We start from the raw sequence: 144,179 nt of genomic DNA, 5'->3' as shown, positions 1-144,179 counted from the left end.
CAGCCATTACTAAACCCCTTAAACATTTAGGAAATCTGTATAACAATAAGGATTTATCAACACAAGAATTAACCTGGTCAACTTACTTTCGGTTCCTGTGTAGTAATGGCGTGGCCGCGCACCCCCGGCACCCATATTGGGAACTAACTGTGCCACAGGGTACTCGACACTGTCCCACTGCATCGCCGCAGCCGCGGCTACTAGACTAGTCAAGTTGACCTTGCACTTTTGGAATTTTGGATATGCCAAATGAAAAATTATAACAAGAATCAACAGAAAAATAAAAGCATAAAACATTTACCAGATATATGTTCAATCTTTCAGTATACCATTAGTCACTAGGATAGCACAGTGCCCATGTATCCCAGTAGTATGCAAATTTAGTTTTAATATTTTTCATATGTATACTGTAACTTAACTCTTTGAATGACTTCAAAGACATTTGGAGCCATATTGGATTTCCATTTGGAGGTGATGGTCAACTTTACCCATATTTTAATAGTAGCAATCAAGGGTCTAAATTGTGTGGGCACCGAGTGTATTCCTATACTAAGTATGGCCAGTTGTGGGGACAGTGAAATAATCAGACCCGTAACTCTGGCGATTAATGAAAACACTGTTTTCCAAAAACTCCTCACTCCCCTGCACTTCCAAAAGATAAGTAAAATGATGCCTCTTTCCCCACATCTCCTCAAGCAATTGGAAGACGAATCTGGATAGATCTGTGCTAGTCTAAGTGGAGTTAAATAAGTTTTGTACAGCAGTTTAAGCATCAACTCCCAATGGTTCACACAACGGGAGAATTGAAAATGTGATCGTATGGCCATTTGCCATTCTTTTAATGAGTAGGAGTTCTCCAGGTCTCTTTCACAGTTATGCATATTTGAGGATTTATGAAAGGTCCCACAGAGCTGAAGTTGATTGTAAAACCACTACAGGCCTTTAGGACTGCCGTGGCTTGACACGTATGACCAGGATGCCTTATGCACGTTATATTTGAGTTTGTATTGTGGAGGTGGGTAATTTGAATATAGAAGAACGATGAGGGACTAGGTTGTTTAGATAGTTCTTTGTAGGTCAGAATGCCCACCTTCAACCAAGGTAGTGTAGATAGGTTCGGTATAATATATTCATAGACTTGCAGTGGGAAGTCTATGCATTTGTCCATAGTATCCTGAGGCATTGAAGCATGTAACCTTTTCCAGGCATATAGTGTAGCTTCTATGGAAGGGAGAGTGTTATAGCTCAATGACATGTTGGTTAAAAATGATAATAACATGGATCGCAAGTGACGGTTGCCAGCCACGTTCTTCTTCTCAATCTGGACCCACAATTTGTCTGTTAATGGATCAAACCAAGCCTTAGTTTTTAAGGTTCGGGAAGTTCGCTCCACCTCTAGTTTTATGTTTCAATAATATTGGAAAGGAGATCTTGGCCACTTGCTTCCCCCATATGAACTGTCTGAACAGATTGTCCACCTCTTTGAAAAAGAGGTCTGGTAAAATTATCGGTATAGATTTGAAATAGTAAATGATCTTAGGTAAAAGCATCATTTTCAAGGCTGCAACTCTCCCTATCCAAGACAGCTTATATCCGGAGATATATTGTAGATCTTGTTTAATTATTCCTATTAATTTGTGAAAGTTAGCTTGATATGTGCGATTGGACGGTGATGTTAACGTGACCCCTGAAAAATGCTAGGTTGTTAGGTACCCACTGAAAAGGGAAAGTTGTCTCTAAGTGGGTCTTCAGCTTCTTTGTCACTCCTATGGGAAAAATGGAGGATTTATTTGAGTTAAGTTTTTATAATAAGAGGCTAGTCCAAATTCATTTAGTAACATTTGTACCATTTCTAGCGAAGAAGCCGGATTGGTTAGTGTCAAAACAACATCATCTGCAAATAACCCAACTTTGTTGGAGTATCCTCCTATGTCAATACCTGAAATTGTGTCGCAGGACCTAATGGTCTTCGCCAAGGGCTCCATTATTAAAGAGAAGATCAGAGGGGAGAGAGGACATCCCTGGCGGGTTCCATTAGTTATGCTAAATGAATCTGATAGGACATTTGATGTAAACACTCTAGACGAAGGTTTCGTGTATAAGACTATGATAGCTGGGTATATCGGACCGTTAAGGCCAAATTTCCTTAAAGTTGCGCTCAGGAACCCCCAGTGCACCCTGTCAAACGCTTTTTCAGCGTCCAACGTCAGGAATACAGTGGGGGTCCTACATGCTTCTGTAATATGTACAAGGTTGTAGAGTCGGCATGTCACGAAAACCACCTGGTCAGCTCGGACCAGTAGCGGAGTAATAATGGCTAGGCAGTTCGCAATAATTTTAGCATAAATTTTTAAGTTGGTATTAAGTAACGAGCTTGGTCTGAAGTTTTGCGGGCAATCCGCCTTCTTCCCTGGTTTGGGCAATGCTACAATAGTGGCTTGCAACATCTCTTCGGGAAAAGAGGCAGTTGAGGCAGCGTGATTGAATAGTTTTTTAAGTATGGGACAAGAACCTTAGTAAAGGTCTGATAATATTCGGCGGAGAATCCGTCACTACCAGGAGATTTATGAGCGAGGAGCAATTTGATTGTGTCTGAAATCTCTTTTTCTAAAATTGGTGAATTGAGAGTGTCTAATGCTTCCTTGTCTAGTTTTGACAGGGTGACTGAGTTTAGGAAATTATTTATAGTGGCCTCAGTAGGTTGTGGGGTTGTAGGGTCCTGCGCTAGATTATATAAATCGCGATAGTATTTTTGAAATGTGTTATTAATTGGGTGATAAACCATCTGAGCTGTATGTCGGTCTGTGATAGAATTTAATTTAGAATGGTGTTGTCGTTTGCGTAAGTAGTTAGCTAATAGTTTGCCTGCTTTGTTTCCATGTGCATAATAAGTGGCCTTGAAGCGTTTTAAAGATGTTGTATGGTCTGTCAATAGAGCTAGGTGTAGCCTATGTCTACATTCTGATACTGCATTTTGGGTAGAAGGGGATGGATTTTGTTTATTTTGCCATGCTAAGGTATTTAAATTAGTTAAAATATCTGTAAGAGTTTTAGCCCTCTGCCTCTTTTCCCGTGCCGCAGCTTGGAGCAGCAAGCCCCTACTGTAAGCCTTGTGTGCGCACCATAATGATATTACATTAATGTCTTCAGTATCATTACACAAAAAAAATTCTTCAAGCAGCTTAGACAATTTCTTTTGATGTAGCGGGTTGGAAAGTATAGAGGTATTGTTCCTCCAAAGATAGGCCGGGTTATATGAGTGTTGCTCCCGAATTGTAATAGTTACTGGAGCGTGGTCTGACCAAGTTATTGCGTGTATTTTTACTTCTTGTACTCTTTGCAAAAGGGTGAGGTCAGACAGAATTAAGTCAATCCTCGAGTAGGAATTATGAGGGGCTGAGAAGGATGTGTAGTCTCTTTCCGAGGAGTTAACACATCTCCAAGTATCGTACAAATTAGATTCTGTTAGAAATGATTTTAGCTCGTATCTATGCACTCTTTGCAAGGAGGATTAGTCCAAAGCTCTATCTACTACACAGTTAAAATTGCTACATATAAGCAAAGATCCTTTCCTATATGTATCTATTTTTTGGTATAAGGCCTTTAGTCAACCTGTACGTGCCTAACTCAGGCCAGGCGCCCTTTTTAAAGTGTACATTATGTTATTCAATTCGCAGACTAGGATAATGTATCTTCCTTTGGGGTCAATAACAGATGTGTGAAGTTTAAATGCCACGGATTTGTTGATTGCGATCAACATTCCTCGCTTTTTAGTTGGGGCACATGCTTGAAAAATGTAAAGAAATTACTTGTCTGTGCACTTAGGCTGCTTGTCCTGGGAAAAGTGAGTTTCTTGAATACAAAGAATGTCTCCTTTAAGGTTTTTTGCCCCTTGCCACATGGACCTTCTTTTAAATGGACTGTTTAGTCCATGTGCATTAAGAGAAATTATTTTAATAGTCATGATGGATATGAGGAGTCATTGCTAAGTGGTGCCTAGAACATTGAAAAAGAAATTGCAGTACCTTTCACCTAAAGATGGCAGCAAAGGAATTAATTTCTGGAGATTCTTTACAGGTCTGACTGTCTTGAAGTCATAGGTGATTTCCACTGGTGAAGTTAGTTGCAGTTTGCTGGTACACATGAAACATAAAAAAGAAAGGGTAGAAAAACAGAACAACATATAAAAATGTAAACTTATCCCCATATGCGAAAACATTTGCTTCAGCACAATAAAGAGGACTGTGCTTCCTGAAGTCCAGGGAGGGAGAGAGGGAGGGAGAAGGGGGGTGTTTCATCCTCTGGGATCAGTTTCCATTGTTTTGCCAGCTTCAAACCAATTTCCAGGTTTGTAATAATATAGGTTTTCTTTTCCCTTGTAATGATGATTTTTGTTGGAAAACCCCAGATGTATGGTAATTTATGGTTTTGAAAGAGCTTCGTCAGCGTAGCCAGGTTTCTACGGGCCTGCATGGTGTGTTGCGAGATATCGGAATACACAGAAATATCTGCATAAGGGTCAGGTAGTGGCGAGTTCTTTCTAGTATGTCTCATTCACTTTTTTCATGTAAAGGAAGAACTGATATGTGACGTCTCGTGGCACTTTGTCTGGTAAATGCTTAGGCTTGGGTAGACGGTGTGCACGGTCTACAATGACCTCCCTCTCTGGGGTATCCATGGACAGCAGTGCTAAAATAAATTGCTGGACAAATTTGCGCAGATCTGCTGGAGCAATTGATTCCGCCACCCCTCTCTACTTCACATTGTTTCTCCGTGCGCGGTCTTCTAAATCGGCCATTTTGTTTTTTATCGCCTGTATTTCTTCCTCTGCACCATTATAAGCATCTACAAGTTCGTTATGGGCCGCAGCAAATTCTCCCATTTTATCTTCAGTGTGAGAGACTCTCTCCTATAGCAATAACCTCAGCCTTTAGCTTACTTGTGCATTCCATTAAATCTCTGTGCAATGAGCCCCTCAATGTCACCAGCATGTCTCTCATCATAGTGTCAGTCAAGGGTTGATCCAGGGTGGGGAAGTCATGCATCTGTTCTATAAATTCTCTAATGCTGTCTTGTGATATGTCACGTCCCCCCAGCTCATCTGGATACTTGTGCTCCTCCGACCGCTTTTGTGCTGTTTTCTGTGGGCTCTGTACAGGAGATGTTCCAGGGGAGGATCCGCTGCTATGCCTTGGGGATAAAGTCTGGTACTGATGACTGCTTCCGTAGGTCCCTCCACCGCCTCGGCCGTGCCGCTGCTCGTAGGCCTCAGCGCCATTTTGAGGCCTGTTCGCGTCCGCCATACCAAAGAAGTCTATTAGCTTTTTTGGGCCTCGATCGGCCTTTCTTTTGTTCATTCTCGGCAGCGGGCGGTAGTTGTGAAGTTGGGCAATCAGATTCCCCTCACTGGTCCCTCTGGCATCGCTCTGTGTCCCTGGATGGCACTGGATTAACCAGGAGCCTTCTCCTCATGCTGCCATCACATCGGCTGCCAGCCAGGCCCCCTCCCATGACACATTTTTTTTTTTTTTTACATACTGTCATTAGTGCAGTACAGCATCGTCATATGACTGGTGGGGCGGTGATCACGGATAATGACTGGTGACAGTATGTAAATAAAAATATATATTTTTTACTACAGTGCTGATTACTGTAATAAACACTCTGAGTGTAAAAAAAAAATCACCAAAGTAGTTCAGTGTCACTATGGTGACATTGTACTGCTGTAGCTAGTGATCAGAGACATTGGCTGGCTACCCTGGCATACTGTGTTATCATCTGATCACTGAACACATCAATACAATATCACCATAATGACCCAGCACTGCTCTGATGATTGACAGCAGTACAATGTCACCACACCAGTACACAATGTCACCACTCCAGTATGTTACCAAAATAGCAGGACAGTCAGTTACAATGTCCCTGATAACCTCCACACCAGTCAGTGTCACCAGACCGGTGTAGCCAGTAATAGTGTTCCTGATCGTCGCCAGACCAATGCATCAAACAATAGTATTCCTGATTGCCAAAACCCAGTTCCAATGTCGCCATACTGGTGTAGCCATCAACAGCATTCCTGAATATTGCTACACCAGACCCAGTGTCATCAGACCAATGTAAGTCAGCAACAGTGTGTTTGATTACTATCCACACCAATACTACTGGCTATTAATCAAACACCAGTATCACCAGACCAGTGTAAGACATCAACAGTGTTCCTAATCACCACCACACCAGTGTCAGTGTTGCTAGACCAATGTAGCCATCAACAGTGTTCCTGATCCTCCCCACACCAGTCTCAGCATCACCAGACTAGTGTAAGCCATCAACAAATCTCCTGATCTCTAGCCACACAAATGACCCTGTCATCAGACCATTGCAGCCATCAACACTGTTCCTGATCACCGCCCCCCAATCCCATTCTCAACAGACCAGTGCAGCTTTCAACAGTGTTCTTGATCACCTCCACACAAGCCCAAGTTTCACCAGACCGGTGCAGTCATGAACAACGTTCCCTACTGTAGCCACAACAATCTCAGTGTTGCCAGGCTAGTGTAAGTCAGAAACAATACTCTTGATACCCACACCAGTCCCTGTGTCACCGCAACACCAGTGCCAGTGTTGCCAGACCAGTGCCCAGTGCAGCCATCAACAGTGTTTAGGGTTGCCACCTGTCCAGGATTCACCCCGGACAGTTCGGGTTTGGAATCATGTGTCCGGTTTCAAACAGCATGAAACCCAGACACATTATTCAGACTGGACTATGGCTTTCCAGCAGGGTTGCTGGTTGCAGTTGTCTAAGCTGAGAGTGTCTGTAACACTCTCTTTCACACTGCCCAAAGCCAGCACTAACAATCCCCTCCACCCCCCTGCCACACACACACACACACACACAGACAGGAAAGGAGAGAGGGCTCAATCTGCTCCTCTTCCTTCTGCCCCCACCCCTCTTTGTCAGCCCACCCACAGTCCAATCCCTGGCGCTGTGCCTCAGAAAAGGAAAGTGGGGGCCGGAAATTTGAAGTCCAGCAGCCTCAGATACATCTGGATGACAGGTGCCAAGGGGTGAGTGAGCTCACCATCCATCCCTGTCTGACTGAAGTCTCCCCCCTCCCTTGTTCTCTCTCCTGCCTCTAAGTGAGTACACTATAGGAAATCGGGTTGCTTAGAGCACCCCTTACATCAGAGCTCCCCTTTACACCAGAAGCCACAGTGTTCCCCCTTACATCAGAGTCGTCTCCGTACATCAGAGTTCCCAGTGTTCCCTGAGCATCCCTTATGTCAGAGTCCCCCAAGTTCTCCCTTACATTGGAGTCTACCGAGTCCCCCCTTACAGTGTAGGGAAACTCTGCGGGTTCAGACGTAAAAGGTGAACTCTGCCGGTTTAGACGTATAAGGACGTAAAAGGTCATATGATTAGAAATGTTATTATATTTATAAATATATGATATTTTGCAATTAAACAGTGTTCCTGATAACCACCAGACCAGTGTAAGCCATCAACAGTGTTCCTTAATGCTGCCACAACAATGACAATGTCACCAGACCAGTGCAGCCAGCAACAATGTTCCTGATCGGTAGCCACACCAGTGCCAATGTCACCAGAGCCAATGCAAAAGTCAAGTGTCCCGCTTTATACCAAAAGGTTATGATGAAAATGCTTTAGGATTACAATGCTTTAGATCTTGAAATTAACAATGTGAGAGATCTGGATAAGGAAAATCTTCTATAAAACAGATGTAAAGATGAAAAAATTGCTAAAGTTCCTCTTTTTAAGTTATTCTTTCTTACCCTATTAAATCTTCTGCCCTTGTTGTTTAAACTTTGGATAGTAAAACATTTTTTTTCTGCCAGTAAATACCTTATATAGCCCACTTACTGTTTCTTGTATGGAAAAAATCCTAGGCTTATGACCTCATACACAACTCTCTCTCTCACTCTTGTGAGAGTTTGCCAGGAGGGAGGGGACGGACTGGGGCTGTTCTGTGTAAAACATAAGTTCAAGTGGTCCTTTTATTACCTCCTTCTCAGTGCAACACAGACAGGTTAAATATATTAACAGACACTGGGCAGTGTTAAAAAATGACATGTGGGCTGATTTACTAAATGCAATAAGACTGTGCACTTTACAAAGTGCAATTGCACTCTGCAAGTGCAATTGCTCCAAAGTTTAGTAAATTGGGTAAAGCTTCACTTTGCAAAAGGTACCCAATCACATGCAAGGAAGATAAAAAAAAAATTGCTTGCACATGATTGGATGATGGAAGTCAGCAGAGCGTTTGCTCATTTACTAAGCTCTGGAGCAACTGCTCTTGCAGAGTGCAACTGCACTTTACAAAGTGCACAGTGTATTTGCCTTTAGTAAATCAACCCCATGGTCTGCTGCTGCCAGACAAACCTGGGGTAGTCTTTAGGGGTGTGCCTTTCCTGCCAGCTAAGTTGGCCCCAAATACCTCTGATCCACTGATAGAGCCATCTTTTTATAACCTTACTGGATATTACCCGTGTAAGAAGTATTCAATTCGCCAAGTAAACATTTTTGGCTATAGAAAGGTCCTGTACATTTACATCTACCGCTACATGCAGATCCAGTACTATTAAACAATTTAACAATATTAAACAATTTATTACGTGTGCATCCTAAAATGTTGTTTACCTCATGCAATGTCCATGTGGTACACAATACGTGGGCAGGACTACTAGATCTTTTTCAGTACGTGTTAATGAACATATTAACAAAATCAAAAAGGGTATGAAAGGACATAGTGTCCCTAAACATTACACCGGCTGTCACAAAGGGACCCCAGTGGGACCCTTTTTATGGCCATCGACAAATATGTTGCATCTTGGAGAAGTGGATCTGTTAAAAATGGGGTTTCTCAAATTGAAGCCCTTTGGATCCATGAGCTCAGGATCTTTTTTTGCATGGCATGAATATGGAATAAGATGTCAATGTGTTCATTAGTAATGTATGACATCCCATTTCCATTATCTTTTTGTTACGTAGTTACATAGTTAGTCAGGTTGAAAAAAGACACAAGTCCATCTAGCTCAACCAATGAAAAAAAAAAAAATATACAATCTCATATACACAATCCTATACCCACAGTTGATGCAGAGGAAGGTGAAAAAATCACAGAAAGCATGATCCAATTTGCTACAGCAGGGGAAAAAATTCCTTCCTGATCCCTGAGAGGAATTTGGATATTGACTGGATCAATTTTACTTTATAAATGTTAGTATCCAGTTATATGATGAACATTTAGAAAAGAACCCAGGCCCTTTTTAATGCAATATATTGAGCTGGCCAGAACCATCTCTGGAGGGAGTCTATTCAACATTTTCACAGCTCTTACTGTAAAGAAACCTTTCCATATTTGGAGATGTAATCTCTTTTCCTCTAGATGTAAAGCGTGCCCCCTTGTCCTCTGTAATGGCCTTAAAGTGAATAACTCAACACAAAGTTCACTATATGGGCACCTTATGTATGTGTACATGTTGATCATATCCAAGCTAATCTCCTCTTCTCAAGAGAGAATAAATTCAGTTCCTTTAATCTTTCCTCATAGCTGAGCTCCTCCATGCCTCCTATCAGTTTGTTTGCCCTTCTCTGCACTTTCTCCAGTTCCCCGATATCCTTTTTGAGAACTGGTGCCCAAAACTGAACTGCATATTCCAGATGAGGTCTTACTAATGATTTGTACAGGGGGCAAAATGATATCTCTCTCTCTGGAGTCCATACCTCTCTTAATACAAGAAAGGACTTTGCTCACTTTGGAAAACGCAGCTTGGCATTGCATGCTATTATTAAGCTTATGATCTACCAAAACTCCCAGATCCTTCTCCACTATGGATTCCCCCCATTGTACTCCCCCTAGTATGTATGAAGTATGCATATTCTTACCCCCCAAGTGCATAACTTTACATTTATCAACATTAAACCTCATTTGTCGCCCAATTAAACATTGCATTGAAATCGGCTTGTAAATTGGAGATATCCTGTAAGGATGTTATTCTATTGCATAGTTTGGTGTCACCATTTCAGTCTTTGCAGATATTTTTAATCCCAGACCCTATATCATTTATAAAGATAATAAAAAGTAAGGGTCCCAGCACTGAACCTTGGAGTACACCACTGATAACCTTAGACCATTCAGAGTAAGAATCATCAACCACTACTCTCTGAATTCTGTCTTTTAGCCAGTTTTTGATCCATTTACAAACTGATCTTTCCAAGCCTGTAGACTTTACCTTACACATTAGTCATGTGTGGGGGAACTGTATCAAAAGGCTTTTTCAAAATCCAAGTATACTACTTCCACAGCCACCCCCCTGTGAATGGGCCATATGTATAACATGGGAAATTTGAATTTTTTGAGGCGATTGGTCCATAATTCATACATGATGGTATTATATTTTTCAATTGGAGGCTGTACTGAGATTATACATTCATTTTCTAAGTTTATTTGCTTTACATCTTTGGTGTAAATGTTGGGATTTATATGAGCATATGTTACCAGGGTAATTTACATTTTTTTTGTATGTATTTATCTGTGAGTCTTAGAGTGGAACTGCAGTCTGCTCACATAATTTGTATTAAAAACATATTTGCCATTCTGAAGCTTCCCTCCAACCAATTTACATATTATTTTATATATACTGTGATTCTGCACTTGCCAAATATGCTGCAGAAATCTCCCCCCACTAAGTCTGGCTGCAGCCATTTTAACTGTGGGCAGCTAAAGTTGCTGCCTGTTCACTTCCTGGATTTACACAGACACACAGAGGCACACCTCCAGCTTTGCAGCCCTGCAGCTCTCATTGGTCCTCTAATGACTCATCCCCCCCTCCCTTCCTGGCAAACTCTCACAAAAGTGAGAGAGAGCTGTACATAATGTCATAATCCTAGGCTAATGACCATATAAGAAACAAGAAGTGGGCTGTATAAGGTATTTACTGGCAGCAGTCATGTACCAGTACACTAGACTTGCTTGGCTTATAGGATTGGGGATTGCTAGACGTGATGCTACACTAAGCTTTATTCCCTGACCACTCATACAGAGGCGAGCATCACATGACTATGGTATTAAATATGTCTTGTCACTGCTATACCAAGAAACCCCACCTTTTTCCCTTAGTGACAACACCACACAAAATTGGAGTTAAATTGGCCATAGCAGCCTTTTTATTAAACAAATGTAGCGCTGGTAGATTTGCGATCTACCATATGTTAGGTAAATTTAGTAATTTGTTCGTTGGGGAGGTTAGGTTTGCCTCTGTTCCAGCTTGGCTGACATTGCGTGTGTTTCCATACTGACCGGTGGGTGTCACTGTTATCACTGGTTAGTGTTGGAAAGGCAACGCGTCGAAGCGTATGGATGATCTTCTGTCCCGGAGACAACTCGGTGGAGGTGGTCCTCCGAGTTGCATTCTGGGCGAGGATATATATGGGACAGACGCCATATTTTGGGGTTCGTTTTCAGCCACCTGCTGGCCCTCCTGGCCGACAGGTATGCGTTAGAGAGCTATCTCGTAGTCCTCCATTCTGGAGGCCCGCATCACTACGGCGCAGGGGTGGGCCCAGAAGCTAGTTGTCAGGTCACCAAGAGGCTGGGTGACAGATGCACACCATTGGGATCAGGAGTGCACCGCAAGGTAGAGGACCCTACGGCTGACTGCTGCGGATTGAACCCTGGGAGGTTCAGGAAGCAGGTCTACTGGATCACTGACACAGATCCCACTGGGAGCTAGAGCATAGATTCCCCAGGGCACGGAGTCTAAGAGCCAGCAGGTGTTCACCAGAGCCTTTAATGGTAAGGATGGACTGAGCTGCAGTCTGGCTCCAGGTCACAGCCCCCAGGGTCTCACAGCTCACGCTCACGGTAGACTACAGGAGAAGAGGAAGGAGGCAGCAGGCTGGAACAACAAGGAAAGTAAGGGACAAGCCAAGGTCGGGGCCACAAGCAGACAAGTACAACAGAGTACACGCCAAGGTTCAGGGTCACAGGCAAACAGGGATGGTCGGGAACAAGCCAAAGGTCAGGGTCACGAGCAGACAGGAATAGTTAAGAACAGGCCAAAGTCGGTAACAGGAATCAGATGTAGGAAACACAGCAAGTACATCTCTAGAGACCTGTTAGCCTCTGTGTGAACACATGGAGACAGGTATGCTGATCGACAAACTCTATTGCATAACCATGACACTAGTCTGGGGCCTACCACAGCAGCCGAGGAATGGTCCTGAGCTGTCTATCCCGAGTGAAGAAGCTAGACAACCGAGGAGATCCCAGGGGAGGTCCCGTCATGGAAGGATCACGCAGCGTGCTGGTCTGGAGAGGGGCCTGGTGACTCGGTTGGAGGACGTATCCTAAAGTAACTATACAGCATAGTGTTGCTGGGTTGGCTTAAAGGTTCAGGCACTGTGACTGACGTTCATTGCAGAAAAAAAACAATACATCCTGTGGCAGAGGATCGTACGGGTTTATCCCAAACAAGTTTGTGGCAGAGACTTTTGTTCGTGCTACGTACTGGCTGCTAGGCAAGTGAGAGAGGCCTATCCAGGCGAGCAAGGAGTGTGTCCCATGAGGGGAGCGCATTCTATTATTATATCCAAATTCTACCAGGACATTTGTCAAGAATCCTACAAGAAGATATTTGAGTTTCTTCTGCAGTTTCCCTTCTGCCTCTTTCCTGCTACTTCCTTGTTGAATTGTTTAATAAAGCATTGAAAACGTACTCAAGTGTTGGTGCGTGTGTCATCCAGAGGTAAACTCAATGGAACCCTAGACCCGGTGCTGGTGAAACAGAGGGAAGGAGAGTGAAGGTAACAAGCCCGCTTAAACCAGCAGCTCCACGGAGAGTTATTGCCACACAAATATAATTAAAATTAATAACATAAAAACAGACTAGGCTGTTTATTAAAGAGAAAGGGCTACAAGGTCCTAATAGGCATAAAACCCAGGACAGTACCTGCTTGTCACTTCACAGGCCTCCATCCGCAAAAAAACACCAGCTCGGAGACAACTAGCAGGTACACATCCACAACCTGGGAGCCGTACCTCAGACGGGTCCCTACACCATACTTTTGGTGCCCATATGAACCTAAAAAAGGACCTTGCACCCCATCCCCACCACATCTGGCTTAGAACGACCCCCTTAATCCCCAAACCAGTCCCACACCACCATATTCAAGGCGGGAGGGTGGGAAGTTGTTCCACTCTCTTCTCTGACTGAAGCCCTCTCCTTCCTGTCCACTGCTTAATTCCACTTTTTCTCCACCTGCCCCCTGCAGCCTGCTGACCTATCCTGTAGCCCTAAAATCAGTACCTTTAAACAAGCCCCTTTAACCCCTGTCATGCTGGCCTTGCGTCTATTGCTTTCTTCCTTTTTACTTCGGGCCTCTCTATACACTGTTTTTGATACAATGTTGGTTGATCTTTAGGGATTGGTATTGCTGGTGGGAATCTCAGGATACTCTTTAACACTACACAGTTCGCAAATGTGTATGTTCCCGCATGTATCCCTGCACTTTTGTACCCCTCTGCTTTTTCCTCGGTTTTCAGGCTGGCGTGATTTTATCTATAAGTGGTTGATATGTATTTAACTCTATTTGGCTATAGATGAATGTCCATATGCCCCTGAGGGCTTTGCTTCTCGATCCTCTAAGGACATCATTATATTACTATATGTTGTCTACAACTTTGGATATTCTAATGAAAGGAGTGAGATTCTGTATTAGATTAATGAGGAACCTTTCTTCTACCCATGGTTTTATGACTTTAACAATAATTTTGGAATATTCCTATGTACACCTTTTCTGGTTTGTGTGCGCTTAAAGTCCCAGATGCCCACCTTGACCTTGTGTCCTTTACATTCTTAGAATACTCATGCTGTGTGGTAGAAATATCTTATTAATTTTCCACTTTGTTTAAAAAAAGAAAATTAATTTTACTTCCCCATTTTCCAAAAGTTTATAGGCAGAAAAACAAATAAATCCTCAAAAGATTCACCATGCCTCTTAAAAAAGACCATGGGGTGTTTACGGTAGTCCAGAAATTAGATGTGTAATTTATGCCCCTCGAAAGCTTGAAGGTGCTCCTCTCCATTATGTGGCTGTTGGATAGCGACATGGTCTAATATCTTACGTATGGTATTTCACTTCCTGTTTGACACAGCCAGGTAGGAATGAAACACATCAAAGCTTTGTGATCAGAAGAACAATGCCTTGGCTCAAGCCCACCTGCTGTGACATGTGTGATTACAAGTTTCAAAGAGACCACTGCTGCCAAGATGTCTATTGAGATTTGACACAGGGCTAATAGAGACGCTGGCCCTGGTGGACAATATAGCATGCTTCCTGGAGAATGGGCAGACATTTGAAGGGATACCTCTCGGCAATGTATATTGGATAAAAGGCAAATGGGGGTGGCCACGAGTGGGCGTGTATGTTTGAATGAAAGGGACACACAGGCTTTTGCTCTTTCTCTTTGTTGCTGAGAAGCCTGCCATAAGGTCGTCCCTCTGTCATCTTGGGACCTCGCTCTGACTGAGGGCTTGGGCCTAAATTCCATGTGGCCCAGACCCCTTTTATCATCCAGAACCAGCAGAGGAAACCATGTGTGATAAGTATCTTTGATATTTCATTGTTGTTATATGTTGTAGAGATATGCTGTTAGTATAGTGTGTTCTGATTGTAAGCTATGTAACATTGTAATACCCTTTTAGTACTTTTATGATAGTTTCCTAATTCCTTGGGAAATAAAATAAGATATTGTTTTACTAGCAGCACCGTGTGTTTGGTTTCATAGCTAACCTGGTATTATTGTGATATTAACAATAGCATGTGCTCAGCATTTAATAGACCAACTAATTATAGGGACTAGACAAATTGAATGCCTGGATGGGCCGTACCAGTTTGGATTGTGAAAGGTGTTATGCTGTATGAACTCAAATACAGAAGTGCAGACTCGGTCTGTATATTTGGTGGCATTAATGAGCTTACTGACTGGGGATTCTATCTTGTTGCATTTGAGGCTAATTGCCCACATACGATCAAAGAAGCTGGAAGCTGGAGGCAGGTTGATACTTCCCTCGGTCAGAAGCATGACCATGATGTCCTTTGTATGCCAGGTCAATACATGGTGGTGAATGAAAAATGTTGGGAAGATATTTCATTCTGTATTCGGGATAGAGGGATCATTGCTGGGAAGGAGGCACCTGGGTATTATTTGGGACATAGACGAGTTTGTTTCTTTGTCCTAAAGAATACCAAATGTAAGGTTAGTCATGGAACTAGAGGGCTCCTTGAACCTAACCATAGGTAGAGGTGCATGGTATACCCTGGGCACGGTCTCTGAAATCCAGGCACAGGGATGGAATTGTGTGGGTTTTGTCATTGTTGCAGATTTATATGTGTTGTTAAACTTGATATTCATATATAGGGATGAGCCGAACACCCCCCTGTTCGGTTCGCACCAGAACAGGAAAAAAGTTCGTGCGAACACCGTTAAAGTCTATGGGACACGAACATGAATAATCAAAAGTGCTAATTTTAAAGGCTAATATGCAAGTTATTGTCAAAAAAAGTGTTTGGGGACCTGGGTCCTACCCCAGGGGACATGGATCAATGCAAAAAAAAGTTTTAAAAACGGCCTTTTTTCAGGAGCAGTGATTTTAATAATGCTTAAAGTCAAACAATAACGTGTAATATCCCTTTAAATTTCGTACCTGGGGGTGTCCATAGTATGCCTGTAAAGGGTCGCATGTTTCCTGTGTTTAGAACAGTCTGACAGCAAAATGACATTTTGAAGGAAAAAACCCATTTAAAACTACCCGCGGCTATTGCATTGCCGACAATACACATAGAAGTTCATTGATAAAAACGGCATGGGAATTCCCCAAAGGGGAACCCCGAACCAAAATTTAAAAAAAAATGACGTGGGAGTCCTACTAAATTCTATACCAGGCCCTTCAGGTCTGGTATGGATATTAAGGGGAACCCCGGCCAAAATTTAAAAAAAAAAATGACGTGGGGTTCCCCCTAAATTCCATACCAGACCCTTCAGGTCTGGTATGGATATTAAGGGGAACCCCGGCCAAAATTTAAAAAAAAAAATGACGTGGGGTTCCCCCTAAATTCCATACCAGACCCTTCAGGTCTGGTATGGATTTTAAGGGGAACCCCGCGCCAAAAAAAAAAAAAAACGGCGTGGGGTCCCCCAAAAATCCATACCAGACCCTTATCCGAGCACGCAACCTGGCAGGCCGCAGGAAAAGAGGGGGGGATGAGAGTGCGCCCCCCCTCCTGAACCGTACCAGGCCACATGCCCTCAACATTGGGAGGGTGCTTTGGGGTAGCCCCCCAAAACACGTTGTCCCCATGTTGATGAGGACAAGGGCCTCATCCCTACAACCCTGGCCGATGGTTGTGGGGGTCTGCGGGCGGGGGGCTTATCGGAATCTGGAAGCCCCCTTTAACAAGGGGACCCCCAGATCCCGCCCCCCCGTGTGAAATGGTAAGGGGGTACTTACCCCATGCTGGCATGGAGGGAGGCTCCCGCTGTGTGACGGCGCTCCTCGTCTGACAGTTCTTAAATAACGGGGGGCGGGGCCACCCGGTGACCCCACCCCCCTCTGACACACTGTGACTTGACGGGACTTCCTTGTGACGTCACGGGGAATGCCACAGGGAAGTCCCGTCATGTCCTGTGCGTCAGAGGGGGGCGGGGTCACCGGGTGGCCCCGTCCCCTGTTATTTAAGAACTGTCTGACGAGGAGCGCCGTCACACAGCGGGAGCCTCCCTCCATGCCAGCATGGGTGCGGAGCGGCCCGGAGAAGAAAATGAAGAAAAGAAGAAGAGAAGAAGAGAAGAGCGGGAGCCTCCCCCCCCATGCCATGGGTGCGGAGCGGCCCGAGGAGAAGAAGATAGAAGACGCCGTGGAGGAGATGCTGGACGAGAACGCCGTAGAAAGAGCCAGAAGAACCAGAAGATGAAGGAAGATAGAAGAAAGAAGAAGCATTTAAATAAAGGAATTGTCAAAAACTGTCTCTTGTCATTTTTAACATTTTTGACAGTTTTTTTAGTGAAATGGTAGGGGTAAGTACCCCCTTACCATTTCACACAGGGGGGGCCGGGATCTGGGGGTCCCCTTGTTAAAGGGGACTTCCAGATTCCGATAAGCCCCCCGCCCGCAGACCCCCACAACCACCGGCCAGGGTTGTGGGGATGAGGCCCTTGTCCTCATCAACATGGGGACAAGGTGTTTTGGGGGGCTACCCCAAAGCACCCTCCCAATGTTGAGGGCATGTGGCCTGGTACGGTTCAGGAGGGGGGGCCGCACTCTCGTCCCCTCCTCTTTTCCTGAGGCCTGCCAGGTTGCGTGCTCGGATAAGGGTCTGGTATGGATTTTTGGGGGGACCCCACTCCGTTTTTTGGGGTTTATTTGGCGCGGGGTTCCCCTTAGAACCCCACGTCATTTTTTTTTTTTTTAATTTTGGCCAGGGTTCCGCTTAATATCCATACCAGACCTGAAGGGCCTGGTATGGAATTTAGGGGGACTCCCACGTCTTTTTTTTTTTATTTTGGTTCGGGGTTCCCCTTTGGGGAATTCCCATGCCATTTTTATCAATGAACTTCTATGTGTATTGTCGGCAATGCAATAGCCGCGGGTAGTTTTAAATGGGTTTTTCCTTCAAAATGTCATTTTGCTGTCAGACTGTTCTAAACACAGGAAACATGCGCCCCTTTACAGGCATACTATAGACACCCCCAGGTACGAAATTTAAAGGGATATTACACTTTTATTGTTTGACTTTAAGCATTATTAAAATCACTGCTGAAAAAACGGCCATTTTTAAAACTTTTTTTTGCATTGATCCATGTCCCCTGGGGCAGGACCCAGGTCCCCAAACACTTTTTATGACAATAACTTGCATATTAGCCTTTAAAATTAGCACTTTTGATATCTCCCATAGACTTTTAAAGGGTGTTCCGCGGCATTCGAATTTGCCGCGAACACCCCAAATTGTTCGCTGTTCGGCGAACTTGCGAACAGCCAATGTTTGAGTCGAACATGAGTTCGACTAGAACTCGAAGCTCATCCTTATTCATATAGAAGGGTCGCCCAGTTATCTATGCAAGTTGGGGAACGAAGTGACGGTAGGGTCTCTACGTACAAGTTAGAGACTTTGCTGCCAAGTCAGAGCCCTGCAATACCGCTGACATGCCCGAAATCTGATGGGTCATAGGTATATATGTATATATTATGGTAATGGGTTGATTTATGTCATGGTATAGTGTGATAAAGGTATATTTTAAGCTAGTAATATGGGCAAAAGGCCCTCCTCGAGACTCTATATCTGAAAGCTGGTTAGGATGCTGCTCTGGATGAGTGCTGGTGAATGGTGAGTGTATGGACACCCCTTGCCTGTTTTATACCACTTCATGAAGATGTTGGAAAGAAGAAGATACAGAATGGTGACATGGGAGCTGTCACGGAAGAATGATGTTGGTGTGTCACCCAGTAGCAAAGCGGCACGTGTTGAGAAACACAGCACGTTAGGACCGTTATGGACTGTTCCACAAGAGCTGGTTCTGAGGCCTATGTTGAGAGGCGCAACATGCATTAAGACATTTATGGACTGTTCCATAGGGGCTGTTTCTGCACATGTTGAAAAACACAACACGTTAAGACAGTTAAAGACTGTTCTATAGGTACTGGCTTGGAAACACATGTTGGGGAGAAAACAGTTATGGACTGTTCAATAGGAGCCGTGTCTGAAGAAGGGTGGTATGCGCTCTTTAGGCGCAAAGCGGCATATGTTGGATAGCGACATGGTCTAATATCTTACTTATGGTATTTCACTTCCTGTTTGACACAGCCAGGTAGGAATGAAACACATCAAAGCTTTGTGATCAGAAGAACAATGCCTTGGCTCAAGCCCAGCTGCTGTGACATGTGTGATTACAAGTTTCAAAGAGACCACTGCTGCCAAGATGTCTATTGAGATTTGACACAGGGCTAATAGAGACGCTGGCCCTGGTGGACAATATAGCATGCTTCCTGGAGAATGGGCAGACATTTGAAGGGATACCTCTCGGCAATGTATATTGGATAAAAGGCAAATGGGGGTGGCTACGAGTGGGCGTGTATGTTTGAATGAAAGGGACACACAGGCTTTTGCTCTTTCTCTTTGTTGCTGAGAAGCCTGCCATAAGGTCGTCCCTCTGTTATCTTGGGAACTCGCTCTGACTGAGGGCTTGGGCCTAAATTCCATATGGCCCAGACCCCTCTTATTATCCAGAACCAGCAGAGGAAACCATGTGTGATAAGTATCTTTGATATTTCATTGTTGTTATATGTTGTAGAGATATGCTGTTAGTATAGTGTGTTCTGATTGTAAGCTATGTAACATTGTAATACCCTTTTAGTACTTTTATGATAGTTTCCTAATCCCTTGGGAAATAAAATAAGATATTGTTTTACTAGCAGCACTGTGTGTTTGGTTTCATAGCTAACCTGGTATTATTGTGATATTAACAATAGCATGTCTGTAATTTCTAGGCTCTGAGAGGAAATCTCTCCATTTGGAGTCCTGATTGCCGGGATCGTCGAGGAGGAGGAGTATTACACATTTGAGAAGTATTATGAAAATCTGTATAGGTCGCAGGGGAACGTTGGGAAGGAGGACATGGAAAACTTTTTTAAGGATATTCGGGTTCCCATAGTTACTGAAGAAGATAGAGAGGGTATAGATGCGCCAATTACACTAGCTGAATTACAACAAGCTGTAAATGGAATGGCAAACCAAAAATCTCCAAAAAGAGTAGTGGTATCCCTGGATATAACTAAGGCCTTTGACAGCTTGGAGTGGCCCTATCTCTGGTGGGTCCTGGAGGAGTTTGGCTTGGGACCTACCTATAGAAAGTGGGTAAAAATAATGTATAGGGGCCCAAGTGTGAGGGTTAGAGTTAATAAAGAGTTCTCGGGGAAAATATGCTTAGAGAGGGGGACAAGACAGGGGTGCCCCCTGTCCCCCCTGCTTTTTGCCCTCGCCATGGAGCCACTAGCAATTCATATTAGGTCCAGCTCAAAGATTAAGGGGTTCGTAAGAAGAATAGGAGAGGAGAGGATTGCCCTGTATGCCGACGACGTCCTATTGTTTCTTGGAGATACGGGAGGCTCTCTTAGGCAGGTAATGGATATAATGGTTTGGTAATGTGTCAGGACTGGTGGTGAACTGGAGGAAGTCTGCACTATTGCCATTAGATACCCTTAGTGGTCCGGTCTTGTCGGGAATTCCACACTTAAAAGTAGTTTCAATGATTCGTTATTTGGGCAAAAATATGTCAAAAGATCCCAATCAGTATATTGTAGACAACCTAGATCCACTACTGGGTAAATTTAAGTGTAAAATAGATATCTGGAGCCGGCTGCCCCTGTCTGTAGCAGGAAGGGGCAACCTAATTAAGATGGTTTGGTTGCCTCAACTGCTGTATCTGTTACACAATTCACCGGTGTGGGTGAATAAAAAGTGGTTCAAAAAGATCGATTCACTTTTTAGGGAGTTGTTGTGGAGAAGGGGGAAGGCCAGGATCAGCCTTCAGAACCTACAGTTACCAGTTAAGGAAGGAGGAATAGCCCTCCCGCATCCGAGGTGCTATTTTCTGGCAGCACAGTTGCAGCATGTAGGGGGTGGAAGTGCTGACAGAGGTCTGTTAACTCTGGAGGCACCCCATAAAACTGTAGTGGAGGCATTGGAGGCAGACTCACTACTTGGTAGGGGTCCCACAACTAAGTTAATAACAAAAGTTTGGAAGGTAACAAAGACCTTAATGGGATACGTGGGGTTTACAGAATACGCTCCCCTCTGGCATAACAGGAACCTACAGGAGATAGTGGCTATGGGGGAATTTAAGGAATGGGCAAGGTGGGGTATAAACAGACTATCCCAGTTGTACAGAGGGAACGTATTGAAAACTTTTGAATATCTTCAAAAGGAATATAGCATTCCAAAACAAACATTCTTCAGGTATCTACAAATGAGAGCGGCATTGGAGGTACAATTTAGGGCAAGTCCCCCAGCTTGGACAGATGCTGCACTGCTTCAGAGAGTGATTAAACCTGGGAAGATGAAGGGCTTTATTTCCGGTGTATATGCGCAACTGTGCAAGGAAACTATTGTCAGATCAGAGCACCTTGGCTGCAGGGAGGGGTGGGAGAAGGATGTGGGAAAGTTAACAGATACACAATGGAGGGAAATATTGGAGGTAGGGCAGGAGGTTTCAGTTTCACCTGCACAGAGACTCTCTCACCTAATGTTGCTACATAGAGCATACTACACCCCAAAAAAATTATTCCGTTTTGGTGTAAGACCTGATGCCAAATGCCCTAGGTGTGGGGAGGAGGATGACTTGATACATATGGTATGGAGGTGCCCCAAACTAGTGCGTTACTGGCTGGGGGTTGTGGGCTCTATCGGGGACAAGTGGGGGATTTCCCTGGAGACAGACGTCAGATTTTGTATTCTGGGATATAGGGCATGGAGCCTGGAGGAGGCAGCGGCTAAAATAGCAGTTTTGAGATGCCTCTACCAGGCTCGGAAGCTTATTATGCAGAGATGGCAAACAGCCCTTCCCCCTACAGTTGACGAGTGGGTTAAAACAATAAATGATGTAATATGGAAGGAGAGAGCCCTATACATTAGAAGAAGGAATCTTAAAAAATTTGAAAGGATGTGGAACCCGTGGTTAGTAAGCATAGGGTGTCAGGATTAAAAGGAAGGATTTGGTTCAAGGTGGGAGGAGAGTAAGGGCCTCTCCTACTGGTACATATAAGGAGAGAGTTTGGTACAAGGTTTACATAATGGTGCAATGGGGGGGGGGGGGGTGCGGAAAGGTACTTTTTACAGTATGGTCTTATACACTACAATGGGTATTAGGATGTTTTATTAGTGTTTGGAAACTTGTACTCTGAGTAATGTGATGTATTGTGTTCAATCTTGAATAAAGAAAAAAAAAAAAAAAAAAAAAACAATAGCATGTGCTCAGAGTTTAATAGACCAACTAATTATAGGGACTAGACAAATTAATACACAGATATAATATTAATAATTATATCGTTTACTTCAGTGGCTAAGCTGCAAAAAAGTCTCACATACAGTGGAGACGGAAAGTATTCAGACCCCCTTAAATTTTTCACTCCTTGTTATATTGCAGCCATTTGCTAAAATCATTTAAGTTCATTTTTTTTTCCTCATTAATGTACACACAGCACCCCATATTGACAGAAAAACACAGAATTGTTGACAATTTTTGCAGATTTATTAAAAAAGAAAAACTGAAATATCACATGGTCCCAAGTATTCAGACCCTTTGCTCAGTATTTAGTAGAAGCACCCTTTTGATCTAATACAGCCACGAGTCTTTTTGGGAAAGATGCAACAAGTTTTTCACACCTGGATTTGGGGATCCTCTGCCATTCCTCCTTGCAGATCCTCTCCAGTTCTGTCAGGTTGGATGGTAAACTTTGGTGGACAGCCATTTTTAGGTCTCTCCAGAGATGCTCAATTGGGTTTAAGTCAGGGCTCTGGCTGGGCCATTCAAGAACAGTCACGGAGTTATTGTGAAGCCACTCCTTCATTATTTTAGCTGTGTGCTTAGGGTCATTGTCTTGTTGGAAGGTAAACCTTCAGCCCAGTCTGAGGTCCTGAGCGCTCTGGAGAAGGCTTTCGTCCAGGATATCCATGTACTTGGCCACATTCATCTTTCCCTTGATTGCAACCAGTCGTCCTGTCCCTGCAACTGAAAAACACCCCCACAGCATGATGCTGCCACCACCATGCTTCACTGTTGGGACTGTATTGGACAGGTGATGAGCAGTGCCTGGTTTTCTCCACACATACCACTTAGAATTAAGGCCAAAAAGTTCTATCTTGGTCTCATCAGACCAGAGAATCTTATTTCTCACCATCTTGGAGTCCTTTAGGTGTTTTTTAGCAAACTCCATGCGGGCTTTCATGTGTCTTGCACTGAGGAGAGGCTTCCATTGGGCCACTTTGCCATAAAGCCCCGACTGGTGGAGGGCTGCAGTGATGGTTGACTTTCTACAACTTTCTCCCATCTTCCGACTGCATCTCCAGAGCTCAGCCAAGGTGATCTTTGGGCTCTTCTTTACCTCTCTCACCAAGGCTCTTCTCCGACGATAGCTCAGTTTGGCCGGACGGCCAGCTCTAGGAAGGGTTCTGGTCGTCCCAAACGTCTTCCATTTAAGGATTATGGAGGCCACTGTGCTTTTAGGAACCTTAAGTGCAGCAGAATTTTTTTTGTAACCTTAGAGACAGAATTGTGGCAAGGCACAGATCTGGCCGAGCTCTTCAGGCAGTTCCTTTGACCTCATGATTCTCATTTGCTCTGACATGCACTGTGAACTGTAAGGTCTTATATAGACAGGTGTGTGGCTTTCCTAATCAAGTCCAATCAGTATAATCAAACACAGCTGGACTCAAATGAAGGTGTAGAACCATCTAGAGGGATGATCAGAAGAAATGGACAGCACCTGCGTTAAATATATGAGTGTCACAGCGAAGGGTCTGAATACTTAGGACCATGTGATATTTCAGTTTTTCTTTTTTAATAAATCTGCAAAAATGTCAACAATTCTGTGTTTTTCTGTCAATATGGGGTGCTGTGTGTACATTAATGAGGAAAAAAATGAACTTAAATGATTTTAGCAAATGGCTGCAATATAACAAAGAGTGAAAAATTTAAGGGGGTCTGAATACTTTCCATCCCCACTGTATGTGTTTTTGCCCACCCAGCATTACATATATCGGATCCACCATTCTGTGAATTCAGCAGAAGTTTATTATATTCACTATTATTTTTAGAGGACTATTTGATCTCAATATACATTTTTGTGATTTTTATTTTTATTTCACGGGATTGAGGAATATTTTGGACACTTATTGCACTTTATAACATTTGATTCCACGTGGAGATATACATTTTTTTTCAGATATTTTTTATATATATTATTATTTTTTCAGATATTTTTTACATATGTTTGGTGATTTAACCATAGTGTTTTTATAGTGATATTTGTTTTTGGCAAGATCACTTTATATAGATTTTACATGTTTTTGTGTTTTGTGATACACGTTTAGGTTTTGCTGCATAATTATACATTTATCACTGGATTTCTGTCACTAGCCACATTCACTAGTTACTCTTAGTAGCACGAGGGACACTTTTATTCTAAGGTTCTAGTTACGCCTCTGAGTCAAAGTACCACAAAAAAAGGCCTGGACAGGAAAGGGGTTTAACATGGCAGTCATCAATTGGTTAATGATAAAGCAAGAGCAATGCAATATTAAACATGTACAGTATCTAAGTCAAGTGATCTGTCCAGAAGGAAGGGGTCTAGAGGCCTGAGTTGGACAGAGATGTGACTTGAATTCAGGATAAAGTTGCAGGACACAGGTTAGCCGTTATTACATAGTAATGTAGCACCCTCTACCTAAAGGTAGGTGCTAGAGTGGTATTTCTTTAGCTCAGGACCCAAGTGCAGGTAAATTTAGCCAGGTCTGTGCTTTAAGCTGGGCCTGGTGGTTGTGATTTGGAGACTGGGAGTGTTCAGTGCAGTGGTGGGTGTGGCCACCTGTGCTCTGACTCAGTGGTACCTCCCCCGCTTTCAGAAGGATTGTTCTGGAAGAGGGGTTGGAACTGATGTTTGAGTGGCAGGCAGCTTATGTGAGGAGCCCTGACCAATTATCTCTGGGTATTGGCAGGGGGCAAGTCTCCCATATAAGCTGGGGTCACATGCTGCCAGGGAGGAGTGGGGATGCACCGAGCACGGAGGAGGGATGGAGGAACTGCTAGGAGGGAGTCCTAGATAAGATCTTCATCCTTAAAGAAGTATCAAGCTGCTGTGACTGGGGAACACAGGACTTGCATGCTGGAGGCGATCTGGAAGGAAGAAGTAGCAGTCAAGCGGAGGAGAGTAGAGCAGCGTTCTGTGACCGGGACACAGAACTATTATTCTCCTAGAGAAAGGTCAGTGCAGAATGCTGTGGCCGGGGAACGCAGCGTTGATAGTCCTGGATTGGCTGAAAGCAGTGGTCTGCCCATTGCCATGTGTCAGGCTGTCGTGTGGAGATACCAAGTCATCTCCGGCCTGGTTAGCACAATGGTAGTACCTTCCAAAGACTGTGTGGCTGTCTGATATTCTGGGCCATCGGGGAGAAGCAGTGTGCGCTTCTGGCTCTTTGATTGGCATGGAGAATCCCATCATGGTATACGAGGAGGAATTATTCAGAGTGATTCTTCTTTGTTTTAATAGAAGTGAAAAAATAGAATATACAACATGTGGATGTGAGCACTGAGTTCAACACAATTAGAAACAGTTGTAACCCCCCAAAAAACTTATTGCTCTTGATTGAGAGAAGATAAAGTGGTTAGGAAGGTTAATACACCGCTACAAATAATGAATAACAAAATGGAACTATAATGATATAATGGGTAATCAAAACAAACAGACTCTGAGCTGCTAAAGTCCAAAAGGAACTGAATTATAGTCCATTGAAAGCAACTATAGAAGGCTGCCCTGTAGATTAGGAAGAAGCAATCCTCTGGGTACTGAATAAAAAGAACAACAACTGCACTCTAAGTGCAGTATTTTAAAACGAATTTAATACATCTTTAAAATCGGGTACTCACAAGGGTACATGTAAACAGGCATGTGGAAAATAGATAGGTGGTGCCAGGTGTCCCAGGAGTAGTGTCCAGTCACATCGTGTAGTGGCGTTCTGCTTCATACGACAGGCTGCGCTGCTGGATGCTCGGTGTATCCTGCCGCTGGAACGCACTGTTTGTGATCAGGGGAACGAGGTCACTTCCGGATCCTTGCAGGGATAGGCAGATAGGCGACGCGTTTGCGGAGCTACGCTCCTTCCTCAGGCCTAACGTGACCTGTGATTGGTCAAAACTTATGTAGTCTATGAGGGGCATTGATTGGAGGAAAAAAAACATCTGTCAGACTCGGGCACAAAGCTATGTACTGCGGTTACGTGCTGACGTGTCTGATAAGGAAGCAGATGGAGTAGTGTTTGTGTCTCTGCTGTGACAGATCTTAATAAAACAGCGCTATATGTATATATGAGAAGAAAGGTTTATATATATATATATATATATATATATATATATTGTTTTCTGTTAATGTGGTCTGTAAGAAAAAATAAGAATGTGAATGAGATGTGCAACTGAGAATACTAGTATAGATAGAAAAGCTATAAAAGCGACATGATGTAGAATAGGGAGTGTGAATACCTGGTAAAATTTGAATAGGAAGAATGAGGAAATAGGAAAACCAAAAAGGGGAAAAAAGAAACTAAAAATAACAATGTATGATGAAATGATGTGGATATTATATTATTATTAAAAAATAATAATAATGATGATGAAAAAAGTAATGAATGATTGGAAAAATGAAGATAACTATATTGGAATAGATAGAAAAAATAAGTAGTAAAAAATTATATAAACAATATATATAAAAAAATATATATGAATGAAAAAATTATTATTATATAAAAATAAAATATATAAAATAAAAGTACAAATAAGATTAAATAATAAAAAAATTATATAAATGATGTATAAAAAAATTGGATATGGAAATAAAAATAGAAATAGAAATATGCAAAAAATGGGTAATAGAATAACATTAAATACGCATAATCATAAACATGTAAATGAAAATTGAAGTAGCTATAAAAATCGAAAATCAAAACTGAAAATGGGTATGTAAAAATAATACGTGACTGATACATAATTTCCAGATCATAATTATAAAATGTGGATTGCAATGGGAAATATATAAGCGTAATATATATGCGCTTTGATGTATAGACACACTTGTGTATTTTCTTATAAAAATAAATAATAAAGGAAAATGAGTACTACTTCCAAACTCAGCTAGTATACAAGTAAAACATGATAATGACCACTGTAGCATCACAACAGGAAAGAGCATACATTGTGGTGATTCGAGGATACCTAAAACAAAACAAAAAAATGGCAAGACGGGTATGTTGAGGGTATCCAACAACCAATAAGACATGGAGGACTAGGAGAGAGGTCAAATGAGACTGCTCGTCTCTATCTCCTCGTTGAGCCCTCCAGGGGCCAGAGAGTCCAGAGTGTATATCCAGTATGTTTCCTTCGGGCAGAGACGTTTGAAAGGCTCTGCCAGTGGGAACGTACCGGGGATGGACTCAATGATCCAAACTTTAAGGCCAGATGAAGAATGATCGTGTTTTTGAAGAAAATGGAGGGGAACACTGTGATGGTCATCTCCTGCCTCTAGGAGGCGGCGGTGCTCCCCAAACCTCTTTCTCAAAGTACGTATGGTGCGGCCTACGTAATATAACCCACATGGACAAGTTGTCATGGTTATGTAATAGAGTTTGTCGATCAGCATACCTGTCTCCATGTGTTCATCTCTAGAGACCAGCTGACCGTCACCTGACTGCTTTTGTAACCTCTCCTCTAAGCATGGCCCCACCCCAGGCCCTATCAGGGAACCCTATATTAACCTGTGCACTGCAAGCCAGCAGTGCTGATCAACCATTGTGTGTTAGCCTCTGTGTGTACTTGCTGTGTTTCTTACGTCTGATTGCTGTTACCGACTTTGGCCTGTTCTTAACTATTCCTGTCTGCTCGTGACCCTGAACTTTGGCGTGTTCCCGACCATCCCTGTTTGCCTGTGACCCTGAACCTTGGCGTGTACTCTGTTGTCCTTGTCTGCTTGTGGCCCTGACCTTGGCTTGTCCCTTACTTTCCTTGTTGTTCCAGCCTGCTGCCACCTTCCTCTTCTCCTGTAGTCTACCGTGAGCGTGAGCTGTGAAACCCTGGGGGCCGCGACCTGGAGCCAGACTGCAGCTCAGTCCATCCTTACCATTAAAGGCTCTGGTGAACACCTGCTGGCTCTTAGACTCCGCTCCCTGGGGAATCTATGCTCTAGCTCCCAGTGGGATCTATGTCAGTGATCCAGTAGACCTGCTTCCTGAACCTCCCAGGGTTCAATCCGCAGCAGTCGGTCGTAGGGTCCACTATCTTGTGGTGCACTCCTGATTCCAACGGGGTGCATCTGTCACCTGGATATAGGTGACCTGACACAAGTCAAGCAATAAATAATGAACTCTGTGGAACAGTTGTAAAAGTTGCTGATCTGATATATCTGACCTTTGTTGGTGAATTCCTTTTGACCATGATGAACATGACTGCATGTGAGGCATAATTTTTTGCGGCACTGGTACATTCCAATTAGGGGAATAAGACAGGGGAATGTTGTTTTGGAACTTTGTTGGCATTTGTATTTACTGGGTGCTACCAGATTTTTAATGTTCCTAGTCTTCCGATACGTAAACTTTGGTTTGAAAGTAATTGTGATCCTGAAGAAGAATCGACCCGTGTTTGGTGAGTATGCGTTCCATGGCTTTATGTTGAGAACGGAACTGGGTCACAAACCTAACAGGCTGTACTTGAGATTGAATAGTTTCACTGGCGGATGTGGAAGGTTCTGACAGATAGAAATCAAATGCTTCGTTTATAAGTTTGGGTGGGAAAGCTTTGTCCATAAATGTCTGACAGGAGATGGCGGGCTTCAGCCAGATACTCACTGCGATCTTGGACCACAATGTCTCCGCCTTTGTCCGCCGTCTTAATGACTATATTATGATTGTCAATGAGATTTTTTAGGGATGATTTTTCTAGAGGAGTGAGATTGGAATGACTGTGCCCGCCGTCTCCTGTCAGACGACAGCACATATCGTAAACTGCGCTGTGATCCTTTGTCAAGTTTCATCACAGAATGTTAAAAAGCAATGACATCATCTCAAAACATGAGTATGCTTTTTTTTTTTTTTTTTCCTTGTCAAAAGAAGTTTATTGAGTATACAATATTATAAAGATACATAAAGTAAGTTTACAAGGATCTATAAAGTAAGCTCATTGTTTTACAGTAGGGTTTATATAGGTAAATATCATGAATTTTTGTAGGTATTTAAATGATTTATACCTACTATACATATTGTTTACAGGTAGAGTGCATATAGGTCAAATAAATTCTGATAATGAGCTTTAGTCGTAAGGTGGAGAAAAGGAAAGAGAAAGAAGAAAAAGGGTAGAAAGGCAGAGGTATGGTCCACAAGGTTGTCCCGCTCGTCAGTTTATTATTCTTTTTAGTTCTCTTTGAAGCCTTAGAATGGGTGTCTCTGTAAGTCATTTAATCTGTCACCATGGCAACAGGACAGAGTCATTGAAATTTGACAGGAACTGTTGTTTTATCCAAGGATGCCAAAGTTTTTCAAATTTTGGAATTTGATTTTGATCGATGGCTACCATCTTAGCATGGGACATTGTATTATTCATTCTGTGAATTGTTTCTGCTAGTACCAATGTAGGAGATTTCCATGCCTTGGCCACTGTTTGTTTTGCAGCCGTTATTAGTTGGATCATAGTTTGAATTGAGAGAGTGTTAACCATTCCGGTTTTAGATTAAGTAAAGTTAAATATAGATCTGGTTGTATTATTTTTTTAAATATTTTAGATGCAATCACGAAGACTTCCTTCCAGAAGGTTTGGATTACTGGGCACGTCCACCATATGTGTAAATGTGTGCCTATTTCTGGGCATCCTCGAAAACAAAGAGCTGAGGTATTAGGTGAATATTTTGCCACTCTAGCGGGTACAAGGTACCAGCGAGTTAGGACTTTATAATTTGTCTCCAGTGCTAAGATGTTGGGTGAAGATGACTTAGATGTGAGCCATATGTTAGACCAGTCTTCTAAAGTTCGTCCCAGGTCCTCCTCCCACCTCTGAACGTAAGAGGGTCTATTAAGATTTACTACTCCAAAGAATTGATTGTAAAGTGATGAAATTGTACCTTTTAGCAAATGGATCTTTTGTACAGATTGATTCAAAAATGGATAATTGGGATAATGGTGTATCCTCCTTTAGGAATGGTGTATAGAAATTTTTAATTTGGAGATATCTAAATATCTCAGAGTTTGGTAGATCATATTTTTCTCTAAGCGATGGGAATGAAAGGAATGATTTAGATGCTATGAAGTCATTTAGTGTCTGAATGCCTGATGTTGTCCAAGCTTTAAAAGAATTTGGGTAGATCCATGCCGGATAAAAGGCCGGATTTCTGATAAAAGAAAGGAGAGGATTGTGTGGAGATTGTAACTGATATTTGGTTTTTAGTGTATCCCAGAGAGATAAGGAGTAGGGATGAGCTTCGTGTTCGAGTCGAACCCATGTTCGACTCGAACATTGGCTGTTCGGTCGTTCGCCGAATTCCGAACTTTATGGGCCGTTTGCGCCAAATTCGTGTGGCGCGTCACGGCCCATAATTCACTGCGGCATCGCAGTGCATTGCTGGCTGATGATTGGCCAAGCATGCACTATGACCCGCATGCTTGGCCAATCACAGCGCCGCCTTAACAGAGAGCCGTAATTGGCCAAAGCCAAGGAGGCTTTGGCCAATTATGGCTCAGGGGATTTAGTACACGCCCCACACTATATAAGGCCGCCTGCACGGCGGCCCTGTGTAGTGTGTGTTCCGGCGTTCATTAAGAGAGAGAGAGAGACAGACAGTAACATTTGATTTGAGTTAGATAGATTAGGCAGAACAGTCAGTCAGTTAGCTGCACTTACAGTGTATTGTGTGTATATATATGCATCCCAGGTGTTGCATATATATATATATACACTGTATTCAGTTTAGCTAGATCCGTTCCTGTTATCTTCTAGACTATTTACATTTAGTGCAGTGCGTCCTGCTCACAGTGTTCAGCTAGATCCGTTCCTGTTATATTCCTACTGACAGGCAGGCTTGTCTTGTTACAGTATTTACAGCTACCTGAAGAAAATTACTGGTGTTACTTTGATCCTATTAGTACCACAGTCAGGCAGCTAGACTATTTACAGTTAGTGCAGTGCGTCCTGCTCACAGTGTTCTGCTAAACCTACAAGTTAGTGGGGTGCGTCCTGCTCACAGTGTTCAGCTAAACCTACAAGTTAGTGGGGTGCGTCCAGCTCACAGTGTTCAGCTAAACCTACAAGTTAGTGTGGTGCGTCCACCTCACAGTGTTCAGCTAAACCTACAAGTTAGTGCAGTGCGTCCTGCTCACAGTGTTCAGCTAGATCCGTTCCTGTTATCTTCCTACTGACAGGCAGGCTTGTCTTGTTACAGTATATACAGCTACCTGAAGAAAATTACTGGTGTTCTTTTGATCCTATTAGTACCACAGTCAGGCAGCTAGACTATTTACAGTTAGTGTAGTGCGTCCTGCTCACAGTGTTCAGCTAAACCTACAAGTTAGTGGGGTGCGTCCTGCTCACAGTGTTCAGCTAAACCTACAAAAGTTAGTGGGGTGCGTCCTGCTCAGTGTTCAGCTAAACCTTCAAGTTAGTGCGGTGCGTCCTGCTCACAGTGTTCAGCTAGATCCGTTCCTGTTATCTTCTTACTGACAGGCAGGCTTGTCTTGTTACAGTATATACAGCTACCTGAAGAAAATTACTGGTGTTCTTTTGATCCTATTAGTACCACAGTCAGGCAGCTAGATTATTTACAGTTAGTGCAGTGCGTCCTGCTCACAGTGTTCTGCTAAACCTACAAGTTAGTGGGGTGCGTCCTGCTCAGTGTTCAGGTAAACTTACAAGTTAGTGGGGTGCGTCCAGCTCACAGTGTTCAGCTAAACCTACAAGCTAGTGGGGTGCGTCCTGCTCACAGTGTTCAGCTAGATCCGTTTCTGTTATCTTCTTACTGACAGGCAGGCTTGTCTTGTTACAGTAAATACAGCTACCTGAAGAAAATTGCTGGTGTTCTTTTGATCCTATTAGTACCACAGTCAGGCAGCTAGACTATTTACAGTTAGTGTAGTGCGTCCTGCTCACAGTGTTCAGCTAAACCTACAAGTTAGTGGGGTGCGTCCTGCTCACAGTGTTCAGCTAAACCTACAAAAGTTAGTGGGGTGCGTCCTGCTCAGTGTTCAGCTAAACCTTCAAGTTAGTGCGGTGCGTCCTGCTCACAGTGTTCAGCTAGATCCGTTCCTGTTATCTTCTTACTGACAGGCAGGCTTGTCTTGTTACAGTAAATACAGCTACCTGAAGAAAATTGCTGGTGTTCTTTTGATCCTATTAGTACCACAGTCAGGCAGCTAGACTATTTACAGTTAGTGCAGTGCGTCCTGCTCACAGTGTTCTGCTAAACCTACAAGTTAGTGGGGTGCGTCCACCTCACAGTGTTCAGCTAAAGCTACCTGTAGAAGGTTGGTGGTGTTCTCATACTACAGGCAGGCAGTTGATTTTGCTAGCTGCAGTATCAGTACATATATATATATATATATATATATATATATATATATATATATATATATATATCCCAGCTTAGTGCAGCTACAGGCCATTAGTATGTCTGGAAGGCCAAGAAGAAGAGGCAGACAGTCACAAGCCAATAAGAGAGGGCAAGCAGGCTCTGTGTCTAGTGCTGGTCGTGGAGACGGTGCATCCTCATCAGCACGTGGCCATGGGACACGCTTGGCCTTTTTTTCGGCAGCTGGCCATGTTGAGCCGCAACATGCGGAAGACTTGGTCAAGTGGATGACCAAGCCGTCCTCATCCTCCTCATCCTCTCTCACCCATGCCCAGGGTACTTTGTCTGGCAAAGCAGCGGCCTCTTCCCTCGGCTCAATGTCATAAGTGACTCCTTCCCTAGCCCCACCATGTCCTCCTGAGGAGTCCCTCGAACTGTTTGACCACAGTGTTGGGTACATGCTCCAGGAGGATGCCCAGCGTTTGGAAGGCTCTGATGATGATACTGAGCTCGATGAAGGCAGTAACACGAGCACGGACAGAGGGGGTGCCCAAGAAGGACAGCAATCTGGCAGTCATGCTCCCCCTGCTGCAGCATACTGCCAGGTTTGCTCCAGTGATGAGGAGGGAGGGGATGATGAGGTCACTGACTCAACGTGGGTGCCTGATAGGAGAGAGGAGGAGGAGGAGGAGGCGGCACATCACCAACGAGGCAGGATGCCCTCCAGGGGCCAGCCTAAGGGCAGCACATTGACTGCATCACACCCCAAAGCTCCACATGTGCAGGGCGCTGCAGTCTCTGCGCGTTATTCAAAAAGTTCTTTGGTGTGGGCCTTTTTTGAGACGAGTGCATCAGATCGCACCGCTGCTATTTGCAACATATGTCTCAAGCGTATCTCGCGTGGCCAAAACATCTCCCGCTTGGGTACCACATGCTTGACCAGACATATGTTGACCTGCCATGCAGTTCGTTGGCAAGCGTATCTAAAAGACCCACACCAAAGAACAAAGAGGACCTCTGCTTGCTCCTCATCAGCTGAGATTTCCAACCCCACTAGACCTTCAGTCCTCTCTGAGACCTGCACTGAGAGGAATGAAGGTGTAGAATTAGGTGTGTCACAGCCACGTACTTGTGGGCAATCTGATTTTGGTACACCGACGTCAGATTGTACCAGGCAAATTTCCCTGCCCCAGCTGCTGCACCGCCGAAAGAAGTTTGCTCCCAGCCATCCACATGCCCAGCGGTTGAATGCTAGCTTGGCAAAATTGCTAGCACTTCAACTGCTGCCTTTTCAGTTGGTAGACTCTGCCCCCTTCCGTGAGTTTGTGGAATGTGCGGTTCCTCAGTGGCAGGTACCCAAACGCCACTTTTTCTCACGGAAGGCGATTCCGGCTCTCTACCAGCATGTGGAAGGCAATGTCCATGCATCGCTGGACAGGGCGGTCAGCGGTAAGGTGCATATTACCGCTGACTCATGGTCCAGCAGGCATGGACAGGGACGTTACCTAAGTTTCACGGCGCATTGGGTGACTCTGCTGGCAGTTGGGAAGGATGCAGGACAAGGTGCACTAGTGTTGGAGGTTGTTCCGCCACCATGCCTCCAAAATGCTAATGATTGTGACACACCTCTCTCCTCCACCCCCTCCTCTTCTTCTTCCTCCATGGCCTCTTCCTCGGAACCAGCGGTGCTCCGTAGTCGTTCAAGGGGCTACGCAAGTACGCAGGCCAAAAGATGCCATGCGGTGCTTGAGCTGGTGTGCTTGGGGGACAGGAGCCACACTGGGGCAGAGGTTCTGTCAGCTCTGCAGGGGCAGGTTCAGAGGTGGTTGATGCCACGCCAACTTAAGGCAGGAATGGTGGTTTGTGACAATGGCACCAACCTCCTCTCTGCCCTCCGACAGGGACAAATGACCCATGTGCCCTGTTTGGCTCACGTCCTTAACTTGGTGGTGCAGCGGTTCTTGGGCAGGTATCCGGGCTTACAGGATGTCCTGAGGCAGGCCAGGAAAGTCTGTGTGCATTTCCGCCGGTCATATAATGCCAGTGCTCGGCTGACGGACCTCTAAAAGGAGTTTAACCTGCCCAAGAACCGCCTAATCTGTGACATGCCCACCAGGTGGAACTCAACATTGGCCATGCTGCAGCGGCTGCACACGCAGCAGAGGGCCATCAATGAGTACCTGTGCGACTATGGCACCAGGACAGGGTCAGGGGAGCTTGGTTTTTTTTCCCCACGCCAGTGGGCCATGACCAGGGATGCATGCACTGTCCTGTCACCATTTGAGGAGGCCACAAGGATGGTGAGCAGTGACAGTGCATGCATCAGTGACACTGTCCCCCTTGTCCACCTGTTGGAGCACACGCTGCGTGGAATAATGGACAAGGCACTTGAGGCAGAACAGAGGCAGGAAGAGGAGGACTTCCTTAGCTCTCAAGGCCCCCTTTATCCAGACAGTGTTCCTGTGTGCCCGCCGATCACACAGGAAGAGGACGAGGAGGAAGAGGAGGAGGAGGAGGAGGAAGAGGAGGAGGAGGAGGAAGATTGTGTCAGTATGGAGGTGGAGCCTGGCACTCAGCATCAGCAGCAGTCTTTAAGGGATCAGTCCCAAGAAACACATGGACTTGTACGTGGCTGGGAGGAGGTGGCTGCGGACCATGTCGTCCTTAGTGACCCAGAGGACTCCGGACCGAATGCCTCAGCAAACCTACGCTGCATGGCCTCCCTGATCCTGCAAAGCCTGCGTAAGGATCCTCGTATTCGTGGTATCAAGGAGAAGGACCAATACTGGCTGGCAACCCTCCTTGATCCACGTTACAAGGGTAAGGTTGCGGACCTTATCTTGCCATCGCAGAGGGAGCAGAGGATGAAACATCTTCGGGAGGCCTTGCAGAAAGGTCTGTGCAACGCGTTCCCAGAGACTGGGAGGTTACAAACTCCTGTTTCTGGACAACGTGTTGCTGAGGCTTCGGTCAGTCAAAGAAGGAGCGGTGGAGAAGGTGGCCGTCTGACCGATGCGTTCAGACAATTTTTTGGTCCGCAGCCCCAAGGTATGATCGGTTCCAGCAACCATCGCCAGCGTCTGTTTTACATGGTGCAGGAATACCTAGGGGCAAGATCAGACTTGGACACCTTTCCCACCGAAAATCCTCTGGGTTACTGGGTCTTGAGGATGGATCACTGGCCAGAGCTTGCACAGTATGCAATTGAGCTACTGGCCTGTCCTGCATCCAGCGTTCTTTCGGAACGCACATTCAGTGCTGCTGGAGGCGTGGTAACCGATCACAGGGTGCGTCTGTCCACTGACTCGGTCGATCGACTGACCTTCATAAAAATGAATGAGTCTTGGATCACCACCAGCTACCAAGCACCTGATGCTGATGTAACCGAATAATTTTTTTTGAAATCTCAGATCCCTTCAAAGACTGCCTATGCTGATGCTGAGTGACTATCCCTGAGTAATTATCCTCTTCCTCCTCAATCATCACGCTGATAGCTTGTAAGAACATTTTTGGTTCTGGGCGCCACCACCAGTGCCTAAGGCACAATTTTTCAGCCCCTGTTTAACAGGGGCGTGTAATTACAATTTTTGATGTAATACTTTGCAGCAGGGCTCGTTCCTGCATTCCAACTAGAGTGTCTGTGAGGGGTTGCAGTGTTGTGGCACCAGCACCAGTGCCTAAGGCCCATTTTTTCTGCCCCTGTTTAACAAGGGCATGTAATTACAATTTTTGATGCAATACTTTGCAGCAGGGCTCGTTCCTGCATTCCAACTAGAGTGTCTGTGAGGGGTTGCAGTGTTGTGGCACCAGCACCAGTGCCTAAGGCCCAATTTTTCAGCCCTTGTTTAACAGGGGCGTGTAATTACAATTTTTGATGCAATACTTTGCAGCAGGGCTCGTTCCTGCATTCCAACTAGAGTGTCTGTGAGGGGTTGCAGTGTTGTGGCACCAGCACCAGTGCCTAAGGCCTAATTTTTCAGCTCCTGTTCAACAGGGGCATGTAATTACAATTCTTGATCTAATATTTCACAGCAGAGCCCTGTGAGGGCTTACAGTGTTGTGGCCACAGCAACACCTAAGGCCCAAATTTCTGCTGAGTATATAGGGCAGGACCCTACTTTCAAACAACTAACTTACAAACGACTCCTACTTGCAAACGGAAAGAGACAACAGCAAGTGAGATGAAATCTACCCCTAGGAAGGGAAATTCTCTCCTGTAAGAGTTAATATGGGAAAAACATTTCTCCTTTCCACTGATGCTTTCCAATCCATTGGGACAAAAAGTGAGGTGAAATCTTCTGAAGAGGAGGAAAGACAGCAAAACAAATGTCACAGGGGTGATAACCCTTCCCTATGTTTTCCAAAAAGCTTAAAAAAGATTTTTTGGCTGGAGCTAAACACGTTAAAAATGTACCCGTTCAAAATTACAAAGAGATTCTACTTAACAACAAACCTACAGCCTGTATACTGTTCAGAGTATATAGGGCCTGGTGGCCCCACACCTTTCCTTATTTAAATTTGGGTGCAGGGTTCCCCTTAATATCCATACAAGACCCAAAGGGCCTGGTAATGGACTGGGGGGTACCCATGCTGTTTGTCTCACTGATTTTCATCCATATTGCCAGGACCCGACATTACATTAAACCCTCAAGCAGTTTTAAATGAGATTTTTTCCTTTAAAAATGACATTTGGTGCAGGGACTGTTCTAAACACGGGAAACACACGTCACTTTACAGGCATACTATAGACACCCCTCAGGTACGATATTTAAAGGAATATTTCACTTTTTTTTTTTTTACTTTAAGCATCATTAAAATCACTGTTCCCGAAAAAACGGCCGTTTTTAAAAGTTTTTTTTGCATTGATACATGTCCCCTGGGGTAGGACCCGGGTCCCCAAACCCTTTTTAGGACAATACCATGCAAATTAGCCTTTAAAATGAGCACTTTTGATTTCGAACGTTCGAGTCCCATAGACGTCAATGGGCTTCTAACGTTCGTGCGAACTTTCGGTCCGTTCGCAGGTTCTGGTGCGAACCGAACCGGGGGGTGTTCGGCTCATCCCTAATAAGGAGTGTTTAGTTATGGGATTATGAATTTTAAAGCGGTCTTTAGGATCAAGCCATAACAAGTTTGATATTAATAGAGGGTCATTTTCTGAAGGCTCTATAAATACCCATAATGGGATTTCCTGTTTTGCATGGTATTTGGACAGACTGGCCAAATGTGCTGCTCTGTAGTAGTTAGTAAAATTAGGGTATCCCAGGCCTCCTTTATTTTTGGGAAGATGTATTGTGTGTATAGGTATACGTGGTTTAGAAGAGCCCCATATAAACGAAGTTGCTCTTTTTGTACTATTCTCAAAAAATAGGAAGGAATTGGAATAGGGAGGACTCTGAATAGATAAAGCAATTTGGGTAGAATAGTCATTTTGATTGCATTAATCTTCCCTATCCAGGATAAAGGAAGTTGCGACCATTGTTTTATTAGATTTGTGATCTGTCTTAATATAGGAGGATAATTGGTTGAGAATAAGTCAGAATGAGATGCTGTTAAATGAATTCCAAGATATGGGATTGATTTTTCTGCCCATGTGAATGGGAGTGCAGCCCTAGCCGGGATCAATTCTATGTTTGTGAGCGAAATATTAAGCACTAGGCATTTCTTAGGATTAATCATAAGGCCGGATAGGGCTGAAAATCCATCAAGAGCTGGTATTAAGTTAGGACCAGAGACCTGTGGTGATGATAGAAAAAGTAATATATCGTCTGCAAATATACATAATTTGTGTGTAATACCTCCTACTTCAATGCCAGTTATAGTTTGGTTTGTTCTGATGTATTGGGCCATGGGTTTGAGTATAAGGGCAAATAATAAGGGAGATAATGGACAACCCTGTCAGGTACCTCTTTCGATATTAAAGGCATCAGATTTGTATCCAGCATATTTTATATAGGCTTTGGGTTTATTATATAATGCTTTGATCCATGTTAAAAAGTGGGGTCCAAAACCCCATTTTTGTAATGAATATTGCATATATTGCCAGGATACTGTATCAAATGCCCTCTTAATATCGAGAGATAGAAAACATAAAGGGATTTTCCGTTTTTTAGCAATATGTGCCAATAACACTGCCCTGCGTATATTATCGCCTGCCTGTCTATTTGGCATGAAGCCTACTTGATCTCTATGTATTAATTTTCCTATAATGCTATTGAGGCGTTTTGCTATTATTTTTGCTAATAATTTAATATCAAGGTTTAACAGAGAGATAGGCCGATAATTCACACAGGAAGTATCATCAGAAAGGGGTTTTGGGATCATACAAACAATTGCCATTAATGTTTCTTGCCGAAAATAATGTCCTTCTAGAAGTTTGTTAAAAGTTTCAGTGAGAATGGGAGAGAGTATTTCTGAGAATGTTTTATAGTATAAAGCCGAGTAGCCGTCTGGGCCTGGTCTTTTGTTAAGTTTTAGGTCTTTTATGGCGTTAGCAACTTCATCTATAGTTATAGGCTCATCCAAACTGCTTTTTTGATTCTGAGACAACTCAGGTAAGGTTATTTTTGAGAAGAAGGATTCTGCCTCTGTAGGATTAAATTCATTGTTTGTCTTGTATAAAGTTGCGAGGTGTGAGTGAAATTTATGGACTATTTTAACTGGATTACAAGTATAAACATTTTTTGATAATTTCAGACGTATTGGTTTGAAAGATTTGTTAGTTGAATTTAATGCCCGTGCCAAATATGTGCCTGGTTTGTTTGTATTCATGTAGAAATTGTGTTTGGAGCGTTTGAGGGATTTATCAACTGACTCAGTGAGAAATAGATCGTATTCCAATCTAGATTTTTCCAGATGAGATTTTGTACTCTGAGATGGATTATCTTGGAATGATATGTAGGCTGCATTAAAATTGAGTTCTAGTTTTTTTGCTAGATTTTTGCGTTCCCATTTAAATAGTGCCATTTGTCTTTGTATTGCACCACGCAAGACAGGCTTATGAGCTTCCCACAGTGTTATTGGGGAAATGTCTGTTGTATTATTAATTGTTATGTATTCCTTTAAAGCTTGTTCAATGGCCATCTTGTGTAGTGGGTGTTTGAGCATTATGTCCGGTAAGTACCACATTGGGTCATGCGCTTTTGGTATGGCTGAGGCTATAGTAGTGTATACTGCATTATGGTCAGACCACGGAATCGGAATTATATCTGATGCAATAATTTCTGGTATCATTCCTATTGTTAGAAAAATATGATCTATTCTGGTGAAGGTTTGATGAGGGTGCGATAAATAAGTGAATTTCTTTTTCATTGGGTTACTTTCTCTCCACGAATCTACCAGATTGTATTTGGAAAGAAGTTGAGGAAAAGGTAATCTAGTGGTTATTTTAGATGGTTTAAAAGGTGATTTATCTAGAAATGGGAGGAGGACCTGGTTCGAATCCCCGCTCATTATCACTGTTCCTATTTTGTGTGTATTAATCACTTGTAATATATGTGAGAGGAATGGTGTAGGTTGTTTGTTAGGAGCGTAGTAGGAAATCACCGTGATTGCTGTATCCATTATATAACCCATGAGTATCAGGTATCTACCTTCTGGGTCTTTAATTTCTGATGCTAAGGTGAATGGTGTGGATCGGTGAAATGCAATTAGAGTACCCCTTTTTTTGGTACAGGCAGAAGCCGTGTAAATTTGTTGATAAAAAGGAGAAATATATTTTGGAGTAGAATCTTTGGTGAAGTGTGTTTCTTGGAGGCATACTATGTGAGCCTTCTTGTTATGGAAAGTATGGAAGGCTTTGGTCCTTTTTTGAGGGACATTTATTCCCTGAACATTCAGGGAAAGTACATTCAGTGGTGCCATGGTAACAGATCAAATAGTTTTGACTTACTTTTTGTTATGCAGAGCTGACTGCACAGATCAACCTGTGTGGACTGAAGAGATGAAAAGATAGGAAAGAAACCAGTGAATTCTGGAGTAAAGAGTAAACAAAAAACATATGAGATTAGATGATACATTGTATAAATTATTTTTTGTAAGTAATCACAATTTACCCGTGAAAGAGAATAAATATCTCTCTAAGGGGAATAAGTGCCTTCGTCACACTCCCACATAATATGGTTGGGAGAATGAGGAGGGCTAATGGGGGTACACGGATCTTCCGCTTACAGGAGAGAAGTGCTATGTCAAAAGACATCAAAATGATGATTCATTAATTGGCGTGCAGAATATAGTTTTTGTTGAAATTATTTATTCCAGGGTGGTTGTATATGGTTAGTTTTGCCCTAGGCTAAATAATTCAGTTAGAAAGGTACTGTTAATAACTTTGGTATTGATGAAGATAGTTTGAATTATTTTGGGATTTTAACCCTTTTAGAGTAAACAATTACATATTTTATTTATATGTAACTGTTTAGATATGTTAACTCATAAAATTGAGGTTGTATTGCTTCAGATTAGAATAAACAAAAACATAGTTCTAGGAACTAGTTAGGTAATAATATATTTGTTTTAAGAAAAGAAAGAAAAAGCTTCCATTACTTCTGGATTATTGAACATATTTGTCCTAAAAAGTAATAAATCTATTGTTATTACCTGAAAATATATAACTGAACAAGAATTTCCTTGTTTATATATTCCAAGGCTATATGAATCAGAAGTAATAAGAAATATAACTGGAATGTAACATGATCCCACACAGTGTGTGACTATCAGAATGCAGTTACATTCAGTTATAAATACAGGTTTTTTATAGAGAACCATCTCTTAGTATAATAAATGAAGAGATATCAGGAAATAGGATGTCAGTCCATTGAATCTTCTTGGTCCATGGATGATGTGGCATAACGGCCTCTTTTGTGAGAATGATGATTCCCATTTTGTTCTGATATTTTCTGGGTGCTGCCTGAAGGTGAAGATGATGCCATTCTTCTGCGTGTGGGAGAGTTGCTGCTTGTGGGTTCTGTCAGATTTAATTTTAAAAGGGTTTGTTGTAGTTCATCTGCTGATCTGCTTCTGTAAATTGTACCTTGGTAGTTAAATCTGACTGAAAAGGGGAAACCCCATTGATACATAATGTTGTGGCGTTGCAGTTCCATTAGTTGGGGTTTCATGGATCGTCTTTTAGTAATAGTAAGTTGGGATAGGTCAGCAAAAATTTGATAATTGTGTCCTTGAAAATTAAGTTCCTTTTTTTCTCTTGCAGCAATTAGTATTTGTTCTTTTGTTCTGTAATAATGAAATTTTGTGATTATATCACGTGGGGGTCCATCTTTCTTTTTGGCTGTGAGGGCTCTGTGTACTCTGTCCAGTTCTAAACGTTCAATAGGGATATCTGGCTTTAGTTCTTGTAATAGAGCAGTAATAGTAGATTGCAGGTCTGTCACAGTTTCAGGTATTCCCCTTATGCGCAAGTTTGAACGTCTGGCTCTATTTTCGTAATCTTCGAGCTTAGTTTGAAGTATTAAATTCTCTTCTTTTAATTGTTCCAATTCTGTTATATTTTCTTGGGTTGTAATTTCAATTTCATTCATTTTTATTTCTAAGGCTGCGGTGCGGTTTCCCAGCTCTCTTATTTCTTTGGTTAGGCTGTTTGTTATTTGGTCTGAGGTTTGTTTTAAAGCCTTATGAAGCATCTTTTCAAATTGTAATAATATTACTGGGGATGTTGAGGAGGCTTGTGGAGAAGTTTGTGAGAGGATTTGTTCTGTATCTGACTCAAATGGAGAGTCTTGCTGTGACATTTTCTGTCTGTGAGAGCGCCCTGATGCTGTATATTGTGAGTTGACTGGAGCTGCTTTAGTTGCAGTGAGTGCCTGTGAGCTCTTTGTGAGGTGATTTTTATTTTTGCCACGGCTTCCTCCCAGTACCATTTTTCCTGCCCAAACTTTCACAGTTTGTTCCCTGGGGCAAAAAGGTTCAAATGGATACCTTTTGAGCCTGCAGGCTCCGCTTTGTACTTCTCTTCGCTCCTCAGCGGTGTGGAGCTCTAACAATGCATGTCTGCTCTGCTAGACTCCGCGCATGCACCTCCCGAGTATGCTTTTTTTAATCGGCCTTATTTCTTTACCCCATATTTTTATCATATTCCGAAAATACACAAGAGTATCCAAAATCCACCAGGTCGACCCATAGTTAAGGCTATGGATAGCATCACTAGTTCCTTTTCTCAATATATAGATCAGTTTTTACAGCCACTCGCAACCAGTCTCCCCTCTTACATTCGTGATGTATTCCATCTTATGCAACAGTTGGAACACTACACATGGGAGCCCACTTATTCCTGGGCCTCCTTGGATGTAAGCTCGCTGTATACCTCAATTCCACATCACATAGGCCTCAGAGCTATTGCTAGCTTCCTTTCCTCTGATCCCATGCTAAATCCAGGTAAGGCAGAGTTCATTCTAGAGGCCACAGAATTCTGCCTGACCCATAACTATTTTGAGTTTGATGATGATTTCTATCTCCAAACAAAGGGCACAGCTATGGGTGCTAACTTCGCACCCAGTTACGCTAATTTAACCATGGGGTACTGGGAGGCTAATCACATCTGGCTCAATAATCCCTTTACCTCCCATATAGTTTTTTATGGGAGGTATATTGACGATATTATCGTCATTTGGGATGGCCCAGAGCCCCTTTTCTCAGACTTTATCACACATTGCAACAACAATGAGTATGGCCTCACTTTCACTTCAGAACATGATCCGTTTCAACTTGCATTTCTAGATCTTTTACTTTTCCACCAAGATGGCAAAATATTGGCCAAAAACTACACTAAGGCGACAGCCGGCAATTCTTTTTTGCACCATCAGAGCTGCCACCATCTGAGATGGATTGCAAACATCCCTAAGAGCCAGTTTTGCCGCTTACGCAGAAATTGCACTAGACAATCGGACTACATCACGGAAGGGTCCCTCTTAAAACAAAAGTTTTTCTATCTATACTAGTATTCTCATTTGCACATCTCATTCACATTCCTATTTTTTCTTACAGACCACATTAACAGAAAACAATATATATATAAACCTTTCTTCTCATATATACATATAGTGCTGTTTTATTAAGATCTGTCACAGCAGAGACACGAACACTACTCCATCTACTTCCTTATCAGACACGTCAGCACGTAACCGCAGTACATAGCTTTGTGCCTGAGTCTGACAGATGTTTTTTTCCTCCAATCAATGCCCCTCATAGACTACATAAGTTTTGACCAATCACAGGTCACGTTAGGCCTGAGGAAGGAGCGTAGCTCCGCAAACGCGTCACCTATCTGCCTATCCCTGCACGGACCCGGAAGTGACCTTGTTCCCCTGATCACAAACAGTGCGTTCCAGCGGCAGGATACACCGAGCATCCAGCAGCGCAGCCTGTCGTATGAAGCAGAACGCCACTACACGATGTGACTGGACACTACTCCTGGGACACCTGGCACCACCTATCTATTTTCCACATGCCTGTTTACATGTACCCTTGTGAGTACCCGATTTTAAAGATGTATTAAATTTGTTTTTAAATACTGCACTTAGAGTGGCGCCCTTGTTGTTCTTTTTCTTAAGAAATAGAATATCAGTATGTTTTGCAGTAAGAATTTGTACAAGGAAAGTAGAAGTAATAGTCTGCAGAAGAGTTATTCAAATGAAAGAGACTGGGGTGCAAGGAGTGTATCCAGTTTTTGCAAGGCCACGGCCACTGAATAACTACATACAATCTGCAATGTGTTAAATGCTATGGGCATCTCATATCATCCTTTTCCCAGTTCAAGTTGTATCCCACAATAAATATGACAAAACCGTGAAACTGACTGTTCATTTTCTTAATTTATCATGAGGAGGATGGCAACAGGGCGATTGGCGGAATGCTAAGTAACCATATCAGCAGCCCTTACGGGGGTACCGCTACAGTAACATAGTTGGTAGTGTTGAATAAAGACAACAGTGCATCCAGTTCCAGTTATTGTCTTAGTTATCTCCTTCTTTTACATTCTATATCTTTCCTTACTTTTCCTGAATCATTTCTTTCCCTCTCCCCTCTCACTCTTTTCTGCTTTTTCTTAAAACCCAGGTCATTGGTCGGAGATTACACAGCACCAATAATACTAATACAGAGAACACATGAAATTGAGTTTAGTGCTATTCTCTCTCAATCCTGAAATGGAGAAAAATACCAAACATAGCAATTAGTACATTTAACCTGTTCTGTTGTGCCTTGAATAATTTTGATGAATGTGATCCTGTGTAGTCAGGTGTAGGGAAACAAGTGAATAGGAGGTTAAGGTTACAGGGAAGGTTCATGGTAATGTAGCTAGGAGCTGGCTAATATTACCTGCATTTTCAGGAAACACTCAAAGAATTGCTATGGTGAGGCTGTTCCCTCCTAGTGCTCAGCTCAGACTCTACCTTCAGGATATGATGACGCAGAGTGACTGAGATCCAGGAGAGGAACGAAGCATCTTGAGACATGTAGTCTATGGAGCCAAGTTGTACATTCAGTCGAACTGCTATGGAATACAAATTCCACCCGGCTGGAGAGTAGAATGAGATGCTGGGAAAGGTGATATAAAGCCTGTGTGGGGGAGGGATTACTCTCTTGGGACCACGGCCTGGATCTGCAAAGAGTGACTCTGCATTAGATTGTGCTGTGGCCGAATTGCGGCCTCTGCAACCAGGAGAAAGAGAGTCATCATGATAGGGTGCTGGAGCATCCACTTCCAGCCTCTTTTGGTCATTTAGTGGCAGCCTGGAGGCTGCTCTCATCACATCCATGCCAGATCCAGCTGGGCTGCAACATGGTGCAACACGAGGCCAAGTGCCATCCCTTGAGGCAGACCATGCAGGAGATTGCTGTGGAGCCTTCTTGCCACTCTTCAATACCAAAGGTCCCTGGGATTGGTGAGCGGGCACTTGCCCATCTTCCTAAAACAAAGGACACTGCATGCAGACACCATAGTCAGTCTTGTTTCACTGACCTAACTTGTAGGAGAACTTGTGCTACACCTACTCTTTACTGAGCAGCAACAGTGTTCATTCTGCCAGGACACCACAAGTTTACATTACCCTGCTTGTCAGGACACTTTAAGCACTTCACTAAAGAGCTTGATGAAGATGCAAGACCTTCTTTTCTTCTAAAAGACTACAACATACCCCCCCACAAGGGATAAATGCCATTGGTGCTATAAGGGCCCATACTTCCACAGAGAACTTTATGCACTAAAGGAGCAGGTTCTCGGGATACGCACACGTCAGCATCTCTCTGCTTGAGTTAGTTCCGGTTTCTAGCAGGCGGGCGGTGGAATGCACGCCACACCACGCTGCCCACCAGCTGTGAGCCGGCTATTGGAGCGCTGTTAGCTCCTGTGTTTATAACTGTTTTTAACTATTTTTACCATACTCTTATGGATTTTTATTAATAAACTCAATTTTTTCGGATTCACGCTATGAAGTTTTTTCTTTCCTTACGGATGTTTATTATTGGGGATACTACAATATCAGAGAAGGATAAAACACCCCTGGACGGAGGATCGCTTCCTGGATTCACCATCGCAGGATTTTCTACATATGTCTTTTACCCCTGCAGGGGTTAGGCAGTCCGGTGAGTGTAAGCACGAGTGAGGGTGCAGTGAAGAACGGGGGAAGACACCAGTTAATGCTGAGACCACGTTTTCTTCACCAGAAGGATACACTTTAGCACTTTGACTTTGATTTTGGACACTTACTGATTTTTTATAGATTTTTTGTTTTTTTCTACACACATTTTTTTCACTTTTCATAATTTGTTTTTTGGACTTTTTATGCACACATGCTGGAGATTTTTTATTGCTAAAACTGTTTGTTTTTTATTGCCATAACTGTTTGTATTTTGGATTTCCTGTTTTTTTGCCTTTTTCATTTTTTCAACCTTTGGGCACATTCCTATATACATCTAGGTATTTGGTATATATTGAGATATTGGCACATATACATATATTTTAGGAGCACGTTGCACTTTATTATATTACATTTACTGGGTGTGTTGTTTGCACTTTGATATACCTCAGCCCCCGCAACACATTGGTTACAGGTATAATATTAATAGCTTTATTCTATTTTATTTCATTTTTACACGTATGTTTTTTGCACTTGTATGAATCACCATTAATGCACATATAGCCGGACAGCGCCAATTCCCCTGTTTAAAGCATTTTGTATATTGGATTTCACCTAGGTGATTTTCATTTTTAGGGGGGCAGCAGTCCTTTCTTGTCCCTATCCTCCTAAGCGCGGAATTACCGTCATCCATTTAATCAAATCAAGTAACACGGGAGCAGGGGGTGGGGCCGTGTCCCGCTGTCTGTGAATGGATGCAGCATCCATTGACACAGACTGACATGTCAATGAATGCAGCAGAGCGAGCCCACACGGTTGCCCACAGGGAAAGCAGATTTCCGTGGGGGCACCCGATGAAGAGGAGGGCCCTGGAGTGCCAGCGGGGCACTCCAGAAGAAGAGGATCAGGGCTGATCTGTGCAAAGCGATTTCACAGAACAGGTAAGTATAGGCATGTTTGTTATTTTAAAAAAAAGAAAAGTAGAATTTTAAAAATAGATTTTGTAAAAAAAAAAAGTTGTTATTGTTTCTTCCACGGGACAAGGTGTGTAAACCAGGCCTAAGAGTATATTACTGGTAGGGTCTTGGACACTTAACAAGTTTGGGCCTGGCAAAACCAACCTAAAACCCACTGATTAGTTTGATTGTCATTTTTTAGAAAAGCAACATTTTACTTTTTATTGTACTTTTTTTAAATCTCTTCAGTGGAATTTGAACAAAGGTTTACTGGTCTGCCCAAAGTATATGCTAAAAGGTGTCATAGAACTATAAACAAAACGATAGCACCGATAAATAAGTCAGCACACTAAAATTCAAAGTTAGATGAATATATTATAGTATACAGATAGCAACAATGTAGTACATAGAAAATACAGACAGCGTATGTATATTTTTGGATGTGCCCCCAAATTAGTCTAGCCATGCTTTACAAAAAGTGCAGCCTATAGCTATGAGCAAACAATAGTCATATATAAGGAAGGGGGTAAAGATTCAATATAAAAAGGAAAATATAATGAATTGAAGGACTAACCATATAGAGCAGACAAATGGTACTAGTAGAGGTGAAACAGACAATCCCCTTTCTCAAGTCAAGTCCCACCTCCTGGTCAGTCCAACACATTAAGGAACCTTTTTTGGCACAAGTAATCACTTTTAGAAAAACAACCCAAGAATTTAGTAATATTGCTAAATTACTGATTTGCAATAATTAGGAAGCAATCCATTAGAAAGCTGATCATAGCCATAAAATATGTATATGACAGTTGCTCTTTATTAATGGTCTGGTCAAGCTTTAACTACATTGACTGTATATGGCGGTGGCTGCGGTGGTGGTTGAGCATATGTGGTGGTTACAGGATAGGGAACGGGAACGGCACCAGGATTCATGGTAAGGACGCCATCATTCTGTAACACGAACACCTTCAAAAGATAAAAGTACAATAAGATAAAGGATAATATTTTTGAGGAGGAAGACAAAATATTATGACCAAGGTTCATGGTATTCATGGTTCATGGTATATACCCAAAGAGGGTATGAGGACAAATTTCTGAGAAATGCAAATCATAGAAGGAAAGCTCTTAGAAGCTTCATCGTGTTTGTAAATCTTTATTGTGGATTATGTTCATGTCTGTTGGTTATATTAATAGGTATTTAGAACAGTCTTCTAGGTAAAAAGAAATCTCTGGCATTGGTTCCAGGAAGATCTGCAGCGGCGTAACTAGAACCTTCAGGGCTCCGGTGCAAAAAAACATGAAGGGCCCCCCTAAACCCACTAGTCCTGAGACACTTCCCTCAGAGCCCGGGCCCCTTTACTCCCATCGTCGGGCCCTTTATTATGACCCCGCAGTCTTACCCTTTCACATTTTCTTCAGCCGCCCCCTTACTGCCACCTTGGAGCACCCCACGGTGGCGAAGCGCCAGGGCCCAGTCGACCTTTGAGACCCTGGTAGTTCTGCCATGGGGTGAAATACTCTGCAGTGTCATGGAATGGGTGCAATGCTCTGCAGTATATTATGTGATAGTTGTAATGCTGTGCGGTGTATCATGGGATGGGTGGCATGCTCTGCAGTGTCAGGAGAGGGGTGAAATGCTCTGCAGTGTATCATGGGATAGTTGTAATGCTCTGCAGTGTATTATGGGATGGGTGGAATGCTCTGCAGTGTATTAGGATATGGGTGGAATGCTCTGCAGTGTCAGGGGTTGGGTGGAATGCTCTGCAGAGTGCAATGTGATTGGTAGAATGCTTTGCAGTGTGTCATGGGATAGGTGAAATGCTCTGCAGGGTGTTATGTGATAGGTGGAATGCTCTGTACACATATACACACACATACAAACAGATATAAAAACACACACTCACACAATCACACAATAGTTACATAGTAGGCGAGGTTGAAAAATGACACGTTCATCAAGTCCAACCTATGTGTGTGATTATATGTCAGTATTACATTGTATATCCCTGCATGTTATGGTCGTTCAGGTGCTTATCTAATAGTTTTTTTAAATTATCGATGCTCCCCGCTGAAACCACTGCCTGTGGAAGGGAATTCCACATCCTTGCCACTCTTATGCCCCGTACACACGGTCGGATTTTCCGACGGAAAATGTGTGATAGGACCTTGTTGTCGGAAATTCTGACCGTGTGTAGGCTCCATCACACATTTTGCATCGGATTTTCCGACACACAAAGTTTGAAAGCAGGCTATAAAATTTTCCGACAACAAAATCCGTTGTCGGAAATTCCGATCGTGTGTACACAAATCCGACGGACAAAGTGCCACGCATGTTCAGAATAAATAAAGAGATGAAAGCTATTGGCCACTGCCCCGTTTATAGTCCCGACGTACATGTTTTACGTCACCGCGTTCAGAATGATCGGATTTTCCGACAACTTTGTGTGACTGTGTGTATGCAAGACAAGTTTGAGCCAACATCCGTCGGAAAAAAATCCTAGGATTTTGTTGTCGGAATGTCCGAACAAAGTCCGACCGTGTCTACGGGGCATTACAGTAAAGAACCCTCTACGTAGTTTAAGGTTAAACTGCTTTTCTTCTAATTTTAGTGAATGGCCACGTGTCCTATTAAATTCCCTTTCGTAGAAAAGTTTTATCCCTATTGTGGGGTCCCCAGTACGGTATTTGTACATTGAAATCATATCCCCTCTCAAGCGTCTCTTCTCCAGCGAGAACAAGTTCAGTGCTCGCAACCTTTCTTCACAACTGAGGTCCTCCAGTCCCTTTATTAGCTTTGTTGCCCTTCTCTGGACTCTCGCCAGTTCCAGCACATCCTTCCTGAGGACTGGTGCCCAGAACTGGGCGGCATACTCCAGGTGGGGCCGGACCAGAGTCTTGTAGAGTGGGAGAATTATCATTTTATCTCTGGAGTTAATCCCCTTTTTAATGCATGCCAATATTTTGTTTTCTTTTCTTGCAGCAGCTTGGCATTGCATGCCATTGCTGAGCCTGTCATCTACTAGGACCCCCAGGTCCTTTTCCATCCTAAATTTCCCCAGAGGTTCTCCCCCTAGTAAGTAGATTGCATTTATATTTTTACCACCCAAATTCATTATTTTACATTTTTTTACATTAAACCTCATTTGCCATGTAGTTGCCCACCCCATTAATTTGTTGAAATCTTCTTGCAAGGTTTCCACATCCTGTGGAGAAGTTATTGCCCTACTTAGCTTAGTATCGTCCGCAAATATAGAGATTGAGCTGTTTATCCCTTCCGCCAGGTCGTTTATGAATGAATTAAATAGGACTGGTTCCAGGACAGAACCCTGGGGAACCCCACTACCCACCCCTCACCATTCTGAGTACTCTTTTATCACTACCCTCTGAACTCGCCCCTGTAACCACTTTTCAATCCATGTACTCACTCTATGGTCCATGCCAACGGACCTTTACTTTGTACAGTAAAGGTTTATGGGGAACTGTATCAAATGCTTTTGAAAAATCCAGATACACCACGTCTACGGGCCTTCTTTTATCTAGATGGCAACTCACCTCCTCATAGAAGGTTAATGGACTGGTTTGGCAAGAACGATTCTTCATGAATCCATGCTGATTACTGCTAATGATACCGTTGTCATTACTAAAATTTTGTATATAGTCCCTTATCATCCCCTCCAAGAGCTTGCATACAATTGATGTTAGACTAACTGGTCTGTAATTCCCAGTGATGTATCTTGGCCCTTTTTTAAATATTGGCGCTACATTGGCTTTTCTCCAATCACCTGGTACCATTCCAGTCAGTAGACTGTCAGTAAAAATTAAGAACAATGGTCTGGCAATTACTTGACTGAGTTCCTTAAGGACCCTCGGGGTGCAAGCCATCTGGTCCTGGTGACATATTAATGTTAAGTTTTTCAAATCTATTTCTAATTCTGTCCTCTGTTAGCCATGAGGGTGCTTCCTGTGACATGTCAGGAGGATAAACATTGCAGTTTTGGTTACTGAAGCCCCCCGTTTCCCTCGTGAAGACTGAGGAGAAGAATAAATTCAATACCTTCGCCATCTCTCCATCCTTAGTAACCAGATTCCCTTCATCATTCTTTATGGGACCAATATGATCTGACCTCCCTTTTTTTCCTATTTATGTACTTAAAGAATTTCTTGGGATTTTTTATACCCCCCTCCACTATGTGCCTTTCGTGTTCTATCTTAGCCGCCCTGAATGCACCCTTACATTTCTTGTTGCATTCTTTGAAATGCTGGAATGTTGATCTCTCAGTCTTTTATTTTTTTAAGGCCTTCTCCTTTGCTTTTATATGCATTTTTACGTTGGAGTTAAGACATCCAGGACTTTTATTAGCTCTTTTAAATTTATTTCCCATTGGGATGCACTGGCTAATGTCCTTATTTAATATGCTCTTAAAGCATACCCATTTTTCCTCCGTGTTCTTTGTTCCTAAAAATCACAATCACAAAAAAAACAATCACTCACACACTTACACAATCACACTTAAACACAATCACACAAACACATGCCGATTCCTCTGCTCATCCAGCCAGCCACTGCTGCCACCGGTCACACAGGCAGCGGCACTGACACACAGAACTACAGCAGCTGCCGGGGATTTCCCCCCTCCCTCTCTTCTCTGTGCTGCTATGCCGGTGTGGGTGGCGCAGCAAGGACAGCCGACTGTTCTGCTCCTTTCCCCTGTTTCCTCATTGGCAGGGAGAATGAACCAATTACAGAGGAGCTGGAGAGGATCACCGTGGGATATGTAGTCCTAAAGAAGCACGGCCCTACAACACTGAATGGACAGTGGACTGCAGCCCCCAGCATGCAGGGGGGGGCTGGACCATGGGGTGACCAGAGGAGACCATAAGGCGGCTGATGAGAAGAAGCTGATGCCCTTGGTCAGTGACTTGGTGAGGAGATCTGAGAGCCTCTCTCTATGAGCCACACGGGCCTCCCAAAGCAGGGGCGGGGTCGCCATTGCAACCCCTGCAACCCCCCTAGCTACGCCACTGAAGATCCAGTTACTGTTTATCTAAACAATTTTTTGGTGCTGGAACCTTAGGTGGATGTTAGTTGCTACAAATGATTGGTTTTATCAAAATTATACTGTTACTGTCATAACGGGGCATCTAGGAGATATGTGGGCTGCTTTTGTACACTGAAGACCCTTCCACTTTGGGATGTAATGTAATAGTTGGATCATGAGCTGCAACATGTACCAGCTGCTGAAGAGGACTGAGTCTCTTTAATAAACAACATTTTTAGATTTTATCTGCAGTCATTCTTTTATGTCCTGATGAAGGGAGCACAACGAGGCCCCTAAAATGTGTTGGCTATTAAGTTTACTACATGCTTGGAATAAACCTCTTTTATGGATTTCAACATTTTGTGCCAATCTTCTGATCCATTTAGTACATATCTGAACTTGTGATGTCTTTATCTTACCATCTATTACATATATATCCACACTTAATAGGGAATCAATTAGTCTAAAGCCACTTTTGTAGCAATCACCAATTATGCTGCCGAACTAAGGGCACCTATAAGCATGGGGCTTTTTCAACTTGCAAATAGGTATACGCTGACAAATGGATTGATGTATTTAATGGAAAAACTTTGACTGCTAGACATTTTGCTAATTGCAACACACAGGGAGTTATTTATCTCCTCCTTCATGGTTTGCGAAGGCCATTTTGGCAGAAAACAAAATGTCCATTTTAAGTGAGAATTTCAGACCATGTCCCAGACATATGTTAAGAAAATATCCAATCACCTTTAGCCCGCCATGCTTTATACAATCATATTGATAACATGGAATCCCCTTTTTCTGGGTTCTGGATGGAACCATAGGAGCAAAAGGTGTGAATTTGTTAAATATCTTTTGAGATTGGAGAGCAGGTGGATCTATAAATTAAGGGCCCATAATTTTCTGGGCCTAAATAATTCAAATAATTTTGCCTGTATTTTGGATTCTTAGATTTGCCCCTGAAATTTTGAAATAAGGAGGGAGAGGGGTTATTTGTGGTTTTCCTTTTTGGTGGAAACATTGCCAATTGTTTTCAGTCATTTCTATATTGTTTTTTGTCTATTAGTACAATTCCAATGACTGTACCATGACAACTTAGTTGGCTTTCGTTTGGCCTTCTATTTGGTTTTCTTCCTTTTGTCTTGTATATATTATGGGGCCACATGTAGTGCATATGTCTTGACGTCAATGTGCGTTGCAGTGTTATGTGCATTGTGCCTTCACATGTGGCGCAAAGCTATGTTCATGACAACACCCCTTGTATGGCTTTATTTTAATCCACATGTACACATGCTTTTGAATCCGTTTGAGAAATTTGCCATACAAGCGTTGAAGCCAGCCATGCCAGCAACTAGCAGTATTGTTCTCCGCCACATCTACTTGCATATGCAAGGCTTATATTTCACCATTGTCCTCCATGGGACAAGAAATATGGAAGACCTTTTTTTGCAGAGAGTGGATAAACTCAAAGGAGACTTTTTGTTGGGGTGAAATATGAATGTCATCATGGCATACATTTTCTGAATCTTTTTGATCTTTCACATATTTGTAGTGGATTACTTGGTGACGTTTATACACAAGATTAATGCACATAAACAAGTTTATTCACATAATCCATGTTGTATGGGCTATGGAAGGATTGTATTAATGAGATTTTTGGTTGAATTGATGAATTCACAAAATACACAGTCCACAGCGACTTCCTCAGTTCCTCAACCCCTTCATCATTATGCGGTGTAGCACAGCCTGGACATTGGTGCATATACAATTTAAACAGCTGGGGCTGTATTTGCCCATTACAGCTTTTGGAGCTCAACTTTGACTGGTTTTCAGCATGTGTTCCAAACACTAAGGGAAGGTTATAGTCGCCAACAGTAATTGCATGTAGATGTAGCATTACCCCCTTAGGAGCCACTACGTATTGGGTCCCTCTATAGCCCACACAGCCAGGCAACATGTATTTTCTTACTTTCAGGCAGAGACAAGAAACAGTCCATGGACTTGGTTTTTAGTATTTATTAGGGATAGTAAACTTGGATAGGGATAAGGGATTATGGGATGCCCGACTTGACTCGAAGAACAAGAAAATGAGCAGGGTATTGCTGTTCCCTCTGTCCTTCTCAGCTCCCAGCCTGGAGGCAGAACCCCTCCACCCCGGAGTCTCCTCCCAGGCTAAACGGCACAGCTTCCTCACTCCATCTTCCACCTGACTCCCCTTACTGGGCAGGCTCCTCAATATTTATGGCAAACAAGATCAAAAGAATTCCCAGCTCAACTTACCAACCAGCCTGAAAACAACCAAATTATCCTGTCTAACAGTTTGCATTTAAAACAGGGATTTAGTTTGCACACATTTGCCACTTCATGGCACCTCAGTATTATCTGCAGTCCCAATTTGTGAGAGCCTCCATAGTAGAAGCACATGTATAAAAATTGATAGATAAAGGGCAGGTAAGCCTGGAGGGAACCCACCCCTACTTAAATGCACAGGGGCACATTGGATAGTCAGCATATAGCACAGGCTGGTTGTACTGTTAAAATACAGGTGAGGTGATGCACTGGACACCATTGCTGCCATTGTGCTATATGCTGGGTGTCCAGTTCGCTCCTGTGCCTTTAACACCTTCCCATATGGCCTATAGCAGATTGATGGCTGGCCGGGCCTTTCGTCCTTCTGAGTGGACATCGTATGATGTCCTGTCAGAAGGCGCTGGTAACAGTATGTAAAAAAAAAAAAATTGCCATGCCTCTTACTAAAGACCTTGGACTGTCCATTTTCCAAAAAGGGGGCATTTGAGGGGACAATTGTACTTTTCTGGCATTTTCAGGCCTCAAGGAATTAGATAGGCCATCAATACATCAGGTTTGAATGATTTTCACCTATATACCATCGTTTCTGGACTTTCCTACAGAATAAATATTAAACACTGATTTGGGTTATTTTCACCAAGGAAATGTAGTAGAATACATTTTGACGTACATTTATGAAGAAAGGTTATTTATTTGCAAAATGTTATAACTGAAAAAAAATGTGTTTTTCTTTGTTTCTAAGTTTCTGGTCTTTTTTTGTTTATTTAGCAAAAAAATAAAAACCCAGTGATGATTAAATATCACCAAAAGAAAGTTCTGTGTGATAAAAATGATAACAATTCCTTATGGGTACAGTGTTGCATGACCGCGCAATTGTCATTCAAAGTGTGACAGCACTGAAAGCTGAAAATTGGCCTGGACAGGAAGGGGGTAAAAGTGCCCGGTATTGAAGTTGTTAAGGAGGGCCAGGCCCCTCTAGGCTTACCTGCCCTCTATCTATCCATTATTATACATGTGCTTCCACTATGGAGGCTCTCACAAATTTATAGAATTAGGACTGTGGATAATACTGGGGTACCTTGAAGTGGCTCTGCAGCTTAGGCATGTATTTGCAAATGTGTGCAAACTAAACCCCTGTTTTTAACGCAAACTGGTAGACAGGAGAATTCAGTTGGTTGCAGACTGGTTGGTAAGCTGGGAATTTTCTTTGGTTTTCCATGTGCTCCTTGCTGTGAAGTCCAGTTATAGGTGGGGGACAGTGGCCATTTGTTTGACCTCAATAATTATGAGCCTGTGTGACCTACCTGCCAAGCCTACAGCCTGTGGATTGGTCCAACTCCCATAAATATTCAGAAGTTTAAAAAAAAATCATATTCGAAAGAGTATGTAGAGTAAGGCCCCTTTTCACACTGGAGCGGTTTTAAGGCGGTATTGCGCTAAAAATACCGCCTGAAAACCGCCCCTAAACAGCCTCCGCTGTTTGTTCAGTGTGAAAGCCCGAGGGCTTTCACACTGAAGCGGTGTGCAGGCAGGGCGGTGAAAAAAGTCCTGCAAACCGCTTTTTTGGAGCGGGGAAATAGCGGTGTATTCACCGCTCCTTCACCGCTCCTGCCCATTGAAATCAATGGGACAGCGCGGCTATACCGCGGCAATACCGCGGCTATAGCCGCGCTGTACGAGGGATTTTAACCCTTTTTCGGCCGCCAGCGGGGGTTAAAACCGCACCGCTAGTGGCCGAATACCACAGCAAGAACGACGGTACAGCAGCGCTAAAAATAGCGCTGTTGTACCGCCGACGCCCCCACCACCCCAGTGTGAAAGGGGGCCTAAGGGTTAAGATCACTGCCAGTTTTTTTTTTAACCATCTGTGTCTCAGGAGATTTTCCTTCACTTCCTGTAGACTCAGTAGAAAATGAAAGAATATCATTCCAATGTCAGGGAAATCCTCTCTTAGAGAGCTGTCATGGGAGCAAATGTTATCATTGGAAAATTTCTCCTCTATTCCTGTTCTGGTAGCAACTCAAAATTTTGCTATAAAAACCTGGTATTGGTTGTAATCCCTCAGCACATTTAGATAAAAAAAAAAAGCTTAACCTCTGGTTACACTTTAAATACAGGTCCACCCTTACAGTGTAAGTATAGCCCAAACTCTTAAATGTTTTGAATAGAGTAGAGAAGCCTTAAAACCCTTGTCAGGTTATTTTTCTCTTATTGCATGGCCTAGTGGGGAGATTTCGCTCCACTTCCTGCAGATGCAATAGGAAGCAGTGGCGGCTGGTGGTGTATTTTTTAGGGGGGGGCGCCACACCCCCCCATTCTGTCGGGTCACCCACGCCTAGCACTTACCCCTTTTAGGTCACAGGCAGCACTTTTCCAGGCAGCGGGTGGCAGCTTCCTCTGCATCTCCTCCTTCCCTGCATTACGCCATGCATCTCCTCCCTCCTTTCCTCTGTGTGCCGTGCATCTCCTCCCTCCTCCTCCTAGGCGGCCAATCGTATCACCTCTAAGTTCGGGCCCTGAGGCCTCAGGACACGCTTTCTGATTGGCCGGGAGGAGAATCAGTATGACATTAGCAAATATTAATTCCCTATGGTCACACAACTGGGTGGGCTCGGAGCGCAGTTCTCTGTGCCCCGAGCCCACTCTTTTTTGAAACCTATTAGAGCCTCTGGCTCTAATCACGAGCTTAAAAAAAAAACCCATTGGAATCCATGCATTCGGCGCCCTGCATGTAGATTAGGGGGCCGGACGCATGGATGGGGGGAGGGCGGTGCCCCCGCATTATGGGCCGCCACTGATAGGAAGTAGGAGGAAATCTTTCCAAAGTGAGAAGAAATCCATTCTTAGGGCTCGTTTACACCTGTGTCAGTCTTTAAAGAGAGATCCGTAGTGGGTCCCTTTCAGAGCGATGCAGGTGCAACTGAAAGGCATTCAGTAGGGAACACTGTAACCTCCTGACTTCCGTTTTCTTTTCCTGACACCTGAATGCCTAGTGTTTGGCTTGTGGTTATGGTATGGCCCCAGTCAGGTAAATATGTCATTTTTGTTAGCAGTACTGTGATGGGGGATCCTTTTTGCCACAATGCAAACAGACCTCTGCCTCAAGTAGGGTGATGCCTAAACACAATCCTAGTTAAGGCCACAGGGGAGAGCTGGGACAATGATCTCAAAGCAAAGGGTTTCCCAAAGCTGGTGGGTGATAGACTTTGCTGGTCCCTTGACTTGACGTTCTTTTTACAGTAATCCCATACGTCTCTTACCTGGGTGACACTTTGTACTTTTGAGAGAGTCCGGCATTCAAAAACAGAGGTGGAAACGGTGACACAGAAGAGCAGCAAATTTATCACAAGTAGTAGAGAAATAGCAGCATAAGCACCATTCTGTAAAAAAAAATAAAAATAGTAAGTCAGCGAATGATTATAGGGAATCTTTTAGTTTAATATATGCAGTATATGTCTATTATACAGGATGCCGGGATATGTCCTGGATGTTAGGTTCGCTTTCCCTGTTATTTGGGTTTTGGTCCCTTTAGCCCTTTTACAGCCACAGCTGTTTTTATGTTTTTTTGTTTACATGTATAAAAAATGTTAGGCCTGAAGATTAGGTCTCTTTAATGAGAAATCAGGAGTCTAGAAGACCCCTAATATCTCACCTGTCCTCAAATAGACTATATAGTCTGTTTCTGTAACATGTAGGCACCGCCAAGGATCAGAAAGATCTGCAGAGTGAAGGAATGAAGAGAGAGTGGTAGTCCCTTTTCTGCAAATGTGGTAATAATAACTTAATTGTAATGCCTGTATAAGATTAGGCATTCTCTGGGGTAAGGTTGAAGTTTATCCATAAGGAACTTATGGAATCTTTTATGGTGTGTTTTGGGTGTATAGACATTGAATATGACTACTGTTTTCTTTCCCCAACAAAGCCACGTAGGCTAGTGGCGTAACGCGTAGGGTGAAGCCAAGAGATGTCTGGAGCCTGATGCCGGAATTCTTCAGCTAAAAATGCTGGAAATGAGTCTGTGGCTCAGATAATACAAGTGAGTGTGTTTCCTTTTGTGGTTGGCATGTTTAATATTGGAGGCTTCCTCTCTTTCCTTTAAATTCTGTATGGAGATGATGCCTAACATTTAATCCCTTCCCATCTGGCCTACTGTAATGCCCTGTACACACGGTCGTTTGTTGTCGGAAGTTCCGATCGTGTGTGGGCTCCATCTGACTTTTTCTGTCGGAATTTCCGACACACAAAGTTTGAGAGCAGGCTATAAAATTTTCCGACAACAAAATCCGATCGGTTAAATTCCGATCGTGTGTACACAAATCCGACGCACAAAGTGCCACACATGACGAAAGCTATTGGCTACTGTCCCGTTTATAGTCCCGACGTACGTGTTTTACATCACCGCATTCAGAACGATCAGATTTTCCGACAACTTTGTGCGACCGTGTGTATGCAAGACAAGTTTGAGCCAACATCTGTCGGAAAAAATCCATGGATTTTGTTGTCGGAATGTCCGATCAATGTCCGATCGTGTTTACAGGCCGGATCCCTATTGTGGGGGGGGGGTATAAAAATAAGGGGGCGCTAATAGTTTCTGAGTGTGACAGTAAAATACCAGTGATCAATATTTCATGGTCATTATAAACAATACTGTACAAAATAAATCATATTAAATAGCAACATATAGTGAATATAATAAACTGTGCATCAGTAAACAGCCAGTATTGTGCTCATAGCAGATATATTAAACACCTTCCTGTAAATAAGTCAAACCACACCTTAGATAATAGTGTGAGACTATCTGATCTGCTACACTCACACTATTATCTAACGTGTGGTTTGACTTATTTACAGGAAGGTGTTTAATATATCTGCTATGAGCACAATACTGGCTGTTTACTGATGCACAGTTTATTATATTCACTATATGTAGCTATTTAATATGATTTATTTTGTACAGTATTGTTTATAATGACCATGAAATATTGATCACTGGTATTTTACTGTCACACTTGACTATTAGCGCCCCCTTATTTTTATACACCCCCCTTTCAAGCTCAAAGTCTGCTCACCAAGCACTTTGAGGGGAGCAGCTTTTTGGTATATTTTTTAAGTTTCACTCATAACGCAGAGTTCTTTCTTTTTACTTTTTTATATTTTTTAGGGATCCCTATTATCCTGGGAGGACATCATATGATGTCCTCCCATGATCACACCTCGTGTGTGCCCCACAGGCCACGCTCTGGCACGATCTGTCACCCGCTGTGTCCGGATGACAGATCAGTTTATCGGCCTGCTGCCAGTACCATGGGATCGCTGTGGCCAATCACAGCAGATCACATTGTACACAATGAAAGGCTTTGATTCATGTGTACTATTGTGATGAGCTCCGTGATTGGTCACAGTGATCAACTGGTACAAGCAGGGCTAGTCACAGCCCATCTGTACCATGGGATTAGCTGTGGCCAATCACGGCTAATCACAATAGTAAACACTGAATTAATAGTTATAAATCAAGCATTTTTTCTGAATTAAAACTGTAAAATTCACAGTTATAAGCAATCATAGTTGTAAAAAAATCCTGATCACCTCCCCAGAGTAGTACAGTGTTACTATGGTAACACTAAATTGCTCTGGTCACTGTATTTATAAAAAGAAAAGAAAAGGAATGTAATAAAAAAAAAGAAAATATTTTAAAAAATTAAAAAAAAAATAATATTTTTTTTTTTTACTTATGCTGTCCCCAGTCAGTGTCCCTGATCACGGCCACACCAGTTTTATGATGATGCTGTACTGCACTGCTGACAGTAATAAAAATGTAAAAAATAAATAAATTTCTTCATTATCCAAAAAATTGTGACAAAAAAAAATACAACTTCAAAAAAACTCCCCATGCATCTTATTAAATACCTTGAGTTATCTACATTCCAAAAAGGGGTCGTTTGGGGGATATTTGTACTTTCCTGGCATTTTCGGGCCTCAAGAAATGAGTCGGTACATCAGGATTGATCGATTTTCAGATATAGAGTCTATAAGCTATTGTATATACTGGATAACTTTCCTACAGGCTAAATAATATACACTGATTTGGGTTATTTTCACCAAAGATATGTAGCAGAATACAGCTTGGAAAAATGTCATAACAGAAACGAAGAAAAACTGCATTAAGATTTTATATTATTCGTATAATATCCAACCTTGCCCCTTTTTATAGTATATATGATATTATTTGAATCAGTATACATATTTTTAGTGATTAATGTATTAAAGAAATTAAACATATATAACTAGAATATCAAGTGTTTTATATAATGACCAGAATAAGACTTACAAGTTTCTGTTGGCATAGCCTCTGAGCTTCATAGTAATTATAATTGTACCCACTATTGCCATAGTAACCGTAACCGTAACTGTAGCACCGCAGGGTTGCCAAATCGGCAATATTTAGGATCACAGCTACCATGCTGAAAATGGAGCTAATGATGTTCAGAGACAGAGAGCCTTTGATCTGTAAAGTGAAATCGGGAAGAATAAATCAATGATACAACAATACCATAAACAGTCCTATTTATAACATTTGCAAAGTGTTAAAGCGGTATTAAACCCGAAACCAAACATATAATATATCACAGTTTACCAATCATTAGATGTGGTGGCTGCATTTGTTTTCTTTTTTTTGTAATTTTCCCCCCTGTGTTTTCACCTGATGATCTAGCCAGGAACACACTTTTTATTTTAGAGAGCCTACACTCTGGATGAAGGAACAGAGACACCTTTGGACAGCAGCATTGTCAGTGTGGGAGGTCCCTGAGGATGAGCAGGTGCGGGAAAGGCATTGGGCGGAGAATAGAGCGTGACATCGAGCCGCCACGCCGGTCGGGTCAGTGGCAGCGTTTGATGGGTCTTGTGAGTGCTTAGTGCATATACTGCCCTCAGTGAGAGAAGAGGATTTAAAAGTTGCCAGACCCACTGAGTGGATTGATCCGGGGATCTCAGATTGAGCTCGTATTGCTGCTTCATTCTTTGGCAGCACGTTCATGCGATGAGTGGGTAGTCTCACTTTTGGTGGAAGAAAGTGCTCAAATTGTTGGTGTAAAGCTTTGGATGTTTGGTGAAGAAAGTTCACATACTAATGGATGGAACAATTGTTTATTTCCATCACTATTCATCATAGTGGACTTATTTATTATACTTATTTATAAATTAGGGCTGGGAAAATTAAAGATTAATTCCTCGATTAATCATTAATTTTTTTGATCGATCAAAAATCTTTTGATAGGTACTCACCTCTCCGCCGGCTTCCGGGTCTTCAGGGAGTTCCGTCGGAGATCCGGCGACGTCACCGGACTCCTCCCCCCTTCCCCAAGTGCCACCGTCTGCTAACGAAGGGAAGGGGGGAGGAGTTCTGTGACGTCGATGTCCATGAAATCATAAATTGAGGAAGACAGATCCTAACGATTTGATTGATCTCACTGGTCAAAGTATTCAGATAAACATCTATGTAAATCTTGGACTTGGCTATGAAAATCCACAAATCTGAGGGCTTTCCTGGCGGTAAGTCAGTTTGAAGATGAACTGACATTGATTGATTATCCAGCAATCAAGAAACATTTATGATGAGGGCACTTTATTTTCCATAGAGCTGACACTTTGCTGTCTCAGCAGGTGATGGGTGTCTCTGGCTCTCCATTGATGCACAACGGTGCTATTTAAATAGACTGTAGGGTGACGCCGTAGCCCCGCCTCGCCTCGCTGAGGAAGTTCTGATTGAACGTAACGCGTACGGGGGAGGAGCTACGCATGACGTCAGCTAAAAGTAGTTGGATCTGTATGTGCATTATAATTAATCAAAATTAGTCGATTAATTGATTTAAAAAAATCAGTTAATCGAACATGAAAATTTTAATCAGTAACAGCCCTATTATAAACGATATTTGGTTATATTTACATATACACTCCCGGACCATTTTATTAGGAACACCTGTTCAATTGTTTGGTAACACAAATTGCTAATCAGCCAATCACATGGAAGCAACTCAATGCATTTTGGCATCTAGACATGGTGAAGTTCAAACTGAGGATCAGAATGGGGAATAAAAGGGATTTAAGTACTGTAACTTTGAAGGTGGTATGGTTGTTTGTGCCAGACGGGCTGGTCTTAGTATTTCAAAAACTGCTGATCTACTGGGATTTTCACACACAACCATCTCTGGAGTTTACAGAGAATGGTCCGAAAAAGAGAAAATGTCCAGTGAGCGGCAGTTGTGTGGACGAGAATGCCTTTTTGATGTCAGAGCTTAGAGGAGAATGGGCAGACTGGTTCCAGATGATAGAAAGGCAACAGTAACTTAAATAACCACTCGTTACAACCAAGGTATGCAGAATACCATCTCTGAATGCGCAACACATCGAACCTTGAAGCAGATGGGCTACAGCAGCAGAAGACCACACCAGGTGCCACTCCTATCAGCTAAGAACAGGAAACTGAGGCTACAGTTTGTACAGGTTTAAATTCAGCTGCGACATTCAAATGGTAGGGTCAGAAAATGGCATTAACAACATAAAAGCATGGATCCATCCTGCCTTGCTTAATTGGTACTAAGGGGCCCAAGGTGTGCCAGGAAAATATCCCCCACACCATTACACCACCACCAGTCTGAACCATTTGTACATCATTTAACCACTTACGAACCGCCGCACGCCGATATACGTTCTAACTTTGAAGAGGAATATCATTGTTATGGCAGCAGCTAACTGCCATAACCCCAGTATCCTCTTCTTCGTCCGGCGGTCCACTTTCCGATTCACCGCAAGATCACTTTTATCGGTGGTGGGAGAGGGCCCCCCCGCTCCCGCCTTTATCCGGTGCCCTCCTTTTGACCCCAGATCTCATATTTAAGAGGTCCTGTCATGATTTTTTTCTATTACAAGGGATGTTTACATCCCTTGTAATAGTAATAAAAATGACACATTTAAAAATAAAAAAAAACAGGGTAAAAAAATAAAATAAAAGGTAAAATAAATAAGAAAAAAAAAATTTTTAAACACGCCCCATCCTGCCGAGCTTGCATGCAAAAGTGATCGCATACGTGAGTAGCGCCCGCATATGAAAATGGTGTTCAAACCACACATGTGAGGTATCACCGTGATCGGAAGAGTGAGAGCAATAATTCTAGACCTCCTCTGTAACTCAAAAAATACAACCTGTAGAATTTTTTAAACGTCACCTATGGAGATTTTTAAGGGTAAAAGTTTGTCGCCATTCCACGAGCGGGCGCAATTTTGAAGCGTGACATGTTGGGTATCAATTTAACATTATCTTTCACAATATAAAAACAATTGGGCTAACTTTATTGTTGTCTTATATTTTAATTCAAAAAAAGTGTATTTTTTCCAAAAATATGGTGTGACAGAAAGTATTGCAACGACTGCCATTTTCTAGCAAAAAAAAAAAATCTTTTTAACTTGTTAACAACAAATCTCAAAAAGAGGCTTGGTCCTTACATCTCAACCTACCTGAGTATTGTTGCTGACCATGTCCATCCCTTTATGACTACAGTGTACCCATCTTCTGATAGCTTCTAGCAGGATAATGCTGCTTTCTTGAACATGACAATGAGGTCACTGTACTCCTATGGTCTCCAAAAATGTCAAATATGCGCTGGCCCAGGCTTATGTCAAAATGGCACCGGCTCAATGCTCAACCCGGAATGCCCAAGGTGGATAGTTGAATGGGGGCTTGTAACTGCATCCCAAACAATTTCTGACGCGTTTCGTGTGTATCACACTCATCAGGGGCAGGTGCTAATAGTATATAGGGACTCACTATAATGAGGTATAATAAGTATGGAGCTGGGGCCAACCAATCTTTGCCGGGAGCTGAGGTGATGGAACAGCGTGCTGGCAGGGCGTACATCCGAAACTTCCCCAAAACACAGAACACAAGTTGGGGGTATCTATAGTAAGACTGGATATTGCAACAATGGTGGCTGCCAGAGGGAGTTAGTGTCTCTGCGCTGGAAAGGAATAGTAAGGTGGACTGCAGCATCAAACGTTAAATGACAACAGGGAGCTGCGCCTGGGGAAGCCAGATATAGCAGCCCTGCACACGTGCATGCTGACTCCCACCAGCGTCATGCAAGCATTTATTACAATGTTTTCTCACCTATGTGGTTTCTGTCATTGACATGTTTTATGATTTTTATGACAATAAATGTGTACTTTTTTTCAATCTATCGCCACCATGTCTATGACCTCATTTAAAGTCCCAAACTTCCCGTTTCCTTCAAATTAGGGATGGAGGCACATTCTATATGTGCCTCATATAAAGTCCCACCACTTTCCCCATTGTTTCCTCGTATTAGGGATGGAGGCTTATAGACTGGATTGACAGCTCCTCTTTTTCCCTGTCACCCAGGTGTGAGATAATCAAACCCTTGACATTTATCTACTATGTCCGGGTTTGTGTTCTAGAGACATAGATGTTCTTTCTACGTCTGTGAGATGATTCAGCACAGACATTTTAGTTTAGAGTCTCCATATTGAGGTTTGTATGACCTGGGCTTTTTCTGTCTATTGCCGGGAGCTGCAATGCACTCTGCGTGCCCCCGTCCCCTCACCCTCCTTCCCGCCCCCTTCAGGTGGTGGGGGATGGGTGTGTGGGGGGGAGGGCTGTTTCACAGCGCATCGGCGCCACGCAACCTGTTTCTCGTGTGCCGTCATCACTTGGCGCCATCACGTCGAGCATGCGACTTTACCATCCGGGCCGGCACAGCTGGGGAAACGAGCGTCTGTCGTGGGCGGTGTTCACCGCCGGCATCGGAGCCCCCCCCGTTCTTGCCGTGCTTGCGTGACGCTGGTGGGAGTCAGCTTGCACGTGTGCAGGGCTGCTATATCTGGCTTCCCCAGACACAGCTCCCTGTTGTCATTCAACGTTTGATGCCGCAGTCCACCTTACTATTCCTTTCCAGCGCAGAGACACTAACTCCCTCTGGCAGCCACCATTGGTGCAATATCCAGTCTTACTACAGATACCCCCAACTTGTGTTCTGTGTTTTGGGGAAGTTTCGGATGTACGCCCTGCCAGCACGCTGCTCCATCACCTCAGCTCCCGGCAAAGATTGGTTGGCCCCGGCTCCATACTTATTATACCTCATTATAGTGAGTCCCTATATACTATTAGCACCTGCCCCTGATGAGTGTCATACACATGAAACGCGTCGGGCATTGTTTGGGATGCAGATACAAGCCCCCATTCAACCATCCACCTTGGGCATTCCGGGTTGTTTCCCCACACCCCGATTACTCTACTTCTTATCTTCAAATCTGATTTTGCAATTTACTATGGTCTCACTGTCTCATTTGCAAGTGCTGTTTACATGTTACATGATGTATTTACTGATCAATCCAGACCACTGCGGGGCACGTGGCTACCATACCTGGATGTACCCTAGTTGCCTGTATTGCACGCACACTTTCAATAGTGTGTGTGTGAACAAACATGAAATTACATTTATTACAATGTTTTCTCACCTATGTGGTTTCTGTCATTGACATGTTTTATGATTTTTATGACAATAAATGTGTACTTTTTTTCAATCTATCTCCACCATGTCTATGACCTCATTTAAAGTCCCAAACTTTCCGTTTCCTGATGGACCGCCGCGCGATATAATCGCCAAATTTCACTATTTTCGCACCAAAGAACCACTCCTGGCTGCAGCTAGAGTGAACGATACGCTGACCTTCCAGGTACATACTTATCAGCTATTTGCTGACCTCTCCCTGCTCACTATTTCTAAAAGACAGGCTTTAAAGCCTCTTCACCAAATTCTACAGAGACATCAAATCGCATATCAATGGGGTTTCCTGTTTTCAATTTGTTTCACGCACCAAGGGTCTAAATATGTCTGCCGTTCTGCTGAAGAATTCTAGTCTTTCTTACAAGACATGCAGCTTTTAGAATGCCCTCTCAACCAAAATAGCACGCAAAGTCGATTAGCCCCCCACTCTCTGCAAACACCAGCAGCAGGAAGTGATAGAAGTCGCCAGGGGCAATCAAAGCATGGTCGTTTTGGGCTCTAGATGGCCTTGTCCCGGCACAGCGACCAGCTTTACTTTATTACGTAGCCTTGTGCTATTTTTTTTATTGTTATATTTGATGCTTTATGTTACATGGTTGCTCCTTACACTTATATTTATGCTCCCCCTCTTGGGCTTTTATAGCACATTTTTAGGGACGTAGTTATCAACTTTCTATATGTATTATATTTTTATTGTTGGCAGTGCTCCCTTTAGAGGAGTCTTTGTGCCCCCAGTTAGCTACCCTCAGATCACCATTAATATTATGTGGATATCAGACGGTAGCACTTTGGCCTCTGGTGTACGCCCTTGTGTTTTGTCCTTTGCTCTCTATACCATATTGCAAATTTTAAATACATTTGCTCTACGAGAGATAGTCCTTCTTCCTTCTTTCCTACTTCTTTTCCTGCGGTAGTCGCAGTCACATTATATATTGTTAAATCATCTGTAATTCAGTTCATAACATCATTATTATGGCCCCCCTAAATGTTTTGACCTTTAAATGTCCAAGGTCCTAATATACCACATAAACGTACCAAGGCATTTCGCTGTTTTGCTGCATCCAAAAGCCATATTGTTTGTCTACAAGAGACTCATTTTACGGCTCGAGCCACCCCCCTTTTTTTTAGTACCTTTTATCCACAAGTATTTACAGCCTCAGCAGCTATTAAACAACGAGGGGTTCTTATAGCTTCCCACCGCACAACCCCATTTGTACCCACATCTGAAATTAAAGACCCAGAGGATCGTTATCTCATACTTACTGGACACATTTCTGATGTAACGGTAACCATAGTATCATATTATGCTCCTAATAAACAACCAAACTTTTTTTCTTTCCCATCTTTTCCATGTAGTTGATACCCATAAATTAGGTATTGTGATAATATGTGGAGATTCAAACCAAGTCCTCTCCCTTTTTAGATAAATCCCCACCCTGTCCCTCTTCCAGTCCTTCTAAACTTTCATTTCAACAACTTCTTTCTAAATATAACTTGTTTGACTCTTGGCGTGAGCTTAACTCAGCTCGCAGACGCTTTACCTACTACTCTCATCCACATAAATCATTCTCTAGGATTGATCATATTTTCCTAAATATAGGTATGGCACCAGAAGTCCTTTCCTCGATCATTATACCCTTTACCTGGTCTGATCATAGTGCAGTTTGTACTACCATCTCCTCCCCTGTCTCAAAAGCATGAGATACATCCTGGTGTATAAACAATTCGATTTTAACTCACCCATCCCACTCTTTAGATATCAAGCTCGCTCTCACTGACTATCTCACTAATAACACTTCTCCAGATATTTCTCTACTCACTCTTTGGGAAGCCCATAAACCTGTAATCCGGGGTGCCCTTATCCGACAGGCATCATTTCTCAAACGTGAGCACAAACTCTTACAATAAAAATTAGAAACTTATTTTAATTCTTGTCATAACGCATTTTAAAACTCTCCCTCCCCCTCCGCTAAAGCTAAACTTGATAGGGCCCATTTAGAGTTTGACTTGTTTCCTACCGACTCTGCAGATAATCTTTTACGCAAATCACAACACCTCTATTATCTCAAAGCAAACAAACCTGATACCCTTTTAGCTCGAACCTTGCGTTCACTGTATAAACCCACAACATCTGTGCGACTTAAGCTAAATCAAGATAATTATACAAGTAGTCCAGTCAAAATTTTACACACCTTTCGCTCAAATCTTGCTAAATTATACTCTTCAAACTATATATTTGATCACACAGTTGCTGGTGTCCTTTTTTCCCCTATCACACTTCCAACACTTTCCCAAACTCATCGTGAAAGACTTGAGTGCCCAATTTCTGTAGCGGAAGTTAGTATGGCTATCAAAGCTTTAAAACCTAAAAAGTGTCCTGGCCCAGATGGGTTTTCAGCTTCTTATTACAGGAAGTTTTCTCATATTTTAACTCATATTCTGACTGAAGCCTTTAATTAGCTGCTGAAGGGACACTCTTTTCATTCAGAATCTTTAATGGCTATAATCTCTTTGTTATCTAAACCTAAATCTAGTACAACCTCCTGGACAAATTATCATCCTATTTTGCTCCTTAATCTTGACATAAAACGTTTAGCCAAAATACTAGCAACTCATTTAAATCAGATGATAGATGAACTTATTCACAGTGGTCAAGTTGGATTTATCCGCCTATGCCAAGCAGGTGACAATGTTCGCAGAGCTTCGCTACTTGCTCATGCAACCAAATCTAGATGTTTATCAGAATGTTTTCTTACCCTCAATATTAGAAAAGCTTTTGACACAGTTTCATGGTCCTATCTTCAGTACACGCTTCAAAAATGGGGATTTGGACCACATTTCTTAAAGTGGATTTCTTCCCTATATGATAAACTGAAAGCATATATAAAATATGCCGGTTTTAAATCTGACCTATTCCCTATTGGAAGTGGACCCTGTCAAGGATGCCCTTTCCACACTTTTTTTTTGCTCTCATCATCGAGCCTCTTGCCCAATTGATTAGATCAGACCAAAACATTAAAGGTATTGAATTAGGCGGATATCATCATAAAGTCTGCCTTTTTGCTGATGATATCTTACTCTTTATGACTTCTCCCTATATCACAGCACCTAATCTCCTGTTTTTCACACATTTCAGGTCTGACAGTTAATTACCAAAAATCCACTGCACTCAACATCTCCCTATCTCCTGCTGAACTTCAACTTGCTAAAAACTCACTCCCCTTTGCATGGACACCACATCGACTCCCATACCTAGGAATCCAACTTACTACTAAAATAACCAATTTATATTCAGCTAACTTCCCTCCGTTACTGAAATAGGTTACCGAATTGTTAACACAATGGTCCTCTATCTTCTTATCCTTAATAGGAAAAATTAATGTAATCAAGAAGGCTATTTTACCCAAATTCTTATACCTTTTTAGAGTCCTGCCCATTTCAGTGCCATCCCATTTCTTATGACTTATTCAGCGTAGAATTATGTAATTTATCTGGGGCACAGCTAAACCCTGTACCTCTAAATCCACTTTTTGTCTTCCACAACAACGTGAAGGCTTAGGTCTCCCCGATATTTCTGCCTATTATCTTGCAGTTCATTTTGCACATTTACCTATATACTATGCAGTAAATGAAGTTCTAGTATGGGTAGCAATTGAGTCTGTTGACTGTGACCCTTTCTCAGTAGCTAATATGTTATGGTTACGTCCAGTTGATCGAACATATATCTACAATCCTATCATGAAACACTCTTTATCCATCTGGGATAGATTCAAAACCACTCTTGGCCTTCAATCACCCCATATACCACTTTTTATTAAAAAGCCAGCCCTTTACCCTTCCTTGATTTCCCCTAATTCCTTTAATGCGTGGAGTGCAGCTAATCTATTTAGATTAAAGAAGATGCGGATACAAATCTATATACACTCCTTTCCTACTCTATGTGAAACTTATGGACTTCCCCAATCAGAATTATTCCGTTATTTACAGATTAAAAATTGTTTCCAACCATACCTACAATCAGGTGTCACATTTTGAGCATATACAGTATCTCACTAAAGTGAGTACACGCCTCACATTTTTGTAAATATTTTATTTTATCTTTTCATGTGACAACACTGAAGAAATGACACTTTGCTACAATGTAAAGTAGTGAGTGTACAGCTTGTATAACAATGTGAATTTGCTGTCCCCTCAAAATAAATCAACACACAGCCATTAATGTCTAAACTACTGGCAACAAAAGTGAGTACAGCCCTAAGTGAAAATGTCCAAATTGGGTCCAAAGTGTCAATATTTTGTGTGGCCACCATTATTTTCCAGCACTGCCTTAACCTTCTTGACCCTTTTGACATGGAGTTCACAGGTTGCCACTGGAGTCCTCTTCCACTCCTCCACAATGACATCACAGAGCTGGTAAATGTTAGAGACCTTGCGCTCCTCCACCTTTGGGTTAATGGTGCCCCACAGATGCTCAATAGGGTTTAGGTCTGGAGACATGCTTGGCCAGTTCATCACCTTTACCCTTAGCTTCTTTAGCAAGGCAGTGGCCGTCTTGGAGATGTGTTTGGGGTCGTTATCTTGTTGGAATACTGCTCTGCGGCCCAGTCAACAAAGGGAGGGGATCATGCTCTGCTTCAGTATGTCACAGTACATGTTGGCATTCATGGTTCCCTCAATGAACTGTAGCTCCCCAGTGCCGGCAGCACTCATGCAGCCCCAGACCATGACACTCCCACCATTATGCTTGACTGTAGGTAAGACACATTTGTCTTTGTACTCCTCACCTGGTTGCAGCCACACACGCTTGACACCATCTGAACCAAATAAATTTATCTTGGTCTCATCAGACCACAGGACATGGTTGCTTGTCTTCAGCAAACTGTTTGCGGGCTTTCTTGTGCAGCATCTTTAGAAGAGGCTTCCTTCTGGGACGACAGCCATGCAGACCAATTTGATGCAGCATGTGACGTATGGTCAGAGCACTGACAGGCTGAGCCACCCCAGCCCTTCAACCTCTGCAGCAATGCTGGCAGCACTCATACATCTATATCCTAAAGACAACCTCTGGATATGACGCTGAGTATGTGCACTCAACTTCTTTGGTCGACCATGGCGAGACCTGTTCTGAGATGAACCTGTCCTGTTAAACTGCTGTATGGTCTTGGCCACCGTGCTGCAACTCAGTTTCAGGGTCTTGGCAATCTTCTTATAGCCTAGGCCATCTTCATGTAAAGCAACAATTCTTTTTTTCAGATCCTCAGAGAGTTCTTTGCCATGAGGTGCCATGTTGAACTTCCAGTGACCAGTATGAGAGAGTGAGCGCGATAACACCAAATTTAACACACCTACTCCCCATTCACACCTGAAACCTTGTAACACTAACAAGTCACATGACACTAGGGAAGGAAAATAGCTAATTGGGCCCAATTTGGAAATTTTCACTTAGGGGTGTGCTCACTTTTGTTGCCAGCGGTTTAGACATTAATGGCTGTGTGTTGAGTTATTTTGAGGGGACAGCAAATTTGCACTGTTATACAAGCTGTACACTCACTACTTTAGATTGTAGCAAAGTGTCATTTATTCAGTGTTGTCACATGAAAAGGTATAATAAAATATTTACAAAAATGTGAGGGGTGTACTCACTTTTGTGAGATACTGTATGTAATTATGTTCTACATATCAGAGGGCTCTGTTTCAATTCTTTATAAACAAATTCTAGCTAGTTTTGATACTAGCCCCCTCCCTATGTTTCTAAATGGGAACAAGATCTAAACCACTCATTCGATGATATTGAATTGTCCAGTATATGGTTAGCCACTAAATCTGTTTCCTCTAATGTTGTTGCTGTGGAAACAAATGATAAGGTGCTTTCTCGGGGGTATTTAGTTCCTGCTAGGATAGCAAAATATGCTCCTGATTACCCTGTGGCTTGTTTTGTTCAGATCCTGGCACCCAACTCCATATATGGTGGGATTGTCCAATAGCCCAAAAATTTTGGAAGGCAGTTTTTGATTTAGCTTCTAAAGTGTTTGAAGCTTCCATACAACCTAATCCTGTTTTAGCTCTTTTGAATCTAAAACCAGACGGAATTACACGGAATCAATTTTGCCTTCTTTTACAGCTCTTAACAGCCGCAAAACAAACCATAGCTAAGGCATGGAAAACTCAAAATCTGATTGTAGCCAAAACCATTCACAGAACCAATAATCGGATCTGCAAATTTGAAAAACTTTGCTTACCTTGGGTTAAACATTGTTTACCTCCAAACTTTGATGACACTTTACTATTGCCATGGTAATAATACTTCATTTACCCTTTCATCACCCTTCATTCTGTTGAAGCTGCACTACCTCTATCAAATTTACCACTTACTACCGCTGTATTTCTTCCCTTTTCTTTACTTCTTCTATTCTCTTACTCCTTTTTCATGACCCTTTCCCTTTTATCAGTTCTTATGTGGTACTAACAGTGTTGTTCTCCAGACCCATTGAAATGTACTTTTTCTTTACTGATTTGTTAATTACCTTGTTTTTAATCAGACAGGCAGTCAACAATCTACCTTCCTTTTTCTTTTCAATTATATGACATTTTTGACATTTGACCTTGATGGTCTATTTGATGCTTATCCATTTCATGCCTAAGCCTATTTCTGACATTTGTTGCTTAAAAGTTAAAATCCATATTTTTTGCTAGAAAATTACTTAGAACCTCCAAACATTATATATATATTTTTTTTAGCAGAGACCCTAGAGAATAAAATGCCTATTATTGCAATATTTTATGTCATTTCAAATGCAATTTTGGGGAAAAAAGACACTTTCATGTATTAAAAAAAATGAAAACAGTAAAGTTAGCCCAATTTTTTGGTATAATGTGAAAGATGATGTTACAGCGAGTAAAAAAATACCTAACACGTCATGCTTTGACATTGAGCACACTTGAGGAATGAAGACAAACTACAGTACCTAAATACCTCCATATGCGACATTTTAAAACATTTTTATGGTTACCAGGTTAGAGTTACAGAGAAGATCTAGTGCTAGAATTATTGCTCTCACTCTGACGATCGCGGCAATACCTCACATGTGTGATTTGAACACTGTTTACATATGTGGGCATGACTTATGCGTGCTTTTTCTTTGCTGCACGAACTCAAAAAATGTTGATCACTTTTATTGCTGTCACAAGGAATGTAAACATCCCTTGTGATAGTAATAGGTGGTGGCAGGTACTCTTTATGAAGGGATCAGGGGTCTTTTAGACCCCGATCCCTCCTTAGCACTTGACAGTATTCAGAATCGCCGTTTTTGGCGATCTAAATACTTTAATTTTTTTTTTTTAATTGCCGCCATTGGCAGCCAACTAAACCGGAAGTGACATCCTGACGTTGCTTCTGTGTTTACACAAAGGAGACTCGATCGAACAGGGCACCCACCACAAAGCAACCCCTTCTATATTGAGCACATGTGGCCTGCTATGGTTCAGGAGGGTGGGGGCGTGCTGCATGCTCAGATAAGGGTCTGGTATGGATTATAGGGGGGGCCCACGTCATTTAAAAAAAAAATGGTGTGGGGGTTCCCATCAATCTCCATACAAGACCTAAGCGTCTGGTATAAATTTTGGGGGGACGCCCACACCATTTTTTTTTGGTGTAGGATTTGCCTTAAAACCATATCAGAACCAGAGGGCCGTTTTTTTCACTTTGTGTATTATCTGCAATGTTTTTTTTTTTTCAAGAAAGCTTGCAGCCGGGAAAATCTATTTAAACATTATTTTTTCCTTTATATATGTCAGTTTTGCTACAGTAGGTTCTATACATATGTGTCACTTTACCAGCAGACTAAGGGGATCCCCCCAGCACTATATTTAAAGGAATTTTTCATTTTTATTGTTTCACTTTAAGCATCAATAAAATTACTGCTCATTTAAAAATTATATTTTTTAAAAAACATTTTTGCATTAATCCGCAGGGCAGTACCCCAGCTCTCACACTCTTTTTATGGGTATCAATAACTTTCATATAAGCCTTCAAAATGGAGACTTTTGATTTTTCAAGTTCGGGTCCCATAGACTTTAATATGGTTCGCTGTTCGGGTCCGAACTTTTTCCATTTTCTGGTGCGAACTGAACCAGGGGGTATTCGGCCCAACACTATCAGCTATAAATAGATTTTTTTCAACCTTTGGAGAAAGTTTATACTCACCTTATAGCAATGTTACTTTCTGACTACTTAGAAAATGAAAAGAAAAAAAAACTCACCAAGCAGACATTGGGTTTTTTCTGAGCTGCAAGTGTCAGAGATGCGGCAATGATGTACTGTAAAATAAAAAAAATTATTAAAAAAAAAAACACATCTTCACATTCTAAAACATTCTACACACAAATGTCAGAAGCATTTGTGCAAACTGAACAAAATTTAATTGTACTGTATTTAAATAGAGAAATTTCTGTACTGTCAGCTCCATCTATTGGCCAAAATGCAGTATAGTTTTCTGAAATACCTCAAACAGTAAACAATGCTGCATTTGGCCACTAGATGGAGCTGATGATACAGGAATTTATCTCTTAGAAAAAATACGGTGACATTTTGTTCAGCTTGCACAAATGCTTCTGACATTAATGCACCTAACGGAAGAAAGAACACGAGTAAATTTAAATGTAGATATCAAAACTGATATTACTTGGCACTTATACATAACAGGGGGTCCCAGAATGAAGGCTGCAAGATCTGTGCACAGGGCATCCGTTTGCCACGGCCTGTGGCAGAGCCAGATAAGCCGGGGGGGAGCTGTCAAAAAGCTGGTTGATGGAAGTGAGAGTGCTGGAAGGGGTATTACTGAAGCTGCTGGTTCTCAGTGTACATGCTGTGCTGGAGTCAAGATAGAGGTCCTCCCAGGTTGCAGAGTGGTGTGGGAGGTTGCTAGGCATTTTAAAGTGCAGCTCCTTTGTCAGGACAGATGTTCTGTACATGAATTTTGTAGACCACATTGTGGGACCCCCTGATAAATGTAAATGCCAAGTACCCAGGAAGGTGCAGTGAGTTGTCTCCAGATATGTATAACTAGTACTGGCATGCATAATAAGATATACATCACCCCTAGGTATATGCATACATTCTGTGATTCACAGAATAATACTGGGTGGCAAAAAAGAAGCTCTATACCATTGTGTTGGCGATCAGCAAATCTTCCAAAAATTACAGATTGTAACTCTGCACACTCAACAGAGCCAGAGTTGGAGTAACTTATCCATGAAGCCCGAGAGACACCTTCGAAATATATGACCTCTTGGGCCTACTGGAACCATTTGGTGGAGTCTACGGAATACAAATTTCTGATGACGCACCCACCATGATCACGCAGTATGAAGGTGGTGGAGGAATAGTTTCCTCCCTTTACCCCCTCCCACCTCCCCTTCTTACCTTGACCTCCCCTCCTCTTCTTTTTTTTTGCCCCCCTTCCCCTTACTCCTTGTATTCTACCCTCCCTACTATTCTACTTCCCTGACCCTATATTCCCCTAACTGGACCGCCTAGGACCTATTAGTGAATAGGCATAAGCCAACCTGTTTGGATTACTATTTCAACAATTTTTGCTAGTACCTATGGTTTTACATGTACTGTCCTATGTATATAAGTTTCTATAACATATGTTTTTTTCTTCATCTCTGGCCATGTTTAAATGGTTATAGATATATGTCAGTTGCACCCACTTATTAGGTAACGTCTCTTTTTTTTTTAACTGATTATTGACTTTGTGTTTTTGTTTACAAACAATTTTTTTTTTTTTTAGTGCAAAAAAGAATGGTGCAAAAAGTGGTGGCATATGAGAAGAAAAATGCATTACACATGGTTTACAGGTAAGGAAAATGTTGTTAGTCTATACAATATGTGATAGATGTACATTGCTATGGTTAACTAATATGCTAACAGTAGAATCCTTGAATTCAATAAACAACTTAAGTTTTTCATTGATCTGTGATAAAAAGTTTTATTATTCTGGGTTTAAGAAGTGTTTAGAGTGAGTGAACCAAGGATCTCATTTCTTATCATATAAGTGATTTGTGTAGGGTGTGAAATATTTTTTCCATGAGGTTAATATTGTTTATTCGTACTTTCAATTGGGCTAGAGGTACTGATGGGGATTTCCAACGGTATGCGATCAGCCAGTGTATTGACACACACATTGTATGGATCAGTCTCATGTGATGAATGGATAGTCCCATGATTGGGGAGAATAAAAGGTTATTGACTTTGTAGCCTAATTCTTATCTTTAGTTTTTACCATTCTAAGATGATTGGTGATTAAGCTGTCTCCTTGCCGACACTGAGATGGGGAGCATGCGCAGTCTGTACCAAGCGGCCGGCTTGGATGACGTCACCTCGGCGTGCGCCGATTGGATGACTACAAGCGGGGCGTGTGCACAAAAGGCACGCTGTTCAGCGTCCCTCTACTGACTTCCTGGGTACAGTCGCTCTCTACCCAAGCGGCTGCTTTTTTTCCTCCCTCCCCCCCTTTTTCCTCTTCCCTCTTCCCCCTCCTCTTTCCCTCCTGCCCCTCCCTTCTTTCTTCCCTCCCTCCCCCACCCTTTCGTCTCCCCCCCTTCCCTTCCCTTGTTGCCAGCTGCCATATATCTATTTCCGGATTTATCCCTTTTTTAGTTATCTTTACATACTGATTTTGCTAACCATACTACTAGCATATATAACTAGCATATATAAATATACCTTTGTTATTATGTTGCATATGTTCCCATAGTGTACGAATACTTCCTGGGTCTTTCCTGACTAGGACTGGCCTGTATAGGTTTCCATCTTAGCCTATCCAATTTGCAGTGTTTATTTATTATTTTTTGTCACTAATATCTTTGGTTTATGTTTTATGTTTTACATTGACGTATTATCTGTTATATTTATTCAATGTCCTATATTTCAGTTCCATGCTCCTGAAGAAGCGCTAGGCGCGCAACATGTTGAGCTGTAAATCTTAAGATTTACAGCTCCGTTGGTAGATGTTAACATCTACCAACGACATAGCTCTCCTCTGAATTCAATACTTCTATGATGGAATGATGGTTATCCTATCCTTGAAATGTTTATGATATTTCACTGAGCTGTGTATGCTCTGTTTTGATGTAAACATTCTCATGGACTGATGTTGTACAGATTTTTGGATCTGTTTTCCTCTTTAAAATCTATTGAACATAGATAACATATATTTAAGTTTTTAACTGAATAATACCTGTCATCGTGCCTAAAAAGTCCAAGCCCACACATTTTTCTCCTAATCTACTTAATCATAGGACGTGGCACAGATTACTTTATACGTATCAGCAGCCCCACTCTGCGTTGATACTAACAGATTCTGCATGGTGATTATTTATGTTTACTACCTAAGGGCTCTTTCACATGGGCCGGATCCATGATGATCCGCCCCGTGAACATCCGCTTGCTCAGCGGGGATCGCTCCGCCGATCCCTGCTGAGCAGGAAGATGACAGGTCCGTCGCTGCACACTGTGCAGTGACGGACCTGTCAGAGCGCCGCTCTCCCCTATGGGGGATCGGGGGATGACGGACCGTAGAGTCCGTCGTCACCCGATCGGATCCAAAAACGGATGGAAAAGTAGGTTTTTCCTCCGTTACACTTTTTCGGAGCGGAGCGGACATGCCACCGCTGACATCCGACGCTCCATAGACCTCCATGGAGTGTCTGTTCAGGTCTGCCTAAAAAACTGACAGGCGGACCAGAAGGGATCGGCCGTGTGAAAGAGGCCTTAGATAAAGTGCTCTTATGTTTATATACAATGTATGTTTTCCTCATCTTCCTTTACCTAGGGACTTGTCTCCCCAGAAAATTCTATTATATCTTTGTCATGGCGATTTCTTTATTGGAAATTAATAATAAAGTAACAGCAAAAAGAAAAAAAAAACAAAAAAAAAACCTCACAGTCCACAGTCCATCATGGTACACAGCCGTCATGTCTAGTGCCTAATTTTAGGCCAGAGTCAGAGTCACCATCTCCTGCTTACCAGCCTAATATCTAAGTCAGATGTGCACATTTGCAATATAGTTGACTATGAAGGTCATTTGTATACTATTTAGCATTATCCCACTGTGATATAGTTCCTGGCACCTCACCTGCCAAATGCCAGTCTCCTTTGTTACATGGTAATGGGAGAATGTCCAAACCTGATGCCAACTCCAACACAGGCTGACAATGAGCTTACATAGTACTACCTACAGTTGTGCTCAAAAGTTTGCATACCCTGGCAGAAATCATGACATTTTGGCATTGATATCGACATGACTGATCATGCCAAAAAATTATTTTATTTAAGGATGGTGATCATATGAAGCCATTAATCACATCGTTTTTTTAAATCATAATGATAACAAAAATCCCCTAAATGGCCCTGATCAAATTGTTTCCATACCCTGGAATGTTTGGCCTTGGTACAGACACACAAGGTGACACACAGGTTAAAATGGCAATTAAAAGTGAACTTCTCACATCTTGTGGCTTTTTAAATTGCAAATAGTGTATAAATAGTCATTCAGTTTGTTAGCACTCACATTGATGCACAGAGCCATGGGGAGCAGAAAAGAACTGTGAAAAGAACTGCCTAACAAAGTAATATAACTTTATAAAGATGGAAAAATATATAAAAAGATATCCAAAGCTTTGAATATACCAGTCAGTACTGTTCAATCACTTATTAAGTGGAAAACTTGGGGATCTCTTGATACCAAGCCAAGATCAGGCAGACCAAGAAAGATTGCAGCCACAATTACCAGAAAAATTGTTCGGGATACAAAGAAAATCCGACAGGTAACCTCAGGAGAAATACAGGCTGCTCTGGAAAACTATAGTGTGGTTGTTTCAAGGTGCACAATATGACATTACATGAACAAAAATGAGCTGCATGGTCGAGTTGACAGGAAAAAGCCTTTACTGTACCAATGCCCCAAAAAAGCCTGGGTACAATATGCCCAACAACACCTTGACATGCCTCACAGCTTCTGGCACATTGTAATCTGGAGTGCCGAGACCAAAATAGAGCTTTATTGTCTCAACCATAAGCACTATGTGTGGAAAGGGGTCAACAAGGCCTATAGCGACAAGAATACAATCCGAACTGTGAAGCATGGTGGTGGCTCACTGATGTTTTGGGGGTGTGTGAGCTCTAAAGGCATGGGGATTGTTGTGAAAATTGATGGCAAGATGAATGCAGCATGTTATCAGAAATTACTGGCAGACAATTCTCCTGCATGAAAGCTGAGCATGGGACACTTGGAATATCCAACACGACAGTGACCCTAAGCGGAAGACCAAGTTGACCCTCCAGAGTTTACAGCAGAAAAAGGTGAAGGTTCTGGAGTGGCCATCACAGTCTCATAACCCTAATGTCACCGAGATCTGTGGAGATCTCAAACGTGCAGCCTGACCTGGAGGTATTTTGCCAAGATGAATGGGAACTGCCTTCAAGAATTTGGGGCCTCATAGATGCACACTTTAAAAAAGGGGTAATTTAATTTGTTTACTTGTTGCCATAATTTGTTTTTTCATTGTACCGTTCTGTTATAGCCTACAACTGAATATGAATCCCATGGCTTTTGGCCCTACTTTGGCTTCCTTACAAGCTTCGCCCCCTCCTCCCCTCGCTCAGCCCGCTTATGGGTTATAGCCTTAAACTCTGGGACTCTGTTCGCTACTCGGGTAACCTCATGTTCCCCTTTCTACCACTCCTCCCTCTCTTTAGTAACCCCCTGTTCCTGCTGGGCCTTGATCAACTAAGCTTTTTCTCTTGGTGGTCCTTCCATGACTTCACGGAGGTCCGACATTTTATCTCAACGCATTTCCTTCCCTCCTGGTCTTGCTTCCAGGACACCCATGAGGCACCCTCTTTGCAATTCTATCACCATACTAAACCAAGCCACTGGGTCTCTTCGTTGAGACGCAATTCCGTTTATCCTTTCCAAAAAATGTTTTTTAAACTCCTTTGCTTTCATTTCCATGGGGCCCCAGAAGCTATCGCCAAAATCTACTCTTCTTTAAATGCTATGGACTTGCCTGGGGCCGTGTCTTATAAGTTGCGTTGGGAACAGGGCTTGGAGACCTCTATCGAACCGGATGACTGGAACAAGGCTTGGTTCTCTGTGGCCAAATGCTCCTTCAACATGGCTACTTTAGAAGCTGCATACAAAGTCCTCTTACGGTGGTACTAGGTCCCAGCCGAGATAGTGAGCGCGAACCCATCCTATAAAGACTGGTGCTTTAGAGGATGCGGTCAGCAGGGTGATGCAATACACACTTGGTGGTCCTGTTCTTGCCTCATAGGGTTTTGGCCCAGGGTGTTTGGCCACCTGCATTCCTTATTTCATATACCCATTCACAGAGATGCTAAATTTTCTTTGTTGCACTGCCCGATCCAGGGCTTGTATTCTTACCAACAGAAACTGGCAACGTATTTGTTTATTGCGGCCAAACGGGTTATAGCCAGAGCTTGGAAGAGGCCCTCTGTTCCATTTGCTATGGTGAAGAGCACTCTAACTGATCTCATGATCAATGAGAAAATGTTGAGTATTTTAAATGACTTTCACTATAAATTTCTTAAAGTATGGTCTCCTTGGTGGACCTATGCTCGTCCCACTTTACACCTGAGCAGTCTGGGCCTCTCCTGAGAATGGTCTTGTCACTCTCACCTCCTGCAGGACTCCCCCCTCCTCTCCTTCTCCCCTTCTTTTCTCTATATTCTGGTCTGCCTTTCCTGGTTTTTGCACTCCTCTCCCTCCTTTTTCTTTTTGAAATCAAGACTATTCCTAGGGCCGCTCTTGGTCTTTTGTGCTCTTGGGTGACCCTGGATCCTCGAAGCTGGGGCCCACCTCATGATGGTTAGTGGCCACCATCGCTATATTTTCAATCTTTTTTAGTTTTGTATCTTTCTGCCAAATGTTCATCCCGGTCTGTGACAGGGATTTTCATTGGACTGATATACGCATGTCCCTCCGCTGTGATCTAGTGCACTTGGACCCTAATTGGTTGGCCCTTATGCCCTGGTGATGTATAGGAACCTATGGGGTGCCCCATATGTCCCCCAGTTGATAGTTAGTAAATTCCTATTCATGTTATAAGATCGTTATGTTCATTGAACTACGCCCCTGCATGGGTGAACGTTTGTCAAGATGTTATATTTTTTCAATAAAAATGACTGTACCAGAATAATAATCCCATGGGAAATAAAAGAAATGTGTTTGCCTGCTCCCTCGTGTTTACTTTAAAAATGTTACATTGTGTATATTATCAATTCTCCAAGGGTATGCAAACTTTTGAGCACAACTTTACCTAGGGATTTAGCAGGAAAGGTAAGTATTGGTAGTAGAAGAGATGGGCATTTAAAAGGATTCATCACTTTTCCCTCAATTAGTGAAATTGTAGACTTACTGTAACCCTGTAACTGAATTTAAACCCTTTTAAATGGAAACTAACCTAAACTAACCCTTGACATAAACTCACTAGACCAGCCATTCTCAATCAGAGTTCCTTGGAACCCTAGGGTTCCTCCAGAGATTGCTTGAGGTCCCTTAAGCTGATTGACCTCCCATCCGATGATGTGTGCTTAGTTCCGAGCAGAATCAGTGGTATGACACCAATATTTTTTTTTAGCTATCTGTATCTGTAAGGGAGGCATTCTTCTCATTGGCCACCAATGTAAGGGGTATTTGCATCGAGCCCCAATGGTTTTAGCAAAGGCTCCACAAGACCTGAAAATTATTTAAAGGATACCTCGGGGGTTAAAATGTTGAGAAATGCTGCACTATACCCTCCTCTATACTGCAGTAATTGTGTACCAACAGATGATTCACCAACTGCTCAACATTTTGTCAACAGCTCTGTCCTGAAACACACTGATATCCAGCTGTAAGTGACAAAAAGCTACCAATCCATGTTAGATGGCTTAGCCTCTCTATCGGCCTTAATCACACAACAGGGGCTTAATCTGTTGAAACACTTGTGCATATTTAAATGGCAATTTTTCACTTATGCTATCCAAAGAGAAATATGATTGGATGGTCATAAGAAAGAGATAGAACTTTTTCCGGTTACTCTTTTTGTCTTTGTTCTTATTGGGGAAGATTAAACCCCATTTCCTGTCCCAGTGATCAAATGAGTGGTCACCAGGACAGGAAGTGTGGGGAAACTTTCCAATGCTGACACAGGCAATAACATCTCACATTGATTCAAACCCTCCCCTTTTACATTGGTGAACTTTAATCTATGATTAGCCAATAGGTGGTACTGCAGGCCGATGCTTTTCTGCACCCAGTTATTACAATCACAAACAGCAAATTGTAAAGGTACTTACGAACACTGGGCCCCAAAAAGGAATGCCACTTAGAGACGTGATAGTAAACCTGGTGAAGACCAATGCAATGCCGAGGCCAATCTCCAATATGGCTGCCACAATGACCAGAATCTGAGCAGAGAAAGAACAAGGTTTAATTAGTTTGATGCAGCTTTGAACAATACTCTGCTAAGTGCAATTGATACCCAAGTGCAATTGATACCTAATGGTCCGCTAGAGATAAATTCATATATTTGCCCAACTAATGATTGAACCCAGATGGGGATTCTTTCAAGGCAAATTCAAGTTCCCCAAAGAACATTTTCTCATTCTTTTGCAGTACAGAATTCTAATTGCAATACAGAAGATAGAAGAACATAGAAGAAGTGGGGAGGCTCTAGGTAGAACTAAACCAACCCGTACTTAACAGAAGGGGAGGACAGAGGCAGGATGTCCTCCAGAGGCAGCCATCATGGAAGAGTAAACAGCAGCCACCCCATTCCATCAGATTGTGGAACTGTTATCTCCCGGCCCACTTCCCGCAGCTCAGCTGTGTGGGCCTTTTTTAACACATGTGCAGCCGATCGCACTGTTGCAATTTGCAATCTCTGCCGCAAGCAGATCAAGCTCAGCAAAAACACCAGCCATTTGGGTACCACATGCTTCAAAAGCTAATTAACCCCACCACTCAACCCCTTGGCAAGAGCACCCGAAAGCCACACAAAAGGGACACAATTCTTCTCCTCACCTTTCATGCCTACCCCCGCTACATTACACCCGCTATATCTCATGACTTCTCAGCAGCCTCCACTGACAGGGATGATGGTGTAGCAAAGGGTGTCACAGGTCCTTGCAACACGTCTGCCAGCAGCATACCACCATCTGTAGAGTATAGCAGGCAAATTTCTCTGCCCCAGCTGCTGCATCGAAAGAAAAAAAATACACTCCCTGACACCCACATGCCCAGCATCTAAATTCCAGCTTGTCCAAATTGCTGGCTTTACAACTCCTGCCTTTCTATCTGGTGGATTCTGCCCCCTTCTGTGAATTAGCTACTGGGAACCTGCCATTGTGGTACAGCACTTTCTGCAATTTATTTGCACGTAAGTACGTTCTATCTCTGTACCATCACGTAGAAGGCAATGTTTTGGCATTGTTGGGCAAGGCAGTCAGCCACGTTGTCCACATTACTGCTGACATATGGTCCAGCAAGTATGGTCAGGGACAATATATTTTGTTCACAGCACACTGGGTAACTCTGCTTGCAAATAGAAAAGGATGCAGAAAAGGGCTCAGTGCTGGAGCTTGTTTTTCCACCACATCTCCATACAGCTGGTGGTGATGATGTGAGATCTGTCAGCACCACCTTCTCCTCCTCCTCTATGCCCTCCTCTGCTGGATTGTTGTATGAACCACCAGTACCCCCTACGCTCTCAAGGGGCCATTCAACGAGTCAGACTAAAAGATGCCATGTAGTGCTTTAGCCGGTCTGTCTGGTTGAACCAAGTTCAACCAGCTTAAAAACCTAAAAAGATACACACTGCCTGGTCATTGCATTGTGAGACTGTGGGAGCTGCTGTGTGCCTGGCTGCGTAGCACCTGATTGAGCATGGATCCTGAGACAAATCTGCGGGACCTATTAGGGATCTACACTACATACCTGTATCTCCATCTCTACTCCCCCTCATGCATCATATTGTCTATTGCAAAAAGACAGGTACACTTTTAGATGTGGTTCCCATAATTTCCTTGGCTCCCTGTATAAACTGTGTGCTGTATGGTAACCTTTAATACTTACTCCCAAAACCTTTGGTTTACCCTTAAGAAATGTTTGGAAAAATGGTAAAGATGGGTCCATATTTCGGGGTATGATGGCGGACAGCTGCCATTGTGGTGCCACAGTGGGGACACTCAAGGCCTGGGTTGAAGGAGGGATGTAGAATGTGGGGGGCGGAGGACTGATGTTCTGAAAGAAAGATGCCACAGGCACATTTGACGCTGGGACCGCAGATGGGACTGCAGATGGAGTGCTGTTCATTAGAGTCTCACATTCACTCGCAAGATCTGACATCGTGAAATCTAAAATAGAAAGGAAAAAAAATGTTTAAAAAGTTAAAACCAGGATTTTGTGTGCTTTTCCAAAAAAAAAAACAACAAAAAAAAAAAAACAGTGAGACAATATTTTACTTAACCACTGTATTAGGAGAGGAATCCTAAAATAAAGATACATGTTTGAGATTTAAGTTAGAGGTTCTAAACATTCTTAAACAGTGTTATCAGATTTCCAAGCTATGGGATCACCAGCTAAACAAAAAGTTAAAAAAGCCTTTAAAAAGGGAACCTAATGCACCACCACATCTAAGGATTTAAAAATAAAAAATGATATGTTGCAGTTTACGAGTTTAGATATGTTTTAAAGTTGAACTCCAAGCTGATATTAAATACACAAATTAATGCAGTTCTGTAAAAATTTTCCAGGGATGTGCTGCCCTGTACTGTCTGTAAGTGGCTCTGCTGCCTAATGTTCACACAGATTATTCACATACAGTTCCTGTCTCTGGGGGCTGACTTTAGAAACCCCATATGGAGGAAGTGGAGAGAGAAACAGAGCGAGAATTGAGTCACAATGGGCTGCTACTGCTGCTGTATTTTTACCCAGACCAGAAGTAGTGACTATTAGGCAAGTATTGCTATGTTCCAATAGTTTAACCAAAGCTGCCCATAGCTTTTTGGGTGCCTAATCTTTGTCTTATTGTTATTATCCCACATGCACAGTGCCAGATAGTTAGGTCTGTGCTACTGTATGTGTGTAGCGGTCACCTTCCAATGTATTAGAAGTTGAACCTGTTTATTATAGAGTTAGAGTTTATAAACAGCTCATGTTAGTCTAATTAACCCTGTCCCCTTTGTCCTTGGATTTTATAGCTATTTTTTTTCAGGGCTCAATAACCAGTATAGGCTAGAGCCAGGTTGGGCATCTGAAGGCCACTTCTGGTTGTTAAACGTTGGGTTGCATTACAGATTTGAAACTACTAGGGACAAAAGTATAGAGTTGATAGGCTGATTCTGATTCCCAGTGCCACGCCACAATTTCTGCATGTGAGAAGCTATGTTCCAGGCTGGTTGGACAAAGGCTGTCTTCAGGTCTCCAATAACAAGTGTGAATGAGGACCTAATTGATGGAGAATGTGATGTGGCTGAAGCATTATGGGTGGAACTGCATATAGATGTGCGTAGTTCAAAGTTAATCATTGGAGATTGTTATAGACCACCCAATGTTAATGAGGAGATGGAGACTCCTTGCACAGATGGAAAGGGCTGCAAGGGCTGGGACAGTGATAATAATTGGGGGATTTTAACTACCTGGAAATTGACTGGAGTAATGGCACTGCTGGAACAGTTAAAGGGTAAACATTTAAACCTAGTACAGGACAACTTTATGGTCCAGTTTATTGAGGCTCCAACTAGGAATGATGCTCTGTTGGACCTGGTAATCTCAAACCATGCAGAGCTTATTACTAATGTTCATATAAAGGAACATCTGGGTAGCAGTAACCATAACATGATTTCATTTGATGTTACCTGTAAGCAAAAAACACATACGGGAAAGATAAAAACACTTAACGTTAAGAGAGCAAAAGATTGCAAAATATAGTAGGACAAACCCCCAAAAATTCTTCAAATATATTAATAGTAAAAAGGTCAAGTCTGAGCATGTAGGCCCTTTACAAAATATTCTGGAGTGGGTGACTGGGGACAAAGAGAAGGCTAATTTATTAAATACTTTCTTCAGCTCTGTGTATACAAAGGAGCATGGGGGAGCTCATGTTCATAATGGGGGTGGTAGTGACACGGCCCCAAATGATTCACAATGGCTCAAAAGTGATATGGTCCAGAAATATTTAGACAGAATAAAGGTTGATAAACCACCTGGAACAGATGGCATCCACCCACGGATCCTAAAAGAATTGAGCTCTGTCATTTCAAAGCCTTGTATCTAATTTTTAGGGACTCATTAATGACAGGAATAGTACCACTGGATTGGCATAGGGCCAATGTGGTGCCTATATTTAAAAAGGGAACAAAGTCTTTACCAAGTAACTATAGACCTGTTAGTTTAACTTCTATAGTCTGGAAGTTACTGGAGAGTTTAATAAAAGACCACATAGAAGAGTTCTTGCTGGAAATTAATATTTTAAGCAACAGACAATATAGATTCATGAAAGACAGAAGTTGTCAAATAAATCTGATTTCTTTTTATGAGGAGGTAAGTAAAACCTTGGACAGAGGGGTGGCTGTGGACGTGGTATACTTGGATTTTGCAAAAGCGTTCGATACAGTTCCCCACACACACGGCTAAAGTGTAAGGTAAAGTCTATAGGCTTGGAAACATCAGTTTGTAAATGGATAGAAAACTGGCTAAAAGAGCGAATTCAGAGAGTAGTGGTTAATGATTCTTACTCTGAATGGTCTAAGGTTATCAGTGGTGTACCCCAAGGTTCAGTGCTGGGGACCCTTACTTTTTAATATCTTTATAAATGATATAGAGTCTGGGATTAAAAGTATAATTTCAGTCTTTGCCGATGACACTAAGCTATGCAGTGGAATAACGTCCTTACAGGATGTCTCCAATTTACAAGCTGACCTCAATGCACTGTCTAATTGGGCAACTATGTGGCAGATGAGGTTTAATGTTGATAAATGTAAAGTTATGCACTTGGGGGTAAGAATATGCATGCATCATACATTCTAGGGGGAATACAACTGGGGGAATCCATAGTGGAGAAGGATCTGGGGTTTTGGTAGATCATAAGCTCAATAATAACATGCAATGCCAAGCTTCGGTTTCCAAAGCAAGCAAAGTCCTTTCTTGTATTAAGAGAGATATGGACTCCAGAGATAACAATATTATTTTTCCCCCGTACAAATCATTAGTAAGACCTCTTCTGGAATATGCAGTTCAGTTTTGGGCACCAGTTCTCAAAAAAGATATAAGGGAACTGGAGAAAGTGCAGAGAAAGGCAACCAAACTGATAAGAGGCATGGAGTAGCTCAGCTATGAGGAAAGATTAGAGGAACTAAATTTATTCTCTCTTGAGAAAAGGAGATGAAGGGATTAAGGGGGGATATGATCAACATGTACAAATATGTGAACTTGGTGTTAAGTTATTCACTTTACGGTCAACACAGAGGAGAAGGGGGCATTCTGTACATCTAGAGGAAAAGAGATTTCATCTCCAAATACGGAAAGGTTTCTTCACAGTAAGTGCTGTGAAAATGAGGAATAGGCTCCCTCCAGAGGTGGTTCCTGCCAGCTCAGTAGAATGCTTTAAGAAAGGCCTGGATTCTTTCCTAAATGTACATAATATAACTGGATACTAACATTTATAGGTAAAGTTGATCCAGGGAAAATCCGATTGCCTCTCTGGGATCAGGAAGGAATTTCTTCCCCTGCTATAGCAAATTGGATCATGCTTTCCTGGGGTTTTTCGCCTTCCTCTGGATCAACTGTGGGTATAGGATTGTGTATAGGGATGAGCCGAACACCCCCCGGTTCGGTTCGTGGCAGAACATGTGAACGGACCGAAAGTTGGCGCGAACAATCGGACACCGCTAAAGTCTATGGGACCCAAACGTGAAAAATCAAAAGTGGGAATTTTAAAGGCTAATATGCAAGTTATTAACCTAAAAAGTGTTTGGGGACCTGGGTCCGGCCCCAGGGGGCATGTATCAATGCAAAAAAAAGTTTTAGCAGTGATTTTAATAATGCTTAAAGTGAAAAAATAAAAGTGAAATATTCCATTAAATATCGTACCTGGGGGGTGTCTATAGTATGCCTGTAAAGTGGCGCATGTTTCCCATGCTTAGAACAGTCCCTGCGCAAAATGACATTTCTAAAGTAATAAAAGTCATTTAAAACTGCTTGCGGCCTGTAATGTAATGTCGGGTCCCGGTAATATGGATGAAAATTATTGAGAAAAATAGTATGGGTACCCTCCCAGCCCATTACCAGGCCCTTTGGGTGTTGTATAGATATTAAGGGGAACCCCGCACCCAAATTAAAAAAAGAAAAGGCGTGGGGCCCCCAGGCCCTATATACTCTGAACAGCAGTATACAGGTGGTCCAAACAAGACAGGGATTGTAGGTTCATTCTTAAGTTGAATCTGTTTGTAATTTGGAACAGGTACATTTTGTAAGTGTAGCTCCAGCCAAAAATCAATTTTTCAGCTTTTTGGATAACATAGGGAAGGGTTATCACCCCTGTAACATTTGTTTTGCTGTCTGTGCCCCTGTTCGGAAGATTTCACCTCACTTTCTGTCCCAATGACAATTGGATTTTGAAAATTTGGGGTTATTAGGGAAATAAGGACTGGTGATAAAGCATCAGTGGAGACACCTTTTTCCCATATTAACTCTTACAGGAGAGAATTTCCCTTCCTAGGGGTAGATTTCCTCTCACTTCCTGTTTTCTCCCTCCGTTTGTAAGTAGGAGTCGTTTGTAAGTTGGATGTTTGAAAGTAGGTGATATATACTATACGGCCTGCCCTATATACTCTGCAGAAATTTGGGCCTTAGGTGTTTGTGAGGGCTTACTGTGTTGTGGCACCACTGTTACTCTTGGTGGGTGCAGGAATGGGCCCTGCTGTGGAATATTAGATCAAAACTTGGTAATTACACGCCCCTGTTAAACAGGGGCAGAAAAATTGGGTCTTAGGCAGTGGTGGTGCCACAACACTGTAACCCCTCACAGATTCTGATGTTGAGCGCAGGAACAGGCCCTGCTGTGAAATATTAGAGCAAATATTGTAATTACATGCCCCTGTTAAACAGGGGCAGAAAAGTTGGGCCTTAGGCACTGGTGGTGGTTGCACAACACTGCAACCCCTCACTGATACTCTAGTTGAGCTCAGGAACGAGCCCAGCTGCAAAATATTACAGCAAAAATTGTAATTACACTCCCCTGTTAAACAGGGGCAGAAAAATTGGGCCTTAGGCACTGGTGGTGGTGCCCTGAAACAAAAATGTTCTTAGAAGCTATAAACATTAACATTGAGGAGGAATAGGATAGTCACTCAGCATAACAGGATAGTCACTCAGCATAGGCAGTCTTCAAGGGCTCTCCCATTCATAGAAAAACTATTCGGTTTCATCAGCATCAGGTGCTTGGTAGCTGGTGATCCAAGACTGATTCATTTTTATGAAGGTGAGCCGATCAACTGAGTCTGTGAACAGGCGCACTTTGTGATCGGTTACAAAGCCTCCAGCACTGAATGTGCGTTCAGAAAGAACGCTGGATGCAGGACAGGCCAGTAGCTCAATTGCATATTGTGCAAGCTCTGGCCAGTGATCCATCCTCAAGACCTAGTAACCCAGTGGATTTTCGGTTGGAAAGGTCTCGAAGTCTGATCTTGCCCCTAGGTATTCCTGCACCATGTAAATCAGACACTGACAATGGTTGCTGGAGCCGATCAGACCTTGGGGCTGCGGACTAAAGAATTGTCTGAACGCATCGGTCAGACGGCCACCTTCTCCACCGCTCCTTCTGTGACTGACCGAAGCCTCAGCAAAACGTTGTCCGGGAGGGCCAGGAAATTGTAACCTCCCAGGCTCTGGAAACGCATTGCACAAACCTTTCTGCAAGGCCTCCTGAAGATGTTTCATCCTCTGCACACTCTGCGAAGGCTGGATAAATTCCGCAACCTTACCCTTGTAACGTGGATCAAGAAGGGTTGCCAGCCAGTAATAATCCCTCTCCTTGATACCACGAATCCGAGGGTCCTTTCGCAGGCTTTGCAGGATCAGGGAGGCCATGTGGCAAAGGTTTGCTGAGGCATTCGATCTGGAGTCCTCTGGGTCACTAAGGATGACATGATCCACAGCCAACCCCTCCCAGTCACGTATAAGTCCATGGGTTTCTGGAGACTGAAAATGATCCCTTGAAGACTGCTGCTGATACTGAGTGCCAGGCTCCACCTCCATGCTGACACAATACTCATCCTCCTCCTCCTCCTCTTACTGCGTGATCGGTGGGCCCACAGGAATACTGTCTGGATAAAGGGGGCCTTGACAGGTAAGGATGTCCTCCTCTTTCTCCCTCTGTTCTGCCTCAAGTGCCCTGTCCATTATTCAATGAAGCATGTGCTCCAACAGGAAGACAAGAGGGACAGTATCACTGATGCATGCACTGTCACTGCTCACCATCCTCATGGCCTCCTCAAATGGTGACAGGACAGTGCATGCATCCTTGATCAGTAAGTGTATAAAAGTGTAGCGCTGTGGTGCCAAATTAAATAACCATAAGTAATAGTGAAGTGTACATATAGCACATATGGTGAAAAAATTATATGACAAAGTATATAAAATAAAGTCTCTAGTAATCTCCAAGTGTCAATCATGTGCGGTGATTAATCGTAGTCCATATTGGAATGGGACGGTCCTGATCCCTGTGTAGATAACCAATAAGGTAGATGAAAGGTGAAAATACCAATGTGATAGTACCACCACCAGAATGAATGCAGGCTTACCAGAAAGTTTGAACTCAAAAGAACATACGTTCTATGAGTCAAATGAGCTTGTATTGCCAACCGGCAATGGAGGAGGAACATTAGAAATCAACGGTGATTGGAATCTGGAGTCCCCAAAGCCTTCATGGAAGGGTCTACACTGACACATAGGTTATCACATGGATCCCACCTCAAAATCCTTGAATCATAACCTTTAGAGATAAGTTTCTGAAGCTGTTTTTTATATACATTAGTGGGATTATTAGGGAGTTCCCTGTATGTGTCAGGTTCGCTCAAAATACGATACATCTCCTCTTCGTATTGACTCTTATCTAGAACCACAATACCACCCCCCTTATCCGCTGGACGGACAACCAAGTTTTTCAGTGCACACAAAGATTGCAGTCCATCTTTTGACAGCGGTGGGTGGTGAATATGTTTCTCGGGTAATTTTGCAAGATCCTCAAGGACAAGGTCCCTAAAGATTTTTACCGCAGGGGCTACAGGGACGGGGGGAGAGAAGGGTTAAGCAGGATCCATGTAATAACCTATGTGTCAGTGTAGACCCTTCCATGAAGGCTTTGGGGATTCCAATCACCGTTGATTTCTAAGGTTCCTCCTCCATTGCCGGTTGGCAATACAAGCTCGTTTGACTCATAGAACGTATGTTCTTTTGAGTTCAAACTTTCTGGTAAGCCTGCATTCATTCTGGTGGTGGTACTATCACATTGGTATTTTCACCTTTCATCTACCTTATTGGCTATCTACACGGGGATCAGGACTGTTCCATTCCAATATGGACTGCGATTAATCACCGCGCATGATTGACACTTGGAGATTACTAGAGACTTTATTTTATATTACTTTGTCATATAATTTTTTCACTACATGTGTTATATGTACAATTCACTATTAATTATGGTTATTTAATTTGGCACCACAGCGCTACACTTTGATACACTTGTTTTGAGCAACATTTCTGTTTGTTGTGTTAGCTGCTAATTATTGAGCAAGCGCAGAGTAATATTTTTTGATCATTGATCAGTAGCCACTGGCGTGGCGAAAAAAAGTCAAGCTCCCCTGACCCTATCCTGGTGCCATACTCACACAGGTATTCATTGATGGCCCTCTGCTGCGTGTGCAACCGCTGCAGCATTGCCAACATTGAGTTACACCTTGTGGGCATGTCACAAATAAAGCAGTTCTTGGGCAGGTTGCATTACTTTGAAGGTCAGTCAGCCGAGCACTGGCATTATATGACCGGCGGAAATGCCTACAGACTTTCCTGGCCTGCCTCAGGAGATCCTGTAAGCCCGGGTACCTGCACAAGAACTGCTGCACCACCAAATTAAGGACATGAGCCAAACAGGGAACATGGGTCAAGTGTCCCTGTCAGAGGGCGGAGAGGAGGTTGGTGCCATTGTCACAAACCATCATTCTTGGCTGAAGCTGGCGTGGCGTCAACCACCTCTGAGTCTGCCCCTGTAGAGCTGACAGGATCTCTGCCCCAATGTGGCTTCTGTCCCCTAAGCAGACCAACTCAAGCACCGCATGGCATCTATCCATGCCTGCTGGACCATGAGTCAGCGGTAATATTCACCTTACCGGTGATCGCCCTGTCCAACGAGACCAAGACATTGCCTTCCACATGCCGGTAGAGAGCCGGAATGGCCTTCCGTGAAAAGAAATGGTGTTTGGGAACCTGCCACTGAGGTACCGCACATTTCACGAAAGGGGGCAGAGTCTACCAGCTGAAAAGGCAGCAGTTGGAGTGCTAGCAATTTAGCCAAGCTAGCATTCAGCCGCTGTACACGTGGATGGCTGGGCCCAAATTTCTTTCTACGGTTTAGCAACTGGGGTAGGGAAATTTGCCTGCTACAATCGGATGTTGGTGTAGCGATAGCAGATTGCCCGCAAGTACTTGGCACACTTAATTCTACACCTTCATTCCTCTCTGTGCAGGTTTCTGAGAGGACTGAAGGTATAGTGGGGTTGGAGATATCAGCAGATGAGGAGCAAGGAGAGGTCCGCCTTGTTCTTTGGTGTGGGTCTTTTAAGTACTGTTGCCAACGAACTGCATGGGAGGTCGACATATGTCTGGTCAAGCATGTGGTGCCCAAGCGGCTGTTCTTTTGGCCACGCTTGATACGCTTCAGACATATGTTGCAAACAGCAACGGTGCGATCTGCTGCACACATATCAAAAAAGGCCCACACCAAAGAAGTACGCGGGGAGTCAGCAGCACCCTGCACATGCGGAGCTTTGCGGTGTGATGCAGTCGGGTGGCTGCCCTTAAGCTGGCCCGTGGAGGGCATCCTGCCTCATTGGAGATGTGCCTCCTTCTCCTTTTCCTCTCTTCTATCAGGCACCCACCGAGGAGTCAGTGACCTCATCATCCCCTCCCTGTTCGTCACTGGAGCAAGGGAGGGGATGATGAGGTCACATGAGGGAACATGACTGACAATTTCTTGTCCTTCTTGGGCACCCCCTCTCTCTGGGCTCACGTTACTGCCTTCCTCAACCTGGGTACCATCATCTGAGCCTTCAAAATGCTGTGCATCCTCCTGCAGCATGTACCCAATACTGTGGTTGAACAGTTCGGGGGACTCCTCCATGCATGATGGTGGGGCTAGGGAAGGAGTGACTGATGACATTGAGCCGATAGAATAGGCCGCTTTGGTAGCTGCATTGGCAGGCAAACTACTCTGAGCCTGGGTGACAGAGGATGAGGAGGATGAGGACAGCTTAGTTATCCACTCTACCAACTCTTCTGCATGTTGTGGATCAACACGGCCAGCTGCCAAAAAAAGGACAAGCGTGCCACACGGCCACGTGCTGAGGATGCACGTTGTCCAAGACCAGCACTGTTGGCTGTAGACACAGAGCCTGCTTACCCTCTTTTAGTGTCCTGTGAGCATCTGCCTCTCGGTGGCCTTCCAGACATGCTGTAAAATGTTATTAGCAAAACACCGCCTGAAGTTTAATAGAAAAAGTACACCAGGAATGACCTGCAGTCAGATATAGGCTTGGCTAGACTAGAATGCAGTGGTTATATATATATATATGTAGGAAACTGTATATATATTTAATGCACTGCAGATCACTGAATCACCTCCCTGTCTGCCTGAAAGTGTATTTGAATACGTACACCAGGAATTGCCTGCAGTCAGATATAGACTTGGCTAGACTGGAATGCAGTGGATATATATGTAGGAGACTGTATATATATTTTTTGCACTGCAGATCACTGAATCGCCTGCCTGAAACTGTATTTGAAAACTTACACCAAGAATGGCCTGGTGTACGTTTGTACACCAAAGTGCAGCCATTTCTTCTACTTTTTGAATGCAAAGAGATTTATTGTCTCTCGAACAGAAATGCGGGAGAGAGGGTTAGTGCCAGGACACCCTTAGGAACATGCAACGGTAATTGGCAGACTCCGAGACTTCTATAGGCAGACAGCTATACAGGTGAAGGCCTCCAGCCAGACATCGTTTCTGTATAGGTAGGACCGCTGTCTCCTATAGCAACAATCTTGTAGCAGTTACTAACCGTAGTTATACTCAACTATTGGCAACACAAACAGTTCTCCTAACTCGACAGTCACTCACTATGGATCTTTACTCAATGAACTCCCAGTCTTTCACTAGACCTTGGACCCAATAGCCACTGAATCACTTGAGCTCTTCCACTTTTAGTATTCAGTATTATGGATGAGCCGAACATCCCCCGGTTCAGTTTGCACTAGAACATACCGAACAGGCAAAAAATTCGGCAGAACACACGCACACCGTTAAAGTCTATGGGACACGAACATGAATAATCAAAAGTGCTCATTTTAAAGGATTATATGCAAGTTATTGTCATAAAACGTATTTGGGGACCCGGGTCCTGCCCCAGGGGATAGTATCAATGCAAACATTTTTTTTAAAAACTGACATTTTTGGGAGCAGTGATTTTTTTAATGCTTAAAGTGAAACAATAAAAATGAAATATTCCTTTAAATATCATGCCTGGGGGTGTCTATAGTATACCTGTAAAGTGGCGCATTTTTCCCGTGTTTAGAACAGTACCACAGAAAAATGAGATTTCTAAAGAAAAAATTGTCATTTAAAACTGATCGCGGCTGTAATGAATTGTCAGGTCTCGACAATATAGATAAAACTCATTGAAAAAAAGAGCATGGGGTCCCCCCCAGTCTATTACCAGGCCCTTTGGGTCTGGTATGAATAATAAGGGGAACCCCTAACCAAAATTAAAAAAAAAAAATTGTGTGGGGGTCCCTCTAAAATCCCTACCAGGCCCTTCAGGTCTGATATGGAAATTAGGGGGAACCCTGAGGCAAATTAAAAAAAAAATGGTGTAGGGGTCCCCCCCAAAATCCATACCAGACCCCTAGATCCTGGCCTCCCCGCTGTGTGAAATGGTAATGGGTACAAGTACCCCACAGGGAAGCCATAGGGAAGTCCCAGTGGTGTCAGAGGGGGCGGGGCCATTTGGTGACGTAAATGGGTAATCCTGCCCCCTCTGACACCACGGGGAAGCCATAGGGAAACCCCAGTGGTGTAAGAGGGGGCGGGGTCAGCCAGGTACGTCACCGGGTGGCCCCGCCCTCAGTTATATAAGAACTGTCATAAGCGAAGAAGCATCACATGGCGGGAGCCTCCCATAGAGGTGGATCGGTTGCGGATTTCTTTTTCTTTTTCGGTCCATCGCGGCGTACAGAAGAAGATGACTAGACATCGTGGGACATTTTTTTTTTTTTAATAATGGAATTGTCCCCAAGCTGTGTCTTGTCGTTTTTAACATTTTGACACTTTTTCTGTGAAATGGTAGGCCTTTACTATTTCACACAGGGGGGAGGCCGGGATCTGGGGGTCCCCTTGTTAAAGGGGGCTTCCAGATTCTGATAAGCCCCCGCCGGCAGACCCCCACAACCACTGGGCAAGGGTTGTGGGGATGAGGCCCTTGTCCCCATCAACATGGGGACAAGGTGCTTTGGGGGGCTACCCTAAAGCACCCTCCACATGTTGAGGGAATGTGGCCTGGTATGGTTCCTATGGCCTGCCAGGTTGCGTGCTCAGATAAGGGTCTGGTATGGATTTTGGGGGGGACCCCTACACTATTTTTTTTTAATTTTGGCGCAGGGTTCCCCTTAAAATACATACCAGACCTAAAGGGTCAGGTATGGATTTTGGGGGGCGCCTACGCCATTTTTTTAAAATTTGGCGCAGGGTTCCCCTTAATTTCCATATCACACCGAAGGGCCTGGTATGGATTTTAGGGGGACCCCCCACGCATTTTTTTTTTAATTTTGGTTCGGGGTTCCCCTTAATATTCATACCAGACCCAAAGGGCCTGGTAATGGACTGGGGGGATCCCATGCTCTTTTTTTTCAATGAGTTTTATCTATATTGCCGAGACCCGACAATTCCTTACAGCCGAGATCAGTTTTAAATGCCAATTTTTCTTTTAGAAATGTATTTTTTCTGAGGTACTGTTCTAAACACAGGAAAAATGCGCCACTTTACAGACTTACTATAGACACCCCCCAGGCACACTATTTACAGAAATATTTCATTTTTATTGTTTCACTTTAAGCATTAAAAAAATCACTGCTCCCGAAAAAACGGCCGTTTTTTTAACTGGTTCAATACAGGGCATTTTTACCCTCTTCCTTCCCAGACCAATTTTTAGTTTTCAGCGCTGTCGCACTTTAAACGACAATTGCGCGGTTGTGCGACGTTGTACCCAAACAAAATTGACGTCCTTTTTTTCCCACAAATAGAGCTTTCTTTTGGTTGTATTTGATCACCTCTGCAGTTTTTATTTTTTGCGCTATAAACAAAAGAAGAGCAACAATTTTGAAAAAAACATAATATTATTTACTTTTTGCTATAATAAATATCCCAATTTAAAAAAAAAAAAACACATTTTTTCCTCAGTTTCAGCCGATACGTATTCTTCTACATATTTTTGGTAAAAAAAATCGTTTTAAGCGTATATTGATTGGTTTGCGCAAAAGTTATAGCGTCTACAAAATACGGGATAGATTTATGGCATTTTAAAAAAAAAAAATTTATTTATTTTTTTACTAGTAATAGCGGCAAACGCAATTTTTTTCGTGACTGTGACATTATGGCGGACACATCGGACACTTTTGACACATTTTTGGGACCATTCACATTTATACAGCGATCAATGCTATAGGATTGCATTGATTACTGTATAAATGTGACAGGCAGGGAAGGGGTTAACCACTAGGGGGAGACGAGTACTGGGAACACAGATCGGTCTCCTCTCAACTGACAGGACGTGGATCTGTGTGTTTACACACACAGATCCACGGTCCGGCCCGGTTACAGGGCAATCGCGGGTGCCCGGCGGACATCGCGGCCGCCGGGCACACGCACCGGGTCCTGAGCTAGACGGCCGGGAAGCCCAGGACTTCATATGACGTCCACCCAGGATGGGAGATCCCATCTGTGGAGGTCATTTTACTATGGCCAGGTAGTGAAGTGGTTAAAAAAAAATTTCATTGATACATGTCCCCCAGGGCAGGACCCAGGTCCCCAAACACGTTTTATGACAATAACTTGCATATAAGCCTTTAAAATGAACACTTTTGATTTTTCATGTTAGTGTCCCATAGACTTTAACGGTGTTTCGGTGGCTTTCAAATTTGCCCCGAACAACGCATATTGTTCGGTGTTCGCAGAACATCCGAACGACCAAAGTTCGGCCCGAACTTATGCTCGCCCATTTCTTTTCAGTATATTCCTCAAGCGTCACCCCTGCTTCCCTGCTGGGTCCCTGGCTTGGCACTCACAGATACTCGTTGAGCGTCACCCCCGCTGACATGCTAGGTCCCTGGGTTGGCACTCACTGATGCTCCACAACCGTCACCTCTGCTGTCCCACTGGGTCCCTGACTTGGCACTTGCTGAAGTTTTCCCACTAGTTCACTGTCCCCGGCTGGTGAGAAGTCTGCTCTGGTACTATCCTTAGCTTACTCACAGTGGAAGTGATGGTCCCTTAGTGGCGACAGCTTCCCCTCTACCTCCAACCACAGCAAGTTCCCCCGGCCAGCGGAACTGCTACTTCTGGTTGGACTACAAGCCCGCAGTCTCAACCTTGCTCTGCTTCTCCTGCTTATGGATAGGCCCTCAGATAGCCTAGCAGCCACTAGTCCCTGGGATAGGCCTCAGGCTTCCGACCTAGCAGCCTGGGGCAACATAACACACGTCCACCCAGACAGCCGTCCAGGTGGCACAGAACCCCGAACATCTGGCTCCACCCCAAATAAATAGGCGCTCCCAGCAGGCCAAGGGACCAAAGAAAATCCCTGCCCATTGGCTGAGACACCCCATTCATTCATAATCTGTCCTTGCTATGCCCTTCTCTTATCCAATGTCACCAGATATAATGCCACCTAGTGACAGAAGAGAGAAGTGCAGCAATTACAGAATTCAAATCAATTGATCTCCTAACAATTGGCCAAGGCAACTATCGCCTGGCAACTACATTTGATAGCAGCCCTGCCTAAACATCAGAGTGCTACATATATGTGAAATATAAATCCCCCATATACATGTAACAATATTCAAATGATCAAATTATTTCCATGCTTTTTTGGGAAACTTAAGACCAAAGTGTAAGTGAAGCCACTGAACACCAAACCAAAAGTAGCTTGAATATTAAAAAATCTTCTTCTTGCATTTCCAACTGTGCAAAGAAAAGTGTACTCCACCCAGTGACAAATCAAATCTGCCCACCTCAAAGTTGTGATTTCAGTAATATAGGGAGGCCAAACAGTGCTATACCCCAACTGGGCTGATAATAATGGTAGAAGCTGGTCTCTCTTACTCCACCTCCATATTCTAAGATAGATAAATCAATATCGCTTATCATAAAGCATGCTTGCCTATTGACAAACTGCTCTCATAGAAGGTAGTAATTTCTACTGAGGAAGTTCTGATTGGCTGGACTTAACACACAAGGGGGGTGGAGTCATATGCTGATGACTGAATCACATTTGCAGTGCCAAAGCTGAGATCAGTGAGCAGTTCGCCAACAGGCGAGAATGAGATGAGCTCATCACTGTGCTCCTTCTCTTTTCATTTTCCAATTATAGGCTGGGGCATTTCCAGGAGGACCTGAGAAGGATCCATGAAATACCCTTTAGATTTTAAGAAATTAGGGAGTAAAGTCCCATGTGTGCTAAAGAAGAGGACATTATATTTGTTTTTGACTTGAGAGAATGGCATCAACTTCCTTTGTAAAGCAAGTTCTGACTGGCTGGGAAAACTCCTGAGTGGCATATGAGGAGTAGGGATGAGCTTCGTGTTCGAGTCGAACCCATGTTCGACTCGAACATCGTCTGTTCGACCGTTCGTCGAATTGCGAACGATATGGGTCGTTCGCGCCAAATTCGTGTGGCGCGTCACGGGCCATAATTCACTGCGGCATCGCAGTGCATTGCTGGCTGATGATTGGCCAAGCATGCACTATGACCCGCATGCTTGGCCAATCACAGCGCCGTCAGTAGAGAGAGCTGTAATTGGCCAAAGCCAGGGTGGCTTTGGCCAATTATGGCTCAGGGGGTTTAAAACAGCCCCACACTATATAAGGCCGCCTGCACAGCGGCCCTGTGTAGTGTGTTCTGGTTTGCTGAGAGATAGAGAGAGAGAGAGAGAGACAGTGTCATTTCATTTGAGTTAGATAGATTAGGCAGGGCAGTCAGTCAGTTAGCTGCACTTACAGTGTATTGTGTACATATATGCATCCCAGGTGTTGTGTGTATGTGTGTGTGTATGTATATATATATATATATATATATATATATATATATATATATATATATATATATATATATATATACACTGATCCGTTCCTGTTATCTTCCTACTGACAGGCAGGCTTGTCTTGTTACAGTATTTACAACTACCTGAAGAAAATTGCTGGTGTTCTTTTGATCCTATTAGTACCACAGTCAGGCAGCTAGGCTATTTACAGTTAGTGTAGTGCGTCCTGCTTACAGTGTTCAGCTAAAGCTACAAGTTAGTTTATTGTGACCTCTGCACAGTGTTCAGCTAAAGCTACAAGTTAGTGTAGTGCGTCCTCCTCACAGTGTTCAGCTAAAGCTACAAGTTAGTTTAGTTTAGTGTGACCTCTGCACAGTGTTCAGCTAAAGCTACAAGTAAGTGTAGTGCGTCCTCCTCACAGTGTTCAGCTAAAACTACAAGTTAGTGTAGTGCGACCTCTGCACAGTGTTCAGCTAAAGCTACAAGTTAGTGTAGTGCATGCTCTGAACAGTGTTCAGCTAAAGCTACAAGTTAATGTAGTGCTTCCTCCTCACAGTGTTCAGCTAAAGCTACAAGTTAATGTAGTGCTTCCTCCTCACAGTGTTCAGCTAAAGCTACAAGTTAGTGTAGTGCGTCCTCCTCACAGTGTTCAGCTAAAGCTACAGGTTAGTTTAGTGTGACCTCTGCACAGTGTTCAGCTAAAGCTACAAGTTAGTGTAGTGCGTCCTCCTCACAGTGTTCAGCTAAAACTGCAAGTTAGTGTAGTGCGACCTCTGCACAGTGTTCAGCTAAAGCTACAAGTTGGTGTAGTGCGTCCTCTGAAGAGTGTTCATCTAAAGCTACAAGTTAGTGTAGTGCGCCCTCCTCACAGTGTTCAGCTAAAGCTACAGGTTAGTTTAGTGTGACCTCTACACAGTGTCCAGCTAAAGCTACAAGTTAGTGTAGTACATCCTCCTCACAGTGTTCAGCTAAAACTACAAATTAGTGTAGTGCGACAACTGCACAGTGTTCAGCTAAAGCTACAAGTTAGTGTAGTGCGTCCTCCTCACAGTGTTAATCTAAAGCTACAAGTTAGTGTAGTGCTTCCCCTCACAGTGTTCAGCTAAAGCTACAAAGTTAGTGTAGTGCGACCTCTGCACAGTGTTCAGCTAAAGCTACAAGTTAGTGTAGTGCGTCCTCTGAACAGTGTTCAGCTAAAGCTACAAGTTAGTGTAGTGCGACCTCTGCACAGTGTTCAGCTAAAGCTACCTGTAGAAGGTTGGTGGTGTTTTCCTGATCCTATGACTACCGCAGGTAGCTAAAGTATTTACACGTTAGTGTAGTGCAACCTCTGCACTGTTCAGCTAAAGCTACCTGTAGAAGGTTTGCGGCACTTTGTGTTTACCCCTACCATTCAACTATCCGGTGGTTGTCGTTTTAATTTACCTTCTTCTATTAACATAAGTAAGCAGTAAGCAGTAACTGTGCAAGCTTTTTGTTTTTACTCACCATTGGGCTCATTTCCATTATTTATTTATTTATTTATGACACTTGCACAGAGACCCTGTGTGTGTTTATGGGCACTGGGTGTTTTATATGATCCTCTATGATTCATCACTGTGTAAGGGTTTTCCTTTCTCTTTTTTTCCTATTTGTTGACAATATTACACTATGTTTTTTATTTAAATTTTTTTGGGATAAATTCGTTTGAATTCACGTTCATTCTTCACGATTGGAAGTATTGCTCATATGCACCGGGATTGGTTCCTTAAAGGCCCAGGCTGGGTTTAATCCACTCGTTTGATTTGGCTTGCCATCTGGTAAGCATTCTATATACTATTTGCTGTTCCATTTGATCCGTCTGTGCACCTATCAACTTTGATCGTTCTTTGAAGATTTGAATTCACTTATATTCTTGGACTTTATAGGCACTATAAGGAATAAATATTCTTTTTTCATATCACATTGTTATTCACATGTATAAGGCTGAGCGCAGTTTTTTGTTTTCTTTACTTTTATTTGGTGTACCCCACTTATAACCGCAGCTATCCACTCCAATTCAGCGCAGTTTTTTATTTTTATTACCTGTAGAAGGTTGGTGGTGTTTTCCTGATCCTATCACTGCCGCAGGCAGCTACATTATTTACACGTTAGTGTAGTGTGACCTCTGCACAGTGTTCAGCTAAAGCTACCTGTAGAAGGTTGGTGGTGTTTTCCTGATCCTATCACTACCGCAGGCAGCTACATTATTTACATGTTAGTTTAGTGCGACCTCTGCACAGTGTTCAGCTAAAGCTACAAGTTAGTGTAGTGCGTCCTCTGAACAGTGTTCATCTAAAGCTACAAGTTAGTGTAGTGCGTCCTCCGAAAAGTGTTCAGCTAAAGCTACAAGTTAGTGTAGTGCGACCTCTGCACAGTGTTCAGCTAAAGCTACCTGTAGAAGGTTGGTGGTGTTTTCCTGATCCTATCACTACCGCAGGCAGCTAAATTATTTACACGTTAGTGTAATGCGACCTCTGCACTGTTCAGCTAAAGCTACCTGTAGAAGGTTGGTGGTGTTCTCATACTGTAGGCAGGCAGTTGATTTTGATAATTAATGTGTGTGAATGCGCTACTCCTATATCTACACCACTCACAGTATTACATTCCCTTCCTATTGTTGTGTCAAAAAAACGTATTTTATATCCTAAAACAATATCCCATAAATTATGTCATTTGCATGTGTACAAATCACCAAAGTGAACCAAAAACATAAATAAAAAACATAAATCAACTGACATGTGCAATGTATATCACAAAGTCCCAAAAAAATGCTTCAAAATCTTCTATCAATTGCTGTGATTAACGTGCTCCTGTGTTCCTTCTATTTTCGTATGTGACTTAATGACACACCACCACCTTTTAGATTGGCCACTCACCAGATCCTTCTTAAATGATGCGCCTTTGGTTCATTCATGGGATAACCACTCCACCTTAGTAACACTCCTCACCGGCTATGCTTGAACTTTAGTGTTCCTCATATGAAAGTATATGGACAAACGATCATTGCGCAATGCGTTTAAAACTTTTTATTATATAAAATCCAAAGAAAAGTGTACACTCACATTTAACAGTGCCCTCGAGCCGGCACTAAGCTATTCCAGCAGTTAAGGATGGGTGTTGAACTATTGCATGGTCCGCCTGTGTGTAATGTGTGACCTCCGCGTTCTGCTTGCGCTCCACCCCTCGTTCCCGTTCGCGTCCTCACCAGCCACGGACGTTTCCGATCACCTGATGCAAAAAATCTCCCAGCAGCCTCTACGCGTTTCGCATCACAGTATGCGTCATCAGGAAGCTGCCATATGATTGGTGCGTGTTCTATTTATACTGCGTATGGCCGGAAGTAAGTTTACCGTCATCTTAACTAAGGGTTTTTTTCCCTTTTGTTTCTTTTGTAACTTCCTTTATTATGTCGCCATTTTGACTGAGGGCCTTTGCCCACTTTGCGTTTCCTAGATATGCATACCCCGTTCCCCTTACTGCAACTACTTTTCCTTACTATGTTCTTCTTAAATTATATATTTGGATGTGTTTATATTCCGGGATCCATCTATATCTGCTGGAGAGGCTTTTACAATTTGCTAAACATATCTAACATCTTTCCTGTTCCGCAGCCTGTACTGACTTGCAGGCAATATGGAACAGCAAAACCAAAACTTTGTTTGCTATATCCATTTACTTAAATAAACTTTTTTTGGGAAAAGTAAAAAAATGTATTGACCCCTATCTGTCCTTATACCATCCCAAGATCAATGTTTATGTGCAAAAAATTTTTACATGAAGTTAAAAATAAAAATAAAAAATAATAATAAAAATATGATAATAATAGACAAACTTTAGAAAAAATACTAAAAATAAAATGAAATAAAATAAAATAAAATGAAATAAATAATAAAAAAATATATAATAAAAAATGAGCGAATGAAAAAATGAAAAAATAAATAAAATGAAAAAATGAAAAAAATGAAAAATGAAAAAAATGAAAAAATGAAAAAAATGAAAAAAATTTAAATGAATGAAAAAATGAAAAAAATTTGAAAAAAATTATGAAAAAAATATAATCAACAAATAAAAAAATACAATCATGTAAAATAAAATAAAATAAAATAAAATTAAAATTATTATGAAAAGTTAGTATTAACCGGGCAATTTCACCCCCTTCCTTCCCAGGCCAATTTTTAATTTTCAGCGCTGTTGCACTTTAAACGTCAATTGCGCGGTCGTGCAACGTTGTACCCAAAAAAAATTGACGTCCTTTTTTCCCCACAAATAGAGCTTTCTTTTGGTGGTATTTGATCGCCTCTGCGGTTTTTATTTTTTGCGCTATAAACAAAAGAAGAGCGACAATTTTGAAAAAAACACAATATTTTTTACTTTTTGCTATAATAAATATCCCAATTTTTTTTTTAAAAAACTAATTTTTTCCTCAGTTTCGGCCGATACGTATTCTTCTACATATTTTTGGTAAAAAAAATCGCAATAAGCGTATATTGATTGGTTTGCGCAAAAGTTATAGCATCTACAAAATACGGGATAGATTTATGGCGTTTTTAAAAAAAATATATTTATTTATTTTTTTAGCGGCGATCGCGATTTTTTTTCCTGACTGCGACATTATGGCGGACACATCGGACACTTTTGACACATTTTTGGAACCATTCACATTTATACAGCGATCAATGCTATAAAATTGCATTGATTACTGTGTAAATGTGACAGGCAGTGAAGGGGTTAACCACTAGGGGGCGGGGAGGGGTTAATATGTTTCCTAGGGAATGCTTCTAACTGTAGGGGGAGGGGACGTACAAGGGGAGGAGACCGATCAGTGTTCCTCCGTTCTGGGAACACAGATCGCTCTCCTCAGAGCTGACAGGCTGTGGATCTGTGTGTTTACACACACACAGATCCACGGTTTACCCCGGTTAACCGGCAAGCGCGGGTGCCCGGCGGACATCGCGGCCGCCGGGCACACGCACAGGGTCCCGAGGAACGCGGCGGGCGCGCGCGCCCGCCCCCTAGGCGGCCGGGAATCCCAGGACGTCATATGACGTCCACCCAGGATGGGAGATCCCATCTGTGGACGTCATATGACTATACGCCGGTATTGAAGTGGTTAATAATCTTCCAGATAGCAGTTGATGTCGAGTTCCACATTCAACCCCATTGGCCTCATCGTGTCCATTTTAAATATCCAATGGGTTTCATTCCTTGACACCTCTCTTTTCATATTGGTGTTTCTCCAGTTTTTCTCTATTCTGTCTATTCCATAGAACTTTAAATGTTGGGGGTTTCTTCCGTGTGTGTCCCTAAAATGTTTGAATGCACTGTGATGTTTGAATCCTTTTTTGATGTTTCTGACATGTTCACCTATTCTTACTAACAGGGCTCTGGTTGTTCTGCCTACGTACTGTAGTCCACAGCTGCACTCCAGTACGTAGGTGACATGTGTACTACAGCATGTTATCAATTTCTCGATGTTGTATGTTTGTTCATTGGTGTTCGACATAAAGTTCGTTATCTTTCTATCTATTTTGTTGGTAGATCTACAAGCCTTACATTTCCCACATCTGAAGAAACCCTTCTGACTGAAAAAAGTTGACATAGTTTTAGGGGGGTCTGGCACATTTTTTACTATCTTATCACGGATCCTTCTTGCTCTTCTGTACAGAAATGTTGGTTTTTGTGGTAATACCTTGCTTAGTTGTGGATCATTGCTGATTATAGGCCAATGTTTTTTTATAATGTTCTCTAATGCTTTATATTGTTTATTGAATCCTGTTATAAATGGTATTTTGTTACTCTGGTTATGGTTTTTTGTTTTGTTTATTAGAGTTGATTCCCTATCCATATTGGCTACTTTCAGGCGTGCTTCCTCCAGTACATTTCTTTTATAGCCCTTGTCTATAAATCTCTCTATCAGGATATCAGTCTGCTGGAAATAGTCCTCTATTAAGTCACAGTTTCGTCTTATCCTGATAAACTGGCTCTTCGGAATGGCTTTTTTCCCACTGAGGATGGTGACAACTCCCCATCGGTATGTACCCATTCCGGTCCGTTTCTTTAAAATGTGTCCTAGTCCCAAGTTTATTCTTATTTTTATAAATTTCCAAATCCAAAAAATGAATTCTTTGTTGATGTATTGTCGCTGTAAATTTGATATCATACTGGTTGCAGCCAATATGTTGCATAAACTGTTCTAACTGTTCCTGATTTCCCTTCCACACTATCAAAATATCATCGATGTAGCGTTTGTATAACAGCAAGTGTGGCCAGCATCTCCGGAAGATTTCTTCCTCCTCCCATTTACTCAGGAAGATGTTGGCCACACTCGGTGCATACTTGTTGCCCATTCCCACCCCTTTAATTTGCCTGTAATAGTTATGATCGTGCCAGAAAAAAATGTTCCCCATAGCCATCCTTAGTCCCTCCAGGATAAACCTTCTTTGTTTTAATTTTAGGTCTGATAGGTTCTTCATTCCCCATGCTGCAGCTGCCAAGGCATCTGTTTGTTTTATATTAGTATACAATGACTCCACATCCAGTGTTACCAGTAGTGTGGAGTCGTCCACCTGTATATCTTTTAAATTGTTGATTACATCTTTACTGTCCTTGAGGAATGCCTTGCCCTCTCCTGCTATTGGCTGGAGGAGTATGTCCAAGTATTTCCCCAGTCTAGAGTATACTGATTCAATGCCACTGATTATGGGCCTCCCTGGTGGTTTGGTTTTGTTTTTATGAATTTTTGGGACCTGGTATATTACTGGTATTCTTGGTGCCTCTGTCAACAAGTATCTACCTTCTTTTTTATTAATGATTTTATCTGCTATGCCCTTATTTAGACAATCTTTCAATTTCTTTTTAAGTTCTCTATTAGGATTCTTTTTTAGGGGTTGGTATGTGCTAATGTCTTTTACCAATCTTTCCAACTCTGTGTAGTAGTCCTGTTTGGTTAGGACCACTACCCCTCCCCCCTTGTCTGCTGGTCGGATTACTATGTTTTTCCTTTTTTCCAGTTTTTTCAGACCTTGCCATATTCTATCTTTATTGCACTTTTCCGGTTTGATATTTCTCATTTCCTTCTCCACTATCCTTTTGAACACTTCTATGTGTTGATTGGTGTTAGACCTGGGTTTGAATGTGGACCTGTTCCTCAACTGACTATGTTTGTATCCTGTTTCATTTGGTTGGTGTTGGGGTTCTCCCTTTTCTAAAAAATGTTTCTTTAGATTTAATTTTCTAATAAACTTCTGCAAGTCAATAAATGCTTCAAACTGGTTAAAAGTTGCACTAGGTGCATATTTAATTCCGCTATCTAGTACCAATAGTTCTTCCTGGGTGAATGTTATGTCCGTTAAATTAAAAATTCCCTCCCCTAATTTTCTCTTTTCCTTTTTGCCTCCCCCTCTGCAGCCTCTTTTTCTCTTTGGTTTGTATTTCCTCCAGCATCCTGGGGGCTCCTGCTCCAGCCCCCTCTGCTGGTTTGGAATACTGGCATGGGTGGTTTGCAGGGTTCCCTCCAATCCCGCCATACCCCCTGCCACATGGGTGGGCCATAGTTTTGGTTGTAGTTGTAATAACCTCTACCCCTGCCTCTGTAACCCCCTCTCCAGGGTCTGGGGTACTGTCCCATCAGGGGTTGATAAGGGGGTGCATTTGTGATGTTATTCCCTTGCTCGGGTTTCTGAATATTCACTTTTTTCTGATTGTTACTTGGGGTATGTGTTGACGTCCTAGTGTCTCTTCTTATTAGATTGGCGATTGGGGTGCCTGGTGTTCCACTATTTCTTGTGTCTGCAACCACATCCCTAATGTCCATCTCTTCATCCAGGGATGTGTTTGCAGAATTGGTGGTTGTTTCCTCTTTCTGCCACCTGTACACTTCCCCCTCCAAATAATCTTTTTTATCCCTTTGATATTTTTTAACCTTTTTATTCTTTACTTCATTGTCCAGTTTAGTTAAAAATTCTTGTAATTTAGTCGCTCTAGTTTTATACTCATTCGTTTCTACATGTGGTAGCATGTTATCTTTGATGTTACTAATGGTGGATTCTATCTTTTTTAGTTTGATTCTCCTCCTTTCAATTATGGTGTCTAGTAATTTATTTTCACAGCTGTTGAAGAAATCAAACCAAGTCCTTGATAGATTTTCGTCTATTAACCCATCATTGGGACCTAGGTCGCATCTGAGCCTTCTTGGGGTGATTTTGGCTTCTCTGTACTGGTCTAGTGTGTTGATGTCCCATACTGCCAGGTTTGCTCCAGTGATGAGGAGGGAGGGGATGATGAGGTCACTGACTCAACGTGGGTGCCTGATAGGAGAGAGGAGAGAGGAGGAGGAGGCACATCACCAACGAGGCAGGATGCCCTCCAGGGGCCAGCCTAAGGGCAGCACACTGACTGCATCATACCGCAAAGCTCCACATGTGCAGGGTACTGCTGTCTCTGCGTGTTATTCCAAAAGTTCTTTGGTGTGGGCCTTTTTTGAGATGAGTGCATCAGATTTCACCGCTGCTATTTGCAACATATGTCTCAAGCGTATCTCGCGTGGCCAAAACATCTCCCGCTTGGGCACCACGTGCTTGACCAGACATATGTTGACCTGCCATGCAGTTCGTTGGCAAGTGTATCTAAAATACCCACACCAAAGAACAAAGGGGACCTCTCCTTGCTCCTCATCAGCTGAGATCTCTAACCCCACTATACCTTCAGTCCTCTCTGAGACCTGCACTGAGAGGAATGAAGGTGTAGAATTAGGTGTGTCACAGCCAAGTACTTGTGGGCAATCTGCTTTCGGTACACCGACGTCAGATTGTACCAGGCAAATTTCCCTGCTCCAGCACCGCCGAAAGAAGTTCGCTCCCAGCCATCCACATGCCCAGGGGTTGAATGCTAGCTTGGCAAAATTGCTAGCACTTCAACTGCTACCTTTTCAGTTGGTAGACTCTGCCCCCTTCCGTGAGTTTGTGGAATGTGTGGTTCCTCAGTGGCAGGTACCCAAATGCCACTTTTTCTCACGGAAGGCGATTCCGGCTCTCTACCGGCATGTGGAAGGCAATGTCCATGCCTCGCTGGACAGGGCGTTCAGCGGTAAGGTGCATATTACCGCTGACTCATGGTCCAGCAGGCATGGACAGGGACGTTACCTAAGTTTCACGGCGCATTGGGTGACTCTGCTGGCAGCTGGGAAGGATGCAGGACAAGGTGCAGTAGTGTTGGAGGTTGTTCCGCCACCACGCCTCCAAAATGCTAATGATTGTGACACACCTCTCTCCTCCACCCCCTCCTCTTCTTCTTCCTCCATGGCCTCTTCCTGTGCTTTGTCCTCGGAACCAGCGGTGCTCTGTAGGCGTTTAAGGGGCTACGCAAGTACGCAGACCAAAAGATGCCATGCAGTGCTTGAGCTGGTGTGCTTGGGGGACAGGAGCCACACTGGGGCAGAGGTTCTGTCAGCTCTGCAGGGGCAGGTTCAGAGGTGGTTGACGCCATGCCAACTTAAGGCAGGAATGGTGGTTTGCGACAATGGCACCAACCTCCTCTCCGCCCTCCGACAGGGACAACTGACCCATGTGCCCTATTTGGCTCACGTCCTTAACTTGGTGGTGCAGCGGTTCTTGGGCAGGTACCCGGGCTTACAGGATGTCCTGAGGCAGGCCAGGAAAGTCTGTGTGCATTTCCGCTGGTCATATAATGCCAGTGCTTGGCTGGCAGACCTCCAAATGTAATTTAACCTGAATTAACCTTTAACCAAGAACCGCCTAATCTGTGACATGCCCACTAGGTGGAACTCAATGTTGGCCATGCTGCAGTGGCTGCACACGCAGCAGAGGGCCAATGAGTACCTGTGTGACTATGGCACCAGTACAGGGTTAGGGGAGCTTGTTTTTTTTTTTTCCCCACGCCAGTGGGCCATGATCAGAGGTGCATGCACTGTCCTGTCACCATTTGAGGAGGCCACGAGGATGTGAGCAGTGACAGTGCATGCATCAGTGACACTGTCCCCCTTGTCCACCTGTTGGAGCACACGCTGCGTGGAATAATGGACAGGGCACTTGAGGCAGAACAGAGGCAGGAAGAGGAGGACTTCCTTAGCTCTCAAGGCCACCTTTATCCAGACAGTGTTCCTGCGTGCCCGCTGATCACCCAGGAAGAGGACGAGGAGGAGGGGGAGGAGGATTGTGTCAGTATGGAGGTGGAGCCTGGCACTCAGCATCAGCAGCAGTCTTTAAGGGATCATTGAGTCCCAAGAAACACATGGACTTGTACGTGACTGGGAGGAGGTGGCTGCGGATCATGTCGTCCTTAGTGACCCAGAGGACTCCGGACCGAATGCCTCAGCAAACCTACGCTGCATGGCCTCCCTGATCCTGCAAAGCCTGCAGAAGGATCCTCGTATTCGTGGTATCAAGGAGAAGGATCAATACTGGCTGGCAACCCTCCTTGATCCACGTTACAAGGGTAAGGTTGCGGACCTTATCTTGCCGTCGCAGAGGGAGCAGAGGATGAAACATCTTCGGGAGGCCTTGCAGAAAGGTCTGTGCAACGCCTTCCCAGAGACTGGGAGGTTACAAACTCCTGTTTCTGGACAACGTGTTGCTGAGGCTTCGGTCAGTAAAAGAAGGAGCGGCAGAGAAGGTGGCCGTCTGACCGATGCGTTCAGACAATTTTTTAGTCTGCAGCCCCAAGATATGATCAGTTCCAGCAACCATCGCCAGCGTCTGTTTTACATGGTGCAGGAATAACTAGGGGCAAGATCTGACTTGGACACCTTTCCCACCGAAAATCCTCTGGGTTACTGGGTTGTGAGGATGGATCACTGGCCAGAGCTTGCACAGTATGCAATTGAGCTACTGGCCTGTCCTGCATCCAGCGTTCTTTTGGAACGCACATTCAGAGCGAACAAACATCCTGGATGGCTTAACTCCAATGTAAAAATGCATATAAAAGCAAAGGAGAAGGCCTTCAAAAAATACAAGGTTGAGGGATCATCCACAGCATTCAGAATTTATAAAGAATGCAATAAGAAATGTAAGGGTGCAATTAGGATGGCTAAGATAGAACATGAAAGACACATAGCGGAGGAGAGCAAAAAAAATCCCAAGAAATTCTTTAAGTATGTAAACAGTAAAAAAGGGAGGACAGACCATATTGGCCCCATAAAGAATGAGGAAGGACATCTGGTTACAAAGGATGGGGAGATGGCAGAGGTATTGAATTTATTCTTCTCCTCAGTCTTCACGAGTGAATCGGGGGGCTTCAGTAACCAAAACTGCAGTGTTTATCCTCATGACACAACACAGGAAGCACCTACATGGTTAACAGAGGACGAAATTAAAATTAGACTTGAGAAACTTAACATTAATAAATCACTGGGACCAGATGGTTTGCATCCGAGGGTACTTAGGGAACTCAGTCAGGTGATTGCCAGACCGTTGTTCCTAATTTTTACAGACAGTCTATTGACTGGAATGGTACCAGCTGATTGGAGAAAAGCCAATGTAGCACCAATATTTAAAAAGGGCCCAAAAAACATCCCTGGGAATTACAGACCAGTTAGCCTAACATCAATAGTATGTAAACTCTTGGAGGGGATGATAAGGGACTATATACAAGATTTTAGTAATAAGAATGATATCATTAGCAGTAATCAGCATGGATTCATGAAGAATCGTTCTTGCCAAACCAATCTATTAACCTTCTATGAGGAGGTGAGTTGCCATCTAGATAAAGGAAGGCCTGTAGACGTGGTGTATCTGGATTTTGCAAAAGCATTTGACACAGTTCCCCATAAACGTTTACTGTACAAAATAAGGTGCGTTGGCATGGACCATAGGGTGAGTACATGGATTGAAAACTGGCTACAAGGGCGTGTTCAGAGGGTGGTGATAAATGGGGAGTACTCAGAATGGTCAGGGGTGGGTAGTGGGGTCCCCCAGGGTTCTGTGCTGGGACCAATCCTATTTAATTTGTTCATAAACGACCTGGAGGATGGGATAAACAGTTCCATCTCTGTATTTGCAGACGATACTAAGCTAAGCAGGGCAATAACTTCTCCGCAGGATGTGGAAATCTTGCAAAAAGACCTGAACAAATTAATGGGGTGGGCGACTACATGGCAAATGAGGTTCAATGTAGAAAAATGTAAAATAATGCATTTGGGTGGCAAAAATATGAATGCAATCTATACACTGGGGGGAGAACCTCTGGGGGAATCTAGGATGGAAAAGGACTTGGGGGTCCTAGTAGATGATAGGCTCAGCAATGGCATGCAATGCCAAGCTGCTGCTAATAAAGCAAACAGAATATTGGCATGCATTAAAAGGGGGATCAACTGCAGAGATAAAACGATAATTCTCCCGCTCTACAAGACTCTGGTCCGCCCGCACCTGGAGTATGCTGTCCAGTTCTGGGCACCAGTCCTCAGGAGGGACGTACTGGAAATGGAGCGAGTACAAAGAAGGGCAACAAAGCTAATAAAGGGTCTGGAGGATCTTAGTTATGAGGAAAGGTTGCGAGCACTGAACTTATTCTCTCTGGAGAAGAGACGCTTGAGAGGGGATATGATTTCAATTTACAAATACTGTACTGGTGACCCCACAATAGGGATAAAACTTTTTCGCAGAAGAGAGTTTAATAAGACTCGTGGCCACTCATTACAATTAGAAGAAAAGAGGTTTAACCTTAAACTACGTAGAGGGTTCTTTACTGTAAGAGCGGCAAGGATGTGGAATTCCCTTCCACAGGCGGTGGTCTCAGCGGGGAGCATTGATAGCTTCAAGAAACTATTAGATAATCACCTGAATGACCGCAATATACAGGGATATGTAATGTAATACTGACACATAATCACACACATGGGTTGGACTTGATGGACTTGTGTCTTTTTTCAACCTCACCTACTATGTAACTATGTAACTATGTAGTGCTGCTGGAGGCTTTGTAACCGATCACAGGGTGCGTCTGTCCACCGACTCGGTCGATTGACTGACCTTCATAAAAATGAATCAGTCTTGGATCACCACCAGATACCAAGCACCTGATGCTGATGTAACCGAATAATTTTTTTTGGAAATGTCAGATCCCTTCAAGACTGCTTATGCTGATGCTGAGTGACTATCCTGTTATGCTGAGTGACTATCCTCTTCCTCCTCAATGATCAAGCTGAAAGCTTGTTTTCCATTGAGAAGTCAGGGAAAAACATCAGGGTGGTATTTTGGTATTTCAGCTCACCCGCTCTGTGAGCTGCGCGGAGTATCTCGTCCCGGTCCCGAAAATTGAGCAGCTGAAAGATTAGAGTGCGAGGATTAGAACCTGGTGGCCCCGGGACTGGAGGGATCCTGTGGGCACGTTCCACCGTAAAGTATGGCGAGAACCGCGCAGCCGGCAGCAGCTTTCTTAGTACCTCTTCCATAAAGACCGTGGGGTTTTTCCCCTCTGCTCCCTCCGGCATACCTACGAGGCGGAGGTTATTCTTCCTGTTCCTATTTTCTGCGTCGTCCACCTTGTATTCCAGCGCTCTGACCTTCGTTTGTAGGGTGCGGATCGACGCTGTGTGCTCCGTGACCGTGTCTTCCGTTAGCCCCACACGCTGCTCCGCTTCCGACACCCGTGCACGGAGTATGTCAAAGTCCTGCCGAATGAGGCTAACATCAAGTTGTACAGCCTCAATTTTGTTAGTCAGGGCAGTTTGGCATGAAGCTATCGCGGCCATTACCTCCTGGAAGCCAAGTCGCTGCACGTCCGACTTCTCCTACATGTCCGTCTGGGACGCCATGTTTCTTGCACTGCCAGGGGAGGTTTGCACGTGGGGAGTCACTTGTGTAGTTGTTTCCTCCTCACCTGGTGGAAATCAAAGCTTCTTCCCCCTGTGCCTAGTTTTGTATGGCATCCGGAACACTTCTGGCTAGTTTATAGTGAGAAAAGGGGCCAGGAGAACGGATATAAAGACGGATCTCCAGCAGAGCTCTAAAACCTGCTTCCTCTCAGATCGCCATCTTGGCCACGCCAAGCTGAAAGCTTGTAAGAATATTTTGTTTCTGGACACCGCCACAGTGGCTAAGGCCCAATTTTTCAGCCCCTGTTTCCAACTAGAGTATCTGTGAGGGGTTGCAGTGTTGTGGCACCAGCACCAGTGCCTAAGGCCCAATTTTTCTGTCCCTGTTCAACAGGGACATGTAATTACAATTCTTGATCTAATATTTTACAGCAGGGCCCCTTCCAGCGCCCACCAAGAGTAACTGTGAGGATTTACAGTGTTGTGGCATCAGCACCATCACCAAAGGCCCAATTTTTCTGCCCCTGTTCAACAGGGGCATGGAATTACAATTCTTGATCTAATATTTCACAGCAGGGCCCTGTGAGGGCTTACAGTGTTGTGGCAAAACCAACACCTAAGGCCACAATTTCTGCAGAGTATATAGGGCAGGCCCCTACTTTCAAACATCCAACAAATGACTCCTACTTGCAAACGGAAGGAGACAACAGGAAGTGAGATGAAATCTACCCCTAGGAAGGGAAATTCTCTCCTGTAAGAGTTAAAATGGGAAAAACATTTCTCCTTTCCACTGATGCTTTATCACTAATCCTTGTTTCACTAAAACCCCCAAATTTTCAAAAAACATTTGCCATTGTGACAGAAAGTGAGGTGAAATCTTCTGAAGAGGAGCACAGACAGCAGAACAAATGTCACAGGGGTGATAACCCTTCCCTATGTTTTCCAAAAAGCTTAAAAATAGATTTTTTGGCTGGAGCTACACTTTAAAAATGTACCAGTTCAAAATTACAAACAGATTCTACTTAACAACAAACCTGCAGTCCCTGTCTTGTTTGCACTGCCTGTATACTGCTGTTCAGAGTATATAGGGCTTGGGGGCCCCACGCCTTTCCTTTTTTTAATTTGGGTGCGGGGTTACCCTTAATATCCATACAAGACCCCAAGGGCCTGGTAGTGGACTGGGGGGGGGTACCCATGCCGTTTGTCTCACTGATTTTCATCCATATTGTCAGGACCCGACATTACATTAAAGCCGCAAGCACCACTTTTCAGGCATACTATAGACACCCCCCAGGTACGATATTTAAAGGAATATTTCACCTTTTTTTTCACTTTAATCATCATTAAAATCACTGCTCCCGAAAAAACGGCCGTTTTTAAAACTTGTTTTTGCATTGATACATGTACCCTGGGGCAGGACCCAGGTCCCCAAACCCTTTTTAGGATAAGACCATGCAAATTAGCCTTGAACGTTTGAAATCAAAAGTGCTAATTTTAGAGTCCCATAGACTTCAATGGGGTTCTAACGTTCGTGCAAACTTTCGGTCCGTTCGCAGGTTCTGGTGCGAACCGAACCGGGGGGCGTTCGGCTCATCCCTAGTCCTGTTTAGTATTTCAGCTCACCCGCTCTGCGAGCTGCGCGGAGTATCTCGTCCCGGTCCCGAAAATTGAGCAGCCGAAAGATTAGAGTGCGAGGATTAGAACCTGGTGGCCCCGGGACTGGAGGGATCCTGTGGGCACGTTCCACCGTAAAGTATGGCGAGAACTGCGCAGCCGGCAGCAGCTTTCTTAGTATCTCTTCCATAAAGACCGTGGGGTTTTTCCCCTCTGCTCCCTCCGGCATACCTACGAGGCGGAGGTTATTCTTCCTGTTCCTATTTTCTGCGTCGTCCACCTTGTATTCCAGCGCTCTGACCTTCGTTTGTAGGGTGCGGATCGACACTGTGTGCTCCGTGACCGTGTCTTCTGTTAGCCCCACACGCTGCTCCGCTTCCGACACCCGTGCACGGAGTATGTCAAAGTCCTGCCGAATGAGGCTAACATCAAGTTGCGTTCGGCTCATCCCTAGTCCTGTTTAGAGTCCCATAGACTTCAATGGGGTTCTAACGTTCGTGCAAACTTTCGGTCCGTTCGCAGGTTCTGGTGCGAACCGAACCGGGGGGCGTTCGGCTCATCCCTAGTCCTGTTTAGTATCAGGCTGGGTTCACACTATTGTGAATTGGATGCAGGTTTCCCCACATCCAATTCAAATGTCAGGAGCGGCTTCGGTGTGAATGGCTCAGGAGTCCTGTGCATTTTTTGGTCCGTTTCAGGTCTGAATTTAGCCAAAAATATGGGCTGAAATCGGACCTGAAACTTTGAACGGGGACGCACAGGACTCCTGCTGTGAGCCACTCCGTGCTGCAGTGTGAACCCAGCCTCCCAGTAATCGCGGTGACACAGCTTATTAAAGGGTAATGCCGCGTACACACGGTCGGACTTTCCGGCATACTTGGTCCGGCGGACCAGAGTCCGCCGCACAATCCGACCGTGTGTAGGCTCCGCCTGACTTTTTTTCCCCAAAAGTCCGCCGTACCTAGATTTAAAGCATGCTTTAAATCTTAGTCCGCCGGACTCAGTTCCTGACGGAAAGCCCGTTCGTCTGCATGCGTCTGTATGCTGGTCTGACGGACCAGATACGATGCAAGGGCAGAGTACTGCATCTCGCGCTCGCTGCAATAGGAAAAACAAATTTTCCTATTGCGGCGAGTGCGGGGCATCCCAGGCCTGGTATGGATCTTAAGGGGAACCCCCTACGCCGAAAAATCGGCGTGGGGTCCCCCCCAAAATCCATACCAGACCCCGATCCGAGCACGCAGCCCGGCCGGTCAGGAAAGGGGGTGGGGACGAGCGAGCGCCCCCCCCCCCCTCCTGAACCGTACCAGGCCGCATGACCTCAACATGGGTGGTGGGTTCTTTGGGGAGGGGGGGCCCTGCGGGGCCCCCCCACCCCAAAGCACCTTGTCCCGATGTTGATGAGGACAAGGGCTTCTTCCCGACAACCCTGGCCGTTGGTTGTCGGGGTCTGCGGGCAGGGGGCTTATCGGAATCCAGGAGCCCCCTATAATAAGAGGGCCCCCAGCTCCCGGCCCCCCATCCTATGTGAATGAGTATGGGGTACATGGTACCCCTACCCATTCACCTAGGGAAAAAGTGTCAATAATAAAACACACTACACAGGTTTTTGAAGTAATTTATTAGACAGCTCCGGGGGGGTCTTCTTCCGGCTTCGGGGGTCCCTCCGGTTCCTCTTCTCCCGGTGTTCCAGTTCTTCAGCCAGCTCCTCCGCTATCTTCATGCCGCTCTCTTGCCAGCGGAGGTCCGGACTTCTGGCCTCTTGTCGTCTTCCCTCTTCTCTTCTCCAGATGTTGACACAATGGTCTCTCCGGCTGGACTGGTCTCTGAGCGCTCTGATGTGACTTATATAGCCGGAGACCCTGCCCCTTATGCCGTCACAGTCCCTGGGCATGCTGGGACTGTGACGTTTTAGGGGGCGTGGTCAACATCACCCGGTGCCGAGGAACTGGAACACTGGGAGAAGAGGAACCAGAGGGACCCCCGAAGCCGGAAGAAGACCCCCCCCGGAGCTGTCTAATAAATTACTTCAAAAACCTGTGTAGTGTGTTTTATTATTGACACTTTTTCCCTAGGTGGATGGGTAGGGGTACCATGTACCCCATACTCATTCATGTAGGGTGGGGGGCCGGGATCTGGGGGCCCTCTTAGTGTAGGAGGCTCCCGGATTCCGATAAGCCCCCCGCCCGCAGACCCCGACAACCAACAGCCAGGGTTGTCAGGAAGAGGCCCTTGTCCTCATCAACATGGGGACAAGGTGCTTTGGGGTGGGGGGCCCCGCAGGGCACCCCCCCTCCCCCAAAGCACCCACCCCCCCATGTTGAGGGCATGCGGCCTGGTATGGTTCAGGAGGGGGGGCGCTCGTTCGTCCCCACCCCCTTTTCTGACCGTCCGGCTGCGTGCTCGGATCGGGGTCTGGTATGGATTTTGGGGGGGACCCCACGCCGATTTTTCGGCATAGGGGGTTCCCCTTAAAATCCATGCCATCCTGGTATGTCCCACGACGGGGCTTGCAAGGTGTCAATCTCGCCAATAAAAGCGGCGAGATTGACTTCCTTTTCTAGTCCCGTCGTACCTGAGTCACGTTCAAAATGAACGGTCTTGTCCGTGTGTGGGCAAGTCCGTTAATTCTGAAAGTCTGCTGCAACTCCGGCGAAAGTCAGTCGGAAAGATGGGCGGACCTAGCCTGCCGGAAAGTCTGGTCGTGTGTAGGCAAGTCCGTCCGTTCAGAAAGTCCGGCGGGAAGAACGTCGGACCAAGTATGTCAGAAAGTCCGCTCGTGTGTACACGGCATAACTGCACTTTTGTGAGGAAGAAACTAGCAAAATAAAAAAAAAAATAATATAGTGTATACAATTACTTCACAAATCATATTGTAATTGAATGTTAACAAAAATGACCCTTCTTGCAAACTGCAGTTCTGTAATATTCTGAAAATGCAATACATAATGGCTACCTGGAGGTGTTCTCTACACAGAATGTGTACAGAACGCCCCGCTGGAAACATCATTTAGTGCTTGTGTGATTGGCTCACTGATTTTCCCAGAAGTCCGCACTAAGATACAAGTTTGATTTCAGGCATCCCCTGCAACAAAAATGTAATTTTTTGTACAATGCTCCCAAAGAAAAATCACATCTAAAGGGATGCAGGCCTAGCAGCTTTCCTCATTAGTGCCTTACAGCTGCTGCAGCTGATTGATAATTATGAAACCACTCTCATTAGACTCAGTGAGCACAGGGGCACAGAGGAACAGACAGTGATTTCTTCAGAATAACAAAAGATAGGAATCTGCAACAAAGTTTGTTAAAACGCCTGCAATGTACATAGATCAGCCAGAGGGGAATGTTTTTTTTTCTCAACAAAGGTGAAGTTACGCTTTAAAGTTAACCTTTTTGAAATTCAAGGTTCTTGTTATACCAACATGTCTGTCTTTCCTCTAATTAACCTTATAGACTATTCTATGATCACTGTTGCCGCAAGTTGTCCCTAATTTTCCCATCTGCAAGCAGCTATGTGTTATTTGAAATTAGTAGGTTCAAGAGAGCATGTTTTCCAGTTGTGGCTTCTACCTTTTGACCCATAAAAAATTTGCTGGAATACATTCAAGAAATGTTGAGCCTTATGCCTGGTACACACGATTAGAAAATTGTACGAAAAATACAGATTTCAGAGCAATCGTACGATTATCTGATCGTTAGCACAGAGATTTCGAGAGACAATCAGGACAGTTCATCCGATAGTATTTGATCGGACATGCACGAAAATTTTCTTTGTACGATGCCAGATCGTACGATTTTCGTTTAATCAGTACAGCTGTCGTTCAAAAATGCAATACAAATGCATTACAACACATGACATCACTTCCGAATTTTTATTATGTCGTAGGCAAATATTTGTGACTTTACTAAACTCATCAGATTCGATCTGAGATTAGCATGCAAAAAAAAAACGGATGATTGTTCGTCCGATAATCTCATCGTGTGTACCAGGCATTGGTGTGAAGTTCTGTTTGTCCAATCAATATCAGGATATGCGAAGTATCCTATAATAACTTCCAGACATTTCAATCTCTGAGAGCAACCACATTTCCCCTTATATTAAGGGGCTTATATCAAACATCCATCAGTAATTTAACAAATTTTTCATTCACGTGACGCTCCAGACATAACAATTCCGCACCCTCACAAGTCAAATTAATGATGTAATCTCTCACACTTCAGATTGTTCTTGACATACAGGCATGTCCCTCCTCTTTCAACCAGTCCTTCCGAAACAGTGTGTACTGTTGGATATTTACAGCCCAGTCATGTGAGTTGTCTAACCAGGTTTCGGATACGCCCATGATGTCAGAATCCTTCTCAAATAGCAGTTGTTCTAGCTTTTCCATATTGTTAGCCAGACTAGCATTTGTGTATATACCTTTTACTTTTTTACTTATGTTTAGTAATTTATTGCTGCTTACTCTTGGATTACAGTTAGCATCAGGCAAACCTCCTGCATTGGGCATGGTAGATTCCTTTCTGACTCTTCCCCCGGAGGGCCTAGTTTAAAAAACCCCTCCAAACTTTTAACTATTTATTCTCCCAACGGAGCTGCACCCTTCTCATTTATGTGCCATTTATCCCTACTGTAGAGCCAGTAACTGACTGAAAAGTGAGCCCAGCTCTCAATGAACTCCAAACTTTCCTTCTTACACCAGTTCCTCAGCCATATTTTCAATTCTCTTAGCTCCAGCAGACCTCTCTGGTGTAGGTGTCATGGTTATGCAATAGAGTTTGTCTGTCAGCTTACCTGTCACCATGTGTTAATCTCTAGATACCAGCTGACTCTCACCTGACTGCTTTTGTAATCTCTCCTCTAGCATGGCTCTACCCCAGCTCCTATCAGTGAACTCTATATTAACCTGTGCACTGCAGGCCAGCCCTGCTGATCAACCTTTGTGTGTTTGGCTTCCTGTTTCCCATGTGCTCTACGTTTGTTTCTGTTACCTACCTTGGCGTGTTCTCAACTATTCCTGTCTGCTTGTGACCCTGACCTTTTGGCGTGTCCCCGACTATCCCTGTTTTCCTGTGACCCTGAACCTTTGGTGTGAACTCTGTTGTCCTTGTCTGCTTGTGGCCCTGACCTTGGTTTATTATCTTACTATCCCTATCCTCCTGTTGCCTGCTGTGGGCGTGAGCTGGGGGACCCTGGGGGTCACGACCTGGAGCCAGTTGCAGCCCAGTCCATCCTCACCACTAGAGGCTCTGGTGAACACCTGCTGGCTCTTAGACTCCGCGCCCTAGGGAATCTTACGCTCTAACCCCGGTGGGATCCGTGTTGGTGTTCCAGCAGCTCTGCCTTACCCTGGACTCCTGTACCTTCATATACAGTGGGGACGGAAAGTATTCAGACCCCATTAAATTTTTCACTCTTTGTTATATTGCAGCCATTTGCTAAAATCATTTAAGTTCATTTTTTTTCCTCATTAATGTACAAACAGCGCCCCATATTGACAGAAAAACACAGAATTGTTGACATTTTGCAGATTTATTAAAAAAGAAAAACTGAAATATCACATGGTCCTAAGTATTCAGACCCTTTGCTGTGACACTCATATATTTAACTCAGGTGCTGTCCATTTCTTCTGATCATCCTAGAGATGGTTCTACACCTTCATTTGAGTCCAGCTGTGTTTGATTATACTGATTGGACTTGATTAGGAAAGCCACACACACTTGGCACACCTGTCTATATAAGACCTTTCAGCTCACAGTGCATGTCAGAGCAAATGAGAATCATGAGGTCAAAGGAAATGCCTGAAGAGCTCAGAGACAGAATTGTGGCAAGGCACAGATCTGGCCAAGGTTATAAAAAAAATTCTGCTGCACTTAAGGTTCCCAAGAGCACAGTGGCCTCCATAATCCTCAAATGGAAGATGTTTGAGACGACCAGAACCCTTCCTAGAGCTGGCCGTCCGGCCAAACTGAGGTATCGGGGGAGAAGAGCCTTGGTGAGAGAGGTAAAGAAGAACCCAAAGATCACTGTGGCTGAGATCCAGAGATGCAGTCGGGAGATGGGAGAAAGTGGTAGAAAGTCAACCATCACTGCAGCCCTCCACCAGTCAGGGCTTTATGGCAGAGTGGCCCGACGGAAGCCTCTCCTCAGTGCAAGACACATGAAAGCCCGTATGGAGTTTGCTAAAAAACACCTAAAGGACTCCAAGATGGTGAGAAATAAGATTCTCTGGTCTGATGAGACCAAGATAGAACTTTTTGGCCTTAATTCTAAGCGGTATGTGTGGAGAAAAGCAGGCACTGCTCATCACTTGTCCAATACAGTCCCAACAGTGAAGCATGGTGGTGGCAGCATCATGCTGTGGGGGTGTTTTTCAGCTGCAGGGACAGGACGACTGGTTGCAATTGAGGGAAAGATGAATGCGGCCAAGTACAGGGATATCCTGGACGAAAACCTTCTCCAGAGTGCTCAGGACCTCAGACTGGGCCGAAGGTTTACCTTCCAACAAGACAATGACCCTAAGCACACAGCTAAAATAACAAAGGAGTGGCTTCACAACAACTCCGTGACTGTTCTTGAATGGCCCAGCCAGAGCCCTGACTTAAACCCAATTGAGCATCTCTGGAGAGACCTAAAAATGGCTGTCCACCAATGTTTACCATCCAACCTGACAGAACTGGAGAGATTCTGCAAGGAGGAATGGCAGAGGATCCCCAAATCCAGGTGTGAAAAACTTGTTGCATCTTTCCCAAAAAGACTCATGGCTGTATTAGATCAAAAGGGTGCTTCTACTAAATACTGAGCAAAGGGTCTGAATACTTAGGACCATGTGATATTTCAGTTTTCTTTTTTAATAAATCTGCAAAAATGTCAACAAGTCTGTGTTTTTCTGGCAATATGGGGTGCTGTGTGTACATTAATGAGGGAAAAAAAATAACTTAAATGATTTTAGCAAATGGCTGCAATATAACAAAGAGTGAAAAATTTAAGGGGGTCTGAATACTTTCCGTCCCCACTGTATATACCCTCCTCTATAATGTCCTCAAACTGCAGCTGATGGGTAAGGCCCAGACTCCTCTCCAAGTTGTTAATGCTCCACAATGTTGCAAGTTGGTTATTTAGATCTAGAATGTGGGCTTCTAAATGAACAACTTGCTCACCCTAGAATAGCTGCTCGAGGAACATATACATGGAGCGGGATGTTCAATGTGTCGCATGTCCTCATGGAGGGCATGTTTACCACTAACCTAATGAGGATACTCAAAATGTTGATATACTGTCATATTGCAAACCTTTTTATTTTTGCTGATCTATACATGAGACCATAGACCATTCTTTTTACAGAGCCTATCGGTTCTGGCCACGCCCTGATATTCTCACAGTACACAGGGCTTCTCTCAGTGCCCAGCAGCTACAACAGTACCCAGCAGTTACAAGATGAACCAAGCCGTTTTCGCAGTGCCCAGTAGATTATCACAGTGTCCAGCAGTGTTATTGCAGTTCCACAAGTGTTCTCACAGTGCCCAGAACTTGATATTACAATGCCCAGTATTGTTATCACAGTGCCCAGTAGCTCTGTACCCAGTAGTCGTTATTCCTGTGCCAGCAATGTTATTATAGTGCCTAACAGGGTTTTCACAGAGCCCAGCTGTTAATGACATTGTCCAGTAGTAAGATTGCAGCGCCCTGTAGTTGCTTTTACATAGCCCAGTAGATTATTACCCAGTAGCTGTTAAAGTGCATTAAATCCAAAAAACAAAAATGTATTATATTGCTTTTACATATTCCTAGATGTGATGGCTGCATTTGTTTTCCTTTAAACATTTTTCCTTTATTTTCTGTGGTAAATAGTGGGTTGAGACAAACCATTTTACATTGACAATGGTCACCGACTCCCTTACAACGCACACAATGCAACTATGAACACTGACCAAGAATGCTACAATGTACAATTTTTCCCTCATCAACACCGACACACACTGCTTTTTTTATTCCTGTACTAGTCCAGTATTATAGAGAGTTCTCAGTAAAATTCCTTCTATTAAGTTATTTTGAGTTACAAGTTATTGTCTGTCTTTATTACTATTAAATGTGTAGTGATATGTGATATGAGGAAACAAATTATATTGGATTCATAACACATAGTGTGGTGCTTCATTAATTTGGGTTTAGTACACCCCATGTTCTCTTCATCTAAGAAAAAAACAACACAGTGCTTGAATCCAACATCTCCAATTTACAGGTTCACACATACAATGTGCAAGTATGACAGCCAGAGAACTAACATTTTCAGAAGGAATGATCAGCAATAATAGCCTCCCTGATTCTCTTATGATTTCCTTTAGGGTCAGGAGCGATAGTCATATAGTGCCCACCTTTAAGGTCAGGAGCGATAGTCATATAGTGCCCGCCTTTAAGGTCAGGAGCGATAGTCATATAGTGCCCGCCTTTGAATCAAGCATATAACTAGAGTGGGTCAGTAGTATTCATCAATTCTAAAGCCCCGTACACACGGTCGGATTTTCCGATGGAAAATGTCCGATCGGAGCGTGTTGTCGGAAATTCCGACCGTGTGTGGGCTCCATCGGACATTTTCCATCGGATTTTCCGACACACAAAGTTGGAGAGCAGGAGATAAAATTTTCCGACAACAAAATCCGTTGTCGGAAATTCCGATCGTGTGTACACAAATCCGACGGACAAAGTGCCACGCATGCTCAGAATAAATAAAGAGATGAAAGCTATTGGCCACTGCCCCGTTTATAGTCCCGACGTACATGTTTTACGTCACCGCGTTTAAAACGATCGGATTTTCCGACAACTTTGTGTGACCGTGTGTATGCAAGACAAGTTTGAGCCAACATCCGTCGGAAAAAATCCTAGGATTTTGTTGTCGGAATGTCCGAACAAAGTCCGACCGTGTGTACGGGGCATAAGTGTCCATATGCATTGGAGGAAGTATAAAAACGTTGCCAATTGCTGTCCATAGACAACAGTGTCATATAAATAAACATTTATACTCACGCCTTTGTTGCTTGGTGTGTTCTAAGTCTAGATCCAAATGTAAGTATCAGGAAGTGTTTTTTTCTTCAGGGTCCTGAGCATGCAGCTATACCAGCTTCTCATATTACCTTTAGGTCTCCTATATTAGTGACAATGGTTTCCGGAAGAATTCATAACTTTGTATAGAGTTTGTAAAGTATGCAATGCAGCTAATGTACATGTCAAAACATGCCATTTGAAATCTTATGTCGTTTTAACATTAATACAAATCTTACCTGTGTTGGCAGGCTGCCTTTTGCTCTTTGCTTAAAACGACTGTCTTAAAAAAGTATTCATATCCCTTAAAATTTTCCACGCTTTTTCATGTTACAACCAAAAATGTAAATGTATTTTATTAGGATTTTATGTGATAGTACAGTGTATTGCTGTCTACCAGGGGCACGCTGGATTATTTGTATCCTGAATATGCAGCGATGGGATTGTATTGAGCCTTCAGCGTTGCTGATACCAATTCCAGGATCTAAGTGGTGCATCCGGTGTTGGCACTCCTCCCTCTAATGGCTGCTCCCATAATTAGGAATATTGTTTACATGCCCCTGCTGAGATATTTAGCAATATCTAATATACTTTCTTACTGCTGACTGAACTTTCTTATTCTACCGTGACTTGCATGATTTTGCATTCCAATTTATGATAGAGAGACATATTCCCTTCTCTGTCTCATCTGTGAACCTTGGCCGTGTCCTGAGGAAGCCTAACAGCGAAATGCGTAGACATACAAGGGCTCACTGCACAATAATCATAGATGCTATATGTTACAATTGTCATTGTTTTTTAGATATTTGTATTTTTCAATAAATTTATATTTTTTATACTGCTATATCTTCTCCACTGTTTCTTAGCCTAAAAAGTCCGCCTCCCTGGTAATACTCAGTACTACCTTATTTTGTATCCTCAATGATTTATGGACGTGGCTCATTTTTGGTGCACTTTCCTCTCTTTTTTTGTGTCTTTATGTGATAGACCAACACAAAGTGGCACATAATTGTGAAGTGGAAGGAAAATGATAAATGGTTTTTCAAAGTTTTTACAGATAAATATCTGAAAAGTGTGGCGTGCATTTGTATTCAGCCCCACTGAGCCAATACTTTGTAGAACCACCTTTAAAACCACGTTTGACTGCAATTACAGCTGCAAGTCTTTTTACATACACTATATTACCAAATGTATTGAGACGCCTACCTTTACACGCACATGAACTTTAATGGCATCCCAGTCTTAGTCCGTAGGGTTCAATATTGAGTTGACCCACCCTTTTGCAGCTATAACAGCTTCAACAAAGGTTTAGCAGTGTGTCTATTTGAATGTTTGACCATTCTTCCAGAAGAGCATTTGTGGGGTTAGGCACTGATGTAGAAGAGAAGGCCTGGCCCGTAGTCTGTGCTCTAATTCATCCCAAAGATGTTCTGTCCGGTTGAGGTCAGGACTCTGTGCAGGCTAGTCAAGTTCCTCCACCCAAAAACTCACTCATCCATGACTTTACGGACCTTCTGTCTACAGGACAACTAATAGTTGTCCTGTAGACAGATTCTCCCACCTGAGCTGTGGATCTCTGCAGCTCCTCCAGAGTTACCAAGGGCCTGTTGGCTGCTTGTATGATTAATGCTCTCCTGTCAGTTTAGGTGGATGGCCATGTCTTGGTAGGTTTTCAGTTGTGCCATACTCTTTGCATTTTCGGATTATGGATTGAACAGTGCTCCGTGAGATGTTCGAAGCTTGGGATATTTTCCCTCTTTCGTCTTTCAGGACAGCACATTTGAGAGACCTCGGCTCCTCCCCTCTAAGGAAACACCGCCTCCACCAGACTTTAAGTCGCCCCTTCCCTTCAGCCCGTCAGTTTTGGTGTTTCCTCCAGCAAGGAGACATCGCTAGGAACATGGGCTATTTCAGCTAAGGAGGCTGAGGCCAGTATGATCCTGGAAGGGAGAGACAGAGGTCTCTCATACACAGCAGCATGGATGGGGAGTCCCTGCGCTCCCTGTCCTCCCTTGGGGAATCCGCTGCCTGGGGAGGGCGATGCCGAAGTGTCCAGATCCCCCTTACTCTGGGAGTCAGCATGGAGCTCAGCACTGAGTCGGATGACGGGCGACGTCATTTCCGGCGGGGAGGGCACTTCCGTTTGACCCGAAGCTTCCAGTTCCGGCCTGCGGGACGTAAAACGAACGGCGCGACAGGTGGTGCGGGCTCCATTAAGGCTGTAGTTTCAGCCAGAGGAGCATCCTGAGGCGGACCACTCCCCTGGCCAGAGGGATGTCAGAGACTGAAGGTTCCCGTTCTGTGCCGGGTGATGCCAGCACCAGCCACACTAAGGTAAGTGGAATCCTGGGGTGGTGTTCCCTTACCATGTTCCCACTAGCTCCACGGGTAAACCCCCCTCTTAGTGGTCAGAGGGGAGGAGAGGCACGTTTGGGACCCTGGTGGTGGTTGGTCCTGGGGGGTGCACTCCTGGTGTTGGTCACATGGTTTTTATTTTTTGAAAGACTGTTGCTGATGCTGGCGGGTCTTGTTTTGTCGTTTCAGGACAAATCTGCGGAAAAAACTGTAAGGGGAATATGTATCGCCGTGTTTCCTATATGCATAAGTGGTGCTTTAAAGGTGTCACCTGGAGTTTCCTGTTCCGTTTCTATCTCTGTTTCCCCAGTGGATGATTCATCCTGCTCTCCCTTAGTTAATGTCGATTGCTCTCTTTTTTCCTGTGAGGGTTTTGGGCTTATAGCCAGTTTAATGTGGCTTCTGAGTGTAGTGGATGGTTGTGAAATTATCCTTTCCTCTGCCTCCTTTATTTTACCTGCCATTTTCTCAAGTCTCCTCTCGTACGTCTCTAAATCTTCCCTTTTCCTTTGTATCCTTTCTTCCTCTTCCTGCTGTCTTTTATTAAATTCTTTCTCTTTCTCCTCCAATTCCTTTTCCCTGGGGCTTAACCTCCTGACTCTTTCCTCTTCTGCCCTTCTTCTACCTTCCTCCCTAACTTCCTCTTCCCTGTTTCTACTTTCGTTTTCCCATTGTGTAACTTGTGCGTGATCAGCTGTCCCGTATACCATGGTGGCCAACACTGCTGGGTCCAGGGATGGATACAGCTGAAGGCGTGGACCCAATGTTCCATCTTCCTGTTTGACCATCACATAAGGGGGGGGTGGTGCTTCGGGTTGCTGAGATAGGGCGGGTGAGTTTACGGTTTTGTTGTGGGGGCTTTAGTTATAAACTTTGTTTTATACTTGGCTAAGCATTTATTCCATGTTTTGTAACAATCTTTCATATACTGGGTGTCTTCCCATTTCCCAGGTGGGTAAGAATGCTTGTGTATCTGACACACCTTGCTCACTTCCTTCCAATCATCCTCAGAACAGGGACCTAGTGGCCCCGGGTCATGTATTCCTAGCTGTTGGCACCTATCTCTGACCTGTGTCCAAAACGGTTCCACCTGTGACCCCGGTAGTGTGTTTTTAACGTACTCATAGGGGGATGGGTTGGCCGTGGTCTGGGTTCACGCAGAATTACCCATCTAATAATATTGGTAGTGTGTGTCTAGTACAGGGACAGAGATGAAAGCAACCTGTTTGTGCTATAATCTGTTCCCTGACTTGGGAGTAAGTCCCTTGGTCTCTTATTGCAGTGGGGCTGATATAGCTATGAAGGTTAACCCTCAGTACTCGGTATAGGGTACCCTTCCTTGTGGCAGGATATACTCCCCTTGCACCAAGTCGGTATGAAAACCCGGTTGGTCTAGTGGTGAGCAGGATCCACGTCCTGTCTACACTAAGGAACAGTAAACCAAACGTGCAATGTGGGCAAGCGGGTGCTATCTCACTACAATCGGGTTCCCGTCTTATGTTGTTCATCTAACACATATATGTGTAATGCCTTGATAGAATCTTTCAAATCAATATAGTACTTTACATTCAGTTGTCATACATATATGTTACACACTTATCTCTAATACTGTAAATACTTACGGCGGTACCTAAAAGATAACAAGCAAAATCTTATGTATACAGTGGCAAAATAAAGTCACATTATATCAACATGTTATTATAAGTGCACTTTTCAATATTTTCCCCCCCAAAAAAATGGGCGTCCACTCAGCCACTCCTTATACTACGGGCGTATTCTATACTTCCCGAGTTTACATACCCATATATCTACTCAATACAGTCGGACCAACCTAGTCGGACCATTTAAAAAACCTGCGAGCCCTTATTAACCCTCCAAGGGACCAGCCTAGTCCGTTGCGAAGGCACAGTTATGTGAGTAGGTGGACATACAAGGTTATTTGAACATGGCAAGCATCAACACCAGTTACCAAAAATAGGTAATAAGGAGCAAATGACTTACCTGTTCAAACACACCCCCACACTTCTGGTACCAAAACTGTTAGGTGCTCGTCTTCTCTTACTGGCCTAGGCTCTTGAGTTGGCTCAGTGGAGGACCTCGCCGGCGGATAATCAATACACATACACACGGGGTACGTGATAAATGATTACAAAGTTTATTAGGCAGGAGGCTCTTTTATGTTATGTCTTACAAGACCCTGCCCCACTTGGGGCCAATCAGATTAATACACATAAGCATACATTAGTAATTTCTTCATCATGTGATTTCAGTTTAACTTATACAATTCAGGCTAAAGGTCAATGCTTTCTTAATTTCTGTTAACGTCTGCTGACTATCTGTTGCCCAGCCACAATTTCCTGAGTAGCTAATTCTGGCCTGTTTCATATCCCACGACAGTGTACAGAGATAAAAACCACAAACAGATGTTTCCTCAGATTTAGACACCAGACAAGAATAGACAGGTCTTGGGTAACAATGCAATGAGATCTTCAGTTATTAAGTCATGCTATCATGAGGTGCAGTTTGTCACATACACTAAAATATACCATGATATTCTCTAAGTCATTAAGCAAATAAGCAATCCTGAACATATCTTATGTTAGGGTATAATCAATAATCAATCAATAATGCAATGTCCAATGGAATTCCCCTTACAAAAACCAAGCCCTTACATGTGTCCAAAAGAAAGTGCCCATCATGTAGGAGTACTTTAGGGGAGTCCTGGGGGGAGGTTTTGTGCAGTAAATGCATTGAAGGCTTAGTTAAGGAACACTCTATGGAACAGAGCTCTGACCTGGCAGCTTCTGTTAAGGAGCTTTCCAGCACTTTTCAATCTTTCAAAGCATTGTTTTAAAATTTTCAGCTTATACAGCGCCCAGCCGGTCCTCTTCCAGCACAGCAAGATGTCGCACTGGGTCCTTCAGGTCCCTCAGTCAGTGAGGAGTTATCGGGGGGGCTCCAGAGAGGTTTTGGAGGATGAACCAGATAGTGCATCCTCACATTCCTCAGGGGAATCAGACGGGGAGAAGGTGGACGGCGAGTCCTCCAGAACCTCCCGATATAAACTATCCTTGGAGGAAGTGGAAGAGCTCTTGGTATCCAAGAGGAGAAGAAATCTGTCTCTTCATGACCAAATGTACGTGGGTCTTGGAGAGCAGAAGAAAAAGGTCTTTCCGGTACATGAGGTCTTAGTAGACACCATTAATGGCGGGACCCAGAAAGGAAACCTTTCATTTCTAGAGCATTAAAGCACAGATTCCCTTTTTCAGAGGATGAAGCAGCTGTATGGAACAAGTCACCTAGACTGGATGCAGCCTTCTCTCAGGTATCCAGAAAAACAGACTTGGTGTTTGTCAATGGGATCTGCTAGCACCCCCATATCTTCAAGCGGATGGATTCTCTACTTAGAAAATCCTGGGATTCCTCTCTAGGCAACCTTAAGCCTGCCATGGCTGTCACAGTGGTGGCACGTAACATGGAGCACTGGCTAACACATATAAAAGCTCATATTGAAGCTGGGACCGCTAAGGAGACGATTCCCTCCTCCTTCCTAATGCTCTTGAAGGGGATCGCATACATTGCTGACGCCTCAGCGGAGTCGGTCTGCATGTCTGCTAGATCTTCTGCCTTGGCCAACTCAGCCAGGAGAGCTCTTTGGTTAAAGACCTGGCAGGAGGACAATGCTTCAAAAATCAAGCTTTGCGGAGTCCCTTTCACGGGGGACTTGCTGTTCGGTCCGGATCTGGAGGCGGTTCTTGATCGAACGGCTGATAAAAAGAAGGCCTTCCCCTTGAAGAAAAAGTTGGGGGAACAGCCTAAAAAGAAGACTCGCTCACAAAGGAAGTTTAATTTTCCAAGAGCAGAGTCTCAGAAAAAAGTCTGGACCAACAAGGGCAGAGGGCGCAGGGGAGCGATTTTTCGCCCTCCTGAACAGCCCCGAAAGCCCCAATGACAGGTTAACCCCAGTGGGAGGAAGACTGGGGGCCTTCCTCCCACAGTTGGAGTCAGTTACCTCCAATCAGTTTATTCTAGAGATCGTAAGGAGGGGGAACAGATTAGAATTCTCAAGTCCCTCCCCCACACAGGCTGCTGGTTATGGACTTGCCAAAGTGTGCAGAGAAGGTGGCGGCATTACTAGCCTCACTGGAGGATCTAGAACAGCAGGATGTAATATCATGTGTCCTATCCGGAGAAATAGGCAGGGGTTGCTATTCCCACATCTTTGTGGTTCGGAAGCCTTCAGGGAAGTTCAGGCTCATCCTGAACTTGAAACCCCTGAACCTATCAATCTCCTACAAGAAGTTTTGGATGGATTGCATTTGTTCCGTACATGGCGTCCATAGATCTAAGGGACGCCTATCTGCACATTCCGATCGCAGAGGACAGTCAGAAATTCCTCAGGCTGGCAGTAAGGTCCGGGGAGGAAATAGTGCATCTTCAGTTCGAGGCCCTCCCCTTTGGGCTCTCCTCTTCGCCCAGGATATTCACCAAAGTTATGGTGGAGATTCTGGCTTTTATGAGTCAGGGCTTTTATGCGCCTTCGGTGAATTTCGGTAATCGCATACCTGGACGACCTGCTTCTTTTTGCTCCCTCCCCGGAGCAGCTGGTCCAGGATTTGCAGGTAGCAAGGGGTATACTGGAACATCTGGGATGGCTCCTAAATTTGGAGAAATCCAGCCTGGTTCCATCCCAGAGGATTACATTCCTAGGTTACATCCTGGACTCAACCCAACGGAGAGTTTTCCTTCCCGAAGAGAAAATTGGCAAAATAGACAGAGCCTTGGCAGTTCTGCAGGGCAATCACCAAATCACCATAAGAAGGGCCATGTCAGCCTTGGGATTGCTGACAGCTGCCCTCCCAGCAGTAAGGTGGGCAGGATTGCACTTCCGCCCTTTACAGAGGTTCATTCTGAAAGTTTGGGACCGCACTCAGAAGTCCTTGGACTCGGTGGTCTTCATTCCTGTACGGGTAAAGAGATCCCTGTGGTGGTGGAGAAAGGCAGCAAACCTATCGCAGGGTCTGGAGTGGGTTCTGCCTGTGTCCAAAATTGTGACAACAGACGCAAGCGGCACAGGTTGGGGCGCACACCTGGGGGCGAGTCTGGCGCAAGGTTCCTGGGGAGTCGAGGACGCAGTACAGTCCTCGAACTGGAGAGAACTGAGAGCCATTTTTCTGGCTCTCAGAGCTTTCCAACAGGAACTCCGGGGACATCATGTACAGATCCGCTCAGACAATTCCTCATCAGTCGCTTATGTAAACTGACAGGGGGTCACCAGAAGCGGTTCCCTTTGGGGTCTGACGGAAACAATTTTCAGTTGGGCCGAGGGCACGGTACTCTCACTATCAGCTGTTCACCTAAAGAGGAAATTAAACCAGAGAGCAGACTTCCTCAGCTGAAGAAAGTTGAGGGAAAGTGATTAGGGTCTTAGTCAAGTCATCTACAAGATGATTATCGAGAAATGGGGGATCCCATGTGTGGACCTTTTCGCTTCAGGAGAGAACACGAAGGCCCCCCTCTTTTTCTCCCTGAACCGCTGGGACAGGGCAATAGGGGTGGACGCTCTGTCTCAGAGCTGGCATTTTTCCAAGTGCTATGCCTTCCCCCTTCCGGTTCTGTTGCCTTTCGGTCTTGAGAAAATTCCAGTTAGAGGACACGACCCTGATCTTGATAGCGCCACACTGGCCCAGGAGGCCATGGTTCTCGGTGCTAAAGAAGCTGGCGGTAGAGCCACCCTGGATATTGCCGGTCAGGGAAGATCTACTCTATCATGGCCCAATTTGCTGCCCTCAGGTGAAGAGGTGGAATCTGGCTGCCTGGCTACTGAAGAGGACATGCTGAGAAGTAAGAGGTTTTCCGAAGGATTGGTAACAACTCTTCTAAATTCTAGGAAAGAATAAACGCGCAAGATCTATTTGAAGGTCTGGAAGAAATTAAATTCTTGGTGCGCAGAGAGCTCCTTTAATGTTCACAGTCCAGTAGCAGTGCTAGAGTTCCTACAGAGTGGGGCAGATAAGGGGTTGGCACTTAGCACCCTTAAAAGTCAGGTGTCGGCTTTAAGTGTATTCCTTGAACAACAGCTAGCAGTAAATCCCTGGATATCCAGGTTTTTTAGAGCTTTAAGAAGGCAGAGACCAGTCAGCTCTTGCCCCTTTCCAGTATGGGATCTATCCTTAGTATTGCAGGTGCTTACAGAGGGTCCTTTCGAACCTATTGAGTCTTGTTCGGTGAAGTTTTTAACCCTCAAGACGGATTTCTTAGTAGCCATCACTACTGCAAGGAGGGTTAGTGAGCTACAAGCTCTTTTTTCCAAAGGTGGTTTTGGAATTTCATAGAAGCCAGGAAATTTGTTTACCCACTTTTTGCTCAAATCCTGTGAAGGAGCAGGAGTAGGTCTTCCACAGGTTAGATGTCAGAAGATGTGCATTAAAGTACCTGGAGGTTACGGAGCAGTTTAAGAAATCCAACTCCTTTTTTGTTTCTTTTTCAGGGGCAAGGATGGGTTCCAAAGCCTCTAGACACACTATAGCCAGATGGCTAAGATTGGCTATCAGTCAGGCCTATATAGCAAAAGGGGTGGAAGTTCCGGAAGGTATTAGGGCTCATTCCACTAGGGCTATGGCAATGTCACAAGCAGAGTGGGCTGGTGCTACACCCGATCAGATCTGCAGAGCAGCAACGTGGTCAAGTTTTTTAAGACTTTCGTTAAGCACTACAGACTGGACTTATTGTCTGCCCAGGACCGGGCTTTTGGGTGTAAAGTTCTGCAGGCAGTAGTCCCACCCTAGGGTAAGTGCTCGCTTATCCTCTCAAGTGTGCTGTCCTGAAAAACGAAATAGGGAAAATCAAAGTTACTTACCGGTAACGTTTTTTCCAAGAGTCTTTCAGGACAGCACCGATACCCATCCAAAAATGTTGTCTTGCCACTAGGACGTGAGAACATCAGGAATATGAAGGTTGTTATGATGTGTTCTTATGTCTCCCTAGACTGGCCGGAGGTTCTCGTGCAAAAACTGACGGGCTGAAGGGAAGGGGCGACTTAAAAGTCTGGTGGAGGCCGTGTTTCCTAAGAGGGGAGGAGCCGAGGTCTCTCAAGTGTGCTGTCCTGAAAGACTCTTGGAAAAAACGTTACCGGTAAGTAACTTTGATTTTTTTTTTATAACCTAACCCTGCTTTAAACTTCTCAAAGTACTTTATCCCTGACCTGTCTGGTGTGTTCCTTGGCCATTCATTATGCTGTTTGTTTACTAAGGTTCTCTAACAAACCTGAGGGCGTCACAGAACAGCTGTATTTATACTGAGATTAAATTACACACAGGTAGACTCTATTTGCTAATTAGGTGACTTCTGAAGGCAATTAGTTCCACTAGATTTTAGTTAGGGGTATCAGAGTAAAGGGGGCTGAATACAAATGCAAGCCAAACTTTTCACATATTTATTTGTAAAAAATTGTTAAAACCATTTATCATCTTCCTTTCACTTCACAATTATGTGCCACTTTGTGTTGGACTATCACATAAAATCCCAATAAAATACATTTATTATTAAATTACACCTAATGTGTGAAAAATGTATGGGAAAACCTTGATAGTTCTACCCCCAAAGGAGATGCTGGATTATTGGGTTCCCTATTTTATAAGCCTTCAGACAAAACTGTACCATCTAACACACCAAGGCTGGAGGAAATTTTTTTTTTATTTGGGTGGCATGGTCAGCAGAGTAAATAACAGTGACAATAACTGTACATAAGAGCAAATAGCAGTTACAATATAAACAATTCACAAACAAGATATTATCAAACCTAATTTCACAGGGTACCCAAAACCTGGCTCAAGGGGCAAAGTCCGCACCACCTAGGCCCTGACTCATGGGGAAGCCCTAAATATTATATATATATATATATATGTATGTGCATATATATATATATATCTATAGCTATCTGCATTTCAAGTGCAAATGTTCTCTCCCACAGCTTGCTGGGTTCCCCGTCTCTAGATCACGATCCTCTGGTCACTTCAGCATGGTGGTCTCTGGCAGGTACAACAGTTCAGTTAACCACTTCAGCCCCGGACCATTATGCTGCATAAGGACCAGAGGACTTTTTCCAATTTGGCACTGCGTTGCTTTAACTGCTAATTGCGCGGTCATGCAATGCTGTACCCAAACAAAATTTGCATCCTTTTCTTCCCACAAATAAAGCTTTCTTTTGATGGTATTTGATCACCTCTGCCGTTTTTATCTTTTGCGCTATAAACGGAAAAAGACCGAAAATTTTGAAAAAAAATGATATTTTCTACTTTTTGTTATAAAAAAAATCCAATAAACTCAATTTTAGTCATACGTTTAGGCCAAAATGTATTTGGCCACATGTCTTTAGTAAAAAAAATGTCAATAAGCGTATATTTATTGGTTTGCGCAAAAGTTATAGCGTCTACAAACTAGGGTACATTTTCTGGAATTTACACAGCTTTTAGTTTATGACTGCCTATGTCATTTCTTGAGGTGCTAAAATGGCAGGGTGGTACAAAACCCCCCCAAATGACCCAATTTTGGAAATTAGACACCCCAAGGAAATTGCTGAGAGGCATGTTGAGCCCATTGAATATTATTTTTTTTTGTCCCAAGTGATTGAATAATGACAAAAAAAAAAAAAATTACAAAAAGTTGTCACTAAATGATATATTGCTCACACAGGCCATGGGCATATGTGGAATTGCTCCCCAAAATATATTCAGCTGCTTCTCCTGAGTATGGGGATACCACATGTGTGGGATTTTTTGGGAGCCTAGCCGCGTACGGGGCCCCGAAAACCAATCACCGCCTTCAGGATTTCTAAGGGCGTAAATTTTTTATTTTACTCCTCACTACCTATCACAGTTTTGAAGGCCATAAAATGCCCAGATGGCACAAAATGCCCCCAAATGACTCCATTTTGGAAAGTAGACACCCCGAGCTATTTGCTTTGAGGCATGTTGAGTCTATGGAATATTTTATATTTTGACACAAGTTGCGGGAAAGTGACAATTTTATTTTTTTTTTTTGCACAAAGTTGTCACTAAATGATATATTGCTCACACAGGCCATGGGCATATGTGGAATTGCACCCCAAAATACGTTTAGCTGCTTCTCCTGAGTATGGGGATACCACATTTGGTACTTTTTGGGAGCCTAGCCGCGTACGGGGCCCCGAAAACCAATCACCGCCTTCAGGATTTCTAAGGGTGTAAATTTTTGATTTCACTCTTCACTGCCTATCACAGTTTCGGAGGCCATGGAATGCCCAGATGGCACAAAACCCCCCAAATGACCCCATTTTGGAAAGTAGACACCCCAAGCTATTTGCTGAGAGGCATGGTGAGTATTTTGCAGCTCTCGTTTGTTTTTGAAATGAAGAAAGACAAGAAAAAAAAATTTTTTTTCTTTTTTCAATTTTCAAAACTTTGTGACAAAAAGTGGGGTCTGCAAAATACTCACTATACCTCTCAGCAAATAGCTTGGGGTGTCTACTTTCCAAAATGGGGTCATTTGGGGGGGGGGGTTGTGCCACCTGGGCATTCCATGGTCTCCGAAACTGTGATAGGCAGTGAAGAGTGAAATCAAAAATTTACGCACTTAGAAAGCCTGAAGGCGGTGCTTGGTTTTTGGGGTCCCGTACGCGGCTAGGTTCCCAAAAGTCTCACACATGTGGTATCCCCTTACTCAGGAGAAGAAACAGAATGCATTTTGGGGTGTTTGAGCAATATATCATTTAGTGACAACTTTGTGCAAAAAAAAAAAAAAAATTTGTCTCTTTCCCGCAACTTGTGTCACAATATAAAATATTCCATGGACTCGACATGCCTCTCAGAAAATAGCTTGGGGTGTCTACTTTCCAAAATGGGGTCATTTGGGGGGGTTTTGAACTGTCCTGGCATTTTATGCACAACATTTAAAAGCTTATGTCACACATCACCCACTCTTCTAACCACTTGAAGACAAAGCCCCTTCTGACACTTTTTGTTTACATGAAAAAATGTATTTATTTTTTGCAAGAAAATTACTTTGAACCCCCAAACATTATATATTTTTTTTAAAGCAAATGCCCTACAGAAGAAAATAGTGGGTGTTGCATTTTTTTTTTCACACAGTATTTGCGCAGCGATTTTTCAAACGCATTTTTTGGGGAAAAAACACACTTTTTAAAATTTTAATGCACTAAAACACACTATATTGCCCAAATGTTTGATGAAATAAAAAAGATGATCTTAGGCCAAGTACATGGATACCAAACATGACATGCTTTAAAATTGCGCACAAACGTGCAGTGGCAACAAAATAAACACATTTTTAAAAGCCTTTAAAAGCCTTTACAGGTTACCACTTTAGATTTACAGAGGAGGTCTACTGCTAAACTTACTGCCCTCGATCTGACCTTCGTGGTGATACCTCACATGCATGGTGCAATTGCTGTTTACATTTGACGCCAGACCGACGCTTGCGTTCACCTTAGCGCGAGAGCAGGGGGGGACAGGGGTGCTTTTTTTTTTTTTTTTTTTTTTCTTTATTATTTTTTTGCTTTTTTATCTTATTTTTAAACTGTTCCTTTCATTTTTTTTTTTTTAAATCATTTTTATTTTTATCTCAGGGAATGTAAATATCCCCTATGATAGCAATAGGTAGTGACAGGTACTCTTTTTTGAAAAAATTGGGGTCTATTAGACCCTAGATCTCTCCTCTGCCCTCAAAGCATCTGACCACACCAAGATCGGTGTGATAAAATGCTTTCCCAATTTCCCAATGGTGCTATTTACATCCGGCAAAATCTAAGTCATAAAATGCTCATAGCTTCCGGTTTCTTAGGCCATAGAGATGTTTGGAGCCACTCTGGTCTCTGATCAGCTCTATGGTCAGCTGGCTGAATCACCGGCTGCATTCTCAGGTTCTCTGTTGAGACAGGAGAGCCAGAGAAAAACACGGAAGACGGTGGGGGGGGCATTCCCTCCCACTGCTTGTAAAAGCAGTCTAGAGGCCAATTAGCCACTAGGATTGCTTTTACATGAAAGCCGACCGCTGGCTGAAAAGAATGATACCAAGATGATACCTAAACCCTCAGGCATCATTCTGGTATAACCACTCAAAGTCGTGAATGGCGTACCTGAAGACAAAAAAATGGTTAACAATAAAGCACAGTAAACAGTAAAGTATAAAAAATTTCATACCTGAAAAGCAAACATAATAACAATAAAACATTATACAATAAAACATAATAACAATAAACAATAAAACATAATAACAATAAAACATTGCAGAATAGAATACAGTAAAAAAGAGCAGAACAATAGAGAGAGAGAGAACAATAAAACGACAACTTTAGCGGGTATCACGCCTATATCCGCGCTTGCTGCAGACACAACATCTTTTTTGGGGGGTTCGTTGGGTAGGGGTACTCGGGAGGACATAAAGAAAATGCCTCTCATGCAGCCGACTGCATTTGGTTGGGGATGTGAATGGGGGAAGTACGGGCGCTGCAGAAGTGGTGGGTTCCCAATTAGGATTGGCAAATGCAGCAGGAAGGGCATTATGGGCACGACGGCCTGTGTTTGTCTCCTTGGTGGCAGCGGGACACTACTTGTGCTTGCCACCTCACCAGCTTGAACTGCACTTATTGGACTCACCACATCACCAAGTGTTACTGCAGTGCTGGTTTGACTACGACCGGGGTGTACTAGGCCGCTGGTGCTTGCCAGTTCACCAAAACGCTACCAAAAAAACTGTTAGCGATCGCAGGGATCAGGCCTGACTCTGCGAACGCTGCAGTTATGCGTTTAGTGTTTTGTAAGTGACAGTGATCGACCGATACTGCACTTGGGTGGGCTGGGCCGGGCGGAGGGGCAAAACGCAGGTGCTAGCACATATCTGGGCTGATCCCGCTAAAACTGCGTTTTTGGGAACCCTAAACTGCTGGGGACGCTAGTATAGATCTGATTGGTTCAGATATTGATGCGTTCAGATACTATACCACTAAGGGAGGCGTATGCTGCGTGCGTGGGTGTTAGCGGTACTGGCGCTAATCTGACGCTGCCTGGGGCGACGCATATCACCGCTGGGCGATCAAGGGGCTAAACCTTTATTAGGTAATAAACGGCGGGTGCCCTGACACTATAAAAAATAAACGAACTAACCAGCGTCACCCGTAACGGTTATACGGTGATCAGTGGTGAAAGGGTTAGCTAGGGGGCAATCAAGGGGTTAAAACATTTATTAGATAGTATATGGGGGTCCCTGTCGCTATAAAATGCTGACGGCGGACCTAAATATTTACCTCCCTAACTAGCGTCACCAGTGACACTAATATAGCGATCAGAAAAATGATTGCTTAGCGACACTGGTGACAGGGGATGATCTAGGGGTTAAAACTTTATTAGGGGGGGTTAGGGGGTTACCCTAGGCCTAAAGGGGGCTAATACTAACTGCCCTACCACTTCTAACTGTCACAAACTGACACCATGCAGTAATCAGAAAAAAAAAAACTGCTTGGTGTCAGTGTGACAGGGGGGGAGAGGTGATTGGGGGGTGATCGGGGGGCGATCGGGGGGGATCGGGGGTGTAAAGTGTGCCTGGCATGTTCTACTGTGTGTGTGTGTGTACTTTTGCACTCACTCAGATGTCTTCTCTCCTCGGCGCCGGAACGGAAACTGCCGAGCCGAGGAGAGATGACATCACATCCTCTGCCTCTGTGTACTACACAGAGGCAGGTGAAGATCCTCATTGGCTGGGAGCGATCGCGAGGGGGGGCCATGATCGGATGGCCTCCCCCTCATCTCTGATCGCTGCCAGACCAACGGCGACCGCCTCAGGCACGGGGGGGTCCGATTGGACCCCCCGCCCGCGGGAAGGCAATCACGTACCAGGTACGTGATTTTGCCTGCCCGTGCCATTCTGCTGACGTGCAAGAGGGGGGGTGCTGTGCTAACCAGAGAAAAAAACTGCTGTAAATCTCTGTATGTGGTCAATTACTATGTGCCAATAACCCATAACTCATAAAATTGCATGGTAAATAAAATCGCATAGGTTAGTGTTAATACTAAAAACCCTTGTAAAATTGTGGTTGTAAAGATCTTGTGTTAATAAAAGGAAATGTGTAAGGACGTCTTCATGTAGATAGTCAAAACGTGAATATATCTAGAAAACATTCAATTCATATAAAAAACAGAAAAATATCCTTATAAATTGTGCAAAACATATGGTATAAAGTGCTGGTGCTAAGGTGACCTAAATATCTCTATTCAGACAAAATTGATCCAAAAATATAAATAATATAAATAGTACAGTGATAAGTGGCATAATAATAATAACATTTACCTATGGTTTTGAATAAAGCGCCACCTTGTTTAAATAAGGAATAAGGAATATTTTTATTATATTTCATTCTGCTGACGTACATCAGCGTGAGGCGGTCATCAAGTGGTTAAAGGCAGCACTGACATGCCATCAGTTTTACCCTGTCTCTCCAAGTAAAAAGACTGACTTGGTAGCAAAGGTTTCTAGTCTTTTTTCCTCTATCCTGGTACATTTTTCCTTTGGGACTTGTAATCTCACACAGTTCTCAGTGCTTAGCCTTTAGGTGGAGACTACATTCCTCATAAGTCTCATTGGGTTAATTGGCCGGCTTTCCCAGTTTTCCTGCAGCCAATCCCTGTATTCTGAATAAGGAAAGAGATGGTCGGCACTCAGGATGACATCCAAAATAGTATTCCTTTATTAAATACATGCACAGAGCTGTAAAACAGCCTATGCGTTTTGGACGTTAGTCCTTAGTCATGACTGTCCTGGGAAGTGGCTGAGGATCTCCTCCAGACATGGCTAAAGTCACGTAACCCCAGGGTCCTTCTTGCTGTCTTCCTTTTTTCTGCATGGCCTCTCTGCACATTCATGGCAGGGAAGAGGAGGGAGATGACTGTTGCAGCAAGGATAGCTGTGTGACATCTACATTCTGTATGTAATGATTGTAATTGTATAGGTAAATGGAAGGAAGTTATATTTTTTCATTAAATTACATTGCAGGCAGGGCCAGCACTACTGCTAGACAAACTAGGCAGCTGCCTAGGTGTAGCACCCTCTACCATAAGTAGGTGCTAGAGTGAGGATTTTGTAAGGGAAACTGTCAGTGCAGGTAAATTTGGGCAGGCCTACGCTTCCGACTAGGCCTGCTTGTTTAGATCTGGGGGGCAGGGCGTGGTCAGTGCAGCAGTGGGTGTGACCACCTGTGCTTTAGTTCTGAGGTGCCTCCCCTGCTTCCAGGAAGAATGATCTGGAAGAGGGGCAGGGCCTAGGACTGGAGTGGCAGGCAGCTCATGTGAGGAGCTCTGGCCATTTCCCAACTGGAATTGGCAGGGGAGGAGAGGCTGTGGGGAGAGTGTCAAATTGCTGCGGTCTGAGGGCGCAGGATTTGCAGGCCAGACTAGCTGGGAGCAGTAGTCCACCAATCAGCACATGCTACTAAATTACTAGGCCGCCGGGGAGAGGTACTGCAGACCTCTGGCCTAGTAACAGTGCAACCAATTCTAGCCAGCAACTGAGACTGTTCAGAGTGGTTTCTTTTGTAAAAAGAGGATGATGTGACAGGAAGAGTAATGATCTTCAGTGGAAGTTTGTGCAGGAGGGTGTAAGTCCTGGGAGCAACAGTCTGCTGGAGATACACAGAGGAGGAGAAATAGTCTGCATGGTGTTATGCAGGGGAAGCGCCTGTAGATATTATGTGTACATTAGTACTTCAAGGCTCAACCTTTCAATCTAATTCTTAAATATGATGGCAAAGCAATTGTTCTATGGGCAGCCAATATTCCCTTTTCCCCAACCAAGTTGTATCCCTCAATAAACAAAACAAAACAATGCAAATGACTGTTCACTGTCTCAGAAGTGATGGAGGTCTGGCAGCAGGGTGACATGGTGGATGTTAGTTATTAGTAGCAACCAAGCGCTACATTTGGAGGTCCCACGAGATCCGCCTTCACAGTTAACATGCTGGCTGTCGCCCCTAGCAACCATTAAAAGCCAGGGGAGACTTTCCTTGTTATACCGCACACTTGGCAAAACAGGCAAAGGACTGTGTGTTTGTCTTTAAAAAATGACTTTTGCCACATGCTGTTGCCCATAGCAACCAAATCCAAGCTTGTTACCAAGTGCCTTTGTCTATAGCAATCGTCCAGGATCAGCGCTGCCATCAAGCCCCTGCACCCAGTTGCCTCAATGGACACTCACATCAGTAATAAGCCCTGAAACCAGTGACTGTAACCATGTGCTATCACCCATGGCAACCACGGCGAGCGATCACGCTCTGGATTACAAATATGTCCAACGCTCTGCATGGCGCGGACATTACACACTGAATTGCAGGAATCTCAAATGACTTTAGTAATCCTGCTTAACATAGTAAAAGGAGTTTGTGAATGTATGCTGTTGCCCCTAGTAACGGTATGCAACGAGGGGGTGTCTATGACGGGATGTTGCACGGTCAGTCCCATACAGTAGGAAGTTACAGGAGAGATTTTACTGTGCCAATGATGATCGCTGTATAGTTTGCCTGCCTTTAGATTCCAGCTTCCGTGATGCAGTTTCTAAAACTACATGCCTGGACAGTGCCTGCAATTCATCAGCGCCTGCCACCAGGTGTCACTACAGCGCACACTGCCTGAAGCCTGCTTACAGTTCCTCGCACGCTGGACCAATGAGTGTGTGCGCGGAGTTACGCCCCAGCGGAGGACAGTGAAGGGGACCAGTGTACTGCATGCTGCACGAGGCTGCTGAAGATGGCAGAGGGCGGTCGGAGGATGCCCGCTATGCAGTGGTTGCTTGATATGCAGGATCGGGTGCTGGTCGATACCGGCATCCGGCTGGACCTCTCGGGAGGACTCGCCTTGTGGGTGATAGAAGGAGTGGAGCGGTTGTGCATGCTGTGTCCCAGGTGCCATATCCCGACGGCTGGAGTCAATGCCTGGGCCCAGTGCGGCCACTGTAGAGAGTCACCAACCTGCTTAGGCTCGGTGCAGCGGGAATCAAGGTATTACTCTGCCAACCTGCTCACAGGACTATGCATGCCACAGCCGCAGGTGGCTCGAGAGCCGGCGAGGGCCATGTATCACCCGCCAGAGATGGAGGAGAGCTGCCATCAGGTGTGTCCACCCCAGAGGTCCTGGACATACAGGAAGAGAAGGTTGTTTGGAAGACCCGGTTCATCTCCCTGAAGAGCCGGCCTCAGATAAGTCCCTTGCTGTGCTCATCCGGAAGGAGCCCATGCTGCTGGAGGGGGGGATAACCATCAGGTGAGCTGGATGAGGTGGGCAAGGGCCGGGTCATTTACTGGGGTTTGCCCAGGGAACTGGACAGATTTGGATCTGTGGAGAAATTATTCTCCTGGTCTACGGAAGAAGGCTCCAGTGAGGAGGAATGGGAGACAGGAGATTCCCCATCCACAGGGACCCCCGTCTGAGGTGATGGAGGAACCACAGTCACCAGTATGGACCCCAGTGCAGACCAGCAGACTTTTCATCAGTCAGCCATCCACTACCCAGACCAGGGCACCCACATATGGACAGTGGGTCATCAAGGCCCAGGATGCCTGTGTCCTGCCTGGCAGGGGGAAACCCAGGGAACTGCCCAGGCTCTCCCGTCTACAGCGGGAGATACAACGGAGGGTTGCCTTGGAGTGGGGCTTAGACTACCTGTATGTCCCATCCCAAACCATGGACGTCATTGAGGACTCCCGGAGAGAGTGGGAGGATGACCTGGTTTGGGACTACTTGCACGTGCCCAAGCCGCTGCAGGTGCCAGAGAGTGAGGTCTGGGCCCGGTTTAAGGACATTCGGGAAGAGTGGAAGCTTGGCAGTGCAATTTACCGAGACAGGGTCCTAGTTGTGAAGGCGGGTCGGCCTACTAGGAGCCACACAGTTTCTGTCAGAGGAGAGGGGGATAGCCGGAGGAGGTTGCCGGATCCGCGCTTCTATTTGTGAGAGGGACTGCTGAGTTGTGTAGCCCACAAGTGGGAGCGGCCACCAGGACTGCAAGACCAGGGAAGGGCTTGGGTGGTTCTTCTCCAAAGACAAAACTTATGCAGAGGACAGTGATTGCCTGCCACCCAGGGTGCCTGATGGAGCGTATCATGGACACTAGGGTGTACTGTCCCACTTAAACCTTTTTTGCTACCTACCCTTCAGGAGGGGCCCCTCCACCCAGGAGCGAAAGAAAAGGTTTTCATTGCCATCGGCATGAATGTCTGGCTGTGCTCTCCAGGAGGTTTCCTTAGACCCCTCCTGGGTGAATGACAGCAGACAGGAAAAAAACATGCCACATTTTGTAAATTGGGAAGGAAAATGTATTTCTTCTGTCATCGCAGAGAGGATTGTAACCCCCTCCCAGTGGTGAGGTGATATGTACAGTTATGCCGTGTATGATCGGACATTCTGACAACAAAACCGTTGATTTTTTTTCAGACGGATGTTGGCTCAAACTTGTCTTGCATACACATGGTCGCACAAATTTTGTCGGAAATTCCACCAAGAACAACACGTACGACCTGAGAAAAATGAAGTTCAATAGCTAGTGTGGCTCTTCTGCTTCATTTTGGGCATGCATGGAATTTTGTGCGTCGAAATTGTGTACACACGCTCAGATTTTCCAACAACAAATTTTGTTGTCAGAAAATTTGAGAACCATCCCTCAAACATTTGTTGTCTGAAATTCCGACAGCAAATGTCCAATGGAGCATACACACAGTCGGAATTTCCAACAACAAGCTCACATCGAACATTTGTTGTCAGAAATTCCGATCGTGTGTACGCAGCGTTAGTGTGTATAGTCTTCTTTTAGGAACGCCAGGGATGTGATGGCTGTCCATCTCCACTGCGGT

The 144,179-nt window shown here is 43.6% G+C and overlaps 1 protein-coding gene across 2 annotated transcripts; it reads right to left on the bottom strand.

Moving 5' to 3' along the window:
• Positions 1-47,279: 47,279 nt before the first annotated feature.
• On the bottom strand, positions 47,280-124,401 carry LOC141106405 (membrane-spanning 4-domains subfamily A member 4A-like). Of its 2 annotated transcripts, none has more exons than XM_073597167.1 (7): positions 124,180-124,401; positions 83,991-84,271; positions 82,214-82,324; positions 74,109-74,165; positions 60,599-60,775; positions 57,531-57,650; positions 47,280-47,887 (listed from the first exon to the last, which is right to left on the bottom strand). In XM_073597167.1, exons 2-7 carry the CDS (start codon positions 84,261-84,263, stop codon positions 47,753-47,755), a joined length of 873 nt encoding a protein of 290 aa, XP_073453268.1. In that variant the 5' UTR covers positions 84,264-84,271; positions 124,180-124,401; the 3' UTR covers positions 47,280-47,752. The 2 variants fall into 2 exon arrangements, with proteins under 2 accessions (XP_073453268.1, XP_073453267.1); XM_073597166.1 differs by lacking the exon at positions 124,180-124,401 and adding an exon at positions 123,926-124,098.
• Positions 124,402-144,179: the final 19,778 nt, after the last annotated feature.

The sequence above is a fragment of the Aquarana catesbeiana genome, linkage group LG08, assembly GCF_042186555.1.
Source record: "Aquarana catesbeiana isolate 2022-GZ linkage group LG08, ASM4218655v1, whole genome shotgun sequence".
NCBI classification, from domain to species: Eukaryota; Metazoa; Chordata; class Amphibia; order Anura; family Ranidae; genus Aquarana; species Aquarana catesbeiana.
The sequence above is the reverse complement of the archived record's forward strand: the minus strand, read 5'-3'. Positions and strand labels throughout refer to the sequence as shown.

Excerpts from the sequence above, each read along its gene's own strand:
- LOC141106405 (XM_073597167.1), bottom strand. The coding sequence starts at position 84,263 with ATGTCAGATCTTGCGAGTGAATGTGAGACTCTAATGAACAGCACTCCA. Across the intron at positions 74,166-82,213 it reads CTTTTTGGGGCCCAGTGTTC|TACATCATTGCCGCATCTCT; the intron begins GTAAGTACCTTT and ends TTTATTTTACAG. Across the intron at positions 47,888-57,530 it reads AAGTACAAAGTGTCACCCAG|GTGTTCGTGTTACAGAATGA; the intron begins GTAAGAGACGTA and ends TATCTTTTGAAG.